The sequence below is a fragment of the Mixophyes fleayi genome, chromosome 6, assembly GCF_038048845.1.
Source record: "Mixophyes fleayi isolate aMixFle1 chromosome 6, aMixFle1.hap1, whole genome shotgun sequence".
Classification (NCBI taxonomy): domain Eukaryota; kingdom Metazoa; phylum Chordata; class Amphibia; order Anura; family Limnodynastidae; genus Mixophyes; species Mixophyes fleayi.
This window is the reverse complement of record NC_134407.1, coordinates 202569129-202713307: the sequence shown is the minus strand read 5'-3', so window position 1 is coordinate 202713307 and position 144179 is coordinate 202569129. Positions and strand designations below refer to the sequence as shown.

At 41.8% G+C, this 144179-nt stretch overlaps 2 protein-coding genes, 1 long non-coding RNA gene and 1 other non-coding gene across 6 annotated transcripts; 2 read left to right on the top strand and 2 right to left on the bottom strand.

Moving 5' to 3' along the window:
- The first annotated feature begins 41307 nt into the window (after positions 1 to 41307).
- Positions 41308 to 90486, top strand: TEX2 (testis expressed 2). 3 transcript variants are annotated; one of them, XM_075178099.1, is made up of 12 exons: positions 41308 to 41426; positions 64367 to 65978; positions 69881 to 70081; positions 70794 to 71133; positions 75084 to 75328; positions 76932 to 77072; positions 81476 to 81575; positions 82095 to 82227; positions 84195 to 84305; positions 84455 to 84664; positions 85969 to 86089; positions 86620 to 90486. In XM_075178099.1, the coding sequence occupies exons 2-12, from the start codon at positions 64392 to 64394 to the stop codon at positions 86728 to 86730; spliced, it is 3300 nt and encodes a 1099-aa protein (XP_075034200.1). In that variant the 5' UTR covers positions 41308 to 41426; positions 64367 to 64391; the 3' UTR covers positions 86731 to 90486. The 3 variants fall into 3 exon arrangements, with proteins under 3 accessions (XP_075034200.1, XP_075034198.1, XP_075034199.1); XM_075178097.1 differs by having other exon boundaries at positions 41309 to 41426; positions 84189 to 84305; XM_075178098.1 differs by lacking the exon at positions 41308 to 41426 and adding an exon at positions 41919 to 41982 and having other exon boundaries at positions 84189 to 84305.
- Positions 90487 to 92884: 2398 nt separating this feature from the next.
- Positions 92885 to 93020, bottom strand: LOC142095526 (small nucleolar RNA SNORA50). The gene has a single exon (XR_012677792.1). It is a non-coding gene; the product is annotated as a small nucleolar RNA SNORA50 (small nucleolar RNA).
- Positions 93021 to 93047: 27 nt separating this feature from the next.
- Positions 93048 to 93547, bottom strand: LOC142160552 (uncharacterized). The gene is made up of 2 exons (XR_012693272.1): positions 93509 to 93547; positions 93048 to 93355 (listed from the first exon to the last, which is right to left on the bottom strand). It is a non-coding gene; the product is annotated as an uncharacterized LOC142160552 (long non-coding RNA).
- A 7764-nt stretch (positions 93548 to 101311) lies between these two features.
- On the top strand, positions 101312 to 135254 carry ERN1 (endoplasmic reticulum to nucleus signaling 1). The gene is made up of 22 exons (XM_075178096.1): positions 101312 to 101517; positions 116635 to 116755; positions 117740 to 117773; positions 118429 to 118501; positions 120540 to 120612; positions 121901 to 122023; positions 122486 to 122587; positions 122747 to 123008; positions 123730 to 123808; positions 125831 to 125996; positions 126229 to 126347; positions 126947 to 127141; positions 127272 to 127542; positions 127667 to 127754; positions 128270 to 128459; positions 128547 to 128646; positions 129422 to 129621; positions 129848 to 129995; positions 130152 to 130279; positions 132033 to 132156; positions 132587 to 132654; positions 134054 to 135254. Exons 1-22 carry the CDS (start codon positions 101461 to 101463, stop codon positions 134267 to 134269), a joined length of 2937 nt encoding a protein of 978 aa, XP_075034197.1. The 5' UTR covers positions 101312 to 101460; the 3' UTR covers positions 134270 to 135254.
- Positions 135255 to 144179: the final 8925 nt, after the last annotated feature.

Genomic DNA, 144179 nt, shown 5'->3' with positions numbered 1-144179 from the left:
CCGCCGCTGCCGCTGGTCCTGGTCCTGGTCCTGGACGCCGTGAAGAGACGTCCTTCCTCTTCTCCGCCGACGGACTTCTGGCAAAATGGCGCCACCCGGCGACTTATATAGTCGCCGGCGTGACGTCATCAGCCGGCGCGAGCGCTGATTGGCTCGCGTCGGCGCCAATCTTTTGAATGGCCGGGCGCGAGCCGCGATTGGCTCGCGCATCCGGCCGCTGATTGGCCAGCGGGGAAAGATGAGCCCTGATTGGCTCATCCTTCCCCCGCGCACGGGACCTGCAAGGAAGAAGCCATACTCACCGCCGCTGGATCGCTGGACGGGTGAGTAACCTTCTTTCTTCACCCGCTTGCAGGGCTCAGCTACCAGGGGACTCTTCACCCCCTTCACGGGCACCAGGCACATCTTCTGTCCCTCCAGGGACACAGCGATGGCGGGTACCTTCGCCCGCTTCTCGGGCACCATCTCCACATATCTGTCATCTTGAATGATTATGCTTCTTTGTTCCTTGTGGTCCAAGGCCACTGTGAAGTTTTCTTATGTTCAGACTTTACAGAGCTGCAACCAGCAGGGGTCTAGGGAAGAAGGGGGCAGAGGATCATCCCTAATAAGTCCCCAACACATAAGACTCTCGCCTGTACTCAGAATCCTCTGCTGTGGGAACCAGTATAATAATAAGAGTCTGAGTACCAATCTAGAGACTGGAAAACTGGCTGTGGATAATGGTTCCCGATGGACAGTCGAAAGTCAGAGAACAAGAAAAAAAGAGCCTGAAAAATATGGTATTCTTCTTCAATTCCAGTAAACTGTAGATCTTTGTCTTGTTTAATGGTTGAATACTTGTTCATAAAAAGCTGTAGCTTTGCTGGTTTATGTTTAAAATTAAATACATAATCTTTACTCAGATATTTGCTTGGATGTGACAACACATACCTACGTAAACAGTATTGGGGCCAGAGATTTATTATGTAGCACAGTCCCGGGGCCAGATTCAGGGGTAAATGCAGGATTTCTAGAGGGGGTTTTCCAAATATTTTCATTGGAATGTCTACTTAATAAGCATTGTGGTGGTACTTGTAACACTGCAATACCTGTTCTGTTATCGTCTACTCAGGAAGGTGATAATAGATTAATTTCATTTAAAAACTGTTTTATTCTTTGAATATAATATTTTTTTAATGAATTCATTTTTTATCATTCTTTAATAAATTTAATGTGGTTTTTTTAAACTTTAAAAAAAAAAATCCACATTATTGGAACCGAAAGCCTAATATAGTCAGTATAGTTTACAGCTATTATAAACCTACATATCGCTGCAGTAAGGGAACTATTGATAGATAGAACCCAGTGTCACTAATGTAGTTTGGAGCTTTACAAACAGTCACTCATCTTCGCCCAAACACGCTGTCTGCTCCCTGCTATCTGTGGTGTTGGGGAATAGGGACAATGGACTCCGGTGTTTGGCCCTGACTTTGCTCTCCCACACACACACACACACACTCTGCCATGTAAGAACACACACAAAGGGGGAGAAAGAAAGGCACACAAACATAAAGGGGGCAGAGAGAAACACAAACGGGGAGACAGAAAGAGAGACACAGATACATACAGGGGCAGAGAGAAAGGGGTGGTCAGAGTCATATATGGGGGACAGGAAGAGAGATAAAATTGGACGGAGGCAAACACAAAGGCAAAACTGAGACAATAGGAATAGATAGATAGAGATAGACATATATGTGGGGGGAGGCAAGAGACACAAGATACACATACATAATTGTAGTGCCCCAGAGGATTATATATGTGTATATGATCCCTTTAAAAAAGGTCTGTGCAAGCTCAGGAAGCATAGGACCCAGGAGTTTCCTTGGTTCACGCAGCTGTCAGTCAAGGAGTGAGATTACAGCCAAAATCCCGCCAGATTTGGGGTGTGTGTTCGTGCAAGGAACTTCTGTGGAGAGAAAAGAAGAAGTGTGATGCGAGGTGCAATGTTAAGTAAACTGAAACAGAAAACAGACAGCAAAAGGCTGGCTGCAGTTTAACAGTAACTATACTGACAAGTTTACCTGACAGACAATGCAGCAACAGAGATATCAGCAGCCCAGTGTGCTGGGGTGAGTCTATATATCCTATAAGAGTGGGATTTTGTTTGAGGCATAACAGTAGTGAGAAACAAGAGTACAGCTCTAAGTATAAATCCTCAAAATGTATGTGGGAACTTGTATTATTAATCAGAGAAACTGAGAGATAGAGTCACAAACTGACAGAATCTGTGTAACAGCGTGGTACTACAAGTCACAGCCAGCTTCAGGATATAAAAGCACCTAGTAATTAATTTTTTTGCAGTACATCACAAGGGAAACTACCTCACTAGCAGTAAGATATCCTTCTTCCAGAACTTTAATTAAGACTACCCACAGGTTAAAGGAATTGGGTTTGTGAACTACCACCATTTTGAGACAGTGAATGCAGCATCAAGGATCAGACATTTTGTTTGGTACAGAGACTGAATTATCTGTCAGAACTTTATTTGGATAAGTAAGATTGCAAGACTCAGCCTGCATTGGAGTACTATACAGTAACTTTGTTATTAAAACCTTGTGACTATTGGATATAGTTCAGTTCTGTGGAACTACAGATCCCAGCCAGCCCCGGAATGTTATTTGTCCAATCACCAGACTATTATGTTACAATGCTATGGCTGGCAGATAAAGACTAATCTGTGCAAGTATTGTGCTACTAAAGAAGCAATGTTATTTACAGAAAGTAAATAACATTGCATTGTAGTTACTCCATTCCTCCAGGGTGTTACATAATGTGGAGCAGGGGCGAATTGAGAACTTAAAGTGGCCCTGGAAAAAATTCTGAAAGCAGTCTCATGTAGTATCGTTGGTAGACAATGTAATACGCGTTGGTAAGCAAATCACAGCAATGGCAGGTGGGGGCTGCCACAGTAGGTGGAGCGAACATACAAGTATACAAAGCATTGTTAAAATGAGCTCAAAACAGCTATTGCCATATGCTACGCTCCTAAAAAATGTGATATATTTAATACTATAATAATATAGTTGCAAGCTATCCTCAGGGATTTGCAAAGACAGCACGGTGGCGTAGTGGTTAGCACTTCTGCCTCACAGCGCTGGGGTCATGAGTTCAATTCCCGAACATGGCCTTATCTGTGTGGAGTTTGTATGTTCTCCCCGTGTTTGTGTGGGTTTCCTCCGGGTGCTCCGGTTTCCTCCCACACTCAAAAACATACTGTTAAGTTAATTGGCTGCTATCAAAATTGACCCTAGTCTCTCCCTCTCTCTCTGTCTGGGTGTGTGTGTGTGTCTGTGTGTTAGGGAATTAGACTGTAAGCTCCAATGGGGCAGGGACTGATGTGAATGAGTTCTCTGTACAGCGCTGCGGAATCAGTGGCGCTATATAAATAAATGGTGATGATGGTGATGAAAGACGCAAGGGGGCTATTAATGTAATCTTTGCACTAGGGCCACTCATTTCTTGAAGCAGTCACATAAAAAGGTATAGATTCAGTGATGTCCTTATGTCAGTCACAGAAGTGTGTAGGAACCATGGGAAACTTCTCTTCTCATTGTAATTGCACTCACTGTGATATTAACACTTTCACTTTGGCATCACTGTTGCTCAGTAACAGGCACATATGGCAACGATGATGTCCTCACAATTTTTTTAAAAATTAAATTAATAAATACAACTTTTTTATAAAAAAAACATCTGACTGGCCTGGGCTTTTTTCTGTGGAGAAGCCTGGGGCTGCAGTCCCAACAGGCCCATTGATAAGCCAGCTCTGCTCTGATAGTGTGGATGTGGTGGGGGAGTAGTTTTATTAAGTCTCTGGGTAAACTTTCCACCACTCTTCTGTATATCGATGGTCAAAGTAGATAAGAAAATGCCAACGTCATGCCACAAAACCGTACACAGTAAACAAATATAAGTATACAATGTATTGTGATTTTAATTAAACTACCCTAATTTTATTCATTCAAGAGATCTGCAGTACAGATATTATTTACAGAATAAGGAATGTTTCATTTTCATGTCCCCATTAAACAATTTATGTTCCCAGTTGTTTCAGGTATCGGGCACAAAATGTCATACAGAGACAGTCTGACAGGAATTATTACACAGATGTCACATAATGGACACACCTAATTCAGATCTTCTGTATACCCAGAATAATCACTATGTATCCCGCCAGATCTCTGCTGTGTAGGGGGTCGCCCAGCTGTATGCTCTGTGTAATTTAATACTTTTGTGAATCATACAACAGATGTTTAGAGAAAAACTCCTCACGGGTGTCCAGAGATTTAGAAGGAAGCTGATATCACTAGTTAAACGGATTAACAGGAAATAGCAGCAACACCCAATGTTTCTTATGTTGTGTTAAATTAGAGATAATTTAAAATGCAAAATGTCACCTATACACAGAGGCAGCCTTTTTGGTGGACTGAGCTAATATTCTGCCTATCAACTTCCATTGGATGCACTGAAATTGGATTGCGCTGTTTTCATGTGAGCAAAAACCTCTAAGCATGAATTATTCTTATTGCCATTGGTGATTGACTAAATCAAAGAGCCATTGGAAGTTTTCAGTAAACAAAAATAAAAATAACATGATCAGTGTTAAAACTTGGTATTGGGTAGTACTAGGAAGCATTGCATTTAAAGGTTTTCCGAGCTAAGGTGAGGTCGGACAGAACACAGATGTGCTTCCTCTGGGATCTCCAATGTTGTCCCATGATTTTTATTTGGGTAAATGTATAAAAAATGGCTGGAGTGGTTCTATATGTTTAGAGATCTAGCAGGCCACTAACAATGACAGCTAAGTTCTGATTGGACGGGTTGTCACTATCCAATCAGGAGCCACTTTTCACTTCACGGACCCGTCATTTTCCAGCAGTTTGCTGTCTCCATGCATTTAGCTGATTTAAAAAAGTTCAGGCTCAGCTTACTGTAGAAAATTGAGGCTAACTATTAAAGGCACTTCAGCATCATACAAGTTGGTTGATGAAGGAACAGTTAAACCATAACAGTTTCTACTAATTTTTTATACTACAAATGTCATTTTGGCATGATATGATCAGTTAAGCTACTAAGTCTAAAAATTACATTTTACTTATGCAATTATCTGTGAGTTTCTGGCGTGTGTGCTAACCTTGTAAGATTTTGTGGTGTCCTAGCTCTGTTTATTCTTCTATTCAGTAAACTATTTGTTCCCTTTATTTAACAATCCCAAACAAATAAAGGGTGTCTCATTCTTTATATATCTCTCGAAACAAACATATAAACCCAGGACCTTCTTCTGAAAGACGTTCTGGCATCATGAAAAACATGAAACTGTTCTAAAACCTTTTTAGTGTCACACCTCCCCCAAAAGTAAACATAAATTCACACCTTCCCTCCCTTCCCTTCCGAAAGCAATTAATAATGGATAAATTATGTAATTGACATGGAAATTTTACTTTAACATCCTCAGATACACAGAAATAGTAAAGAAAATGTTGTTCTTCAGGAACACGTTTTTGTCTTTTAGTATGCTTACTAAAGACGCTAAAAAATGACAAAAATGTTATAGAGGACAGTCACACCTCATCACTAACCCCTTTTCACCTCCCCAGGGGAGGCACACCGCACAGGTTAAGAACCCTTGTTCTAAAATAACTAAAAGGAGGTTCATTCTATAACAGGTTCCCATTCAGAGGAATGCAGCACAAGGAAAGGGACTATTGGGTAGATTTATCAAACCTTCTAAACAGGAAAAGTGGAGTTGTTGCCCATAGCAACCAGATTCTACCTATCATTTATCTAGTACATTCTAGAACAGTGGTCAGGCAACAGGGTTAAATTACCCTAAATGGGGTAAAAATTAAATTCCTGGGATTAATGCTGACGATTCGCATGCTGTCAGTTGGATTGTAGACCCCTTTAAATGTGAAATTGCTGTTGTACCAGAAGAGCCTCAGGGGTTGGCAGAGGTACTTCTTGAGCTTCGATGCAATAATGAAGCAAGTATTGTATTTGAAAACAAAGCAGATCTGTCATTTTTTTGGGATGTCAACAGCTGCAAAGGCATTCAAAATTACACATGAGGAGGCAGTCAAAAATTTGCTGTCTTTTGTAACAACCTACCTTTGCGAACAAGGATTTTCCACTCTAACGAACATAAAAACAAAGCAGAGAAATCGATTGGACGCTGAAGACTGTATCCAAATTGCTCTGACATCAAAATGCCCCAATATTGATGATCTCGTATCAAAAATGAAGCAACATCATTACTCCAAAACCTGAAGTTTTGAAGTTGAAGCTTTCAAAGAAATTTTGAATAGATTCAATAAAATTTTGAATTCCAATAATTAATAATATATGATTTCCTTCCTTTCAAATCAAAGGGGTAACGTCGGCGTCTCTAAATATATTTTGGGGTAAAAGGTAAAAAAAAGTCCCCTGACCCCTTTTCTAGAACATGATAGCCAGATTCTGATTGGTTGCTATGGGCAACACCTTCACTTTTCCTTTTTTGAATATTTGATAACTCTACCCCTGTGTGTCGATGTAAACCTGATAAGGGAATCATGGGAAACAATCACTTTACTTACAATGAACAACAGACAAGATCAACGTAATTCATTTTCCATAATGGTTGTTTCTGTCCTTCCATCCAAAGCACTAATACAGTCGAAGCAACGGTTCTTGTGTTAGTAGATCTACCTCTGGAGGTAATGATAGCTGTAGCCCATATTGACGTTTTATGAATATTCTTCTAGGTATCTTCAAGACTAAGCAAGTGTTCAAGTATATTTTAATTTACGCAATATTTTAAAAAATTATTTGGATAAGTGTCTAAGTGGAAATCAGCCAGTGCAAATTGTAGAATTCACTGTAGGAAAAATAGTGGAGGACAGTGTTTCTATCAGCTAGTGGCATTACAGCGTGTGATACAGTAACATCTGTCCAGAGGATATAGAATGTACTGTATTATTCACAAAAGGAGAACAAAGAAACTACACAGAACACGTCTCATGTTACACGCGGAGGCTCATGTAAAAAAAAAAGTTGTATGTCCAACTTTAAACGTGGCCCATGGTATGAAAAGATTGATTGATTATTTTTTTAAACGGACATCTACAATAGTTCTGAAAAATGCAAGATCTCAAATCCCCTGAGACATGGAGTGGGAAGGAATTTACAACCAAAGCAGAACATTTTACTGCCATGATTTGTAAATCTGGATGTGATTATACTCAGCGGCCTGGATGTGATTATAATGTTGACTTTTTGGTAACTGCTCCCTTTAAACAGTTAATGATGATACGATAGCTGTAGTTACTCTGCCCTAAATAAATGTCTGTGTGTTTTTAGAGTTTGGGACTGACCGTGTATACAAAACTGCAAGTCAACAGATTATTATTATTATTATTAATTTTTATTTATAAGGCGCCACTAGGTGTCCGTAGCGCCGTACAGGGACAAACGAAATTACAATACAAGGAGAGACAGCACAGTACAGTAAACAATAAGCACAGTAACTCAGTGAGCTCAAAGCACAGCAAGGGCGGGGGAGGGGAGAGGGGAAGGTCTGCGTACGACGGAGCCCAAGAGGGAGGGCACGGATAATAGGGAGACCCCCGGGGGGGGAGAGGAGGGAGGGGACAGGGGGAAGAGGGTCCTCGAGGAGGACGACCAGGTTGCTGGAGAGCAGAGTTAACAGTGGTGAGACAGGAGGAGGGGTGACCCTGCTCAAAGGAGCGTACAATCTAAGGGGTAAGGTAGACAGACAGAAAGACACGGGGGGGAGAGGGAGGAATGGAGGATAGGGGAAGGGGAATGAAGGGGAAGAGGCAGAAGAAAAGGAAGGTAATTAGGTGGGAGACTGGAAGGCTTTACGAAAAAGGTGGGTTTTTAAAGCCCGTTTGAAACTGGACAGATTAGGGGAAGTTCTGATAGAGGGAGGGAGCTTGTTCCAGTGGAGGGGGGCAGCGCGGGAGAAGTCTTTGATACGCGCATGGGAGGAGGTGATCAGGGGAGAAGAGAGGCGACTGTCATTGGCAGATCGGAGAGGGCGGGAAGGAGCATGAATAGAGAGGAGGGAGGAGACAGATGTGTGTATTTTGACTTGCACATATTCCGTTTTCAAAAGCAGTAACCAGCGCTCTGGTTTGCCAAGCTGGGCTGGTCATTCTATAACTGGGTGTGTTCCCCTTGTCATAATGTGACCCCTGGGGAGGTTTGTGCCCGGTTAATACTAATATACAAGGGTGTGAATGCCCTAATTGCATCTCTCCTGTTACAAAGTCCCACAAGAACACTGAAAGAGTTAACTTGGTTTGTTCAGAAAAATATTGTTCAAGTCACAATAGGCTTTAGTTTTATTACTAAGTTTCAATGACATGCAAGAACTGCAACTATGATTTGTAACAGTTATGACCAGTTTCACAGGTTATATATATCTTTCTTTGTTCTTTGTAATATTTGCTGATGTTTGATTTTGTGCTAAAATGCCTAGGTGACTAAAACGCTATATATAGATGATGATTTGTTTTGATAAACTCAGAGCATATACTACACCCCACCTCTGCGTGTATTTATTGTGTCTCCAGATATATCTTATCTGATCACTGACCACTGAAGAAATATCGCTATTATCAAGTTACATTTTTCTATAAATTTAGGTGTAATTAATGGAACATGCACAATTTGGCAAAAAACCATTATAACTCCATTTTATCATCCAGTTTTCACTTTAAAAGATGGAAGATTCCATGTTCTTTATGTACGTGGATATTGAGAAACTGTGCCACATATGAGATATTTATAAAACGTATAGATTTTTTAGAAATAGGCTATTCACACAAATTGATGCCCTTCATAAAGTTTCTTAAGTTAAAAGATCCACATTACTGTGCTGTAATAAGATGGTCAAACATAAATCCGGAACAACTTCAGAAAAATTGGCGGATGGACTTAAACTTTTTATAACAAGATACAGTAATAGTTCTCAGAAAGTCTAAACAATTTTAAAAGAAACATTGGTCTATACTGATAAAATATCTACTTTTTGGCCCAAATTTACAATCGAAACCACCAGCTTTTAAGACAAAACAAGGAAGCATATAGGTCAACATAGGGTCTTCATACAATCAGGAACCATTGAAGCTGGGATGCAGGTTTAAATGTTTTGATTAAAATATGAACCAATACCTCATGTTTTCATTTTGCTAGATACACACAGATATGCAGTGTTAAGGATAAGCGCTGGTACCATATATAATTTGGGATCAACCAATTGCCACCTTATTTCTTCTCTAATTTATAAAAGAGACAATAACCTCAATTCTAAATTAGGGCTTCCTCAAACATCATAAGGAAAGTATGGTCCCTAATTGTGACTCTAGTGGCTATTTTAGGGCAACAAAAAAGGAAGCTTTCCATGCCACGTTGTAATGTATGCAAATTCATAGACAAGAAACATTAACTTCAATATTGGTAGAGAGAGAAAATAAACACACTTCGGGGGCATGTTACCTGTAATTCCACATTTGCAATTGATATGATTAACTGTGACTATAATTTGGTGTCTGTAGGGAAAACCAAAATGGGGTATTTGGTAATGTAGTGGGAGATTCAGAATACAGTGATGTAATAGCCTCGAGCCAGGTGGGATCATTTGGTGTGGCGCTGTACACTCTGGCACTAAATTTGTAACAATCATCATCCTTGACTCCATGCAGGCCGCTGCAGAGACTCCCCACCACAGAGATAAATACCCCCCCATCCTCCCTGGTATTGGATGGACTCTCCGGCGCCTGCTGCAGGATGCCGTGGTGTTCTACAATATCTGTACAGGTGTACCCCTTCAACTTCTATTGTATAAACTACGAGAATAATAATAAAATGTCTATCTCTTAAAAAATGCTGCCTGGCTTATCTGTCTTCACCAACCTTTTAATGTAATAATCAAGAGATAGCTTAACACTGATATATACAGTATATGCATTGAGGCTGCAATATGTTCATATATTAACATAATGTGATATATCTGGGGGTAAATGTATCAAGCTGAGAGTTTTCTGGCGGGTTTGAAAAGTGGAGATGTTGCCTATAACAACCGATTAGATTCTAGCTGTCATTTTGTAGAATGCACTAAATAAATGATAGCTAGAATCTGATTGGTTGCTATAGGCAACATCTCCACTTTTCAATCCCGCCGGAAACTCGCAGACTGATAAATTTACCCCCAGGTGTTAGTTGCAATCAATTCATCCCTATCAGCAGCAAGCAGAAGCAATCTCACATATACACTGAAATGAATAAGAGACTTGTAATTAAAATTGCAAAAACCACTATCTAAGCTATAACCTGGGGCATTGGATAAAACAGACAGGAATTGTAGTGTACTCGCAGAGAGTTGTTTCCACTGCAATCTGATTGGTTTTTCAGACCCGCCAGAAAACTCTCAGCTTCATACATTTACCCACTTAAATGGTGTTAAATGCTCTTTAATAAAGCAGTAATGTACAAACTTTAGTGATGTCTGTAATCTGATAAAAAAAAAATAGATGATATTTTAGTTTTTATTAGTATTTTGTCTTTTATTTCACATCATTTTCATTTGCACGATTACATATTTTTTTTTAATATTTCACCTCTTGTACAAAGTGGATGGTAAAAATGTTGTAATCCATACCGAAATAATTGTTATTTTATCCATTACACCTCTTGAGTGCCCTCTATAGGAATAAATAAATATCACAGAAAAGAGCGCAAAAGTGGATTTGCAACTTGCACCAGAATGCACAGCTGCTTGAAATGTTTATAGCTCTGATGCTGAAAACGGGAGGCATACGGAGCGTACAGAGCAGCAAGTTGGACTAGCAATAGCAATCCTCTGGAACAGATACAGCTCTTACCCTATAACAGGCCTGTCCAACCTGCGGCCCTCCAGGTGTTGTGAAACTACACGCCCCAGCATGCATTGCCAGTAGACAACCTGTTGATAGCTGGAAAGGCATCCTGGGAATTGTAGTTTCACAACATCTGGAGGGCCGCAGGTTGGACAGGCCTGCCCTATAATATCCCTAGTGCCATGTCCAGAGCCTGGACAGGTGATGAGGAACAACTAACTCAGTTTGTTGGATTTATTATCAACAACAATTTGAACATTACATTTACAATATGTTCTGAAAAATAGTGAACCTTGTACTTTGTACTCTCTTTTCTTTTATTGTATCCGTTTAATATATGTAATTGTTACTTTGTCCGTTGAAAATAAAATGTTTATAAAAAAAATATTCTCTAGATTTAGATTACAAATACATTTTTTATAATCAATAAAAAAAAAAAAATCAAAGGCATTTGGACCACAGGTAGGGGAAAACGTCAAACCTTTTTTTCGAAAGGTGACGTTTTTCTGTTTGTATAAGCTTTGGATTTTTTTCCTAAAAAAAAGTAGACTAGAAATTATTTTGGGGGTTATATGAGCTAAGAATGGTGAAGCCTTGTGTCTGCTTTTTAAATACATTCCGTACACAACGTATCATTGTGTTGCATTTCTTCAATGGAACTTAATTACGTTCATTTAACTTATTAGGCTGATATTCACATTTCTGTGTGTTTCTCAAACTTCAGCATAATAATATAGATGCCCAACAAGGTCCCTTTTCTTAAAGGTTTATTGTTCCACTCTCTAATTTAATTATTGGCATAATCTTTCTAACTCCCTGAAAATTCCGGAATCAGTCTTACGAGTTCAAATGAGCATTTGTCAAAAATTCTGTAACATTCTAGCACACATCTTTCATTATCTTGGCCTAAAGTGAGGGACTTTAAAATAAAAAATTAAGATTCTTCCTAGTGTAAAACAATGTGATACTTTTAAAACAAAACCTATATTAAGACTCTAAAAATGATTATATATTAGTGCATATATAAATACATATATAAGTACATTGATAATACTTATTTTAATCCATAACACACAGTACAAAGTGTGACTCAAATTGGACTTGATCATTGTGACATTAAAACCTGAGCTTTGTAGGTTTACCGCTTCTGCTCGCAAATGACCAATTCCACAAAGAAGGGAGACAAGGGGATGATTACATAGCATAATTTTTTAATTACTGTAAACCATTCAATTGAACATGTGCCATACGCTAAAAATCAATTGCTCTTCTCTTCACATTTAGAGTCAGACGCAAAGTCCATTTCAGGCGCATCCTGCACATTTCCACTGATGGGGCATGCGCAGTAAGCAACAGTTCCCTGCGGATCCGTCTGCTTTTCAGACGCAGTGTACACTGCAACAGCTTGCGTCTCAGTACGAGGGAAAGGATGGAACACGGAGTTATGTAGGCGTGACCGTGAATAATTCAGATACTATGGGCGGAAACCTGCAAAAACGACCCTAGTCGGATCAAAATGCAGGCGGAACACACGTCAAAACAAGACTGAAAAAGTGCGGCAGGAATTAGGTGGCGCAAGTAGTTAGCTAGCTGCAGGAACTGGTCGCAGCTTGGTAAGGTATTACGAGTGGGATGCAACTGGGGTTGCATGCACTCGTAATACCCTACCAAGCTGCGGCACACTCCCACTCCTACTCTTTCATGTAAGTCTTAGACGCACATTGCGTCTGACTCTAAATGAGGCCCAGAATGTATAAACTTACAGGTGCAAATCCATGTATTTATTTACGTGTCTTTTTATTACCAGCAAGCTATTCAGCATCTCGTTTTAGCTCAGTCCTCTGTCTATTTGATCCCAGCTCAGTGGGTAGGTCACCAGACGGTACCTCTGCACTGTGATGAAATAAAGCATCACTTTTACTACATATTTTCCTCCTGCACAGCACTTACTACACAGTCCTCAATAACACCTCTTTACAGGGCTGACAATCTCTTATCCACTGTCATCTCTCTGTACCACACTCTTCTCAGTTATACCGGGGTTTGTCTCTCCCCTTTCCCTGCTATTGTCTCTCTATTCGGCAGCTCTCCCTTTAGATATTCTACTCTGTTTAGAGGGGCTTGCAGCTTTGATATGTGTTTGGCATACATAGATCTGTGTGTATATTCAATGTAGATTTAATAGGTATAAAATGTAAGCCTTTTGTTGTAACTTTTCCGCTTCAGGTCAGGTCCTGTCGCCCACGCTTTTTCTGCCTGTCAGGCCCTTCTATGGGACGTGTTTGTGATTTACAAATGTTCCAGTACAGTGGCCCAGAGCCCCCTCTTGAGAATGACCCTTGATATTTGAAGACTCAGCTAGTTCGTACAGAGGCTCTATTGTAAGCGATTTCTAATTAATGGATTCCATTCCTTGGTGACTGCTCTGTACCATGTTCCCAAACACTTTTCTTCCTGCACGCTAATGATACAACTGTAACAATATGAGAAATTCTCTTATAACATATTGTCTAATATTAACCCTCCAACAGCAAACAGGCTCTGAATGGGGGATTATATATTTATTCTATTATTTGTGGAATATTTTCCTCTCCGTCGACCCACAGAAATTAAAGTGCCTTCAAACCTAAGAACCTTCAGGCTGTGTGTACCACGATTAATTTTTCACTGAATATAGAGAATATATAATGGTAACAATGTAATTCAACAGCGTCACTAGATTGCAAGACCATCTGTGCGTCTCTCCAGCCAGGCTGTCATAATAATGGAAGTCACTTAAAATGTTTGCACACCTTCGTATGACTTTAATTCATTGGTTTCTACAAATCCTCCTGCAACATTCACTAAATCTTTCTTTGTCCTTTTAGCTTTCCCCCGTGTTTTTCAGTCATACTTTTATATCACCAGGCCGCGCTATATATATTCTTTTGTCCTGAGATACGACACACTACTGCACGGCTTTCTGCAATGTACAATTGTATCAAGAGAACAGCTCTGTGTCAAATCTCAAGCCAACAGAAGAAAAGCAGAAGGACATGTGAACATATTACAGTCACCGAAATCTGCCTCTTTAAATACAGCTGTCACGTTATAAAAGCTGAATTCACCACCGACTGGTATTGACACTACTAAACAGAGAGGAAAGGAGTCTTACGCACCCCCGGTGTTCACCAGGGACCCCGGCAAGGAGATATGGACTTGGGTGCGTCAGGTGCGCATGTCGAGGTTCTCCAAGTTAGTCACCAGTGCGATAGCGTGGTGAACAGGAATAGTCGAACAGTCCAGGTCAAAGGCCAAACGGTATCGAAGTACACAAGGATGATCCAAAAGGATGGTCAGAGGAAAGCCAAAGGTCAGAACCAGAACGAGCAATGCAGTAACAGAAATCAAGCCAAAGGTCAGAAGCCAAACACAGGTAACCGGATACAGACAACTGGAATGCTAGAGCTGGTGTGAGCCAACACTCTGGCTCCAGAACACTGTCAGGGGGTGCCTAAAATATAGGGAAGTGGCCTGTGATTGGAGAGGTATTTTATTCGGTGATCAGCTGCAGTCAATAAAATGTAATGAAATAAAAATCACCCACCATCCGTTGTTTCCCCTTTAAAAATCAAATGGCAATTGTCATTCATGCAGTAGTCCAAATGGAAAGACAAATAAGAAATATAAATTGACAAAACTTGATATAATATAGCAGCAATTCTAATGAATGAAGTAGGTAATTCAGACAGAGGGTTTGATATGCAATCAGCCAATCAGAAGTGCTGCTCATCTTTACCCCAGGTCTCCCGAACCAGCATTAGATATGCCTCCTAAGAAGTGTATATGGGGATGTGTTCAAGTCTATTTAGGGATGTAATACACTTATGTAAATATTCAGCTAATTATTGCCTGCCCCCGTTTCAGACGTTAGAGGACATCTATGGTACACACAAATCTAGACACAGTTATAGTAGAAAAATTCATATATGTGCACCACAAACATTGACACTCACCCAACTCTAAATAAGGGGCAGATTCAATTTACCGTGTTGTTATTTAGAACAACGCGGCTCACACATTAGTACCGTTACTACAATAATTTCTCCTCTTATTATTTGTCCGCCTCTCCCTGTGCTGCGATCAAAAATTTGCGTTGAAACGATTGTAGTAATAATGTGCGAGAATTGAATCTGCCCCTAAATATATTTCAAAACAATTTTCAAAATAACATGCATGGTTATAATCTAATCTGTTCACAGTAACACTCTATATATTTGTTATAATATCATTCAGAGTAAATGTGTAGATTTCAAGCTTCATCCAAATGTCCCTATAATGATTAACATCCACAGACCTAGGCATTTATAAATCTCTATGTATGTATTTTTGGGATCCGCCCAAACAAAAGTGTAAAGGTGGGCAGCAGGGTGGCCTAGTGGTTAGCACTACTGCCTCACAGCACTGGGCTCATGAGTTCGATTCCCGACCATGGCCTTATCTGTGTGGAGTTTGTATGTTCTCCCCGTGTTTGCGTGGGTTTCCTCCGGGTGCTCCGGTTTCCTCCCACACTCCAAAAAACATACTGGTAGGTTAATTGGCTCCTATCAAAATTGACCCTAGTCTCTCCCTGTCTGTCTCCCTCCCTGTCTGTTTGTCTCCTTCTCTGTCTGTCTGTGTGAGTGTGTGTCTACATTAGGGAATTTAGACTGTAAGCTCCAATGGGGCAGGGACTGAAGTGAATGAGTTCTCTGTACAGCGCTGCAGAATTAGTGGCGCTATATAAATAAATGATGATGATGATGATGATGATGATGATAGGTGTGTGAGCCCACCTAGACACAGCTCAGGAGGCAGCTGTGATGGCTCAGTGAGGAGCTTAGAAGACAACACGGTGCGGAGCTAAAGAAGTGGCTCAGTGAGCTGCAAAATGTCCTGCAGGGGGCAGGAAAAACAGAACTTAACACTGTTTTTTACACATCAAGCCATTTACGATTTACACTTTTGCATTGCATAAACAATAAAGAAAACAGCTTTATGGATGTATATTATTGCATCGCAAAACCCTTGTATTCATAAAGAATTATTTCACATTTAAAATAAATAAATATAATGGACAGCATGCCACCCCCTTCCCAAATGAATTACCGGTATCATTGCTATACCTGGGGCTGGTTACTGCTAGTGGGATGAAGAGCTTAGGGTTATTATCTAGAAAAGCAGCAACCAGCAGGCTATATCAGGATGGTCACTCTATAACAGGAAAATTCCCATCGTGGGCAGCAGGGGGCAGAATTTCTTTGGGGAATTGGGACCACAAACAAACGTGTGGCCTTCTCTCCTAGACCAACCAGCCCCGTGCTGTATAGCACTGGAGCTACTCCTAGTCCCTGTTGAGCGGTGAGTGTCAGGATAATGGAGTTAAGTATTGTAAACATTAAGTAAGTTTGTGGAAACACAAGTCCCAGAAAAGCTTGGTATAGCCTGGTGCTGGGATTACACACTTTTCTCCCCTGCATTAGCACTAACCAACCCAGACTATAGCACTAGTGCTGATCAATGGGAAATCCAGCACCCTGACATCTGGTGGTAGGAAACTGTACTGCATTTCAAAAATTGCAATTGAGAAATGAAACTTCAGCAACATGATGCAAATGGATTTGTCCTTAATTGATGGCTTAATTAATCAAACCATTAGTGATGTATCAAACTACAGCAAGTTTAAATTGCCCGAGAAGCCATTTCTAGAGCACTGCTGTCCAACTGGAGGTACACAGTAATCGGTGGGAACTTCTAATCAAGGTTTATCATAAACTAGCAAAATACGCCCATCTCACACAAGTGCTATTAATATCAGTCTCTGCCTCCATTCTGCAACTGTAATACACTCCCCAAATCTCCAAAGTTCCCACCTGTACTCACAGTCTGTGGCTCACATGACTTAATGCGCACCTACATGTATATCAACGACATGTGGCACTATATGTGAAATATTCAGACTGTGTTAATCTAGTCCAACACAATGGGGGATATTGGTGAAAAATGGGTGGATTTACATATGTTAATTAATGTTCACTTTGGTTTTACTGACAAATTATGAATGTTCTCATCACATACCCAAAGTTACAAATTATTCTTCTCATGTCACTCATTCCATGTTGCATGAACTAATTTTACTGCATTTTTGGAAACATCATTTTGAGATTCATGATTAGAAGACCATTCTGTCAATAAACAATTTCTCCTCTGTCCAAGCTCCCTCTTGCACTCCTTATTTGAGTTTTTTGGGACACTGTGATAGCAATATGGTCACACACAGCTTCTGTCTCCTCCATATAGTGTGGGCATCACAAAAAAATTGTGCAGGCGTGTTTTGCCTAATGTGTGTATTGTCACGAATCGGGGTCTTAGTCCTGTTTACATCACGCAGCCGGTACCATATCACTGTACATCTCCCTTTTGGTCGTATGCAGCATTCTATCCTGGGATAAGCGTGACTTCTGTCTGCAGTACTAGAGGCTGCCATCTTGGGTGAGACATTTGCTAATCATCCTATGTTTCAACATCTGATCTCATCCACCAATTAGCTTCCTCTGCAGACTATAAGAGTCTCCTCCTACACTCAGCAAAGTGCCAGTGCAACACTTTCCTAGTTCCAGATTGCCACAGTTGGTGTTTGTTTGTTTGCTGCTTCAATCTGCCTGCTCTATACAGGTTTCAACCATCAACCATCAACCCTTCGTGTGAATTCAGCTTCTTCCTGTTTTCTGTTATATGGACTTTTACCATTAACCCTCTGAGTGAGTTAAGGTTCATCCTGTTTGCCATTATATGGATTTCTACCATTAACCCTCTGAGTGAGTTCAGATTCTCCCTGTTTGCTATTATATGGACTTTTACTATTAACCCTCTGAATGAGTTTAGATTCATGCTGTTGCTGTTCTATCGACTTCTACCATTAACCCCTTGTGTGAATTCAGCTTCATTCTGCCTGCTGAAATAAAAACTTTGCTTATTTATTCCTTGTGTGGATTCACCTTCATTTTATCTGCTCGTGTACAGATTCCAGCTGTTACCTCTGTGTGGATTCTACTACTACTATTTCTGTCTCTCCTACTGGCTATCTGGGGTAGTAGGTTGTTGTTCTGAGTCATCCAATTTCTGGAGCCATCTTTGTGTCTCGAGGTACCGACTTCCAGTTCCAGGCCTAGCCCAGGTTCTGAGTTTGCCAGTACCAGGATTATTTTGTTCAGGTTGCCACCTCCTGTATATCGTCTGCCTGAGTTCCTAGTCCAGTCCCAGTTGTGGTACTATATTTGTCTGAGTCTCTGAGTTCTTGGAGATACTGAGTCTCTGGTCGTGAGTTCAGGTCCTCCCTGTTCCCATTTCCAGGTTCTAGTCCATCAGGTCCAGATTCCAGTCATTTATTTCAGTACGGAGTCCAGTTCAGCTTTCTCCTCCTAACATCCAGTATACAGGATTGGATCAAGCTCTATGAGCAAGACATTCATCTGGCCTTCCAGTTTCCTTTATACTCCTGCCATAGCTAGTCCCAAGGATTTTGAGACGGATCCCAGAAACCTTATTGCCGTGACAGGTATGATATAGGTAGTTAATGAAATACTGGAAAATTGTTATGTGAAAGAACTATAATCAAATACATCACCTACCATCTCCATCTGACCAAGAAGAGACTATTATAGTGACTTCTATATAGCCATGACTAAAACTTTTGGGAATGACACAAGTATTGGTTTTCACAAAGTTTGCTGCTTCAGTGTGTTTAGGCCTTTTTGTCAGATGTTGCTATGGTATACTGATGTAAAATTACAAGCATTTCATAAGTGTCAAAGGATTTAATTGACGATTACATTAAGTTTATGCAGAGTCAATATTTGCAGTGTTGAGCCTTCTTTTTGATGACCTCTGCAGTTCGCCCTGGCATGCTGTCAATCAAATTCTGAGCCACATACTGACTGATGGCCGCCCCCTTCTTGGCTAGTCAATGGTTGGAGTTTGTCAGAATTTGTCGGATTTTATTTGTCCACCCGCCTCTTGAGGATTGACCACAAGTTCAATGGGATTAAAGTCTAGGGAGTTTCCTGGCCATGGACACAAAATTTCGATGTTTTGATCCCCAAGCCACTTAGTTATCACTTTTGCCTTATGGCAAGGTGCTCCATCATACTGGAAAAGACATTGTTTGTGACCAAACTGTTCTTGGATGGTTGGGAGAAGTTGCTCTTGGATGATGTTTTGGTACCATTCTTTATTCATCGCTGTGTTCTTAGCCAAAATTGTGAGTCAGCCCACTCCCTTGGCTGAGAAACAACCCCACACATGAATGGTCTCAGGATGCTTTACTGATGGCATGACACAGGACTGACGATAGCGCTCACCTTTCCTTCTCCGGACAAGCGTTTTTCCAGATGCCCCAAACAATCTGAAAGGGGATTCATCAGAGAAAATGACTTTACTCCAGTCTTCAGCAGTTCAATCCCTGTACCTTTTGCAGAATATCAGTCTGTCCCTGATGTTTTTCCTGGAGAGAAGTGGCTTCTTTGCTGGCCTTCTTGACACCAGGCCATCCTCCAAAAGACATTTGTGCAACAAGATAGCGACACCCTTAGATTTAGTACAAAACGTGTAAGCAATACAATCACCTATCCAGTAATTTTTTTAAGATGAAACCACCGGATTGCCATGAGTCTCCTGCAGAAAGACAATATCAAGTTTAGATTTTTTCGTGTAAGAGGTTACCTTTATCCGATTTACTGTGCTGTTTAATCCTCCCACATTCAACAAAAGAAATTTTATGTGTTGTAAAGCGGGTGTCGGAGGACCAGTAACATTAGGTACTATCATGATTAACCAATCCACCTCCTGGGAAATACCTTATCTTCGACATAAATGCAGTTGCATAGATTTAACCCGTCCCAGCGAGCGAGGGCCCGTCTTCTAAGAATAGATTGCACCAGACCCCTCTTATGCTTTTCTAAACAATCTTGTGGAAAATGTGTAGTACTCACAAACAATACTAATAACAGACACTTCAATGCCTCAATAAAAATGTTTTATTTTTTCAAACCAAACAAATATGGATTGCTCCAGATGTCAGGCCAGAGCAAGCCAGGCAGTTCTTAAAAACCATGTGTTTCATAACTTGAAAAAAGAACAAAAATTAAGGGAAAACAGAGATTATACGCATATGCTGATTATGGGTAACATATGGCAATAACAAGTGAGAGACATCATCTACAATTATAAACAAACCCATTTATGATCAGCGGTGTGGAGACCTAGGGGAACCGACTGGTGTCCCTTAGGGTGATGAAGATTATCAGTGACCTTAAGTTTGGCAGGGTGCAAAAGAGCAAATCGCTTATAATGCTTAACTAAGCATTCACAAACCGCAGAGAAATCCAGAAAAATCTGGATTTTGTCCTCATCTACAATGAGCTGCTTCATCTTTTTATAAGCACTTACTGGTGTAATCCAGATACCTGGCAATCACTGGTAGAGGTCTGGCATTCACAGTGTCCCTCTTCATGCCTATGCGGTGAGCCCTTTCAATATTAACCAAGTCATACTGTGTCACGATCTGCCTCCTGCAGCTCCTGTCTGCCAACAACTATGTTGGATTTTTGCCTTTATATGTATCCAGTCTGCAGTACCACTGTTCCGCCAAAGGGGCCACTATGGTACTTGGACTGCTCGCCTACCTGCCAGAGTTAAGCTTGTTACTACGGGATGCTTAGTGCCTGTCTCGGCCTATAAAAGCCTGCCTGTCCCAGCAGCCTTTGCCAGTTAATCAGTTGCCTTTACTGCTGCTGGTTTTCCTGTCTATGAATCCTGAATGATTTCCTGGTTTTGACCTCTGCTTGGCTCCTGGTTTTGCACCTCATCTTATGACCCAGACCCAGCTATGTTGTGAATTCTCTTCTGCCTTCTCCCTGGTATCATGTTGGACCATGTCGCTTTGACCCCTGGCTTATTTGACCCTCTTGCTTTACTGTGTCTGCATTGCATTGCACCACTAGCAATACAGCACCTACACTCTGTGGCATATCCAGCTCCTGTGTCTGTATTCCATTGCACCACTAGCAATACAGCACTTACAGCCTGTAGCATATCCAGATCCTGTGTCTGTGTCACATACCAGTAGGGTTAAAACCGGATCCTAGTAGTTCAGCCGGGATTGGCGTTACTCTCGCTAGGGGCGCGGAGTCTAACAAGTGAAAGGTGTTCACCAGTGATTCCCGCAAGGGAATATGGGCTTTTGTGGCTTTCACTTGCAGGTCGCGGTCCCCTAAGGAAGTTCCCAGTGAACCACAATAGAGAGAGCGTAGAATCAATTAGGAATAAACTTTCCACTTGATATTGATGATGCAGGTAATGTTCAGCGACGTTGCCACTTGGGAGTGGAAATAGCAGGAAGGTACTGCAACATAGATACTCGGAAGTTGGTTTGCAGAAGTAGAATATAGTTGCCACTTGGGGGTGCTGACCGGAGCTTCGGTAGCGTAGCCACCTAGAGGTGGTGTTCCGGAGGGATAGCGGCTTGGAAACTCGGAGAGGAGCAAAACCACAGGAGCTGTATCCAATACTAGAGTCAGAGACTGACTGAAAGAACCAGCATTGATTTCTGGTCATAGGGTTTAGATATAGTGCAGTTCCTATTAGGCAGCCAATAGAGGGCAGTGAGAGCACAGAAAAGGACTAGACAGCTCTGCGCATGCGCAGGACACTGAGCGCTGAACGGAAGAGGGGAACAGACAGCGCTGGTAATCCAAGTATCCAGAGTAATCCAAGTATCCTGACACCCGTGGTTTCTCCGGCTTCTCAGCACTGCCTCTTTGAACTATATTACTATTGACCATAATCTTCATCTCTGGCTTCCTGAGTAATCCTTGCTATAACTGCCATACTCTGCTGACTTGTATTTGACGCCTTACCATTTATTTCATCCCTTACCTGTATAACTCATGTTAAATAAAGACCACTTTGTTCCACTTACGCTCTCAGTGGTTTTAATATTGAGAATCCTGACATACTGGATATTTAACATTGGGAGTAATTTTGTAATATTAAATTAAGAATGGGCTCTTGATAGATTTGAGTACACCAATAAAGCGTAAATTATTTCTGCCTATTCTCTAGGTCATCCAATTTATCACTAAAAATTTGTATTGTGTTAGAATGAGAGTCAGTGGTGGTGTTTAAATTCTTCCACATCGATTGTTCTCTGCTCTATTGCGGTGATACGGGCAGCGTTTGTGGAAATTCTATTAAGTGCACTGTAAAAAGAGGGCTGCAATGGATCTAATTTCTGACCAATGACTAGCATGAGAACTGAGGAAAGCTCTCTGACCGTTTCAGAAATCTGCGTGCAAGGCGTGACTATAGTTGACTACTCTTCAGGTAAAGAGACAGAGTTTGTGAAGCATGTGGAGAGACAGGGGGCTGTTTCATATTTTTAGGTGTGTCCATTTTACTCGCTTCTGGTTTGTGGGTTGATCTTGATAAATTTTGCTTGAAACAAACACAATACCTGGATGAAAGGAAGCTATAAATGTAGAAAAGTGGATTACCAGGAAAGAGGTTAGCACATACTTGCAATCTCTCCCAGAGTAGGCAAGTATGGGTTAGCAATTAGATCAACTTATCATTTAACACAATTTCACTTTACCTTGTGAACGATTACATAATATAATAAGATTACATGACAGAAGGTTAGAAAAAATCAAAGAATTATATCACCATTATAGTGTAAAGAGAACCAACAATGCTAAATATGAAAAGTAGGCATAAGTGAGAAATGCAGTAATGTGTAGGATCAATTTAAAATTTATATCCTTGCGTGGTCAAAAATGAAGGTCAAACACCCAAGTGAAAGGTGCCAAGCCATAAGTGTTGTGAGAAGCATACAGTCAGTGCTTTAGGAAGATGTTAGCGGGACTAAGGGGTATATATACTAAGCATTCTCAGTGGTTTGCCATCATTTTCTTAAAATGGCAATTCTATAAAAGATTGTAAGCTTGCGAGCAGGGTTCTCTTACCTCTCTGTCTGTATGTATTACCCAGTATTGTTTTATTAATGTTTGTTCCCAATTGTAAAGCGCTACGGAATTTGCTGGCGCTATATAAATAAATGATGATGATGATGATGATGATGAAGGACATTATTGCCATTTAAAAAAATGATGGCATCTTTGTCTACTTGCCATACATAGCAGCCATGTGATTGCCAGAATGTCCACCAGATGGAGTAGGTAATTCACAAATGCAGAAAAAGAAAGTGGTAATAGACATTCATCTAGGGTGAAAAATAATCCAGGAAAAATAAAGAAAAGTATCTGGAACAATGTTGATACCAAAAAGTAGAGGTGGCAATGTAGTATGATAATATATCAGATATCCTAACCGTAGGTGGTAGGGTTTAGTTGTACATCCTACAGTGGTTGTAGGTCTCAGTAGAGAGTGATGATTTTTTTCACCCATAGAGATATATATAAAACTTTCCTGTCGTTTTTTTATGAAGCAAAGAGGTGGGTCAAGGAGAAAGTTATGGCAGGGTTAGTGAAGGGCAGTGGTTCCCAAAGTGTGCTCCTAGGCTCCCTGTGGTGCCTCAACGATATCACAGGGGTGCCTCAGCCAGGGCCACTGGTAAGCAAGTCGAGGGACTACTTGGTAACTATTTTGGCTTAGAGGTGCCTTGAAAAAATTATGGAGACCCTAAGGGTGCCTTGAACTGAAAAAGTTTGGAATCCACTGATGAAGGGTGTAAGTACCCTAAAAAAAAGCAAAACGTTATAAAGGAGTATGGGCAGGAGTTTTCTAGTCAAAAAATTAATAAGCCAGGCACTCAACCACAGGCTGTCCACTTATTCACAGGTCTCAGGGAGCATCAATTTAACGAGGGACCTTGTCACGTTACAGACGATATGCTCAGTCTCTGCAAGGTACAGTGATCTAAGTATAGGAGAGTCAGTTCCATGGTGCGCCGTTGGACCCTGCGCGTGCTTCTGAGCCGGGAGAATCGATAAGATGCTGAAGAAAGTCCAAAGCGTAAGATCCCAGGGGCATGAGCTGTAAGTCATCAGTGGGAAATCTGTGCTCCCCATGGGTCAGCAACCTGCAAAAGAGCAAGTCCCCACCTCAACTTCCAGCGACAGCCTCGGTCAATGTCGGGTAGGTCAATTCACTTGTTTTTCATCTTTTCTATAATAGTGTAAAGATAATCACCAGTATTGCTGCCGTTAGGAAGACTTGTATTCAGTTTTTCTAGCATTGTGGTTCTGTGGTGGCTGCAACGGGAAATTTCCACTCTCTCGTGCCCCAAATGCAGGACCTGACTGCGGGGGAACTAAAACCAGCTCCCAAGCACACAATATTCACATGGTGCTATTCCTGGGTATATTCTGGCATAGTATATATAGTTTACTGATGAAAAAGGTCCCCAGGGATGGGAGATTCGTTTAGATCGTGAAACTAAACCTGGTTGCCTGTCTGGACGCACTGTTCACTTTGGTAGAACAGGGTTAGATCATAAAGCAATTGATTAAATAAGTAGAAAAGATTTGACTGTACTAGGATCGAATAGAACTAGATAAACTTGTTCAGCACAAGCCTCATAGATAACTATAACAGTTCACATGAACAACACAAGGGACAGAGTAGTTATCACAGCTCAATCAGTAAACTCTGAAGCAAAAATCTCCCATAGTCATTCAATGAACACTCACACCAAACCCTTTTACTCTAGCTATTTAATGCAAAAATATAATCATAATTATGAATGCTGTGTACCATTGGTGCGCTTGGAGTATAAGCCGGGTTATATGGATGTGCCAGCAATATATATATATCTTCAGTGGATATCTTTAACAGTTCTCCAAATAGGAATATCAACAGGCTGAAAGCGTCTTTTCTGCACTTATATGTAGGACTCAGGAAGTGATGCAATTAAGGACGGGAGCGGGAATGCCAAAGGGCTCCTCAGCTCCTCTCCGCCCTCCTCCCCACTCCTCCATGTAGGCAGTGATGCTGTCCTGGCACTGCCAATGTTCAATGTGTACAATATTTGCATGGGATACTGCATATCATCATTACTGTACACCGCATACCTGTAATACATTTGCAACATCAGGTTATATGTCTGTTCTTTTCTTGTCATACTGGCTTTTGGCATTTAACATTCTGTCATGTCAAGGTGCCTTGGGGCTCCATAGATTTATCTCTGGTTTACTTGTGCCCAGTTTACCTTGGAGGCCCCCCCCCCCCTTTCATTCCCATCTTTTGGCAGCCACTACACACAACACTGGTGAGAAGCGCAGATAATAAAAATCTACTTTACTTTCCCACAATGTACATTGTATGTCACAATATACCTTTGTGATTGTTGGTTCAGCAGGGAATCACTGACCAGTAACTTAGGAAGGACAAAATTCTAGGGCAGGAGAAGGGTAGGTTGGGAGGTTATACAGAGACAGACTATGACTTATGAATCAGAATGAGAGAGTAGTCAGGGTGAAAAATTCCCAGTGGGTGGTCATATAGCATAGATTTAAAATTGAACAAGAAGGTAGCCAGGCAAGTAACAATAACAGGGGTCAAAGAAAAAATAAACCTGACATCCAAACCACTACTGGAGAACCAAGCTCCCTGTCTTCTTGTACACTTCGGTCAAGAGACGTCATCCATTTTGCATCCAACTTAGCATCAGACCCAAAATGCTTTAATTGTCACCATAGTATCTGACAATAACAAAGAGCTAGTACCCATACAGGGCATTATCTCACTGCTTGGTCCTTCGGTAACCAGTGGGCAGCTAGGCTGCTAACCACTTTCTTTAGTGGCTACACAATGGAACACAAATACCTTGATTACCTGAGGTTCCTCCTCAGCCGGTCACCGTGGTCTCTATTTCTGTAGCACAGGATTCTCTGTGGCTCCTGCTTGCCGAGGGAGATCTTCGGAAATAGATCTTAGTGAACAGATCCCTTGTTTGTCTCCAACATGTCAGCTTCTCTCATCTACGGTGTCGCTTACCTGCCTCCTGCAGAGCACACCACCATATTGTGTCTTCTCAGCTTCTCAGCTCCTCTCTGAACTGTCTTCTCAGACACCTCTTGTAAGACACCTAATGGTCTCACTGGGCCTCCCTCACTCAGTGCTCACTGAGCCTCAGCCTGGTAGGTTCCATTCCTTTGGGACCTCGGTTCCATTTCCAACTGGTCATCTCTGCTCTATCAGCCCTGTACTGAGCTACAGATAGGTGTTGTTACAAACCTTTTTAATCCTATAGGGGAAGTTTCCTGTTACAGTTCAGGTACCTTAGTCAGTATTTTCGCAGGCTTACCTAGGGCGCGGAGTCTAACGGCCTACCGGTCTTCACCAAGAACCACCGCAAGGTAGGATGGGTTTTGCTGCCGAAGAACCGCAGGTCGCGGCCCCCAGGTTAGCCTACTGATGTAAGGAAAAGGTACTAAGTGATGGATAGACAGGAAAATATATGACAGGGTGGTGCAAGTAAATTAAGCACACTAACCGTGAAATCCAGGGAATGGTGGTCTGGAACGGAAGCCGGTTCGGTGCACGGTATCTGTCGTATGCGTAGTACTGGAGATGCATCCAAGGGTAGTCAGGTACACAGCCGGGTCGGTACACAGGAGATGATCCAATATGCGGTGCCAGGGAGGAGTCCAGAGAATAGCCAGAAACACTGCCGAGTCGGTACACAGGAATCAGTCCAATACACGGTGCCAGGGATAAGCCAAAGGATAATCAGGACGCAGCCAGGTCGGTACACAGGAGTCTGGGAGAATGCAGGAGCACACAGGAAGCAGGAACACAGGAATGAGGTACACATGGAGAGGGAGCCAGAAACAGGAAACACATTGCTCTGACACAAATAGTGTGTCAGAGCAGGGAAGATATAGGTTTTGAATTTCCCACCCAGGAGTCACCTGACCTGCCGATGAGAGGACCCGTAAGTGCGGGGAAGCGAACAGGAGAAGCGCAGACCAGCCGAGAAGATGGCTGCAGACATCGCCGACAGAGCAGCGGAGCGGGGAACAGGTAAGTTCATGACAATTCCAAATTCCTGGGCCTGAATAGGTGGCAAACTAGTGCTATTTAGCCTACAACTATCACAGTCCCCAACTCACAACCTCTTAGCCAATAGTTGGCACTAGAATAGTATTCATTTTATGTCCACTGCTCATCTTTACTCTCAGAGTTTGTCCAACTCTCAGTTAAAACTCTTTTCACATTAGGAGATTTTTCCATTGTGATGGTGGAACTGACTTTCTTAAATCATATATATTTCTCCAGTGCTTTCTGAACCTCCAGTTTAGTCTGTTTCATTACACGTTTCTTTAGCGAATGGTCTTAGAGACTCTCCCCAACGTACAGCTCATCAGAATCATCTGCAAATACTGTAGATTTTGGCAAACAAACATTTTTCTATGGCCGTTTCTTGGGAACAATAAGACCACCTGGTTTCCCTGGAACCCACTATCTTGTTCAGTAGAATGGCCTCCACCTCAATGGTTAGCTTATTACACTCACTCTCCACAGCCAGGTTGAAATTGTCTTAAGTTCTCTTGTCTTTTCCAGCTGCTTAGCAGGTTTGTCAACAATTTGGGCATGTTCTGTTTGAACTCTGGATTTATGCTTCATAAATTCACATTCTCTTATACTTAGCACTGACCAAATCCAATCTCCTTTTGCTTGCGGAATCTTTTTAATTCAGCGTTAAGCTATGGTACCTCTTTCAGGGAGAAAGCCAAGGCCGGAGCTTTAAATTCTTTATCATGACCCTCTGCTTATGCTCTGAGATCCATTTCTTGCCCATGTTGCACCATTAACAGAGTCTCTTTAATCTCTTTATCTCACTGTATCTCTCCTTTGCCCACTTAGTGTAAACCTGCCAGAAGCCAAGGTATATATACATTTCCTCAATGCACTCTTGTAGAGTCTTAGTTAAGTTGACACTTTGTTCACATTATCTATCTTTTATAGACAGATGATTCTTCTCTAGTTCCCACTCCACAAGTTTCACCTGTCAGCATTCAATTAAAGAGGCTCTTTATTTGCAAACCATAGTTTGATGTGCCACTTTTCCCTTTGCACAGAGCCGTAACTAAAACTATTACCGCCCGGGACAAGAAGGAAAAATAACGCCTCTACCTCTCAACTGTAATTAAATTAACATAAAATATTCATTATCCCACAACCAATTCAGCTTTGCACCCTGGGCAGTTGCCCCCCACCCTTGTGTATTCTATGTTTCACTCTGATGTTCCATTATGCATTCTCTCTTAATATCTCCATTTCAACAATTTTGTTTCTCTCTGCTGCATTCACACAATTTTTGTGTTTTCCTTTCAGTCTAGCTACTTTCAATGCTTCACATTTTTCAAGACAACATTTTTCAATACAACATTTTTCAAGACAACATTCTTCAAGACAACATTGTTCAAGACAACTGTCTGTTTCTCTTGCTGGCTTTGCAAAATACATTCTTTAAGAGCTTTAATTTCATGTTCATTTTCACTCTGCAAATTTTAAAGAATTTGTTCCTGCACCTTTGTACCTTCAACCTGCTGCTGCTTAAAGCTGCAGATTTCTTTTCTGAGCAATTGTTTTTCCAAACACCACACAATTATGTCAGAAAGAATTTGATTCACAAAATTGAACTCTTTAAGAGTGACATTGTCCGTTCCAGAGAGAGCGATACTTTTGCACTGAGTAGAAATCTTTGTAGACTTTTTCCATTTGTATGTTCAATGTCTCTTTCTCTGAAACATGACTTCACAACTCAGCATGTTGTACAGGATTATAATTCATCATAGCACAGAGATGCTCCATAGACTTTAAATCGCCTTCATGCAACGTATTTTGCTTTACGTCCAGTCTGCAGTTCTTTTTCTTGCTCATACTTTATTACGTAAAAACTAAACACAGAGGCAACAACTTCTTTCTTGCTATATTGTAACTTAGAAAGTAGACCTTTGTCTTTGTACAGATCAAGCACTTTCTATTCCAGCAGACGTGACTACAATAACCCATAGGCAAACCGAGGGGGGGGGTTTCCTAGTGCCTGGAACCCCCCCCCCCTCCCCCCCTCAAGCCTGGGGCACTGTATAATTGAGGTGACTGGACCCTGCTCCCGCTTCACACGGCTCTGCTTGAAAAGGGAGAGCTGTGTGCACCTAACAGTAGTCCATGCAGCATTGCCCTGTATATTATGGGGATAGGAAGAGTTGGAGAGCAGCCAAGCACTGTCTAAAATTATAGCCACGCCCCCATGCATGCTGGTCACGCCCACTGTAGTACATTCTACAAAATGACAGCTAGAATCTGATTGGTTGCTATAGGCAACATCCCTACTTTTTCAAACCCGCATCTTAGTAAATCTAGCACTAAATGTCCACTTGATACTATCAATTTAACACTTTTGCTTTCTTTTTATTCATTGCGTCGCCTTTTAAAATTTCACATATGCAGAAAATCTTTTTTTAAAGACTTCACAAAAAGCTTTGTCACTCATCACCTCCCTGATATTAAAGGTGACATCCACGCAGTCCTCTGTTTTACACTGCTGCTGTTCACAAAGGGGCATGAAATCAATCTGTGCATGCCCAGAAAGTGAGTGCCCGGATATGCACCTTTGCAGACTTGCCCAATTCTGGCACTTATCATTATGACTGCTTGTATACGGAGAGTTGGAATGGAGAAGGGGGGAGGTATAGGCAAACCGAGGGGGGGGGGGGGGGTTTCCTAGTGCCATGGGCACTGCCCATGTATATTTGTATATTATGGGGACAGAAAGAGTTGGAGAGCAGCCAAGCACTGTCTAAAGTTATAGCCACGTCCCCATGCATGCTGGTCACACCCACTGGTGGCGTGGTGTGGAAACCTCCCTCTACAAACCCTGCATTTGCCCCTGGGAGGGGTGTTTTAACAGAACAATAAAGGAGATTACGCAAATGTGGGTCATGCAGACCTGCAGAAACATGCATATATATCTATCTATATTTAGGAGGACCTAAAGGGCAGGTGCAAATACACACTGATTATGATGACTTGTCGTTAACCAGGAGCATATGGGGCGTATTCAATTAGCTGCGATTTTCTTTCGAACAGCGCAACTGCACACATTTTCCAGTAACATTTTCCAGTACTGCGGTACTTCAACATCGCAGATTTCTCCTTGCACCTCTATGGGGCAGGTGAAGAGAAATCTGCAATGTTACATCACCACGGAGTGCCCTTGGAACCGTTCCCGATGCACTCTGCGGCTAATTGAAATGCCCCTATATTTCTGTGCTATTCTTTAAGAGTAATTTACCCCTATTTTGCGTTCAACTCTCCATCGGCCTCAATGCATCCAAGACAATTCTTGCTTCTGTAGTTTTCACACATTAACTCCTGCAGACCTTTACAGCAGAACTTTACATGCAAGTCTTCTCCACAATATTGTGACATGAACATATTCTACAATCATCGCAGAACAATAGCTGAACCAGGTAAACAAAAGATAAGCAATGGAACATGATACACAAGCTAGATCAGACTGAGACTGATACATGAAGACACAGACATGTATAAAACAAGAACGCAGAAAGGTCACAGGCTAGGACTTAAGCAAAATTTCAGTAAGCACAGATCAAAAAGATCCAGTGTAGGACTAGACACAGACCTACTCTCCTAGAATATCCAGGAGGCTCCCGAATTTTGGAGAGTACTCACGGAGGAGCAGGCACTCTCTAAAATACCAGGTGGAGGCAAGCCTTAACAACGCGATTCGCATTGTTAATCCCAACCCCTGACGTGCAATACCACATTTTGCGACGGGGGCGGGGCTACAGTGACGCAATGGCATCACCACACCCCCTTCCATTCTTGGAAGGCTGAAAGCAAATATCTCCAAGTATGGCACAGAGACAAGTTGCAAGCTCTATATACTCCCGAACGTTCCAGGAAACTTACTGTAGCTGGGCTCAAAAAGCTAATATACATGATACGAGAACAGAGAGAGACCTATATCCTGGAAGCTCAATACCAGGCAGATTTTTACACCTTTAGAATTACACCACTGGGCACATACTGTTGAATATCAGTAACAAATTGTTTCCTAATATAAACTTGTAGGTCTTAAATATATATGAATATTAAATTTACATTTGTACGCATGAAATAGTCTAACCTCAGATGAACCAACTTCTGAGTTATTTTTGAACCCTGAATAATCAAAAGAAAAACACAAGACCCACTAAATATGAATCTATAGTTTGTAAGCTCTAATGAAAATGTGAGAAGAATGTATTATAGAATATGACGGTGAGGTACAGTTATGGTTGCTAGCACCTGAATGTTTAAGATTTCCACAATGATAAGTTCATATAGCATGTAGAATAAATACAGAAATACAGAAATACCAGTCGCTAATGGCTGTTTTATTATTGGTGGTTGATAATGCTGCCACCTTACAACAGCAGCACACATTTTCCTCACCAGTGGCTAAATTTGTAGTTCCGCTACCTTATGGGTCAGGTGTCCCCCTCACCTATAAGACAGTAAGTTAGTTTGGGCAGGGCAATCTTTACCTTCTGCTTTATGTCATTGTATGTCATTTGTTTGTATCATGAACCCCTCAATGCTCAGCGTTGGGTAATATGTTGGGGCTGTATAATTGCAATATAATAATATTATATCCGTGAGGGTCATAGATGAACTGGAGATGTCCAGTAAAGCGCAGAGCACCAAGAAAACATGTTGATATCTAGGTGTCTGCTGCCCCTGAGTGGTCACTTTACATCAGTGCAAGTGACAGTAGATTAATGGTGACGTGTTATAATACGAATCGTTTATGTTGTTCCTTAGTTAATGTGGTTACAAATGGTGTTATCTGCATCTCCCAGAAGACAGAAATAAGAGTGGGCAAGTGTGAATGGGGAGCAGGATTGCATAGTAGGGAAGAGCTAAAGATGGGCGGTGAGGATTGGACAAATATCAGGGCCGGATTAAGGGCCACAATGGCCGACGGCTGAAAATGATAAAGGGCCTATTGTAAGAAGTGCCGTCCCAATATCTGTAGCTGTTATAGTTACCATGGGATTTCTTTACAATCGGGCAGGAGCATCAGATATGGAGGGAAGAGCCTGACTCTTGGTAGACTCTCCAACACAGAGGAGAAACATCATCATCACCATTTATTTATATAGCGCCACTGATTCCGCAGCGCTGTACAGAGAATTCACCCACATCAGTCCCTGCTCCATTGGAGCTTACAGTCTAAATGACCTAACATACAAACACAGATAGACCCTCAGGTCCCCAATACAAGTATAAAATAAACTAACGTCCAATGTATTATTAAGGAACAATATATTACTAAAATGTTTGTTTTAGAGGCAAATAATGATTAGCAACAAATATCATATAATTACAATTTTCTATTTATAAACAATGCTACTCACAAATATTTTACTCTTAATCTAAATCAATATTTACTGCCTTTGAGTGTTTTGACAACAGTTATTTAAATAGCACAGCAGATTTAAACACAATTTTTACATTTCTACATACAGCATATCAGATAAGACAATTACTATTTTCCTTTCTCTATGAACAATCAGTAGAAATGAGGTCTTCTGCTCATTCTCATGTTCGTTTGATGCTGTGCAACATAAAATCCAGGGTACTCATGGAGTGCAACAGAATAGTACGGGAAATAAGGATTTCCTCCTCCGAAGCCGGTTCCAGGGATGCAGTAAGGATTGTAGGGAGGCTAAGCCCTCCCTGCCTTAAATACACAAAGTAGCCAATCAGAGAAGAGGGAAAAGCTGCATCATAATAAACCTCAGAGGCTCTAATTAATGGATACAACTAATTAATTAGCCCACAGGCTATTTGGATGCCAACCACAAGATGGAAGGTGTCTCTGAGGTGACAACCACAAGATGGAGAATGTCTTATGAGGTGACAACCACAAGATGGATGGGCAATGTATATTAGGTGACAGTTGGTTACACCTATAATGGAGGTTCTGTATGACTGTGAGGTCAGAGTCTCTGTCACTGGACACACATCACACTTATCTGGTTGGTGATTAAACATAAATATCAGCCAAATGTTCAGTACATTTCTTCTTATAAATTGGGAGGAATAAATAATACTGATATTCTGATAAATACGTGAAATTATTTGTTGTTTTCCTGTTAGAGCAATTGTCACTTGCAAACAAGTAAATTATCTCACTGTCTCATCCTCTTCTTTTATCTATTTCTACTTATAATACTGTTCACTTTCTCACACTTTTTAATGTCAGTCTCAGATTTCTTTCTCACTGCGTCTCACCACCTCTGCTCACTGCTGCTCCTCTGTCCCTCTATCAGTTCTCCTGCTCACTGCTGCTCCTCTGTCCCTCTATCAGTTCTCCTGGTCACTGCTGTTGTCACTCCAGTTCCTGAGCTGTCTTTTTTTATGTTTTCCTCTATTCTCTCTTTTGTCAAGACTCCTCAGCCCTCTCTCTGTTACTCTGCTTCCTTGAATCGCTGTCTCCACGGTCTCATCATCCTGTCACACACAACACAGAACCTTCCAACAGCCCTCACAGACTGGGCTTTTCTGGGTCATTAGGTCTCTTCAGTATCATGCTGTGAGACAGTCCTGTTCACTGGGTCCTAGTGCCCAACAGTTTCTGGGTATCACATAACCAAACCCACCCATCCTGATCCTGCCATGCACACCTATTGCCTAGTTGTGGGGCTTACACCTCTACTAGTCTTGCTACATGCCTGGTTCTGCCACATGCAGCTATTTCCTGGTCCTGCCACACAGATCTCTCACCTGGTTCTGCCACATGCACCTCTTTCCTGGTCCTGCTTTACACATTCTACCTGGCCCTGTCGTCGCACCTCTCTCCTAGTGCAGCCACATACATCTTTCTTCCAGTGCAGCCACACACACCCATCCTGGTCCTGCCACATGCACCTATCGGTCCTGTTGCTGCACCTCTCTTCTGGTCCACATGCACCTCTCTCCTGGTACAGCTGCTACACCTTTGTTCTGGTACAACCACACATACCTCTCCCCCGGTACTGCTACATGCACCTCTCTACCAGTCAGGGATGGAATAGTGGTTGCCGGTACCCACAGCAGATGGGCAGGGACCCTGAAATGCCACTCTAGCCTCCTGTGTAACTTCTGAGCTCCTAAGAGGGCTCCATTATAAACTTTTCAGAGCAGAGTGGGGGCCTCGGGAGGTGGAGCCTCATAGGACAGGTGACCTGGGATTGTAGTGATTGCACCCCCATCCCTGCTGCCACTTGCATAGAGTTTCGTAACCTCCTAGCATTGAAAAGTTGTGTGACCAAACCCATCTGTAGTTCAGTGCAGGGCTCAGTTGAGAGCTCAGTGTTAAGCAAAGGTCTGTCTTTCTTGGGGCCGGAAGAGAACCTCAAGAGCGTCCTGTACTACAGACTCAAAATTGCTATATTGGCCACATGGTGAAAAGACAGTGTCCTGTCCCAGAAAAGCTGGAACTATACCAGGTCACCACAGTGACAGGTTGAGAAGAGAACTTCAGCATGCAAGTGTTAGGCTAGCGGTTCTTGTCATAAACTTGCAGAACTAGTGGTAGAAGTCTTCACCTCTAGCCTAGCCTAACAAGAAAATCAACTTTTACATGTTATGCATTACTGATAAACATAGTTTATCTTTTCTTTTTTTCACTATTACATGATTTCAAATAGTTTTCTTAGGTTTTTTATTTTTAGCACACCCCAAAGAGGTGCGAGATAAAAGAGCATATTGGTCTGTTTAACATTAAAAAACAATTGAATAGCTTTTAACGCAGTGGGCTCTCAACCACCCTATACTTTCATTAGACCTTCTACGGGAGCGCGAGAGGACCGTTTCATGAAAAGCGTTAAAATTGGAATTGAATCGCGGGTAAAGTGAACCAGCTCGAAAATGACAAAAACACGTGTTAAAATGGAGTAACGCAATGTTAAAAAAATATCTCCCGGTCAATTGAATTCCCCCCTATAGATGATTCTATAGTAAAAAATAGTGAAATAAAAAAATATGCTAAAGAAAGTACTGTAATGTAGATATTATTAAATAGAATGATTGTGTAATGCAATATAACGTATGAAAATGTATGTCAGTCCTTTTATTTGTGCTATACATGACCGCGTTTAACACTGCCCTTCTAACAACTCCCAAACACCAATGATAAACGCGCGGGGGCAGCGTTTCCTCTTTTTCAATTGAATTGCACAAGTTTTAATGCTGCATTAACTAAAAACGGTCGCTAAAGCAGTTGAAAACCTGCGTTTTTTTATTTATTTTTTATATTTATTTATTTTTCATATTTATTGAGAATTTTCAGTGTTTGGGCCTTTAAAAGTAGTTCTCCGAGCTCTATTTTAAAGTGTACATCTCTAGATCCTTGCAGATTACATTATTCTCCAGAATTCTTAGAGCTTCAGTCATATAGTCTTCCTTGTTTAAAATAACAATTCCCCTCTCCCATTCGTGGCAGGTTTCATTGTTTTTTTTGAATGTCGTACGTGCCTATTTTTCTTCTGTTATTACATTCTCTGGGTGTTGACTTTTCCACATGGCTTGCAGTACTCTGTGTACAGCCTGAAATGTTTTGTTTTTTTCAAATGTGTTGTGCCTTCAAGTGTGTGGCACAAGGGCACTGTGTATAACCACAGGCTGTGGTTCATTGAAGGTTTCTGGATGCAATATAATTTGAGTATCTATAGGGTCTAGGCCAGGGCTTGGCAACCTTTTTCTATCAGTGTGCCACAAAAAAATATTTTCAAGCCCAGGAGTGCCAGTTGTATGTGTGTGTGCATATATGTATATGTATGTGTGTATAAATGTGTGTGTGTGTGTGTGTGTGTGTGTATATATGTCTGTATATGTATGTGTGTGTGTATGTGTATATATACACGTGTATGTGTATATATATATAATATATTTCTTATTTTATCATGCTAATATCATGGTAATGCTAACAGTAACGAGACCAACAAATAAACATTCATGTTATGCAGCATAGATGTGCCCCCAGTTTATATTGTGCCACAAAGTTGTGCCTCAAGTTTATATTATGCCTCATACTTACTCTCTGGAGATCCAGCACGCACATCCACACATCATTCGTTCCACAAGGGAACCATGGAGCTGCTTCATTAAATCAGCCGAAGATGATCAAAATGGGACTGTTGCGTTTCGGCTATCTTTGGTTGCTTTAGTAAGGAAGCTGCAGAGCTCCGGAGTGCCAGAAAGCGCATGCCGGGGGTTGCCTACCCCTGGTTTAGGTAATCAGATAAGGCCATGGTTGGGAATTGAACTCATGACCCCAGTGCTGTGAGGCAGAAGTGCTGACCACTTAGTGCTAACCACTTAGCCAACAAACTCATTGGAGGCTTAGGGCGTAGTTCCTGATAATAGTGTCGGGAAGATTTATGGGTGCTTATAAGTATTATAAGGACATTCTGTAAGACTATACACATATGCAATACATGAGGATTCCAATCCTTGTTTAGTCAATGGCAAAAACAATAACAAAATTCATTCCTACATGGTCCACTTTAAAATCTGCAAACTTAGCTGAAGCATCAAACAAACCAAAGTGATGAATACAATAAACAAAGAACTTCAGCATAGAATGCGATATAAAATGAGTGCATAAAGGAGGATGTAAGCTGCTTAACAACATGAAGAGCCAACACTGATGATGATACTGCAACTTGCTCTCTCTCTTATTTTAATGACATTGCGCACTGCAGATCACCCACCTATCTTCGGTGACAGAAGTTGCAGATGACAATGATGTTCCCAGAAGCTGGTGAGACAGCATACGACAAAGGAACAATGCTGTGTCCTATCATCTGAATTAATTATGGCATGAAAATCAGAGACATCTCAGTGCTCGGATCTTAAAATTCTCCTAACGTATTACATACTTGCCAACTTCCTCAAGGAAATACCAGAAAACAGGTCATGTGACAGGAGTAGGAGGAGGTACCATGTGTGGGGGTACCACAGTGCTATACAACTCACTGTTTGGAGCATGATTAGGTAGAGTAGGGATAAACAACCCGATGTGGAACTGCAAACCCTAACATGCGCTGGCAGACGATGAACGACAGAGCATGCTAAGATTTGCAGTGCTGGAGCAGCTGGCACTCCACATATTGTCTACCTGTAGAAGGTAATCTGTGTGTAGTTGGTTTGGACAGAATGAAGAACACAACCAGGCAAGAGAGTAGGTTAAGGGGGTCAGGTTGTGATTCTGTAATAGTGGAAGGGATCAAGTTGGGGGTCTGTATTCTGTTTTGGTTGGGCAGATCAGGTAAGGGGGTTTCTGTACTCATTGGAAGGGATCAGGTTGGGGAGGTCTATATTCTGTTTTTATCTGGAGGATCTTTTCAGGTTTTTATTCTCTTCTGTGTGAAGGGGATCAGGTTGGGTGTCTGTATTCTGTACAGGGTGGAGGGGATCAGGGCGGTGTCTGTATTCTGCACTGGGTGGAGGGGATCAGGTTGGGTGTCTGTATTCTGTACTGGGTGGAGGGGATCAGGTTGGGTGTCTGTATTCTGTACTGGGTGGAGGGGATCAGGTTGGGTGTCTGTATTCTGTACTGGGTGGAAGGGATCAGGTTGGGTCTCTGTATTCTGTACTGGCTGGAAGGGATCAGGTTGGGTGTCTGTATTCTGAACTAGGTATAGGGGTTTGGGGTGGTGTTTGTATTATGTACTGGGTGGAGGGGATCAGGTTGAGTGTCTGTATTCTGTACTGAGTGGAAGGGATCATGTTGGGTGTCTGTATTCTGAACTAGGTATAGGGGTTCGGGGTGGTGTTTGTATTATGTACTGGGTGGAGGGGATCAGGTTGGGTGTCTGTATTCTGTACTGAGTAGAAGGGATCAGGTTGGGTGTCTGTATTCTGAACTAGGTATAGGGGTTCGGGGTGGTGTTTGTATTATGTACTGGGTGGAGGAGATCAGGTTGGGTGTCTGTATTCTGTACTGAGTGGAAGGGATCATGTTGGGTGTCTGTATTCTGAACTAGGTATAGGGGTTCGGGGTGGTGTTTGTATTATGTACTGGGTGGAGGGGATCAGGTTGGGTGTCTGTATTCTGTACTGAGTGGAAGGGATCAGGTTGGGTGTCTGTATTCTGAACTAGGTAGAGGGGTTCAGGATGGTGTTTGTATTATGTACTGGGTGGAGGGGATCCTGTTGGGTGTGTCAAATCTAAATCAGATTGTTCACCTGTAAGTGTCAGTTTATCAGTTTATGAGCTCACCAGCCGGAGAGAATAAAATACACTGCAAGTTCTGCGTGTACAATTAGCTCTGATTTATTAGTTACAAGTCCATTTCTATATAGCACAAAATCACGTACTACAGAAAACTACGCTCCAAAAGGTTTTAACCACTCATGCTTCCTTCACACAGATCTTGCTACATTCTCACATTTTCACACAGGAATTCTCCCCAGGGAAAGTTACTGTATCTCCTGCCTGCTATATCCAAGGTCATGGGCATAGTTTCTTGCAAACAATGAATAACTCCTACAAACTAGCAGTATCTAATCTGTCTTTAAGCTATAAGAGTACAAAATAGTTATAAGGCAACAAGATGGCATCAGCTTAGCAAAATCACATTTCTCAGGTGTCTGCATTCTACTAGGTAGTGGGGTTCAGGATGGTGTTTGTATTATATACCGGGTGGAGGGGATCCTGTTGGTGTCTGTATTCTGTACTAGGTAGAGGAGTTCTGTATGGTGACTATATTATGTACTGAATGGAGGGGATCAGGTTGGGGGTCTGTATTCTGTACTAGGTAGAGGAGTTTGGTGTCTGTATTCTGTACTAGGTAGAGGAGTTCTGTATGGTGACTGTATTATGTACTGAGTGAAGGGGATCAGGTTGGTTTTTGTATTATGTACTGGATGGAGGGGTTCGGGATGGTGTCTGTATTCTGCACTAGGTGGAGGTGATCCTGTTGGTGTCTGTATTATATACTGAATGGAGGGGTTCAGGATGGTGTCTGTATTATGTACTGGATGGAGGGGTTTTGGATGGTGGCTGTATTATGTACTGGATGGAGGGGTTCGGGATGGTGTTTGTATTATGCACCAGGTGGAGGGGATGCTGTTGGTGTCTGTATTATGTACTGGATGGAGGGGTTCAGGATGGTGTCTGTATTATGTACTGGATGGAGAGGTTCGCGATGGTGTCTGTATTATGCACTAGGTGGAGGGGATGCTGTTGGTGTCTGTATTATGTACTGGATGGAGGGGATGCTATTGGTGTCTGTATTATGTACTGGGTGGAGGGGTTTGGGATGGTGTCTGTATTATGTACTGGGTGGAGGGGATGCTATTGGTGTCTGTATTATGTACTGGATGGAGGGGGTCGGGATGGTGTCTGTATTATGTACTGGGTGGAGGGGATCAGGTTGAGTGTCTGTTTTCTGTACTGGGTAGAAGGGATCAGGCTGGGTGTCTGTATTCTGTACTGGGTAGAGGGGATCAGTATGGGTGTCTGTATTCTGTACCGGGTAGAGGGGATCAGGTTGGGTGTCTGTATTATGTACTGGATGGAAGGCTTCGGGATGATGTCTGTATTATGTACTGGATTGAGGGGATCAGGTTGTGTCTGTATTCTGTACTAGGTAGAGGGCTTCAGAATGGTGCCTATATTCTGCACTAGGTGGAGGGGATCCTGTTGGTGTCTGTATTATGTACTGGATGGAGGGGATCAGGTGGTGTCTGTATTCTGTACTAGGTAGAGGGCTTCAGAATGGTGTCTAAATTCTGCACTAGGTGGAGGGGATCCTGTTGGTGTCGGTATTATGTACTAGACGGAGGGGGTCGGGATGATGTCTGTATTATGTACTGGATGGAGGGGTTCGGGATGGTGTCGGTATTATGTACTGGACGGAGGGGGTCGGGATGGTGTCTGTATTATGTACTGGACGGAGGGGGTCGGGATGGTGTCTGTATTATGTACTGGATGGAGGGGATGCTGTTGGTGTCGGTATTATGTACTGGATGGAGGGGATCCTGTTGGTGTCTGTATTATGTACTGGACGGAGGGGGTCGGGATGGTGTCTGTATTATGTACTGGATGGAGGGGATGCTGTTGGTGTCTGTATTATGTACTGGATGGAGGGGATCCTGTTGGTGTCTGTATTATGTACTGGACGGATGGGGTCGGGATGGTGTCTGTATTATGTACTGGATGGAGGGGTTCGGGATGGTGTCGGTATTATGTACTGGATGGAGGGGGTCGGGATGGTGTCTATATTATGTACTGGACGGAGGGGGTCGGGATGGTGTCTGTATTATGTACTGGATGGAGGGGATGCTGTTGGTGTCGGTATTATGTACTGGATGGAGGGGATCCTGTTGGTGTCTGTATTATGTACTGGACGGAGGGGGTCGGGATGGAGTCTGTATTATGTACTGGATGGAGGGGTTAGGGATGGTGTCTGTATTATGTACTGGATGGAGGGGGTCCGGGATGGTGTCTGTATTATGTACTGGATGGAGGGGTTAGGGATGGTGTCTGTATTATGTACTGGATGGAGGGGTTAGGGATGGTGTCTGTATTATGTGCTGGATGGAGGGGTTAGGGATGGCGTCTGTATTATGTGCTGGATGGAGGGGATCCTGTTGGTGTCTGTATTATGTACTGGATGGAGGGGATGCTGTTGGTGTTGGTATTATGTACTGGATGGAGGGGATCCTGTTGGTGTCTGTATTATGTACTGGACAGAGGGGGTCGGGATGGTGTCTGTATTATGTACTGGATGGAGGGGTTAGGGATGGTGTCTGTATTATGTACTGGATGGAGGGGATCCTGTTGGTGTCTGTATTATGTACTGGATGGAGGGGTTAGGGATGGTGTCTGTATTATGTACTGGATGGAGGGGATCCTGTTGGTGTCTGTATTATGTACTGGATGGAGGGGTTAGGGATGGTGTCTGTATTATGTACTGGATGGAGGGGTTAGGGATGGTGTCTGTATTATGTACTGGATGGAGGGGTTAGGGATGGTGTCTGTATTATGTACTGGATGGAGGGGATCCTGTTGGTGTCTGTATTATGTACTGGATGGAGGGGTTAGGGATGGTGTCTGTATTATGTACTGGATGGAGGGGATCCTGTTGGTGTCTGTATTATGTACTGGATGGAGGTTATCCGGTAAAAGTTCCGGAATGTGACAAGTCACTGCCAATCCAGCTGTCACTCATCCTCCTTAGTCCATTAGACGCGCTTTCTACTTCAGCCAATCAGCATCGAGCACAGCCGGAGCGAGGCGCGGCCCGCAAGCCAGGTATCCAGGCCGGGTGAATCAGCCACCGAGAGGACAGATCGGCGGATCGGCGAGCGATTGGCTGTGACTGCTGCTGCTTGTTAGGCGGCCCAAAGCAGAGACCCGAGAGCCCGGGGCTGGCGGCGGGGACATGAGACACGGAGGTGGTGAGTGACACCCCAGCACCGGTACACCCGGGCACACACCCCAATAACACCCTACAGGGGAGGGCTGGGAGGTTCCACCCTATCAGTATCTTCCCCCTGTGTCCTAGAGGTGCACATAGGTCCTATCAGTGCTGGGTATCACATGTTGTAGTCATGTTACATGTTATCACTATATTTTGTTACATGGCTCAGAGCCTCTGGATGAACCATGGTCGGGACCTCATATTACATTACTACATGTTGCAATGTGACAAAGACTGGTTGACACATTGTGATGATCTGATACTATCACATGTTGTAGAGTGAGGGCACCTCCAGTTGATTTATAATGGGTTTATTATATGACATTATTGCATGTGTCAGTCTGTGCTGTTGATCTGCCTGCAGTATCCTCCCAGATGTCTCAGACACTTGGCAGCAGTGCAACATATGACATGTGACAGTGTTGACACAGTATGTGTGTAACTGGTAACATGATACACAGTAACACTGTAGATGTCTATCTAACCTGTGTTCAGTCACCAGCTATGTCAGCAGCGGTGCCCTAGAAGTTGTGGTAAGTTTATCCTGATTGCGCTGTATATACAGCCACAGAGCGGCAGTAGCCATGAAATAAGGATGATGTGGATGTTCTGTTTCCCTGTTCCTACCCCCGCCTCCCATTCCTTTATCCGCACAACCTCCTCTCTGTGTATAATCCTATAGCATTTCTGTACAACACCTAGCTACTCCAGTCACTGTTAATTCCGGATTTTATCCTGGAATATTTTAGTCCAGTTGTGCATGCAGCGCATGGGCCGGTGCGTTCTTGTGTGTAGAGCGCACGGGTCTGGGCTGCACATACATGCAATACACACATGAGGGTCTCTTCCAATAAGTGTTTTGTTGCTAGGAAATTTAGACATGTACTTCTCTCTAGTTCACCCAAATCCTTACATGAATCACAGCAAGGAGCGCTTTTTTTACTGTACTGTTTTATTCTATTAGTGGTGCAGTGGTTAGCATTTCTGCCTTACAGCGCTGGGGTTATGAGTTCAATTCCCGACCAATGCCTTATCTGTGAGGAGTTTGTATGTTCTCCCTGTGTTTGCGTGGGTTTCCTCTGGGTGCTCCGGTTTCCTCCCACACTCTGAAAACATACTCGTAGGTTAATTGGCTGCTATCAAAATTGACCCTAGTCTCTCCCTCTCTCCCTCTCTGTCTGTCTGTGTGTGTATGTTAGGGACTTTAGACTGTAAGCTCCAATGGGGCAGGGACTGTGAATAAGTTCTCTGTACAGCTCTGCGGAATCAGTGGCGCTATATAAATAAATGATGATGATGACTATGTGGTCTTTCCCAAATGAACTAGAATCGTAAGCACAAGAGGCTTTTAAGGGCCATTTAGCCTGAGATATAATCCTACAGGCAGCAGACTTCCTGACCGTAATCTCATTGAGTCCTTCCCAGCCTAAAATGGCTGATAACAGACGGCAATTATCATTTATTGATATAGCGCCAAACTTATTACAGCGCTGTATAAAGCATATGTCATCACATAAGTCCATTTTGTCAGAAGACAGTGAATCTACCAGTATGTTTTAGGGACTGTTGGCGGAATCCGTAGCACCTGGAGAAAGCTCAATATAGGTGGAATCAAAGTCAATGACCCCAGTGCTGTGAGGCAGGAATGCTAACCACTGTGCTCCAATAGCTTGCACTAAAGCTAAATGTCAAATATTATTTCAATTTTTAAGTTCCAGAAACTTTTACATTTATACATTTTTACATTTATATCTTTGACTGGTGTTAATAGCTTCTTTATGAAAGGCAATTTTTGTTTTTGGTTTAGTGGCCTTTAACTCACATTCCATTTTTCTTGGTATTTACACTGTCACTAAAATTAGACTACAAGTAGGCAGCCATTGTGCACCATGGCATACCTTAGGTGAGGTCATTTTATAATATTTTAACTGACAATGTCACATTTAAATAATAAACTGATTTGCAGCAGAACGCTGTCCACTGATTGGGGGTTCTATAAAATGAAGTATCGTTGATCTTGTATTTTTCCATAAATGTTCAATAAAACAACAAAAAGCAAAATCCCTCCCCGCAATGAGTTAAAGTGCAGAGATTTGTATGTTGGGTAAATAATTAACCAGCCATTGCTGAATATTTTGAAAATGTGATTCATTCAGTAGTAATTTGGTGGAAATGTAAGAATTTACTTTTGCTTAAAGGGCAGATGAGGAGAAACCTATCTGACTCCATTACTCTTATTTATTCAACTCTTTCTGTACATGTTAGTCATCCGTGCCTCATTTCCATTGAATGTTTCCCACGTGCGGTCAGCCGTTGTCTGAATAACGCAGAGCTGTGTCCAGTGGGTGGTGTGGATGGTATTGTTTAAAAACAAGTCTGTGACTTGTTAAATGAGAGTCTTTGTGCTAATTCTGAGGTACGTATGTTTTCTAAAGCTGATTATATCTCCAAACAAACACACGTATAAGGCAGTTTGTTTACTACTATGTCAAGTCTAGATACTCCTCTGTGACCTGTAATACCCTTATCAATTACACTAGGGTTATATTATCCATTCTATAATTTGCAACCTGTATTTGAAGCTTGTCAGTTTTTCCATGAAAACATGAATGAGCCTTTACTTCCCTCGGTTATGGCCCTTATGTCGTATAACAGCAGGTGAGATATATATATATATATATATATATATATATATATAATATATATATATATATATATATATATATATATATATATATATATATGTATGTATACACACACACACGCGCCAGATGCACTGGTCATAGGCCTTAGTCACCATGGTGTATCCTATACAGGTCAAAGTCCATTAGATGTGAAGTCATACTGGACTTTAACTATTTGTGGTACCATAATTACCCACAATTCTCCAGTCTGTTTGAGATTAGATTTTTCCCCTGTGATAAGACATGTGCATGAGAGCCACATGATTTTGTTCCTGGTTAAACAACACGGTATAATAACACATTTCGGCCAGGAGTATAGGCATTTACTTGCAGGCATATGATAGCAGTCAGTGAAGGTACGTATGGCTCTATACATTATCACAGACTATTCTATGGCACTATACAATTCTGTATGCAGTAAGAGGTGTTGTTATATATATTCTTTGTTGTACAGTTTATGTTGCTGTTTTACAATAAAGGCATATTGTAGATATTTTGATATTGATGTCATTTTAGGTCCCTGGGTCACACTCCTAATTTGATGACATTTTTATGCTTATTAATGACAGGGCTGGGTAACATCCCAGGAGCCGTATTCTACCATTACAATGCTGCTGCCTGATATTTAAGGAAATGTACTCCACCCCACTGGCTCCAATTATTGTGCAACTGGCTTCTAATCCTGTTTTCTATACCTGTATATAATTATCTTGTGTCACAGTTATCAGGGTTGCCAAGATTTAGCCTCATGACAAACCATGTTGCGATGCAAGGCATGGAAATGCATTTATTTTATTTTTTGTTAATACATGGAAAATGCTGTCTGCTTTTGCATATAGCACACAAACAATGGGAAACTTTATCCCAAACCTCCCAAGGTTCCAATCTGCTTTTCTTTTTGATTTGCTCCTAACTGTAAATTAATCCTCATATGTTTACCCTGCTTAACCCTGCGATCGTCACGTCACCCTGGCACGGAGTGGAGCCGTCATTCCTCTCAATGTTCATAAGCACAATTTATATGGCCAATTGTCGACACACAATCCTTAATCTAGCACATAATATTGTTTGCCTCGGAATTAATGTCAACAAAAGCCCTGTTTCTGACCAGAATTGTGGTGACTAACTCGGAGTCATGTGATCGTCTGCGACAAGAACGCACTCTAGACGGCTGCATCTATAAGAAGACTGTTATATGTGAAGTAGCTCTTTGTATCATTCATACTGTGCTGAAATCCATTTTCACTCTCTACTTTCTGAGTCTGATGATCTCTTCCTATTGTTTGCAAAGAAGAGAACACACTGATGTCATCTCCACCAGATAATTTTCTATTATTTTCCTATAATGATTGTAAGCTTAGCAGGCAAGGGGGCATAGAGCAACAATGCTGATAGCGTCAGCATTGGACCAGTGTTTTCTAAATGAGATAAGGTGCAACCTATCCACCAATCAGAGTTAAGGAGAAGCTGGGGCTCTGCTAAATGCCCACCTCCCCTAAAAAAAAAAAAAAAAAAAAAAAAAAATGCTAGCTCAGCCCCTGGTAAACGATGGACATTTATTTCCCTCCTGTATCGGTCCTCTCTCTTCTTTTCTGACAGACTCTCTTTAATGCCAGTGACATCCTGTAAAAACGAGAGGAAGAACACAGACTTGTTTTTCTAGTTGTGTAAAGAAATATGACCCTCCTGACAATGTAATCTTATCTGTGTCTCACTAGTTATGTCTCTACGTCTTGCCTCTGGGTGTTATAGATATGCCCTCTTCATATCCCCCTTGCCCCATTCACTACTTGTTTCTGCTGAGATTGGAGGAGCTGTAGGAAGGGTTAAGGTACTGAGTGCCATTGAGTAAATTTGCCTCCGCCCTGGCATGTACACTGCAATCCACAGGTGATACCCTCTTGGGGGAAGCTGTGTACGCTCCCACAATCATGTTCTATCGCACCAGTGCACATCGTATTGTTTGATTTGGTTTTATAAACGTCACGATCAACGATGAAACGATGTTGAGCAACTGTGGAAGTGTGTATGCACTTACTAACTACACACTCGTGTAGGCTGATATCTGCAGTGTGCAGAGTCACAATCTTTTCAGCAGATGGGTATGACCGATGAAAAGCACAGATCTGAAGGTAAATCGTATAGGATCATCGGGACTTTGTCGTTGGTAAAATCGTTACTAAAATCGGCGTCTGCAGTAAATTACTAGAGTGTGTATCCAGCTTTAGTTAGATGAATGTCATTTTGCCATTTTTTTTCTCATGTTTTCTAGTTCTGCTCATCCATTCAAGTCCTCCCCTAATGCTAATATCACAGATCTGAAACAATTACACAAGGCACTGACATCCTAGAATGAGAAGATCCCTATATCACAGAGTCATTCCGCATAAGAGGACTTTGCCTGTTTTCACCGCATAAGAGGACTTTGCCTGTTTTCACCGTACGTACGTACGTACGTACGTACGTACATACTTGGGGCAGCACGGTGGCTAAGTGGTTAGCACTTCTGCCTTACAGCATTGGGGTCATGAGTTCAATACCCGACCATGGCCTTATCTGTGTGGAGTTTGTATGTTCTCCCCGTGTTTGCGTGGGTTTCCTCCAGGTGCTCCGGTTTCCTCCCACACTCCAAAAACATACTGGTAGGTTAATTGGCTTCTATCAAAATTGACGTGTGTGTGTTGGAGAGTTTAGACTGTAAGCTCTAATGGGGCAGGGACTAATGTGAGTGAGTTCTCTGTACAGCGCTGCGGAATCAGTGGCGCTAGATAAATAAATGGTGATGATGATGGTTGAGGCAAGTGATAAAATGCAAAATAGTTGACGTCTCTAATCACAGTATACTACAGTATAGTTATTCCCTGAGTAAAAATTCTGAACCACTTCTCTTTAAACAATGCAGTATTGTTTAGTTTAATGTTACCCACATAGATATTGTCTCATCCTATTATTATCTAGCCTCATTACTGCCTGATTTATTCTTTATATGAATTTAAATGTGTTGTTTTACCCTGTTAGGTTACAATTCCTCATGCAATGTCACAGGTTGTTTGGGAGATTGTCCTTATTTCTGACTGAAATATGTTACGTCATTTCCATAGGTAACCAACCATAGTTTATCTCTGGAAAAATTGGTATCTGTGAACTGATTTATACAATCCTTTGCTGGCTGGAAGCTGCCATGTTTATATGTCAGACTCTGTAGTTCTGTTTTTCTGGCCTTGCTTTATATGTAACCAATATTTATTGATTTATCTCTATACATCTGGGAATTCTTTATAATGGAGGAAAAGAGAAAACGCGATATTGCACGCACGGAAATTGAACACCGGTAAAATGTAACTTTGCTAATACGCGACTGACCTCGCGCAGTACATGTCTTTGTCTCCAATGCTGCTGGGAGAGTGAGACCGCGTTACTTTCCTTGCACATTAACTCCTTCCTGGAATGACGCAGGACACTTCTGTCTGTTTCATTAATTATTCATTCTGCTGAGAGAGAGAGAATTCAAGCTGGGCCAGAAATCTCAGCGCTCATAATATATTGTTTCTTACGGCTTTTAGGTCTCCGATCCAGGGTGACGCTTTAACAGTGTGTAGATCAGTGCTTTTTCCTATGTGGAAATACCTTTATTTAGTGTGTTTCTATGTGTATAAACATTCAATAGAACATTTGAGAACAAGTCCTCTTGCATACATGTTTGTATGTACTTGTGTGAATGTAAACTGTCAGGCTGCTCATCTTCATTCAGAATAGGTCCCCTAGTGGTCAAATGATCGTGAAAACTTGGAGACTACTTGCATAACATTACCCAGCACTGACTTGTGAACATGGGAGTGCCAGTGCTTACTGGGCATGTAGATTCATCTTCAACAATGATTGCTTTTGAAATAATGATTGTCCCTTTAGTAGGCAGAAATCTACTTAAGCCAAAGAGGCTTCTTCTAAAACACTGATCTCAAACAAGGTAAATGTAGTTTTGGGTGATGTTGAAACAAGCACCGTTCACAGAATCCTCTGTTTGTCTGTACCACTTTGATTATTTTCAGACTCTTCCATTAACACCAAATTCATGTGAAGTTCATGGGGAGGGGCATCCACACCCACTGCCCCTAATGTGCCTAGTCTGCCGGCTCATGCCACATGTGCCTAGTCTCCCGGTCCTCTCCCGTGGATCATGCCATGTGTGCCTAGTCACCCAGTCCTCTCCCCTGTATCATGCCACGTGGCCTAGTCTCTCGGTCCTCTCCCCTGGCTCATGCCATGTGTGCCTAGTCTCTCGGTCCTCTCCCCTGGCTCATGCCATGTGTGCCTAGTCTGCCAGTCCACTACTGTGGCTCATGCCGTGTGTGTCTAGTCTGCCGGTCCTCTCCCCTGGCTCATGCCACGTGTGTCTAGTCTGCCGATCCTCTCCCCTGGCTCATGCCACGTGTGCCTAGTCTGCCGGTCCTCTCCCCTGGCTCATGCCACGTGTGCCTAGTCTGCCGGTCCTCTCCCCTGGCTCATGCCACGTGTGCCTAGTCTGCCGGTCCTCTCCCCTGGCTCATGCCACGTGTGCCTAGTCTGCCGGTCCTGTGCCCTGGCTCATGCCACGTGTGCCTAGTCTGCCGGTCCTCTGCCCTGGATCATGCCACGTGTGCCTAGTCTGCCGGTCCTCTGCCCTGGATCATGCCACGTGTGCCTAGTCTCCCGGTCCTCTCCTCTGGCCCATGCCACGTGTGCCTAGTCTGCTGGTCCTCTCTCCTGGCTCATGCCACGTGTGCCTAGTCTGCCGGTCCTCTCTCCTGGCTCATGCCACGTGTGCCTAGTCTGCCGGTCCTCTCCCCTGGCTCATGCCACGTGTGCCTAGTCTGCCGGTCCTCTCTCCTGGCTCATGCCACGTGTGCCTAGTCTGCCGGTCCTCTCTCCTGGCTCATGCCACGTGTGCCTAGTCTGCCGGTCCTGTGCCCTGGCTCATGCCACGTGTGCCTAGTCTGCCGGTCCTCTCTCCTGGCTCATGCCACGTGTGCCTAGTCTGCCGGTCCTCTCTCCTGGCTCATGCCACGTGTGCCTAGTCTGCCGGTCCTCTCCCCTGGCTCATGCCACGTGTGCCTAGTCTGCCGGTCCTCTCTCCTGGCTCATGCCACGTGTGCCTAGTCTGCCGGTCCTCTGCCCTGGCTCATTCCACGTGTGCCTAGTCTGCCGGTCCTCTCCCATGGCTCATGCCACGTCTGCCTAGTCTCCCGGTCCTCTGCCCTGGATCATGCCACGTGTGCCTAGTCTGCCGGTCCTCTCTCCTGGCTCATGCCACGTGTGCCTAGTCTGCCGGTCCTCTCCCCTGGCTCATGCCACGTGTGCCTAGTCTCCCGGTTCTCTCCCCTGGCTCATGCCACGTCTGCCTAGTCTCCCGGTCCTCTGCCCTGGATCATGCCACGTCTGCCTAGTCTGCCGGTCCTCTCACCGGGCTTACAGCTTGTGTGTTGCAGGTGTTCAGTAAACATTGTGTTAGCTCCTCACTATGACCTGGGATTTAACCAGTCCAACCTGTTCTGACAGAGAGGAAATACACACCACACGTAATCAGGGCTCTCTGTTTTCCCACAATGTAAGGGTACTGCTCACCCATCCTGTCTGTCCTCAGCCGGCCACCAAAACCCTCTCTGATTTACCAAATCAGTGAAAAATCATCATACGTTTTCCTATTTCCATTCCTGTGTAAATTTATGTTTCTCTCTCTATAGATGTATTTTCATTCTCCATTATCTTTTAGTGCAGTGAGACACGACACAGATTTTATTTTTGTTTACTTTAATGCTTTCACCTCTGTCTGCCACAGAATGGCAGGATGCTTGTATTCCCTGTGACGTAGAACGTTAGCAGCCAGAGAAACATAATGGCCCAATATAATGATATCTCTGAATAGAGCTAGACAGGAGATGTGATATTATTTCTGACATTTAGGGGTTATGTGACAGTGGTGATTAACCCGTCATTCTCCTTTATAATGTGCCAGCTTTGCTATATAGAAACATTAACGCCGGATGATTGAGAGGAGATTTCATGTGTTTTGCTTTTACCAAGATAAACTGTTGTACTTGTTGCGCTCAACAGTGCGTAGGAAATAAATCCGGTCTTGTTGTTTTTAGATTTTAATGTATTTATTAGCGTGTTAAGAAGCGCACTAAGAAAAGCATATATGCTTGTATATGAATTTGTGAATGTTATTTGTAGCTTCGTTTTTGCCACTGTCATTACAGTGCTACTTGTTGATGTTAATGGACGTATCCTAGCTGCAATTCCTGCTGTGCTGTGTATTTATTATTGGGCAGCAAGTGGTCATGTCACGCAGCCAATAGGAAGAGGCCCGACATGTAGAAGTACAATATGACCACTGCTATTGTACAGAACATTTAATAAACCTGGAGAATAATCTATATAAGAATGTACTGAACCTTCTGTCTATTTACTCACAATTGTGACTTCTTTCATTGACCTAATGACGGTTCCTGTGTGCAACAGTATGTGTTCGTTGTTGGGTTTTTTTATTACATTTTTTAGTGCAGTTTGGTGTGTAGAGTTGTGTATTCACAATGTGTTCTCGTCATATGTTAAATGGTCACTGACGTCACATACGAATTTTGTAAACTACAGTGAAAGCTTATTGTCTATCGGGATACAGTAAACAAAAGTTATAGAGAGGGAAAAAAAAACCTTGTCCCTTTAGGCAAGGTTATCCGATTCCTCGATCACCCTTGTAGTCTTATCCACCCGTTTACCACTTCCTCTTCAGAGTTCAGACAATACTTTCCTTTGTTGTGTTTCTATATTCCTACTGATTCAAAAACCAACATTGCTGTGTGACTGGCTCACGTAGCCATACTAAGCGCTTCTCCCATTGCAGTCTGGCTGGACCAATGTCCAATCTTTGGCATTTACCTTCATTTGCCAGCCTCTTATTTTCCTATTGATTGTCTGCTTGTGAGCAGGGCCCTCTTTCCTCATTGTCTGTCTGTTATACTCGGTCTTGTTTTATGACTGTTTGTTCCCACTTGTGAAGCACTGTGGAGTAACGTGATGCTGTACAAAAAAATATTTATAATAATATCTGAAAATGTTGGAGTATAATGGTCCTTTTAATTATAACTTGATGTCTGCCAGGGCTTGTGTATAACTTTAATGTTAGATGTGTCTCTCTTTTGTATATTAGTCCTATCGGGCATATCAAACGTTGGCAGAAAGATAGACTTTGACAACAGATAAGAACCACTTGGCCCATCTAGTCTGCCCAATTTTTAACCTATGCTCCCTCTTTCCCTTCTCTGCCCCAAACTATACAAATTAAGATCTTTTTGTTTTTCCCGTGTAAGTTTTGTGCTGTAGGCCATGCACCATTGTAGTTGCCCTTCTTTGTACAGTCTTATAATAAATATAATACACGTATTTATATGCATATATATAGATTAGAGGTTGTAGTCCTCTGTAGGGTCCTCCTACATTTGTTATGAAGTAACTAGTGTATAGCTGTAATGTGCTAACATTTCTTTCAGTATTTGGCTGCAATTCTGCATCTGTGTGTGTTAGACTTTTGCGACCAATAAGCTGGCCGCTGCTTCCTATGCCAGGGCAGCGGCCTTCCGATGAGGAATGCTGTCCTCTCCACCTTCTTCCAGCTGACCTGAATTGAATTGATCACACAAACAGATTACTGTGTTACCCAAACATTAATCCCTCAGGCCTCCGGAAAAAAAAAAAAATCTTTCAGCAGATTAAGCGGATTCCTTTCTTCAGCAAGCACAGAGGAGGGGACGGCACGTGGAACGACCTGTGCTCTGAGTTAGGACGTCGCTGCATCTTCTCCTACTCTGGTTCATGAAAACACGGACATGGAAGCTCAAGGTCTGGTTGATCAGCCATGAGTTCAGCTGTGCAGAGTACATTACTCCAATCTGACCCTGGGTCCACATGGTGTCCATTCTACTGTACTATTGTCACTGCAAATATTAATTTGTTAATCTAATCTTGTTACATGAGAATATATTGTGTAGCCATATTCATACTGCCCCCCTGTAATGGCCCACATACCCCTGAGAGACCAGCTAAGATGCTGGCAAGACTCGAGGCCCCTGGCGGGGGTTAGAGGTTGTCTGACTTGGAAATATTCCAGCCCAGGACTCACAACTGTGATGAGAATGGGGCACATATTTTGGAATGTGGTCAAAATGATCTAAGTATGAATCATGTAACACAGCACAACATCCATTCTTCACTGATGTTCTGAGACATCATTGGCTGATGCTGTGTCCTGAGCATAAAACTCTGCTGTTTACATAGGCTGGGAAGAGGCTGGTTACACAGCCGTATAGATCTCCTGTTTCATCTTCAAGGATCTGTAAGCTTAAATTTGCATTATTATCCCTGCTGCCCCCTATTCTCCTATATGTGTAGGGTTTTATTCCAAAGCATATTTTCTCCACTCATAACCTACTTCATCTTGCACTGGTGCAGACGCTGTATAGAAAGAAAACATTTAACTAACAAAAAAAAAAAAGTAGATTTATGTTTACTGGCAGCAGTTCCGTGTAATAAATTTAATTTCTGTCAATATACTGTGAAAAGAACAATAGTCCTTTTTTATTTAATGCAGGCAGCTATAGGGATGGGAGGCAGATATGAATAGCTCTGCATAGATTCACACTCGTTATTGTGTTACTAACATTGCTGGTTGCTAAACGTTTGTTGCTGGTTAAAGGGTGAGGAAAGTCTTATGTAAACTTGTCAATTCTTTACTGCTAAATAAAGTTTTATTTTTAAATCCTTTCTGAGGATGAATATAGTGAATTGTCAGCTCAGCGGTCGAAAATGAGAGCGGGTGGAGGAGAGTCAGGGGAACATCTATGGTTTGTACAAGAGAGAAGTTCACACAGTTTATTATTTTCTTTAAAATCATAGTCCCCCCACCCCCCCAATTTGTATTTTTTATTTTTTTTAATTACCCCATCATCATCATCATTTATTTATATAGCGCCAGCAAATTCCGTAGCGCTTTACAATTGGGAACAAACATTAATAAGATATTACTGGGTAATACATACATACAGAGAGGTAAGAGGGCCCTGCTCGCAAGCTTACAATCTATGGGACAATGGGAGTTAGAAACACAAGGGCATGTGCTACATCATATTGCACAATGGACCAGCTAGAATGCAAAGGTAGAAGTATTGAGTGGCTGTGTTTGTGGCAATGTTGGTCAGAGGGTTGTTATCTTGTGTTAGCTGTGTAGAGGGTGGTAATAGGGTAAACTAGGGAGATTAAGAGGGTGGTAGAGGAATATTATAAGCTTGTCTGAAGAGGTGGGTTTTCAGAGAATGCTTGACGGTTTGAAGACTAAAGGAAAGTCTTACTGTGCGAGGGAGGAAATTCCACAAAGTGGGTGCAGCCCGAAAAAAAGTCCTGTAACCAAGAATGGGAGGATGTGATGAGAGTGAAAGAGAGACGCAGGTCTTGTGCAGAACCCATCCACTTGTGACTTGACAGATTCCCAATCCATTCAGTTTCATAAGACACTTTTCACTGAGGTCCTCCCATACCTTTGCATTCGCAAGAGAAGGCTACAGTCAGTGTTTTAGTTTGTTGGTACAATTACGTAGCTCTATGAGACTGGTAGGTTTGCATGTAGTTTTTTAAACATTAGATGACATAGGATGAATAAAATGTATACAGGTCAAATCATTTTCTTTATTGGGGGGATACAGACAACTGAAGATCTGAACAACCTGGGTCAGCACTTACTATTTTCGTCTCCGAGGGCAATGATGGCAAAACAATTAATATGCCGTATCGAAAATAAAATACTTAAATGCTCAGTAACCCTGTCGGCTGTTGACTAATCGCCAGTTCCGCCATCTAAGCCACATCTGTATATCGTATATACCAAGGTGTGACAATCTCCCAGAGTACAAACCCAGGTGTCGGTTGCAAAGTCATTTGTTCAGTGTTTAAGCCCCTGGATTTATTTTCACCTGTTAGACATTACTTTTACATGAAGTACATCAGTAATTAACTACTACAGGCTTTTAAATGGCTCCTGCACAGTCAGTGTCACATTACAGCACAGAAGGGAATGTATTAATAATGAGCAACTGGTGACAGGTGACTCCAGTTGGCAGCCATCAGCATTGTGCCTTAGTGTGACCACGGTGCCAGTCATCTTATTCCTCTAGTGTTGCACGGGCACACACCGCTGGTCCTGAAGTTAGAGTGGGCTGGTAACACTTCTACAGTGAAACATCGGGTGCACCTATGTAGGAGTGATACAAGCAGGCGCACACACTTAATGTACTGCATGGCTGCATATTTTGTGCTTAGTAAAATAATTTACACCACTGCAGAGTATATATCTCTTGGGTGCTGGCTTATATCTGCAGTGGTCTGTAGTTGCCTTTATGGTAACACTGGTCTTCCGTGTATTGCAGAGGGCCTAGCATTCACATAAAATGTTGTAATATGAATTTGTCCATATTTGGTGTGTAAGGAGATAAACCTCGCAGAATCCACCCTTCACCCCTCCTTACACCATTTCCTGTAACACCCTAGTCAGTCTTAATATCTCTTTATCTGACCACCTTAATATCTCTTTATCTGACCTGACATACAAGTATTTAATCGAAAAATTCAGGGATTGCAATGCGTAGTCACACGCTAACAATAACGCTGAGGCAGGAAGTAGGATTTTAGGATTATTTGTCATTAAAATATGGAGGCTTCTTTGGATCTAGGACAAGTCACATTGGGAGAGACTAATGAAAACTGGAACACAGGTTACTGTGCATAAACACAGCAACCAATCAGACATTTGCTTTCATTTCCTCAACCGTACTGAGAGCGACGGCTAGAATCCGGTCGCTATGGGTTACAGCTTCTTTTCTTAGTGACCTGTGCACCAGTTTTCATAAAGGTCTCTCATTGTCTCCCGGTGTCTCAAGCGCCAACTGTTGGATTGTTAGCTCTGTTAGGCAGGGAAAACATACTTGGGAACTTGTTAACCTTTAGCGCTCTGTAAAATCCGTTCTTGACATACAAGCAGCGTTTTAAAATCGTCTTTTAGTCCTAAACAAATCTGGGAGGTGCGACTTCCTGAAGAGTGAAGAGTTCATTTTTTGTGTGACTTCCAGCTGAACACAAAGTTGCAGAGGAGCAACTAAAAAAAAAGTGTAATTTAAATTGTTGTTATTGGATCTAAGACAGACTGGAAACATTAAGGGGGATTAAGAGAAACCGTCTATTGGGAGAGAATTTGTCTTGTGGAACAGATGTTCATTGCATTTATAAATCTGAAGGATTCTTTTAACCCCTTTCTCTAGCGGACAGTCGGATGGCACATAGAATTGGGGTTTTACATTTGAAATTGCAACCAAATACCCCCACATTGAAGATGGTTGCTCCTGATATTGGGAAGGTCTGGACCCAGTTTTGGGTCTTCCTAAAAGCCATAACGATTTGGGGGGGTTGTTTACAAATCCTGGTCTGCCCTCCTTCCATATACATTAAGCTGGTCTTACGCACATATATCTGATTATTACCTGGCATTGTGCTTGTATTATTATAGCCAGCAAGGTTGAGCCATAGTAGAATATTTTTATTTTGGGTTTTACAATTACTTCTAAAACTCCCTCTAGATTCTTTCCCATTCTTGCAATTTAATGTACAAATCTTATATTCAAATTAATTTGTTCTTGATTCCATTGTCACTTACTGTACACGAAACGTCAACTCGGCCCCTTACCGCTTTGTCCATGGTAAGAAGTAGTTGCCTGAAAGGCCTGTCGTCTTGTGATCTGTTATTAGCTACAGCACGCACAGGATCTCATTTAGATGGCGGTCACCACAGACATTGAATAAGTGGTCACAAAACTTCAATTGCAAAGTGCCCTATAATAAAGAGCTACTAACATCAATCACAAATGCAAAGCTTCTGAAGCTCATCAAAATTAAACCGTGGTAGTGAGAGGAGACCTTTTCTTATGCGCAGTCGACTTCCTGTTTGGAATCCCATTGAAAGGCACTATAATCAGCCTCTTATTCTAAATATATTGATAGCAGAACAATTGATCGCACTCTGTTGTACAACAAAGTAAATACACTGGGAAATATGTCAAGGTATGGGAACTTTGACACATATCTTGGAATATTATTAATCTTTTATATAAGGCATCCTGAAGGTTTATTTGTTGGACTTTTTAATGTTTGCTGTGTGAACAAGCTCTTATTGGTGCTATAATGTAGAATATAGTACAGTGGCTCAGTGGTTAGCATTTCTGACTTGCAGTACTGTGGTCATGAGTTTGATTCCTGACCAGGGCCTTATCTATGTGGGGTTTGTTTGTTCACCTTGTATTTGGGTGGGTTTCCACCGGGTGCTCTGGTTTCCTCCCACACTCCTAAAAACAAATATATGTATATAAATAAATAGTGATGATATAGTAGACATATTTCTGGAAGACGCGTAGCCACATGTAACTTTATTTACCACTGCAGTACAGCAGAATTTACCCCCAACTTGTGTGTGTGTGTGTGTGTGTGTGTGTGTGTGTGTGTGTAGTCCTCTAACTGCTCTAAGATGCCCTTGTGCTCTGGTTACCTTGCTCTAGTGCGGAACTGTCTACGGACCATGGTGAACGTAGGAAGTTATCAATTTTAAATTGTCTGTGTTACCGTAAATAACAGTACAGTTGTTAGAAAGGGGAAGTGCACAAAGGGTAAGATCTGATTTGGGTAAATCGTTGTTCCTCGCCCTCTGTGCATTTAGCTAATGTTCTCCATTGTATGAGAAACATTTCGATGTCTACTTCTAGTAATGGTACAGTATTCTATCCTGTCACTTTATGTTATACATGATTGGCACTATACATACAAATAGAATCAATAGCATGACGTCAAATATAAATACATAGACACCTGTGCTGAAGCCGAATAAACATTAGTAATTGTTTAGTTAACATGGTAAAAATATATAAAATAAAATATCAAAAATAAAACTATTGTTCTCTGTGTTAGATGGAGCCCAGGCTAGAGATAATGAGGCCTCCAAATATGTATGGGAGTATGGAATAGTATATGATCCAAATATTCTGTTCTATAAAACCAATCATTATATAAAGGATAAGACGGCCTATAATACATTAAGGAAAAAATGTATTGTCCTCTGAAAATAGTTTAACAGTGATGTGACTGGATAATAACGGGAATTGCTCACTTATTCCTACCGATGAATACCTGGATATGCAATTTAAGCCTTTGTAGGACACCGTTGGCTTGGTGAGAAGTGCTGTACTCTGGCCTGGAAACCTGTAAGGGAGACCTAGAAGACGTCTGTAAGAACGGGTGTAGTACGAGTGATCGGTGCTGTAAATACTGACTCTCTTTAATCCTCCACAATTATTCCTATACTGAACAGAGAGCGACGAAGAAAAAATAACTACTTACTAGTAAAAAGACAGAGGGTAAATCCGAAGACAGAAGATCGCAACTGTTGTAAATGACGTCCCAATTTAAAGCGGCAACGCACAGAACCAGGTAAGTATTAGGTTGACATTACCAGTTAGGGGGTAGGGTTAGAGGTAAGGGTTAGGACTTAGGGTTAAGATCCCTAACTGGTAATGTCAACCTAATACTTACCTGGTTCCGTGCGTTGCTGCTTTAAATTCGGAACTTTGCAAGTCGCAGCTGTAAGACGTCATTTACAACAGTCGCGATCTCCTGTCTTCGGATTTACCCTCTGTCTTTTTACTAGTAAGTACCGTAGTTATTTTTTTTTTTTGTTGCTCTGTACGGTATAGGAATAATTGTGGAGGATTAAAGAGTGTCGGTGTTTAAAGCACCGATCACTCGATTACCACCGTGCAAGAACTTGATGACTAGTAAGTGAGTCATGTAAGGGTCAAGTATATTGTGCCCTGTGTACTAGACTATTAAACATCTATAAAAGGACATAGTTATGAGTAACTAGTGGAGGATCACAGAGAATGGTCACATTACAGGTTGTTTGGTTGGACAGTCCTCTGTCTTCCAACATGTATGACACACACATGTGCGTACCGCCATAGCACTCAGGATTCTGAGAGCACTTAGTGTCTCACAAATCACTTAAGCGATGACCGCGAAGAAGAAGTAGTTATGAGAGGGACAGGCTAGAGCCCATGTAATATATCTGTGCTCTCCAGTTCTCCTGTATCTCAGTACTTTAGTTAATTGATCCCTCAGCTAATGGAACGTCAGTTACAGGCTACACAGGACACTGCAGCATGACTGACAGGCTCTGTAATATAAATGTTCTATGGCCGACCAGCTTTATAAGAGGAAAAGAGGTTTTCTTTTCATAGGCAGCTGTTAGAGACGATTTGAGCTGTTCTATCTTGAACCGGTCCTGTAACACTGGGATGTCGACTCCGCTTCTGGTCTGTATTAATCAGTGTTTCCGCATATGTGGGGACGTGGACATTTTAGCTGCCCTGGATGCAGAGTTTCTGGAGCGTGGAGAACTTTTGTGGGATGTCAGGATGAGCTCATGGTGGGGATCAGGTCACACAACTAAGGAACAAGAGAGCTCTGAATGAGCATTGGTTTATTGCTCACATAAGTGAGCAAGGTAAGAATGTTCTCTTGTTAGAAATCGCATACTACATCCATAGGCCATATGCTGTACCGTGTCTAAGGAAATATGACCTTACTGTTAATAATCATGTTTTTTACTGGAAAATATGACTTTGAAAGACTATGATGGACATTTTAGGGAAATGACTAAAGCAGGGGTGTCCAACCTTTTAGCTTCCCTGGGCCACATTGGAAGACGACGAGTTGGTTTGGGCCGCACATAAAATACACTAACACTAACGATAGCTGATCATCCAAAAAACCATAGAAAACATAGTTGACATATTAAACTTACTTGGAAATGAAGTTAGTAAGAGTTAGGAAACCTGTTGCAGAATCATGATTAAAGCAGTAGTCCCATTACCAGCTACAATTTAACTTACCTGCATCTGCCCCTTAGTGGAATTCGGGGAATTAAATGCCAAAAACTTTTTTTTCCTCTCTTTCTGCACCCATGAATCATTTTTTTTATTGACCAGTTTGAAATGGTCACTGATATAGGTAGCATCAGGAGGACTAATAGAAATCTACAGAGATTTAAAGATAGGGTGGCGGGTAAAATGGCTCATGGAGCAGCCTCCGATGAGGGTAACAGTGGGTGATATTTTCACCCTACTCAGCACTGCACATTTAAAATGGTTTAAAATATTAAAAATACAATCATCTCAATGTTTATATTAGATACATACAGAGAACACAGCTAGTTCATAATTGCATGGTGCAGAAAGTCCAAATTCAGAGTAACAACAATAAGATACTGGATAATCTTTCACTGCTGCTGATAGTTTGCGCGGGTGACTCCTCTGTGCTGCGCTACGCAATGCATGTTGGGTGTGATAACGTCGCCCCCGACATTCACTGTGAGTGCCGCACGGAGGAAGAGACCAGGGAGGGAGCCGGAGCGCCAGCTGACGTGACCGCAAGGTAAGTATTTTCTTTTTTCTTTTTTTGGGCAGGATTTTTTTTTTCATTAACAGCGCCGCCCCCTTGCCACAACCAAAACTCCTGCTGGGCCACATTTACAGGCGTGCTGGGCCGCATGCGGCCCGCGGGTTGGACAACCCTGGATTAAAGCATGTAATTATTTTCCTTAGAAAATTCCACTTTGTAAAGCAAGGTAATGATTTAGGGATGCTGTTCTATAGGAGATTATCAATATTCTCATTGCTAATTATATTTAGGTCTTTATTTAGGACCTGATTCTTCAAGACACGCATTCTGTTCACAACGTGCGTTTGTTTAAAACGCGGCTCCCCCTATTCCCGAATTTATCAGGGAACGGACCTGAAGATACATGCGCTCATGATTTCGGGTGTAGGTCGGCTCTGTTACAACGACACTGCAGGATATGTACAATAATGATGTGGATTATAAATTCGCAAAAGAACGCACAGGAAAAAATATATATATTGAATTAATGTCACCAGTTAATATAAGCGTTAATGAAGAAAAGAGTAAATAAAAAGTGTTTAGTTTTTCTCCCCCATGAAATACATTTTATTAGAATTTTCTTAATGTCTATTGAACATAAAATACATTTTTACAGTTGCTCTTGATTGCAAACACATGTTGTAGCATGTATACGAGAACTCAGGACTTAGACTAGCCCTGTAGCTGGAGCAAGAGATACGGCAAAAAAAATAAGCAACTTGGCAAGTGGCTGCATGCGCTTGAGTTTGGCACGCCTTCAATGTTCACCTTTTACCATGTAGAGATCACTTCTGCATCACTTCCAGGAGACAAAGAAAAGAGTTTGCCAAGAGTTTGTTAATTTAACTTGGGAACCGGGGGTATTAATGTTATATAGGGACTGGTGTGTGTGTGTGTGTTTCTCTCTCTCTGGGTGTATTAAGGTTATGTGGGGGCTGGTGTGTGTCTCTGGGTGTATTACGGTTATGTGGGGACTGGTGTGTGTCTCTGGGTGTATTACGGTTATGTGGGGACTGGTGTGTGTCTCTGGGTGTATTACGGTTATGTGGGGACTGGTGTGTGTCTCTGGGTGTATTACGGTTATGTGGGGACTGGTGTGTGTCTCTGGGTGTATTACGGTTATGTGGGGACTGGTGTGTGTCTCTGGGTGTATTAAGGTTATGTGGGGACTGGTGTGTGTCTCTGGGTGTATTACGGTTATGTGGGGACTGGTGTGTGTCTCTGGGTGTATTACGGTTATGTGGGGACTGGTGTGTGTCTCTGGGTGTATTACGGTTATGTGGGGACTGGTGTGTGTCTCTGGGTTTATTACGGTTATGTGGGGACTGGTGTGTGTCTCTGGGTGTATTACGGTTATGTGGGGACTGGTGTGTGTCTCTGGGTGTATTACGGTTATGTGGGGACTGGTGTGTGTCTCTGGGTGTATTACGGTTATGTCGGGACTGGTGTGTGTCTCTGGGTGTATAACGGTTATGTGGGGACTGGTGTGTGTCTCTGGGTGTATTAAGGTTATGTGGGGACTGGTGTGTGTCTCTCTGGGTGTATTAACCTTATGTGGGGACTGGTGTGTGTCTCTCTGGGTGTATTAACCTTATGTGGGGACTGGTGTGTGTCTCTGGGTGTATTAAGGTTATGTGGGGACTGGTGTGTGTGTGTCTGGGTGTATTAAGGTTATGTCGGGACTGGTGTGTCTCTCTGGGTGTATTAAGGTTATGTGGGGACTGGTGTGTGTCTCTGGGTGTATTACGGTTATGTGGGGACTGGTGTGTGTCTCTGGGTGTATTACGGTTATGTCGGGACTGGTGTGTGTCTCTCTGGGTGTATTAACCTTATGTGGGGACTGGTGTGTGTCTCTCTGGGTGTATTAACCTTATGTGGGGACTGGTGTGTGTCTCTCTGGGTGTATTAACCTTATGTGGGGACTGGTGTGTGTCTCTCTGGGTGTATTAACCTTATGTGGGGACTGGTGTGTGTCTCTCTGGGTGTATTAACCTTATGTGGGGACTGGTGTGTGTCTCTCTGGGTGTATTAACCTTATGTGGGGACTGGTGTGTGTCTCTCTGGGTGTATTAACCTTATGTGGGGACTGGTGTGTGTCTCTCTGGGTGTATTAACCTTATGTGGGGACTGGTGTGTCTCTCTGGGTGTATTACGGTTATGTGGGGACTGGTGTGTGTCTCTGGGTGTATTACGGTTATGTGGGGACTGGTGTGTCTCTCTGGGTGTATTATGGTTATGTCGGGACTGGTGTGTCTCTCTGGGTGTATTAACCTTATGTGGGGACTGGTGTGTGTCTCTCTGGGTGTATTAAGGTTATGTGGGGACTGGTGTGTGTCTCTCTGGGTGTATTAACCTTATGTGGGGACTGGTGTGTGTCTCTCTGGGTGTATTAACCTTATGTGGGGACTGGTGTGTGTCTCTCTGGGTGTATTAACCTTATGTGGGGACTGGTGTGTGTCTCTGGGTGTATTAAGGTTATGTGGGGACTGGTGTGTGTGTGTCTGGGTGTATTAAGGTTATGTGGGGACTGGTGTGTGTCTCTGGGTGTATTAAGGTTATGTCGGGACTGGTGTGTGTGTGTCTGGGTGTATTAAGGTTATGTGGGGACTGGTGTGTCTCTCTGGGTGTATTATGGTTATGTCGGGACTGGTGTGTCTCTCTGGGTGTATTAACCTTATGTGGGGACTGGTGTGTGTCTCTCTGGGTGTATTAAGGTTATGTGGGGACTGGTGTGTGTGTCTGGGTGTATTAAGGTTATGTGGGGACTGGTGTGTGTCTGGGTGTATTAAGGTTATGTGGGGACTGTTGTGTGTCTCTGGGTGTATTAACTTTGCATATGAAAATCACGGCGTCCGCAGAGGTTTAGCATGTTTTAAAAATACATATCTGTTTTGTGGGAAGAGAGATTAACATATTTATCAGGTGGAAAGGGTGAAATTATATGGCGTATGCGGAGCATTCTTTTTTTTGTGTGTCTGTGTTCTGCAATGCACTGTGGTGCTAGACATGCCGCCTCTGGGGTTTTCACCCTCTGGTGGTGGCGGTATACATCGGCCCTCTCTGTTGGACTATCCCACAGGCTACAAGTTGCCAGCCTGCCCCTGCTCACTGTATTATTCTATCAAAGTACTAATGTTCAATTTCTTGCTGCCTGTATTACAAGTGATTATGTACAATGTAATTCTGAATATTCATAAACATATCTGATGCAATGTATTTTGTACATGCATTGACTGCAGAGCATTGTATAGACAATATAGGACGTTATATAAGTAGCTCATAAATTCATTGTCTGTAACATAAAACCTGATCTTCATCCTTCTTGGATAATGTTAATAGTCTGCTCATGTCTTCTCTAAATTCATATAGATTTCCTGTCAGCGGCATAGACCCATCGACTGCTCAGTATTCATCAGGTCATGAGACACCAGAGAGATTATCAGCATTTAGACTTTTAGACTCCCCTGTATGCATCCTCAGAATAGGTTCCCATTCTGTATCTGATCATACAGGTTTCAAGGGAGTTTTGACACAAGTAAATTGTATTACAAATGAATTGTGACCTTCATATGTTTTGTTTTCATGGACCTAATGCAGTTTCTTTAGATTGAATTAATACAGAAATGAATCATTCCCCACACTGGTAAACAGGACTGACATTACTGAATGGAGCAGGTTACTCTTCCATCTTTACAGCGGGCTTGGAGGAATTATTTTAATATTTGCAGTGTGACTATAAACAGGTCTTATCTTTTGTGTTTAACCCTCTAGTACTTGTACCATTATAGCAGGTGTAGAATTCAGGAGCCTGTCAAATAAATCTGGAAGCCAAGTTGAGCTCTAATGAAGCCAGTCACTGAACCTTGCAGAAGTGACCCTGGTCTTGGATGCCAATCGGTTTTGGGTGTTGTGGTTGCCTGTCTAATTCCTGTCAGTCTGGAGTATACATGACACTGTAACTGGGGCTGTTCAGCATTTGCTGAGATTACGCCTGGTCTCTTCTGTTTGAGCCACATTGTTTCATCATCATCATCATCGCCATTTATTTATATAGCGCTACTAATTCCGCAGCGCTGTACAGAGAACTCACTCACATCAGTCCCTGCTCCATTGGAGCTTACAGTCTAAATTCCCTAACACACACACACACACACACACAGACTAGGGTCAATTTGTTAGCAGCCAATTAACCTACCAGTATGTTTTTGGAGTGTGGGAGGAAACCCAAACAAACACAGGGAGAACATACAAACTCCTCACAGATAAGGCCATGGTCGGGAATTGAACTAATGACCCCATTGCTGTAAAACAGAAGTGCTAACCACTTAGCCACCCTGCTGTTTTAACTTAAACGGTTCATTGTAGTTTTCTGTGATGCCTTAAAATCAGGCATATACTCTCTTAAACAATGACCAAATAATTGTCCATCCCTGCTCCATATCCAGTGATTGGTGTACAAGTATTACAAACTAAAACGGACAATATTTGCTTTAGTATGTGGTGTCTCTCTCTCATTGGATACAAATTTAGAAGATTTTGTTAATGGCATTATATAAGACTCTGGTCTTTAGCAAACGCTGGAGATCCAGAATATAGATGTGTATGATGGATTGTGGTTTTCTAAATGTGTTCAACTTTCTTTTTTTTTTTTTTTTTTTATTTTACTGTTGAACAGGTCCTGAAACACTTGTGAGACTGCAATGACAAGTCTGGACAGCAGCCATGCAGAGAAAACACGGCAAACCTCTTCCAAAGCAACTGCACCAAAAGTGGAGGTCCAGCGCTCCATTTCCCGAGAGACCATCACCATTCGCTTCTCAGCTATTGGGAAGGAAGAGGAAGAAGAGGAAGAAAAACTTAGCGAGGACCTGGATGATCAAAACATTGTAACAGCAGTAGAAGCCAAGGAAGATCTCTGCTTTGAAACTGGTACACACTTGATAACTAGTCCTGCTACCTCTCACAGTATGGCCATATTAGAGTCTTCATCGTCACCACCACTATCTGCCGCTAAGCCAACCGGAAATACTGTCAAAACCGCTGAAGCTCTTCCCCAATCCAAAGCATTCAGTGCTGTGCCATTACCTTTGTCAACGTCCTCATCTCAGCAAAGTCTCGAAGCAATTGCTGCCAATGTCTCTACCCCCACTGAACAGAAGCCATTGCTGGTCTCTTCCCCATCCAAGACACTTGCTTTGTCCTCAGCTTCTTCGTTGCCTGCCATCTCTGGCGCAAAGCCTTTTCTGAGCTTAGTGAAGTCCCTTTCTACCGAGGGGGAGCCAAAAGAGACCACACCACCGATACGGCACAGACATTTAATGAAAACACTGGTGAAATCACTGTCGACGGACACTTCTAAGCAGGACTCGGAGACCACCTCACACAAGCCACCTGACTCGAAATTAAACCTACATTTGTTTAAGCAGTTTACACAGCCCCGAATTTCAGGCGGAGACTCTAAAACTGCCCCTTCGTCTCCAATCACCTCCCCATCTGATGGCCGCTCCTTTTTCAAGGTCACCGAAGTAGAGGCTAAAATTGAAGACACTAAGAGGCGCTTCTCGGAAGTCATCTATGAGCCTTTCCAGCTTCTCAGTAAAATTATGGGAGACGACTCCTCAAGCTATAGGCCCAAAGCTTTATCTTCAAGTGCTACAGAGCTCTCAAGTCTTTCCAGTCTAAACGGTCATCTGGAGAGCAATAACAACTACAGCATCAAGGAGGAAGAAGGAGATTCCGAGGCTGATTACTTGACCAGTGAGTCCAACCCTTCGATTGTTGAGAAAACCAAATCTCCAGGAGAACATAACAAGGATTTTGGAACAACACAGTCTACAAAGGATACTGGCCTTAAATCCTCCGCCTTGGCGCTTGAGAAATGTTCCCTGTCTGCGCTGGCAAGTAAAGAGGATGATGAGTTCACCGAGCTCTACTCTGAAGACTTTGACTTTGAAGATGTAAATGAGGTAGATCATCTTGTTGACGTGTCAGAAGACCAGGCCAGGGTTGGCTCTGTTTCCGGAGATGAAGTTGATTTGTATGTGGAACACTATGATGTACCTGTAATAACGTTATATTTTCTTGTATTGTTAGTATATGGTTATTTTATAATCCCCCTCCCTAGTTATATATCTGGACTCTGTTTGGGAATTGCTTTTGGATTCATGGCTGCTATTGCTATAATTTGGCTTTTTGCATCTCCTCGTTCTCACCAACGTCACCTTCATCCACATCACCAAGACTCATATGTGGAACCGCTGAAAATCAGTGAGCCTGACATACAGAAGGTAAGTCACGTGTTGTGTGCGTTTTAAATAACCGTATAGTTCTTGGACTTTGCTGGCCTTTGTGACGTGATCTTGCATCTCCTGACAAATGATGATGGTTCTGTGTAAAATTAAGTGATTCTTGGATCTAATTGCCCAACAAAATAGTTTGGTATTTAAAACAAAAGAATTGGCTTTACTCTGACTCCTTTGGCTAATTAACAGTAGTGTCAAGTCTCAGGTCACATTTAGCAAGACTTCCGTTCAAGGTACCAAGCAGCACAGACCAACGTTGTTCGTATTGGGCATTAGTGGTGGTTACAACCACAATAGGCCAGTTCGCACTTAGGAGGATAAGAAGGATCACAAGTGCACTTTTATGACGTCATGTGTCCATTTTTGCGCCAGTTTGCCATTTTTATTTTAGTTGTAGCACCTCCTATCTGCAAGGGGCTCAAAACGTTGTCCCTTTTGGGGGGGATCAGGGTGTTCCGTGAAGGATGCAGGCTAGTTGCACTCATTCACCCTTTATTTGCACCCACATTCTAAAAGATGTCATACTGTGACTCTGGATATTTAATTGCACTTCATTGGGTGGAGATTCCAGGGCTTGAAGGTGGCAGCAAAGCCTCTCTCCTCCTGTCAGGTGACCTGCGCACTGTATCCTCATATTTTGCTGTTTATTAACTGCCCTTTATTGAGTATTTCCCACACTGTCCCCTACTGCCCAACCCCTACAATCTCAAACACTCCCCTTTGGTATAATGCAAGTATCGCTAGGTATTCTTACGTTCATCCAAGTTTCTGACAAAATCCATAGTATAAACAATCCCACAGGAAGACACGGCATACAGTAAGTAACGAGCCCATCAGATGTTCTGTGCGGAGAAAGCAGCAGCAACTGATAAGCATCTGTTCCCATACAAGGTGCAGTGCCACACCTGATTTATGGCTGCTCTCATCTCCCGGGAGATGGCTAAAGGCTTATTATCATTATTTCATACAAACAGTGTTATCAGCCATTAGTGAATTGCGCTGACAAAGGTCAGAATGTGTAGGAGGTTCTGTTTATCTATACGGTCACGTATCAGTTTCCCTTACTGCTATCCCATCAGCGTAAGCTTTGGTAATATCTCCTATTATTCCACTATTCGCTTCCATTCTGTCCCTTTACTGGCCAGACCGTATAGTTCCCTGAGCTTGTTCTTCCTGTGTTAGGACTGAAGTGATAATACATGTGGCAGAGGAATCTGTAATAATCTAGGAGGGGAGGTAGGTTGATCATTATCCCAGAAAACAGAAGCGGACTATCTGTTTGGACTGACCAGAGAGAGTGCCTCATGTGTAATCCAAAATGGTTTTATATCCAGGATGGTCTAACCCCAAGTCTTCCTGTTGTTGTTATAACCGATTGACAGTTACTGTCATTTATAAACTGGTTGTTCTGATTTCAGAATGCTCCATTTATAAGTTAAAAGCCCTACACTCACTTCTGCTGACATTCAGTATACTCCACCATGCCCCACCCCAAGCTATGGTAAGAAAGGAGGAATGAAAATCTGTCACACAGTTTATCTGTGCAGAATCCTCCATGTTTCTATACAGATTCCTTAACGGCAGGTTTTCCTGTTGCAGTTTCCCTTTCTGTAGGGATCAACGAGTGTTTTAATTTTGAATAAAACGTTTTTTTTCTGTCACTTGTCATTGTGTTACTGACATTACCATCCGGTGCCCTCTCTGCTGTCCCATTGGCTGACAGCAGGTCAGTTCGAACTCCTATTTACAGAATACCATTTTTTTTTAGCATCTGTGATGTCATAGCAGTTTTCTGTCACGCCATGTTACTTCAAATAAGCACACTACCTATTCTTTATATACATGCAGTTTGTGCTCCTCGCATTATAAAATTAATTGCTGCTTTAAATTCAGTTGAGGATGCGTCTTAATTTTTACACGGCATTAAAATTTTAAACCGCACTGGTGTAAAAGGTAAAAATTGAAACCTTAGTAAACGGAATTCATAATGCTGTACTGTGAACCAGCTGCCAGAGCTCTTGTTGTCTATCTGTAATAAATTCGGGAACGATTTCACAATGTGTCTGCATCCCAATGGATTACTCCACCCCCCCCCCCCCCCCCCCATCCCAGCAGTGTCCTGGCTGTCAAATGATTACTAAATGAAATCCGCAGCCTTCAATGAATCATCTAATGAGGAGAAATGTACAAGATGGGATGTTGAAACCCTGCTGGCAGCTGACATTTATCATTGAGGTTGTAGGACCTCCGCACTGTGCTCTAGATTCTCCAGACACTGATCTCTGGGGATATGGGAAGCTAATTATAGGAGAGAAAATATTTTCAGCACTTCAACAGAAATTTGTCAACAAAACACAAAGTAAAATAATTTCCCGTTGATGGACATAGATATTGGTGCACAGCAGACCACATTGAGATCTCGCCAGCCAACAGTGGTGACAGGTTGAACTGTGCGTGACCATCGTAACCATTTTCTGCAATTTAAGGCTAATTGGATTGGATTAGGCAAAATTCCAGTCACCCAGTGACCTCAATTGACACGAGTGAGGTCATCAGGTGACCTGGGGAAGGTACAGCATTTCCAATGCAGCCCAGATCTGTGCATTGTGGTCTCTATATGAGTCTTAATTTGTCAGACCAGAGTTCATAGAAGAAGGCAAAATTGTTGGAAGTTTGGCCCAGTCCTATTATACTGTAGTTTGTTTTCTGAAGTGTGATCACAACGTTCTTTACAACTTTGCACTGTGGTGAATACTAAAAGTCCAATATTAATCTATGCCCATGAGAAGCTTAATTAAAGGCTACATTATATGTTTCTCTCTCCCCCCCCCCCTTCTTTTGAGCACTAGGCTGCAGATCCTGTTCTGATTCTCACTTTGTCCCACATATTTGGCCTGCTGTTCAGTAGTCTGATTCTAGGAACAGAATCCTTCTTATTTTGCAGGAGTTTGTGACTTTTTAACAGTACTAAAAGACCCCTAATGATCAAAAAACTGACCAACCGCATTGAGGCATTTGTGAGCAGCACAGGGAACATGTTAAATCATGGTGACAGGCTGGTATTAAGTAATGTTTATCTTCCTCGTTAACATCTAGTTCCAGTTTGTTGACATGAGGTTGTACAGAGAGGTCATGTTGCTCGGTTGCTGCTGTAGATGTTGTCTATTAAAGGGACCCTATTTAATCATTAAACAATGGATGAATGTATAAAAGCTTCTCATCAGACTTGGCATAGTTTGATGTTAGTAAAGCTGCCTGCAGAGCTCACCATTTAGTACAGTTTCATTATTTGCGTTCTCTTCCCAGAGCTTTCCTATCAATCTTTTTTTGGTCTGTGACAATCCTTGAGGGATAATAGCTTGGGGGAGAAGTCTAGTGGCTCAGGATTTGTGTAAAATCATTAGGGAATAGTAGAATGTCAGCAGATATTGCAGGGTCAAAAAGGTAACATACTCAACTGCCACACTTCACTCATACCGCCATGGTGGCACGGTGGTTTGCATTGCTGTGTCAAAAGTCCCTGGACCATAAGTTCAGTTCTGACCCAGGCACTATATTTGTATATAATGGTAGATCTTTTTGGCTGCTGACAAAATGGACCCTATTGTATCTGTGTGCGTTTGTATGGTAGAAGATATAGTTCGTACTCTCCAGTAGGATAGGGACTAATGTGGATGATTAAATATTCTCTGTAAATTGCTGCGTAATATGCTGGCGCTGTATAAATAAATAATTCCCTACAGAGAGGGATAGTAAGACTATATTTAGTACGTACATTCCCCTGTGCTAGGCACAGTTTTGAGTTTATGGTCCCTTCTAAGCGTTCCCTATCAGTGGCTCCTGTCCAGTTATGTTTACTTTATCACTTGATGTTTCTCTCTCCCCAGGGATGGATGAACGAGATCCAGAACTACGACCCGGAGACCTATCACGCCACCCTCACGCACTCTGTCTTTGTTCGTCTGGAAGGTTCCACTCTGCGTCTGTCCAAGCCCAACAAAAATGTCTCCCGGAGAGCCGCTTACAATGAGGCCAAGCCGGAGGTGGTCTACGTGAGCCAGAAGATCTATGATCTGGTGGAGAGCAAAGTGAGTACATGTTCTAGAAGGACAGTAAGGTTACATAGCAGAGTCTTTCTATTGAGTTGCCTTTATAAAAGATGTTTGTTTATACAAGTATTGTATCGCTGAACAATCCTTCTTCATTGTTGGCAGACATAAATGATGTATAAATTTCCTACCTTACAAGCACAAATAGTTTTTGGTCTTGGACAAAAAGCTAAAATGGGAAAACATAGCTTACCAGTTAATGTTTGCTAGGACAGCCAGTCTGTACATAGCTTTTCTGTTACCTTGGAAACTAGCCCTCCCCTTTTCAGAATAATGTAAGCCGTGTTACATTGTATAAAAAGTCAAAATATCTTTCTGTTGAGCAGCATTCATCATCCAGTGACACATACTGGAGACCACTGTACCGGGTAGGGCCCTGTTCTGGAGACCACTGTACCGAGTGGTAGGAGGTTGGACTTGGATGTGATGTTTATACTTCTGCACAATGCGCCTCTGGAAATTTTTCCACCTCCCCGCAAACCAAGGCATCCAATGAGTACGAAGAATAAGCATGCATCTTCAAGTGAACCGTCTAGGTGCACCGGTAAATGAGGTCCACTCTGGCCAAGGGGAGTGGAAGTTTCATTGCAAACCATTGGCCTAGATTTAGTAGGGACCAGTACATTTTTCAGCATGTTGAGTATTTTGCAAACCACTGAAAACTTTTAATGAGTCCTATCTGCCCTGACAGGTGTATCTCGTCCCCAAGAGCCTGGCACGTAAGCGGATGTGGAACAAGAAGTACCCCATCTGCCTGGAACTTGCCCGGCAAGACGACTTTATGTCTAAAGCTCAGGTGGATAAAGACGGCAGTGAGGAGAAAGCTGAGAAAGGGGACAGCCTGACTGAGGAGGGCAAAAAGAACATCCCCGGGCAAGATGGCACCAAGGCCACTGGAAACAAGGATCAAGTGCTCTACCTGTTTGGGAGGTCAGGCAGAGAAAAGGAAGATTGGTTTCACAGGTTCCTTCTTGCCTCCAAAATGAAGGTGGATCTGAAAAAAACAGGCATCGTGCCGGGAATTAAATCAGGTATTATTGGGGTGTATAATCCCAGAATCTAAGGCTAGTGCTTAGTGGTTCAGAACTTTCCCAATAGGATTGTCTGGCTTAAACAATCCTAAATGATATGTTGCCTTTTTTCATCTCCTGTATGTGAGATGTGTAAGGACTTATCCATTTAATATTTAATGCGATTGACCAGCAGGCATGGAGCGGTGGTGGTTATTGACGTTTATGTAATGCCAACATATTCTTTAGAACTAGGAGCAAACACAGTAATAAAACAAGAGGGAATATTAACAAACCAACAGAGGTAAGAGAGCCCTGCTGGCAGGCAAGGCATAGGAAAACAGGAATTGATACATGAGGTTAAATGCAAAATAAAAGTCTTTAGTGAGGTTATATGATCCAAACAGCAATGTTGGTTTAAGGAGTAAAAAGTATAAATGTGCATTTTCCTTTTTTTCTATAAAGTATTTTTATTGGTTTTAGAAACACATAACGATATGGTACATACATTTTGAATCTAACTAAACAGAGACTATCTGATTAAGACATAATCATGTTTATACAGTAGGATATAATAGCTATAAGCAAGCAAAGGTCACTAGTTGTTAAAAGATAAAATTCCATATATATATGTAAACTCAACATATCTATAATTTAATGGTATTCAGCACAGTGACATCATAGGCTGTATATCAGCATTATAATGCCATATTGCTGTGCAGGGCTGGCATAATCATTGGCTGGCATGCCAATAAGAATGACACGAGGTAGCATAGGGGTATCATAACTGGCTTTCATCTCGCTCCTCTCACCCCCGAACCGTCTTCATGAGGATGGTTAACAAACTGTGATCTATACCAGGGATGTCAAATTTGTGGAGAACCTCTCTACTTTCATACATGAATCTTTCATGTCTCCAAACATCATTTACCAGAGCAATCTAGTCTGAAACATCTGGAGATTCAGCTGCCATCCATTCTCGTGCTATGATCACCTACACAAGTGAGGTTAAATTGAATATATATTTGAACAGTATCTTATTATAGTATTTCTCGAATGTTAAACCAAAGAGACAAACGCGTGGACACACTATAGGGGCAACCTCTGGTGTCGATGAAAAACATCACTACAATGCTCTCCAAAAGGTTCGTACCACAGGACACTCCCAAATCATATGCCAAATGGTGCCTGAGGGAGCCTTGTATTTGGGACAATGGGATATAATAATAGTAATATTTAATAAATGTACATTTTCAGTGAACTATGTAGAGTGGTGGCAATCAGGTGGATTAGATTAGGGAGGGTTAAGGAGGTGGTTCGGAAATTTGAAAAGCTTGCCCAAAAGAGCTGTGTTTTCAGGTAAAGCTTGAAGATTAGGAGTCTAGGGGATCTTGGTTGTACCAAGGAGGTAAATCCATCAAATGGGTGCAGTCTGAAAACCGTCCCATAACCGGGAATGGGAGCAAGTAATCCATGTGGATTAGAGACGCAAAATAGCTAGGCCGAGTTAAGATTCTGAGACAAGGGAAGATATATATGTTGGTGCAGATTTCTTAATGAATTTGTATGTTTGTAGGCTTCTTTTAGATTGGATATGTTTAAAGTACCAGCAACCAGTGTTAGGGGAAATTTCAATAGTCCATGCTGGAGACTGAGCGTATGTATTAAAGTTTTTGCATTGTATTGTATGAAATACATGTGTGTTCTGGAGATGTTTCTACGTGTGTATAACAGAATTTGGACATGGAACAGTTCTCAGGCCTCCAGGGTAGAGTTTATTGTTGTGTTCTCATCAGAATCTGGAGAAAAAATTATTAGCTCAGTGTTTGACAGATTGAGTATGCTGGCGAGCGAACATCTAGACGAAATAGCAGAAAGACCTCCAGTAACGCGAGCCAACACAGATGGTGAATGATCCGGAGCGTATAAATAAATTTGGATGACCTCTGCATAGAGATGATACTGAAATCCAATGAAGTATATTAGTTTTCAAAATGGTATCGACAGAGAAGAGCACAAGACTCCAATTGATCGAGGAAGAGGTAGATCCAGAAACCAACACTGAAGGAGCGGTTTGGTTAGTAGGATGACAATCGGTATAGGACAGTGTCCGGTAGACTTAAGGAATGCAGCATTTGTATGAGATGCAGCAGAGTAATCCAGGATAATAAGAAGGGAGTAGTGGCCTAGATTTTGATTGATTCATTAATTAACATAATCAGTGCAGTCTCTTAGGAGTGCTGGAATGTACGCTTGACTGAAGAGTCCAATAGGTTGTGTGAGGAAAGGAGCCCTGTGAGGAGACTGCTGGTTAGCCTCTCAAGAAGCTTTGGATGGGCATGGAAGTTGAGATGTGACAGTATTCTGATAGTTTGGATCATAAATATTTGCTTAATAATGACTGCCACATGCTTGAATAATGAATGATAGGTGCCAGTGGCGAAAGAGAGATTACAGATTTTAAATAAGGCTGGGATGACTACCGGAGAGATTGATCAACATATATATCATGTTATAAGGTCGAGTGCAAGGGTTGTAGAGTGGGAGAAGAAAAGAGTAGATTTGATCCCACAAATGAAGATTGGATGCAGGAAAGGAATTGAGACGGTAATTGCTCGGAGAAGAGCATACCATGCCGTATTGGATCCTATCAATTATGTCCTTGAAGCTGGAGCAAGCCCTTGGGCAGTGATGGTGGTCAGAGGGATAGGTGTGGGAAGGTTAAGAAGAGATTTAAATGCATACAAGAGGTGTTTGGTATTCGATGACTGAGCGTCCGGATAAGGACAGGAGAAGGTAGAGATTGGACGAGGAGCTGCTGCAGAGAGGTGGAAAGTTATTGAAAATGAATAATTGAGCTTTCTGTAGGTATGAGGAGGCTTGGTTGTGCTTGAGTGCAAAGAGGTTTACGTGGTGTAGAAGGTATTGCAAGTGATGGTCAGCAAGAGGGAAATAAGAGGTAAAGAAATCCGAAACTGAACAAAGTCTGGAGAAGACAAGATGAAGGCAGTGAGAAGAAGAGTAGGTCCACTGGGAGAGGCCAACAGAGGATGTTGAAGAGACTAATTTTGGTGATATATTACCAGCTGCTAGAAGCTGAAGGATTGAGAGGTAGAGAAAATCATTGTAATATTTAAAAGGTTTTATTTTGTGGTGATAGGTTGAGGCTATCACAGTTAAGGTATGTCCTAAAAAGAACTTGTTCTCATTGTGAAAAAAGATCAGCCTCCCCCAATGCTTGCTGTGCCTGGGAAAGAGCATGAAACGTCTTCCTACTATGTGCAAACACATACTGATCCTTGCTCCCGGTAAGCCTCCTCCTCCATGCGAGACAGAGAATCTGTAATGTAGGAGGAAGGCACAGAAGAGTGAGCGTGAGAAATCCTGTGCTGTATGCAGAAGCTGGCTCATACTCACTCCTGGGTAGCGATCTCCTACATGATTGTGAGGCAGAGGTGCTGTGACGTAGGAGGAAGGCACAGAAGAGGGAGCATGAGAGATCCCTGTGCTGTATGCAGAAGCTGGCTCATACTCACTCCTGGGTAGCTATCTCCTACATCAGGGTTTCACAAACCCAGTCCTCAGGGCTCCCTAACAGTGCAGGTTTTCTGGATCACATGTGACATAATTAGGACCACCTGTGGATCTGTTACAATGTGTCAGTCAGTAATGAATACACCTGTGCTTCAGCAAGGAGATATGGAAAACCTGCACTGTTAGGGAGCCCTGAGGACTGGGTTTGGGAAACCCTGTCCTACATGATTGTGAGGCAGAGGTGCTGTGATGTATAAGTAAGCTGCCCGGGAGCGAGCATGAAATATATCTGAGATGTGATGTGGAAGGAAGGCATCCCTGAGCAAGCACAAGTCCATCTCTGTGTATAGCACAGAGATATTTAATCTTCCTTTTAGGACATACAAGGCACAATACGATGGGTTAAGTCTACCTGGCTGATTGTTTGTCTCCCCCAGGGCTCCTGACACACAGCAGACAGAGCAGCCAGTCCGGGATCCTCTCGCACAGCCGGAGCAGCAGTAAGGGTAGCATGGATGAAGTCATGTCCCAGCCCCGGAACAAGGAGCTACCAGGAAACATCAGGCAGAAAATGCTGCTGGATTACAATGTTTACATGGCTCGGTGTATCCCGCAAGAGGAGAGCAGCCCAGATGAGAGCCCGGTACACAGCGTCAACAGCAGTCCAACTGCAACCAAGAAGGTGAGGGGCTTATTATGGTGAGGATGGGGGCAGATGCTTCTCCAGAGAGACACAGTCTGATCTATGGGTTACTAGGTATTCTAGGCTGTGCAGTAATAAATAAAATAGAGCTACCTGCAGCAGTTTCCAAATATATAGGGGGGGGGGGGTGTACTTATGAAATATATGATATAAATTAGATTGAGGCAGAGTTGACCAATATAAAACTTTATAAATAAATATTAAAACCAATTTATGGGAGCCAAACATTCCAAATTACAATATATTAATGTTAATGGGCCAATGAATTCCAATAGAAGTAAGCTTATTTGATGAGGTTTGTTAAGCAGCTGGATACTAGATACTATAAAGCGATCACAAATGGTGTTGAAGGCTCAGTACTCCATGTTAGCCTGACATAAAAGAGAGGAACTGTAGAAAGTTAGTAACAAGGTCTTCCGATCAATCTCTACAGTGCTTTATTTCCTAATCCGGTATATGGTGGAAAACGCTAAATCGCTTGTTATGTAAATGTATTTGTTGTGTTCCATACCCCAATGATTATCAGGGTTTAAATTTAGAGCTCTTTCAGGATCGTTTTGGGTCTTACTACTTACAGGCATTGCTTTTACGTCCTTTTTAGAAAAAGGTTTGGTTTCTCTGAAGCAAAAGAAACACTATTCCCAATGGCTTGCCTAGTGCTTAAAAGGAGTACCTTACGCGTTTCATCACGGTCTGTGATTTCTTCCTGTCTCTGAATCACAGACAATGATGACGTGTGTAAGGTGTTCTTTTAAAGGTTATTCAGAAACAGTGAGATATCTTCACAATATCATTAACCCCTGCACCAATCATGATTAGTATCCCCTCAATTCTGCATTATTATTATTAACCCAAACTCAGATCGTACATAGCGCCACCTCCGAGCAAGTTTAAATTCCACACGCCAGAATACCGGGCCATGTGCATGGGATTACGGTTTGCTCATATCATGTAGGTAGATACAACATATGTCTGTGTCTAACTTATGCAACTCCTGTGCCAGGCACCATTAAGAAATATATAAAAACCTTTAGATTTTGCCTTTTACGTATCACAACCACCTAGGTGGCCCACTCAGGAGCTGGACGCATCAAAAGTAGAACATGTTGCGTTTCAGGTACATTCCGTGTTCTAATGTGCACAGAGAACACATCTGATGTAGAGGTCAATGATCCCTACAGCAACAACTGCTGCAGATTATGTGGGAAAACAAGTAGTCTCACTGGAGGACAAACATTATGTTATACAATTAAGTTAGACCACATCTGGGGGTAAATGTATCAAGCTGAGAGATTTCCAGCGGGTTTGAAAAGTGGAGATGTTGCCTATAACAACCAATCAGATTCTAGCTATCATTTTGTAGGCTGTACTAAATAAATGACAGCTAGAATCTGATTGGTTTTTCAAACATGCCGGAAAACTCTCAGCTTGATACATTTACCCCCTAGTGTAAGTTTGATGGAGAGAAATGTGACTGATGAGATATCTGGGAAGTAGTTTATTATTTAGTGTCCTCTGTGAGGGGTTTCCTTCCCTTAGGTTAGAAGAGGAGAAGTTGACAGACTTTTGTCTCTCGGTGCAGATCGGTGCGGTGCAAGCACTGGAGGACCAGCAAGCCTGGGTCAACGCTTTGCTTGGGAGAATGTTTTGGGATTTCCTGGGAGAGAAGTACTGGTCTGATCTGGTGTCTAAAAAGATTCAGATGAAACTGAGTAAAATAAAGGTCAGTGTTAACCAGCAATGTATAAAATGAAAATAATGAGTGCAAGTCTGTACTGGAGATGTCTGTTGTGTTTAGTCATATGGATGTGTTGTCTAATGTATGGAACGTCAGGGTTATTACATGTAAAGTAGAAGGAAGATGGAGACAGATGTAAGGTTTTGTGGCTTTGGGTGACTTTGTGCTCTGAGAGCAAAGACCATTAGGTGACTGTCACGCTGCTATACCAGTTTCACAACATCAGATTGTAGCATGTTACTGAAGACTCTATGGGGAGCACGGTGGCTTGGTGGTTAGCACTTCTGCCTCACAGCACTGGGGTCATGAGTTGATTCCTGACCATGGCCTTATCTGTATGGAGTCTGTATGTTCTTCGTGTGGTTGCGTGGGTTTCCTCTGAGTGCTGCGGTTTCCTCCCACACTCTAAAGACATACTAGTAGGTTAATTGGTTGCTATCAAATTGACCTTAGTGTCTCTCTGTCTGTGTGTGTGTATGTTAAGGAATTTAGACTGTAAGCTCCAATGGGGCAGGGACTGATGAGAGCGAGTTGTCTGTACAGCGCTGCGGAATCCCTGGCGCTATATAAATAGCTGATGATGATGACTCTAAAGCTGGGTAAACACCTATGCAATCTTACTTCAGATGAGACTTCTGTAACATTTTTACCAACGACTGAAAGTCCCGATGAGCATGGCCTATTCATGTGTACACACCTACACAATTTACCTTCAGATCTGTGATCTGCATCTTTCATTTGCTGAAAAGATTGTGACTCTGTAAACACTCTACAGATACCTGCTTACGCTGCTGGGCATGAGTGCGTACACATTTGTCCGAAATCGATCCATCGTTGATGTTGATATTTAGGTTAAGTTTATAAAACCAAATCGACAGATGTGCTTTATTTTGGTACGATATAACATGACTGTGGAAGCGCACACTCTCTCTCACGATATCTAAACAAACGGGTCTGTGATCTGCAGGATAATTGCATAGATGTGTGCCCAGATTATCAGGCAGGTTAACTGCCTGAGCTGTGATCTTGAGGGAGACAGACATTTGAGACAAGACAGCAAATAAAAGATCAATGGTCACTGTTTGAATGAGGCAGGGTCTGGAATGTCATTCTTTCTGCAAACACAGCCGTGTTGTGTACATTAAGAGGTTTTGCTCAGGAAACTACACTGTAGAGTCATTGTACAGGCACTAAGTCTGCCCTGCACATGTATAGTGGTCTTACTGCACAGAAGAACATTGTGTATGTGGCTATATAATGTCCTAATTCCATCCTATACTACCCAGCAGAAAATATGAATGTCATAAGAGCTGAGCCAGTCCCAGTCATTGCCATGAATTTATACTGGAGCATACAGGAGTATTACCCTTTCAGAGATCCGTTATAACATTTCTATATTGTGTGTTCCTTCTATGGGGATCCACACTAAACCCTTATCAGACTGGGAAACGAGCAGAGTCCAAACCAGTGGGACCACGCGCTCTGTACTGGTTAAACAAGGTCATTCACACAGGCCGCTGGTATTATTGGTATCCGCGGTTTCTATATCACCAACTTATACTGCAGTGCTGTACAATCGAGTAGAACAGATTGAGCATGTCATGAGTAACAATATAGCAGTTGGAAACAGAGGGTGAGAAGATCACACTTGCTAGATAATAAAGTAATAATCATTTTATTAATTGTATAGCACAGTGGTTCCCAAACGTTTTAAGTTTGCTACACCCTTGTTTTCAAGGCACCCCTTCAAAATAATTACCGAACTGTCCCATTTTGTAAGTAGTTGGGTCAAAATAACATAATAAGTATTTAGGTCAGGACAGAAATACTTAGTAAGTTGTTTGCAAAACTAATACACATAAATCCAAGGGAAAATAATATCTTTATGTATTTTTTTCAATTATATATCTGTCAAACAATTTACAGACAATATTAAAAGGAATAACATCTAACAAAATAAAACAGCATCTACAAAAATCATCACACTGTGCCCCTTCACATTTACTCTGTGCCCCTTCACATTTACACTGTGCCCGTTCACATTTGCGCCCTCATTCACCCTCACACTCTGTGACCATTTGCCCCTTTATCCCTTTAAACTTTTACCATGTGCCCCTTTATCCCTTTAAACTTTCACCATGTGCCTGTGACAGGATGGACCACCTATGCCACCCTGTCTGTTGTTGCTGGGAACCTGCTGGGCTTACTTTGCCACTGTTCCCTTTCATTATCCCAAATGCGCCCTCTTGCCGCAGTAGGAGGGGCTTACACAAGCTGCCACCACTGGACTCCTTACCAGCATCCAGTAAGGGGTTTCTTCTGGGTAACTGACGCTGCTAGCGTATCTCGTTGCTGGTTTACCTGGGCTGGTACTCCTGATCTATTACTATGGATCAGGGTTGCTGTGAATGGATCTTGCCTGGCCTATCACACTGACCAGGGTTGCATGGGTAGCAGGCAGAGTGATGGTACCGGAAAGCTTGGGTCCAAACCTCAGAACAGCTGGAGAACGGATTAGTTTCAGGGACTAATCTGCATGTTACAGGAATACAGCAATATTGAAGATGTTTCCAAGCAGGTCTTTGAAGCAAGATGTTAATTTGCTCACACTGGTTAGAGGTACCAGTATGATCAGGTCAGATGAAAATCAGAAGAACCAGTTTCAAATAATATATCAATTCTATTTCAAAATCTATACTTTTATACAGTTCAGAAACAGGCTATTTTTAGCATCAGGATGCACCCTATTTACACAAACATGAGTTTACATGCATTGCAAAGCTAACAAAATTTGCGCTCATCTATGAAATTCACTCTGGACAAAAGGCCACACAGTAAAGACCACCTGCTGGGCCTTTGGCCAAAGCAGGCATGACACTTCATCACAAAACTTCGTTAGCTATTTGTGCTATCAGACTCCCTCCCCATGCCTAATTGGAGGTTTCCACTAGCAACCTTACAAATCCCAAACAATGACACTTCCATACAAAACGCATCCCAATACACACAAGACCTCCATCCACAAAGGCATATTGTATCAGATATATGCATCAGAAATAAGGCATATCCTTTAGTAAGATTAAAACAGGAAAAATGAGTTTCTACCCTGGTCTCAGAAATAACGATTTCCTATCTCAGAATATATACAATATAAAAAATAAGTGCATATGCAATTATATAACTAAGCGCCCTGCGCCATTTCCTTTAAATAAATTCATACCAGAAGTTATCAGTGATCCAGTCACAGTGCCCCTTTATCTATGGACCACTGTGCTTCAAGGAGAATCGGTTCTCCTTGTTTTGCTCTGCCCCTTTCAACCTCCATTTATTTTTTACCTTTTACTTGCCCTTCTTTGTTCTGTTCTGTCTTCTTCTGTTCTGTTTTCTTCTGTCTTCTGTTCTGTCTTTTCTCATTGTTGCTCTTTCGCTGCACTGCTCTTCACTGAAAATGTCAGATGTGATGATGTCACACCCGACATGCAGTGCAACAGAGCAGGGAGGAGTGCTTTTTGGGGTTTTTTGGCCGGCGACCGAGTGGGGGGAGGGTGGCAGGCTGAGGGGAGTGCTTGGCGACCCTCCACCTTGCCCACCCCGCTCACTGCCGGCCCGCGGCAACCCTGTGATCTCACACAGTTTGGGAACTGCTGGTTATAGCGCTTTTCTTCCAATAGGAACAAAGCACTTTACATATTTAGCAGGAGAGGCAGCCATTTTGGGTGTGCTCATCTATTATTGTATGCAATCAGTACCTGCCGCATTGGAACTTACAGTATAAATTCCATTTTTGTCAGAAGCCAATTAACCTATGTGTGTTTTATACGAACGTCACACAGATAAGGCCCTGGTTGGAGCCAAACCCATGATTCCGTCATTGTGAGGCAGCAACGCTGACCACTGAGCCACCGAGCTACCTATAGATCAGGATCCTAATGTCTCACGTGCTCCTGTTAACACCCCTCCCCCAGAGACATTATCTCGGGGAATGGCTGGGGATGTGACAAGGCGCACAATTAATGACATCTCCATAGTAGTCACCTGTGGTCACGAACAGCTGAGCAAACACTTGGCTTCTCTGTAAGGTAATTAACTAATTCATATCAAAATGGGAATTCTACACCCTCTGTCTGTAAGATCTCACTTAATTGTAACCCCACCTTCTTTAGATTAATAAGTGTTCTTTTTAATTCCGAGGTATGTTCATTTTATTACTTTATAACTGCTAGGAAATTATGGTTTTGTTTAAAATGATTGTTTTGCAAAATAATAAGCATGGCGATAAATTTGAGCCCTCATGTCATTAATCTTCTGATTCATAAGTTAATAACTCCTCTTTTGCCTAATTTACCTCCCCCTGACCAGTATAAGACTAATGCATCGTGTCCTCACAGCTGCCGTACTTTATGAACGAATTGACGTTGACAGAACTCGATATGGGTGTCTCTGTGCCGAAAATCCTACAAGCCTTTAAACCGACCATTGACCACAGAGGTAACTATCTGACCCACTTCTTTCTCGTGACCGTAGTTGCTGTTTTTAGGTCATTGACTGTTTGTGAAGAATTTTATAAACGATTACAAAACAACAAAACCTGTGGAGCAACATGGCCGTCAGTCTACTGCGTGGAACAGCCTGGACTTCACAGCTTTGAGGCTTGATTGATTTAAAACTTACCTCACAGACCTTCAAGAATAGGTTTTCTGGATCCAAGACGTGGAATTACAGATAAGAAGGATTCGTGGAATAAATAAAGAGCAGAACTTATGGAGGAGGATTAATTGTGGTTTAAATCGTGATCCAACACCTGAAGAAACATTTTCCACTCTGTGTGGTGTCTGCGTTCTCTGACTTCCGTAGTATGAGGAATGAAGTCTATCTGCCGCACAAGACCATTGACTTCCTGCCTAGCAATAACCAAGCACAGACCACGCTGAGACCGATAGAAGTCAGAACTTGAATTATTTCATGTGATAGCTTGAGGAGATTGTTTAATGTTGTATTTCTTTACAGGTCTCTGGACGGATCTGGAAATTTCGTACAACGGCTCTTTCCTCATGACTTTAGAGACAAAAATGAATCTGACCAAACTGGGCAAAGAGCCGCTCGGAGAAGCCTTGAAAGTTGGAGAAATCAGCAAAGAGGGGTAAGTGCAGATGTCTGATGCTCCGGCTCCAGGTCTTTTTGAGTAGAAAAGAACAGAAGATGCTGGGTGGAATTGAACAAACAGCAGGGAGCACGGCATGCTGGGGAAGTAGAGATTTAGGGGGACTAAAGGATGCTGGGTAGTGTAAAAGAGTCTGCAGGAACTGAGGATGCTGCGTACTCTAGAAGATTCAGGAGAGGGCAATGGATGCTGGGGGAAGCAGAAGTGGTACGTGATGCTCAGGGTGCTTTGGGGTGGCAAGGGCAATGAATTCTGGTTAGTAGTGCTCTTTAAAAGGATGACAAGAGGCTATATGAGGACTAGAGAAGTATATGTTGCAGATCATATTGGGGAAACAGTTTGGAGACACAGGATGCACAGGGATAGAGCTGAGGGTACGTGGGGTAGATGTTTAAACTGAAAGGTGAACCAAGGTCATTGAGGGTTGGACAGTGTAAGCGGAGCATGCTGAGGAATCTTGGGAGCAAAGGATGTTTGGAGAGTATGTGGGTCACAAGATGCTTGAAAAATGGGCAGCATGGTGGCTAAGTGGTTAGCACTTCTGCCTCACAGCACTACGGTCATGAGTTCGATTCCAGACCATGGTCTTATCTATGCGAAGTTTGTATGTTCGTGGGTTTCCTCCAGGTGCTCTGGTTTCCTCCCACACTCCAAAAACATACTGGTAGGTTAATTGGCTGCTATTAAATTTACCCTAGAGTGTGTCTGTGTGTCTGTGTTAGTGAATTTAGATTGTAAGCTCCTATGGAGCAGGGGCTGATGTGAGTGAGTTCTCTGTACAGCGCTGCGGAATTAGTAGCGTTTATATAAATAGCTGATGATAATGATGACGACTGGGAACACATAGGTTACAAGTGAGGACGTTTGGAGAATAGGTAAAACAATATATGCTTGCCGGAAGCCTGGGGACATAAAGGTCACATGAAGTTAGTGTTGAGGTGGAGAGTAGGTAAGACAGAAGATGATTGGAAGAGGAAGGGCTGGGGACATGGAAGATGAATTGAGTTAGTGTTAAGGATATTTGGAGAGTAGGTGAGACAAGATGCTGGGAGGCCAAAGGGATGGGGGGGGGCACAAGATGCATGCATGGGGGTGAAGGTGAGCATTTTTGGGGTGAGTGAGACCGGATGCTTTCTAATCTATGAGTGTCCTGCTTTTAAAATGTTAAAGAGGAAACCTTCCAGGAGACCTTCTTCTCTTTAAGTTAGGATTAGTATATCTGGGTATTCATTTGTCTTTCTATTTTTCCTCTTTGCTTTCACCAATGGATTTGTAAATGGTGAGTGTGACGTACCCTGGTGTTATTTTTATACACGTGTTACGTGTCTAGCCATTAATGGCTGAACACAACAAATGTTTAGATGGAGCTCAGTGAGTAACAACCAGGGAAGTGCTAATATCGGGTGATTCATCTATAAATAGCAGCCTCACGTCCCAGATATGAGTGAATTGTAGAGAACATTAATGCACGCTGATAAATTATACATCACTGATCTACTGAAGGCCATGCATTAGCGTCTCTCCACATCCGCGTACACTGTGTACTTTACCAGTCTCTGTAACTGCAATCATGGACAGTTCATCTTCCCTATCACTAATCATTAGTCTCCTTCAACTATTTCTACCTCCCCTCATCTCCAAGTGACCCCTAGGCCTGTAGCATAGGAGACAATTTCCCACCCGGAGCTTTGCTAAATGTCAAGTCCATTTTCATTATTGTCACTGGCTGTTGTTCAAAGTGTTCTTCATGGCCATTAATATGTTTAATATGGCCGGATCGTGATGTAATGCTCTAATCATAATTTTTTTATTATTTCTCACAATGTTTTGCATCTACACCTCTGTAAATATGGGCCCATCATCCGATGGGGCAAGTGATATAAAAATATTGCTCGTCAGAGACTGCTTGGTTGTGTTTACTTTGGTTGTCCATGTCTCAGTGCCAGGCCAAGAGCGTACTACCTGGCGGACAGCGATGAAGAGTCATCCAGTGCTGGTTCATCTGATGAAGATGACGCTCCGGAGTTAACCGGGGATAGGCAACTGACACCTGAGGGGTAAGAACCTATAACAGCAACTTATACGTGTAGCAACTTCAGAATCTTGGGTCTCATTGTTGAGGCCCAATCACTGCCAGGTCTGAGCTGGTGCAACAGTCATATGGCAATTATATGATTCATTCAGAGCTATGTATCTCCTGTAACAGGTACGCGGGACCGCATCGGACGAGCAAGATAATGAGATTCGTGGATAAAATCACCAAGTCCAAATATTTCCAGAAAGCCACAGAGACGGAATTTATAAAGAAAAAAATTGAGGAGGTATCGAACACGCCGCTCCTGTTGACCGTGGAGGTACAGGAGTGTAAAGGAACACTAACAATTAACATTCCACCGCCACCTACCGACCGGATATGGTAAGAGCAACCCTTACCTATGTCTGTTGTATTACACTCTTGCAAACAGGCTGAATATGTTATCCAGCTTATGTGACACATGAATATGTCACTACCCAGAATGCACAGCTTAGGCAACCAATGAATTAGTTGATACCTGGGTGTTGAATTTGTCTTACCCTTCATTCCAGTGAGGGGGCATAGTGCGGCATTATTGACGTCCTTGTTGGAGAATGACAGGCCATGATTCCCACGGCCATCAGATGATGGGTTCAGACACGGTCTCAGTCAGTAGAAGACTGGCCCCTTAAATGACATTAATGACACATTTGCCCCTGTAACTGGTTGGGATGAAGCTGCGACTAGAGATTGTGTTATCTTTTATTATAGTTATAGATACACTTAATATGTTGATTAGAAAACATGTATATTGGGTGCTTGTAGTTTGTTGCTGCATATAATCTAAGGGTAGAACTGGTTCCCCCTTGTTTTCTGGTTTGTTTGATTAGAAGCTTATTGATAGGCTAATGGCCTATAGTACAGTTAGGGAGTCCCATATATAACTCATCTTAGTCTCTTCCTAATCCTGTGTGTAGACAGCAGTACCAACAGTGATATTAGCAGGTTATACAACAGGAGAAATAGAACACAGCATAAAAACATTGTCCTGCGTATAGGAAGCATGCACCTAAGGTGTGCAGGGAATGTCCTGTGCAAGAGTATAATCGCAGCATCAATGGCCAACTTCCTCTCACTTTATTATCACGCCTTTCACTATATAATATACAGCTCTGTTTATCCTCATTTATAAATGAATTAGTGAGGGACTGTGTTTACTATTTTTTGGTTGCATTGCTCAGAGTTATCCTAGAAATGTGCTTCTTTGAATAAGTGTGAATCGGGTCCAATTAAAAGTATAAGACCTGAAGACCACAGTTTTGAGCTGGTGCAAAATTCAGGTGCTTTTTTGGGGGGAAGGGGGGGGGGTGGACTGCTCTTAAAAATTCACCCTCTCCCCCCCCCCCTTCCCTCATTTCAGTAATCTCACTCCATCAAATACAGTCTCCTTTCTACACCCACTGCACCTTCTTCTTACATTGCGAGGAACCCCCAAATCCTCCGCTCGGCAAACACTGCCACCTTGGCAGAAATCTAAGGGCACTTACACAAATAGAGAAGCACGGAGGGATAACTGCATAAATAATGTCCACTGTATGTATTTAGAGAAATACATGTTATGGACTGTATAAGATCTTGTGAACTATTATTCTATTACAGTTTCCCCTTGACCTATTGACTTGACGTGTTTTTTACCCCCGCGTAAGGTACGGGTTCCGGACGCCACCACACCTAGAGCTCAAAGCTCGGCCAAAGCTCGGGGAGAGGGAGGTAACGTTGGCCCACGTCACGGAGTGGATTGAGAAGAAGCTTGAGCAGGAATTTCAGGTGAGACACTAAAGCTGCACCCTCCTGCCCGTGCACCCTACACTGAGGTGCCCATCTCTAGCAGTCAAAGAATAACAATAGAACCTTAACATACAACAGTCTAATTTGGCAACAATCGCTCAAGAGCCAAAGGTTTCCCGCCTTCTCGTAGAGGTACGTTACATCGAATATTTTGAAATGTTATCAAACATTGGCTGCAGCACTGAAACACCGTATCCAAATAATACTGACAATCTCCCACACAACTCCCAAGTATGAGATAAGAGATCCACAAATTGAACAACATTAATCCTGAGTGCTGCTTTCAGATTACCACACGTTGTTGTCCTTTTCTCAGAGTAGAACCCTCCCATTTGTTTTTCTGAAATGCTGCTAATAAAAGAATGCAAGTTATGTCAAGTTAGCAGTGATTAGAAGAATCCTTGCACATCATGTGACTATAGCCTGCAGGAACAATTCAGGTGTTACATATTTGGATATACTACAACCTCCTACGTAACTGTCTTTTTCTCTCTCTCTCTCTGTTGTAGAAAATATTTGTCATGCCAAACATGGATGATGTCTATGTGACAATAATGCACTCGGCCATGGATGCCCGTTCCTGCAGAGAAGCAGAGTCTGAGGCGGCGGACGCCCTTTGAAATGTGAAGTCCCTGCTGTTTACAGTATTAGACTTTTTTATTTGCTATTCTGTTGTAAGCTGTGCTGTGTATGTGACATCCCCCCACTGGCTCAGCGAGACGGTGTCTCTCAGGAGCTGAAGCAGGGGAACGTTGTACATGTTTTGTTCCTGGGAGAGATTCCCGCCCCCCAAACATCATTGAGACGTTATTTGCCACAGTCACCTGATCGGAGCCCTTGTGCCGATTGACCTCAGGAGGGATGATGCTCCCACCAACTGGACAGAGGTGAAGGTCTAGCCCTGTGCTTGCACCTCCTGTCTCCTACAAGAACTGCCTTCCTGGGAAATTGAAGTTGCCCCTGCTTGTGAAACTGCTGAATTTAATATACCAGAAAATTATATTTTAAAAATATGTTTTTAAATTACCAGCAATGTATCCGAGCAGGAAATGACAGGATAGAATAGTTTTCCCTTTTCTGTCAGTTGATTTGATTAGTGTCTTAACGGCCACTTGTAGGTTTAGGACAGGCCTATAAATATGTACATTAAAGGCTCACTTGCTGTGAGGACACTTATGGAACTGTCATTACTGGGAGTAACCTACATTCTGTTCTACAGAATAGTGAAACGTGGTATTCTTAGTGCTGTGAATACCATCAGTGTGCTCAGGCTGGTGAGCGCTTACTGCATAAAACGTGCAAGGACGGTACCTCCATTTATCGATAGAAGATAAAGATTTCGGATGAAACGTCCGGCCAGGATTACTCCCCCTTGCGTGTAAGGGAGGTGGTGGCACTGTATCACTTGTACCTGTTTCAGCACTGTAACATAGTGAACAGCACCTGCTAGTAGATCGCTAGGGACACACTTGGATCTTCATTTTGGGGATTGTGTTTATTGCAGCCCTATAGAACAGTGGACAGATTTTAGCTACCGTATAGCGTTGCTGTGCAGCCACGGCCGGTCATGTCACCTTCTCAGCCCAGTGATTTTCGTGGTGAACGCTGTCCACCCTCCCAGATCTTGCGTGAGGACTGGTCTGTAAAGTCTATCAAAATCTACATTCTGTGTCCTTGTCTAGTAACATTCTAGACATTCTCCACACTGCTATGACCAATAAGACAGGCACTACTTTCAAGAATAGGAAACAAGAAGCACTTTTTAAAGGTTTTTTTTTTTTTATTATTATTATTATCAGCAAAGCTTGTGGCAAGTAACACCTTTAAATTAAAACAAGGAAACTGCTTTATAATGGATGTGTAGGCATAAATAAAGTAATTGCAGTACCACTCACTGCCTGCAAGTGTCCTCGTGACTTGATGTCTGCTTCACTTTTAGACGATTAAACCTTTTCCTAGGCAAGAAAAATGGCACTTTCTGCTTCACCTACGACTTAACATGAAACAAAAAAAGCTGCAACAATAGATGATATTTTAGTGATTTGTACCCTATGAAGAATTAATTTACAGTTGTAAAATGAATTTTTGATTTCTGCTCAGAGAATTATTCCTGTACTTATTTTTTTTTATTATTATTATTTATTGTATAATGCTATTTTTGTGTGATATTAGAAAGAGCAAATGATGCTTTATATAGTGACGTACAATCGCAAAGTAATGGTCTGCTGATGAGTTTGTGAAAGCAATCTTTCCTGGCCAGTACGAGGGAACTTATATTTGTGGAGCTTCTAACGGAGGACAGAAAAGAGAATTCACTTTTCTGTCTCCTGAGCGCTCGAACACTCAAAATTTTAGCAGTGCCACACGTTTGCTACTGCATTAAATGCATGAGGCAAGATGGCCGCCGTCTAGCCAGTCCTTCCTCCCGTTGCCATGACACCTTTCCTCCCGCCCCCAAGATTCATATATATATATATTATTTTCTTACAGCTTTGCACATTTTGAGTTCTGGTAAAATTGCCAAGTTTATTTTGCGCGTTTTGGCTGACATTTTCTTTGCAGCAATGTCCGATTTTCAGAATAATTTCATCTGGATTTATTTTGTCATGTTATGAGAAATATATTATATATATATTTTTTTTATGTTTTCTAATGTGTTAAAAACATTCATTTTGTGGGTCCTAGAGCTTATGAATTTATAGATATATATATTTTCTTCTACTCTCTATGTAATGACTATATTTAACTTGAAATTGTTAAGTTTTCCCTGTCCATGGAGAAGATCGGCTGTACGTATATATTAACACATCCAGTGCTGGAGATATCTGTGACGTCCAGCATTTAATGGGTTAGCTGCTGTCCTAAAATTTGCTGTAAACTGTGAAGATTTCCTTGCACACTAGGTGGCGCTCATTACACACAGCATCCAGTTTCAGCGACGCTGGCCCTTGAGCTGTAATATGAGTGGGGGGTCCCTAAGGCTGGTCCCATAGTGGTCCGCCTGCATTTTTGTTTGCCTTGAAAATGTTCCTAACAGGCTGCTGAGCCAAGTACCCCCTTGGGCTAAAATTTGCCCCTGAATATGAATAAATGAATGGGAAAGGGGGAAATATATTAATGGCATTCCGGTTACTGGAAACTGCTTGAAATGTTTGTAACAATGTTTTATATAATGGAGCATATATTGTATTAGTCTACATAATTAGCTATTGCTAAACCCTCTCCAAGTAGGGTAATTGATCTTGGACTAATTTCTTAATGCTGGCGACAGCAGTAGGATGTGCAGTCTGTAAAAATATAGTACTCAAAATGATTATTTAGTGTACTCCCATGCGATATACAATTGGGGATAAACACAGTAATAAAACAAGGCTGGATTTTAACAAAGCGGAAAGAGGGCCCTCAAAATATTGTGATATGGGCTTTGCAAGAAACTGACAAATCTCAAAAAAAAATTAAAACTGTATTTTAGGCAAATTCATGTCTCCCCACCTTAAATTGCTTGAATTGTGTCAGGGTGTATCTAATAAATCCCACAATCTCTATCCTTACGTTTTGTGAGCTGAGTCAATGAGAATTGTAACAATGTAAATAAAGTTTTTCCAAGTATTTATTATTCTAATCTAGGGAATAAAATGAGGTGCTGGCCCGAGTACCCCCAGAATTTGCTCTCTGGCTGCGGATGACATCACAAATGACCCCCATCCTTTGTTGGACATGTATTCTCCCCGTATTTCACACAGTACGTCTGAACACCTTACTTTAGCCAAAACAAGTTCACTCCCTAAGGGAACCCCTGTTCCCATGAGGAAGTCTGTATGTCATTACTTGGTTTAAGCAGGCTTGGCTAACTTGTGCCAGTCCAGGTGTTGTGAAACTACAAGCCCCAGCATGCTTTGCTAATATATATATATAGCAGCTTATTGCTGGAAGGGTATGCTGGGACTAGTAGTTTCACAACACCTAGAGTGTCACAGGTTAGCCAAGACTGGTTTACGAGATCTCATGGTTTACAGCAAACTTATCCAATGCACTATACTTTATTATGAGGACAGGCTGCACGGATTCTGCTCTCCATGTTGATTCCACCAGGGGCAAAAGGGTTCATATTTCAATATGGAAGTATGCGTGTGTGTGTATGTTAATAATCGATTAATCTGCTGCTCTCCGGTGGTTTCTGTCTACGTTCATGTCTCGTCTGTCTGTTGTGCATCGTCAGTGTGCGCACAGCGCCCTCTACTGGTCTACAGACATTATGCACTAACACGGCCAGCTGCCCTGATTCTGTGTTCACTCTGCACTTGGTCAAAATTGGTGGGTAAAATTAAATCCGCTTGCTGTTTTATTAAATAATAAAAAAAATCTCAATTCTCCAATTTGTACTCTTTTTAGTCTCTTCTTTCTAGTTTGTAAGGTTGGAATACACATACGTAGAGATATTGGTGACATAAACGTATACCGTATTTCCCCATGTATAAGATGCACCTCAATTTTGGGGCCCAAAATTTAAATAAAGATGTTTTACAATAAGTTACTGAAGCAGAAGGCTTGACTGGTTGTGATTTTAGTGAGAGATCTCACATCAGGTCTAGAGGAGCAGAATTTACAGGAAGGCAGTGCTGATGCACAGCGCTGTACATACCATACTACATGCTGGGCTAAAATATCGGCAGTCAGCGGAGACTGGGAGGCACCCGATGGTCTTTTTACCTGAAACTGACAGATCTGTTCAGCGGGGACTCCTCTCTCATACCCTCACAACAGGGGTCATCTGGGCTCAATTATCGGTGGTCAGCGGAGCTGCCGGTCACGTGACTGACAGCTCCGAGACATCAGAGACTGTGGGAGTCGCCTGAAGGTCCTGCAAGCGCAGATCTGTTCAGCGGGGACTCCTCTCTCATCCCCTCACACCAGGGATCATCTTCTTCATTCAGGCAAGTAGACCCAAAATTTGGGGGGAAAAAGGTGCGTCTTATACATGGGGAAATACGGTAATTCTCTGCAGAAGATTATGGGTATAAATATGAGTTAAAATGTGTTATTTTGAATATTGTACAATATATCTTCCCATATGTCACTAAGGGAACCTTGTTTCTTACAGATCACATCATACACAGGGAGGATGCTGTTAGAAGAAACAAAGGCTCAGATTTTAACAAGGTTAAAAAAAAAAAAAAAAAAAGTAATATACCCTTGATCTAGAAGTGTGCTTTAATCTGATTGTCAGCACTGCTGACTGTACATTTTTGGCGTAATTGTGCTTAAGATACAAATATACTGAAATCATGCACTGTTAATACCCAAAGGTACAAGAACCACAGAAAGTTCGTATTTGGAGTTTTTTTTGGTGTTTTTCTTTTATACCTCTGCAGTTTTAGTAGACAGGTAATAAGCTACCAACTGCTTTACGTAGTGTACAGAATCCCGTTTAGTGGTAAACTAGTAGTTATTCCAACCTGAAAATTAGTGTTTTGTGGCTCAGCCCACAAGGAATACAGGTAAAATTCCAGTGAGCCAGTCACTCACTAGTAAGTCTTATATCTGATAGAGGTATTTCCCAATCAAATTCTCATCCGTACAAGCAGCCTCATTCTAATAAATGCATTTATAGAGGGATGAGCTTCAACCAGCCGTATATTAGTCAGATTAAAGACCCCCACATTGAGGCTGCATCTGTGCAAGACCACTAGTCGTTCTGGATGCACAGTTGCTGGAAAGTCCTCTACCCAGAATTCCTATCGTGTGTCACTTATTGGTTCTATGGGCTTTTCTAAATCAGCAATGAGAATGTGCACTCAAGTTAATGTCTTTTTTTATTACAAGTTTCCTAAAACCATCACCTGTTGGTGTTTATAGTTGCTTTACTACAGCATGTAAGGTGTCATTTTATCCTCAAACACTGGGACAAGAGCTCAATAGTCACTAGTATGGACACCTGGATTTATTAAATTCACACAAGTTATGTCAGAACTGAAGACACCGCTAGCATAACTTACATGCAACATGCACTGAGAGTGGTCAATTCAGCAAGATTCACTAAATACCTTTGTCATGTTCTGAGATGTCGTCCATTATGGTTCTATAGCCGTTGTTTTTCTTAGCTCGTGAGCTAACCACCCCCCAAAGTGAAAAGAGGCCAGTTACCTACAGGTTGCTAACATGGGACAGGGTTGTTATGAATGACAAATACATGGGACAGGGTTGTTATGAATGACAAATACATGGGACAGGGTTGTTATGAATGACAAATACTCACTGCACAATGGTGCTGCTGTATAAATAGGATTTACTACAGTGAGGGTACAAAAGAATACAAGGCCCACAGACACTTATCACCTTCATATAATATACATGTGACTATTACACTACCATCTAAACTTCACACAACACGCCTGTAAAAAAAAAAGTTACATACAGCCCCCACTCTGGCCCAGTGATAGTGTTCCCAAAATGTGTAATCTCTCTAAAGTAATCTGAGTAAACACAAACATACATGAAATGACAAGTCCCAGCACAATCAGACAGATTCCATGCAAGGAGCATAATCCCATGAAGGCCACCCAATTACTACACAAGGGACCCGATTCATTAAGGATCTTAAATTAAGAAGTTTCTTATTTCAGTCTCCTGGACAAAACCATGTTTCATTGCAAGGGGTGCAAACTAGTTTTCCATTTTGCGCATAAGTTAAATACTGACTGGAAGAGTCCACTTTACCCCAAAAGTAGCTCTAAATACTAACCCATCACACTCCTTGACCAGAGTCTTGCATTAACATGTAGCTTTGTTTTAAAGGCGCTACTCAGGATTTAGCCAAGAAGCACCAGTTATAACAAGCATTTACTATCGCACTGATGCTTAGCCGATGATGCCACAGACCTGGCAATTCACCGGTTCAAAGACAGTGCTTAGCGGACAAAGGCAACAGACACCAATGTTTGGGGAAAAAAAAACTCACTTTATTGATATATAAAAGCAGTCATAGAACATAGATTATACCACGTTTATACAGGATGCTCCCAATCCTCAGGTCAGAGAATAGATTATTCAGAACGGATCTTTACAGCATCTTCCTCCCTGAAACAGAAGAGACAATTATACAGGGCACAGGATCACAGGGACACTTTATTGTAACTACTGCAAAGAACAGCATCAGTTTTATAGTTTGACTTCATCAGCATCAGAAGTCTAACACACTTAAATCATCATTAATGCTGCCCCACACTGGTTTATCATATAGCAGGACTGCAACACACACACACACACACACACACACACACACACACACACACACACACACACACACACACACACACACACACACACACACACACACACACACACACACACACACACACACACACACACACACACACACACACACACACACACACACACACACACACACACACACACACCAAAGAAAGCCAGCAATACGTAGAAATCAAAAATGTATTAACATTTCCCAGCTATTCAGATCACGCCCATAGATTACAATGGAAAGTGTGACATTATATAGCACTGCAATCAACATTAGATGTAATACATACACACAGTTATACACTATATAACTGCTATACACTCTATATATACTATATAAACTCCAGCAGCCTTAATCAGTTACACACTAGAGCCCATAATAACACACAGGTATAACAGCCCCGCTATGTGCACCAGTCCAGTGTATAAATCCCTGGCTCTATAACAAACCCTACCCACCCACCCAATAGACATCAGCAGCTCCTGCACCCTACAGACACCGGACCACGCACAGCTCCCCCGGAAGCCCACCATCCTCTGCACTCACCGCAGGCTGGAAAGACCGAGCTTCCGCGGTGTGCTCCCTTATATAGAGCCAGTGCACGGTGACGCGTTTCCGGTGGGCGTGTCCGCGAATGTCCCCGTGACATCCGCTCAGCTAGACAGTAATGAGCCCATGGAACTACAAATCCCGGCATGCAATGCTCGTGTCTATATAAGAAAGGGCTGTTAGTGCTTGTAGCTCTCCAGCAGCTGTAGAGGCACAGTGACTGGTTATCATTGTACAGTGATAATATGAGGGATAACTGGGACTAGTGCAAGTAGAACACAGGTGCTGGACATTATTGTCACTCTTCTCAGGCCATAAAAGAGGGACAATGTGTGTGAGCTATCTAGATCAGTGTTGGCTAACCTGTGACACTCCAGGTGTTTGTGAAACTACAAGTCCCCCCCGCCGACCCAAAAAACGAGAGAGAGCTGCTGCGCTCCGTTTCGCCAGCGCTGTCCTATACAGCAGCCGCGGCGCTGTCTAAGTATATTCTGTACACCTGGAGAATAGTCACAAGCAAAAGCACTAGGACGAGTATATCTGGGGAGGAAGGTAAGTGCACTACCCACCCTTCCCAGTCTGCATTGAGGATTTTTTGCCGTGCTATTGTTATTTTGTTTTTTGCTGTTATTTTTGCTGTTTTTAATACACCAGTATCCAGTAATTATTGGCTTTCTTCTGGTAACACAAATTTATGGACTCCAGTGATACACCCAGCCCCTACTGGTACATCTAATCCAACTTAGCAGTGCTTGGATATCCAAATATCTGGTTTTGTTAATATTGTTTCTTTTTTTTAACTGTGTTCATGTATGCTTGGTTTGATGCCCAATACAGAATATACTTTATTTATTCATTTATAGATCTTTGTTACACATTACTCCACTCTGTTTCGCGCTGGGGAATTACGTATGTTTGGCATGGCTTATCTAGGAGTATAGACCAACTCCTATCTTTTTGTTCCCCTTGCTGCCTATATCACCCTCACTTGGAAAGCGCAGATCCCCTATTTCTCTTTTATTGCTGTATAGGACAGTGGCCACTTAGTTAGCGCAGGGGGGGGTTTCTAGAGACTCAGAAACCCCCCCTGCGTGCGCCACTGGGTTTGGGGCCTCTTCTATAGAGGTCCTCTGGTCCCAGAGGGAAGATCCAAAGGGCAAGTGAGGGGTGGAATGACAATGTGATTTCCATTATCCCAGTCCCACTCTCTGCTGCACAATGACACAATCACATCAACACACACTGGAGAAGAGCCGTAATGAAGCGTATTGTGTCATGGCACCCTGCCCCGCGAGGCCTGACAGTGTGGCCTAGTCTCCCAGGAAACTCCCTGAAATTCCGGACTCTCCTGGACATTGCAGAACAGTAGGAAAGTATTAGCTAGATACGTGATACACTGCTAGGGATAAGACATCAGATTATACGTTACACGCTCCATCACTGTTATGATTATAAAACGTTTGCACCACTTCCTCTTTGAAATATCAGAAGTAATGAGCCCTGTAACACGGTGGAACAAATACTGAGAATGACATACTGCATACAGGACAAGAGATGTGGTACTGTGCAGTTAGATATATCTACAGAATAAGAACAGATATAGATGAGAATTGCACCCAGACTACAGAATTAGAGATATGGTACCATACTCTAACTGTCCAGATTTCGACTAGAGAGGCATAAGTAGATGGGACTGTCCCACTAATCAGGAATTAGGGTAGAGGTTGGAGGCAGTCCACACGTTAAGGTAGCGCGATTAAGCCCCCCCCCCCCCCCCCCCCCTCACCCTTTCTCATTCACACTGTCATTTACACTGTCCCAAAACTTGAATGGTGCCTAATACTGCGAATTACATTCAGCATAGTTAATAAAAGAAGTGATACTGTGCAGTTATTCATACATACAGAACAAGAAAAGATAATAAGAATTACACACAGCGTACAGAACAAGAGTAGTAGCACTGTGCAGCTATACATACATACAAAATAAGCGCAGATACTGCAGATTACAAGAGAAGACAAGTGACACTGTGCATTTATCCATACATCCCGATGAATAACATACTGAGAATTACATCCATTATACAAAGCAAGAGAAGTGGTATCGAGCAGTTGCCCAAATGTACATAATAAGGATAGATACTGAGAACTACACCCAGAAAACAGGTCAAGAGAAGTGGTACTGTGCGGTTGATGTGCAATGTTTCAAAAGGGCCTTTTCCTATGACAAAAAGTTCAATTACAAATCTTGAATCATTGGCATTGCTCCTGGAAATCAGAGAGAGTGTAATGTGTGTACTTTGTGGTGTTTGTAACTGCGGGATAGTAAAATGATGTTATGTTGCTGCAGAGGAGAAACACAAGTAAAATGTGTCATTTACTCAGGAGCATTTGGCTATTTCATATGTTGCATTAGTGCTACTAATTTCTCTTCAACACTTGAGAGAATATTACATACTGTAATGGATACAAGAAGAACATAACAGGTCTTCTATAAATCTACCAGAGAGATTATCATCACAGTTAATGGGGACAAGGATTATCAGGACAAGTATAGAGTATATTTAAAAAAAAAAAAACAAACCACTTCTTACCAGGAGCTGTAATTAACTATAATTAGCTCTTATGATAATCTCTGCCTCTGGAGAGACAATGTCATTTACAGCCGAATTCTCTGCAGAAGTTTCTATTTTTTACATTTTTTTATGGTTTAATTTAATTCAATCATACCAACAAATTATTTCAAGGAAAACTATCACTAAGGTACAAATTTCTTATATTGTGTAACATTAAAGGTAAAAGAGAATCCTGTTAAAACCTTACCCTCCCTTTGCTAAGTTACCCGATATTCCCATTTATCCCCCTCCCTTAAACATGTTTTTATTTGTGTTCTTATTATGATTATTTAACATTTTTCTAATCCTATAAAACCTAATAAAAAAGTATTTACTCAAAAAATAAATAAATAAATAAATGAAGGTAAAAGAGTATTGTAATTTATTTCAGCAGAAAACAATTCAGAATTTTTATTATATTTAGGGGCCTATTCTTCAAGCCGTACACCATGCAGAAAGGCGTTTCGGCATATTTTAGTGTCCTAGTTGTTTAACAAAGGCCTAACACAGGAGGTATCAGAGATATCTCCTGTATTAGGCCAAGTATCACAGAATTTCAGAGTCTCCATAATTTTAAATGGGGACTGTGGTCTGGGGCAATTTATCAAGCCTTAGGGGTAAATGTATCAAGCTACGAGTTTCCTGCTGGTTTGAAAGATGGAGATGTTGTCTATAGCAACCAATCAGATTTTAGTTATAATTTATTTAGTACAGTCTACAAAATGATAGCTAAAATCTGATTGGTTGCTATAGGCAACATCTCCACTTTTCAAACCCGCAGTTTAGTAAATATACTCCTTAGTGTTATTTTCTTAGATTCCTCCTCTTTAGTATAGTAGTCAGTCAGCATTTTATTTTGTAACCTGCAGATGTCGCTGTTGATTTTGTGAGTAGAAACTCCAGATAGCAAAATACTAAAAAGAAGCTTCAAAATACCCGACAATTAATTCTAATTTGATTATATTAAACGGTTACAGTTTTTATGTAATGGTTTATTCTACAAACTCACCTATTTACAGACTGAGCACAAGTTATTTACACAAAGGATGCTCAAACATACACAGAAATCCACACTCAGTGGGCAAATTGTAGCGTCAGTTCCATAAACCAGGGAAAATACAGCTTTATGGAGCTTTGCTGGGACTCGAAGGAAGGTAAGAACCTGGTTAGTAACACTTAACAGTAGGTGGTGAAGCCGTTTTAAAGGATTAAAAAGTGGTCTTTTAAAATATCTAATTTGCAGTCAAAATCACAATGAATTTAAGAGGTGAATTAATTATTTAGCAAACTAGATTTTATTTTTTTTAATTAACAATTTTTTAAAGCATAATTTTTAAAATTAAGAACTAATTTTTCAAATATAAGATTGACACACAAAATAAAGAAAATAATTCTGCTAAACATTAAGCCACACCCACTTTTAAGACAACTAACTATACCCTTTACAACGCAGCGCCGCTTTAAATTTAATCGCCGAAGACGCTGAACACGTCAGAGTTGAAGAATCCGGACATTAATACATTTACCCCCAGGTGTTGTGAAACTACAAGTCCCAGCATGCTTTGCCAATATATAGCAGCTTATTACTGGAAGGGTATGCTGGCACTTGTAGTTTCACAACACCTGGAGTGTCACAGGTTAGCCAACACTGAACTATACGGACGATAAGCTGATATCTCCCCATATTTTCTTGCATCCACAATTTCACGGGCACAAATTTAAAATTAAGAGTGTGGGGCCTGGGAGTAGGGGTATAGTGATAGGTCAGACCTTAATAAAGACTGAAAGTCAGGGAGTTCTCTGGTGACATTATTACATAGGTAAACTCCCTCCCATAGTTACTATATGACTGGGGTCTATTATTTGTCACAACCTTTTATCCAAGTGGAGAAACTGGTTCCAGGTCAGTTTAATCATCACACCATGATTTTACCATTATCTATGTTACCTCTTTCCACTGACTCCAATAAGTGATCCAGATAATTACACTTACTACAACCAGAGTTAAGCTGGGTACACACCTATGTAATCTTACTTCAGATGCAAGTTCTGTAACAAAATCACCAACGATTGAAAGTCCCGATGAGCATGTGGATTCATGTGTACACACCTACACCATTTACCTTCAGATCTGTGACCTTCATCTCTCCTAACCGTCTGCTGAAAAGACTGTGACTCTGTACACTCTACAGATATCTTCCTACAATGCTGGTGGTGAGTGCGCACACACTTCCGCATTTGCCCGACATCGTCCCGTCGCTGATCGTGGTTTTTAGGAAGTTTAGAAAACCAAATCAACAGACGCAACGTGCTTTGGTAAGATAACACATGATCGTGGGAGTGTGCACACTCCTGCGATATCTGACCAAGCAGTCGTGAATCGTGTGGTCTGCACGATTATTGCATAAGTGTGTACCCTGCTTTAGTCTATGCATTTGTAAGGCATTTTTTATACCGTACATGAAAAGTCAAGAAACATTTATATAAACTGCATTGTGATTAATATTCATGTGATATGCACATGATATGGTTTTGTGTTTACAATTCCAGCTGCACTTCTTTATACATGCGTCAAAAGGAAGTTATTTTCTTGTTACTACTATTATTATTATTATTACCATTTATTTATATAGCGCCACTAATTCCGCAGCGCTGTACAGAGAACTCACTCACATCACCACCGTTCTGCCCATCTTGTTAAAGCCAAATGCATTTGTGGTCGCTTCTTAACTGCATCTCGTTGCATTTACAATGAGACGAATGTAAGATTTTAACTGCACTGATCTTCATCATCACCATTTATTTATATAGCGCCACTAATTCCGCAGCGCTGTACAAAGAACTCACTCACATCAGTCCCTGCTCCGTTGAGGTTTACAGTCTAAATTCCCCAACATACACACAGACTAGGGTCAATTTGTTAGCAGCCAATTAACCTACCAGTATGTCTTTGGAGTGTGGGAGGAAACCGGAGCACCCGGAGGAAACCCACGCAAACACGGGGAGAACATACAAACTCCATACAGATAAGGCCATGGTCGGGAATTGAACTCATGACCCCAGTGCTATAAGGCAGAAGTGCTAACCACTGAGCCACCGCGCTGCCCACGACACTGAGGAAAATAAGACGCCCTGGAATGGAACAAGAAGTGCTCAAAACAAAGCAGTGAAATGATAGTTAATCGCCTGTCTCATTTTGTACATTGAGTTTTCTTTTTTGCATCTTTCTACATACATTTAATTTGCATTCTAAATGCAGAATTTTTACTACAGTGTAAATGTAGCTATAGTGAGACCAGTTGCCTAAAGTCCTAACTGTGCTTTCTACCAATGAAGTTCTGCACATGAAATAGTTTTGAGAACGATTTTAAATCAGACATTTATTTAGTACATTCTACAAAATGACAACTAGAATCTGATTGGTTGCTATAGGCAACATCTCCACTTTTTCAAAACTGCAGTTTAGTAAATAAACCCCCGAGACTTTATCTGAATTTTTAATAAAACAAACACCTGAGAGATAGCACAAGACTAAAATAAATGGAACAAATCCCAGCACAAACATGTATACCGCCTGTTATGTTTACTAATGGGTAACATGATACAGCCAGGAGAACCTGACTCCTCAAGTGTCTGATTTTTCCACAGTGTGAATAGTAATCAACCCAGAGAAAGTGTGTGGCGATTGTTGTGTCGCTCTACCTGCGTCACTCTATCCATACACCCGCTGGCTGAACTGGGTGTAAACAAGAGCTGTGTACAATGCGGCCTATCACATTACACCTGCTGCTGTTATAGTTTGAGGCTGTTATGACAGGTTTACAGTCAGGCACCTCCAAAACTGATTGAATGATGGTGATTCCTGAGTGAGAGCTCATTCTTGTCATTACACCAATAGATTGTAAGCTCCTATACAGTGTGAATATTGAATCCTCAGATTGTAACCTCCTTGCGACAGTGTGTGATCATTATACCACTAGTGTCAGTTCATTCTGACAGTGCCTGATCACCATGTCATTAGATTGCAAGCTCCTTGTGATGGGGTCTGTTCACCTCACCATTAGACTGTAAGCTCTTTGTGACAGGGTCCTAATCAACAAAACATTAGAGTGTAAGCTGCGTGTGTCAGAGTCAGATCCCCACATCATTAGATTTTAATCTTTTTGGGACAGGTTCTGACCACTAAACCATAAGCTCTTGGGACAGGGTCTGTCCATTAAACCACTAAACCATAAGCTCTTGGGACAGGGTCTGTCCATTACACTATTAGACTGCAAGCTCACTAGGACAAAGGGTGACAATAATACACTAGCTTGTAAATACCTGAACGCTGTGTGTTCATTTGATTACTAGATTGTACACAGGTTTGTGCTCATTATACCACAAGACTGTAAGCCCCTTAGGGCCGAGCCTAAGTACCACACCATTAGAGTGTAAGCTCTGTGTTTCAGGGACTGTTCCTTCTCACTATTTGATTGCAAGTTGTTTGGGACAGGTTCTGACCACTAGGCTATAAGCACTTGGAACGGGGTACTATCAAACCACTAGATTGTAAGCTCTTGGGACGGGATCTTACCATTGCACCACTTGCAAGCCTCTTAGAACAAGGTTTGACCGATGCATGAGTGTCTTGTATAGAGGACATAGCTGCATAATATTAGAGTGTAAGCTCCATGTGTCACAGTCTGCAACAATGTATCAGTACACACTGGAGGCCGTGGGTGATCTCTGATGTCACGGGTGGGCCGGCTCCCGGGGATCCTCCTACAGGAAGAAGCTAGATTTGCAGACACATTGGGCAGTAATGGAGGAAGGGAGACATTGGATCTGCTCGCTGCTCTTATAGTCACATAGGACGGGGCCCGGGGGCATCACAGCCCCAGGAAGGGCCACAGTCATTGGTGGGGGGGTATCCTGGGAGCAGGTATGGGCTGGGCACTGCTGAGGGGGTTCCTGTACCTGGGACTCCTGTTCTGCCAGATGGTGAGTGATGCCAGCTGTGTGCTCATAGCCAGCACTTATAGTGTATATAGTGATCCATGTGTATTATATATACCTGACCACCTGGGGTACTTCTACCCTGCTCCCTGTATGTATACATCAGCCTGTGTATTGTGTGTGTGTGTGTGTGTGTGTATATAGTCACTTACCTGCCTGTACTTACTGTCTAGTGATTCATGTGCATTATATATACCTAACCACCTGGAGCACTTCTACCCTGCTCCCTGCATGTATACATCTGTGTATGTGTGTATATATATATATATATATATATATATATATATATATATATATACACACACCACATGGAACACTTACCTATGTATATATTTATTTACCCATGTAACCACTTTTCTGTGTGTATCTAATTGTGCATTATTACACTCAGATGGAGCACTTATCTATGTATGCACTCAGTTACCTGCTTGCACTTACTATCTATAGATTTATGTGTGTGTGTATATATATATATATATATATATATATATATATATATATATATATATATATATAATTTGCCTGTGTATGTATCCCACTAAGCACTTGCATCTTTGTGTAGATGTCCATATTGTATGGGTAATTTATCTGCCTATCTATTGTGTACTTACCTGTCAGTCTTGTGTTTGTAGGGTTGGCACTGCCCTAGGCACTGTTTACACTGTATACAGTAAATGTGCCCCACGTAATCTTGCTCCTCAACATATCTCTGCACAAGATGAAACTTAGATCACATTTCCGTCAGATTTAAGTTTCATACTGCCATATGTTATGTGCTTATATGGTGGCCTCTATCTCCCTGTCTCTGTTTTCTTATAACAAAGTACACTATTTACATGTCCTAAATCATATGAATCTCAGTATTATCCTTTTTTAAATGTTAAGATTAGCAGAGCAATCACAAGAGTTATTTTTGTTACTATTTAATTTAATGATCCTTAAACTGATAAACGTGTGTTACATGGGATTGCAGGTTTTTTCATTATTTAGATACACCGTTCACAACATGAGATACCCAAACGCCTCATTCTGCCCTTGCTACTGTAATTTGCTGGGCACGGAAAGCAGAAGTGACTTTTAATATATTTAATACATTACAGTGCAGGTTGGGTTATAAGTTATAGAATATGCGTTTATACAGCTATTTACAGAAGTTTAATCATATATTAATGTCACAGTGTATGACCTAAAACAGTGTTGGCTAACCTGTGATACTCCAGGTGTTGTGAAACTACAAGTCCCAGCATACCCTTCCAGCAATAAGCTGCTATATATTGGCAAAGCATGCTGGGACTTGTAGTTTCACAACATCTGGAGTGTCACAGGTTAGCCAACACTGACCTATAACATGCTTGAAGTTCTCCTCTGCTTCATCATATTATCATTGCATGTGACATGCTAGGGGATAACTCTTCTTGTGACTGTGGTTGCTAGGTTGCAGTTAGTGAGTAGTTTTAGTATATTTTACATTGTATAAAACCAGTGTTTATTAGTGCAACCCATTGTCTATTGCTTTCCATGGCAGGCTCTGATTTGCCGTTGGTGTCCTGTATTCAGTTGCAGACATGTTTCCCTCATAGACTTGGCCTCCTGCGTTGTCATTTACATAGTGGGGATCACAGATGTTGGTAAACGCCGATATGTTCGGGGGCCACCTTCTCTCAGAACGGTCACCATCTGGCTGATGTAAAGTTTCCATTGACATGTGCCTCTCCAGCTGTTAGTAGAGCATGCTAAGACTTGTAGTCCCCCCCCCCCAACAGCTCAAGAGCCACATGTAAGTTACATCTGCCATAGCCAGAGATCTGCATCCTTTTATATGGCGTGCAAATATTTTTATTTCCAACTTAAATTAAATATATATATATATATATATATATATATATATATATATATATATATATATATATATATATATATATATATATATTAAAAAAGTGATCTTTATTATCTTCCTGTACCTCTTCCATATGCTGTGTAATAACAACTTGTGGCCTGCAGGTGTCGCTGTTTATTTTGATGACTTTTAAGTTGTTTATTTGCTGGTTAAGGTTGTTCCATACTCAACTGTTATAACCTAACCTGCTTGTTACCAAAAGATGCAACATTGACAGTAAACTGGGGAAATCTATGGAATGAATTCACCGCCAACAATAAGTACCCTTTAATCAGCGAAAAATGTAGAATTAAAGCACAAGTAACACCACTATCTGGCCTCAGTATATATGAAAGTGGGTGTATTGCTGAGTGTATTAATATACCTGAAACTAGAGTGTTTTTATTTAGCTAAATATGTCTACCATGCCTTCTCTGGCTCCTAAGCAGCAGGTTGTCATGTTAGGAAGGAGGTGCTTCTCTAACCGGAGCCAGCTGAATCTGCAGTGCAAAAATGTCCTGTGCGGATAAGTATCAAATCAACTGACAGAAATAACATCTTTTTGTCCCACCTGGCAATGTGAAAATGACGTGTAGTGTAGCCAGAAAAACGAGCCGTGATCCAGATCAGAAGCCTTATAACAAGCCCTGCATCGCCATGTTTGTGATTACCTCATGTTGGGGTAATATAAACATTTGTATTAGAATGTTGAGAAGTCTGTGGGGCATTTACTCCTTTACATCTGTACTAACATGGCATTGGATGCTGAGGAGAATCACATTTAGTTGACTCTTCACTCTCCTGTCATCTACCCTTTATGTTGTGACAGTCTGAGTGTATTGCTGCATCTTTGTGGTACCAAACTTTGACACTACCCATAGTACTTAATTTCCGGAGACATATCCACAGAGAATTCTTTAAAACATGAAGCTATCACTTTTTTTGTTTGTTTCTTTGAACTGCTCGTTATAGAACCTAATTCTCAGTGTCTATTCTTATGATCTGTGCTTTGAGGTATTTATAAAGATGAATAGATTCTATCTAGGTAATGTGTTCGTCACTGAGGCCTTGGTAATCTGCGCAGCATGTGATATGATCACTTGAACATGATGTAAAAACACATAACTCAACAATAATTCATTTAAAAAATCTCATGAGATCAGCATGTAACCATTTTTGTGTTTATTTTAGAGTTTGACTCACATTTCCATTATTTAAAACCCCAGGATCTATTTAAGTAGCGCTTATTTCCCAAGGAAAAGATATGGGTAGAATATCGGTCTGCATAGGTGATATCATTTCATTTTGTCCTCTGCAGAGCTCTATAGACAGTGATAGCAACAGGATCGCATCCTCCTTCCAAGTGGACAATTGGTACAGATTTATATCACAGTTATTTTGTTGGCTCCATTTCCTCCTTTCACATTGAGTCAGGGTTATGTCGTTATTTCTGTAATGGTCTCGCTCAGGGCTGTCATAATAAAGAGCCATATTTCTCATATGTGATTAGACCTTGATTCCTGCAATTAATGACATTAATTCCACAGAATCCTTAACGAGAGGAGACCTTGATTATGTTCTGGATGCTGAGTTTCATATTAGTCAGGAAGCCTTAGATAGTATTAACACATTATTTAACGGCTACCATGACGTTTATTGTATGGCTTTAGGAGCAGCAGAACTGACACTGTGCAGTTGGGACAGTGTGTTACTATAGGTTGTCTCTATATAATTATGTGTGTGTATATTTTGTGTTGTTGTAGACAATAAGTGGTGTGTCGCTTTTACCTTTTATAAATCTGTGAATTGCCATTACCTTTCCCTGTTCTGCTCTCTGAACAAACACAATAGTTATCGGATATGAGGCGGATCGGGTTTACTGACCTGTGACGACAAAATGTTAATTTTCTGTCCTATCCATGCTTTTAACTGGAGCCTGATCCTACAATTATACGCTTATATATGGACATTTATTTTACTTGTAGACCACGGTGGAGACATCTGTGACTTTCTGGTGCTGTTTTGAGTAGCTCTAGTCCTGTACGATTTTGCAGTTAGTTGGTTGATACTTTAATGGTCAGTCAGGTCTTAGTAAAATTCTAAACAGGATTGATCTTTCTATTGTGAACGGTAAGATTGTATTTCTGCAGGTAGTTAATCCCTGTGACTAATCCACGGTGAGCAGAGAGCGCAGGTTATCGCTGGGCCGCTGAGTGACGGGATTAGGAGACAGATGCTTTTTATTTTGTGAACCTTGATTGGTAGGAAGTACCAAACGGGTAACACAGCAGTAACCCTGGTCAGAGGTGCTTATGGAACTGGTTCACAGGGGGAAAAAAAAGGTTCTGTAACCTAGAGCGACCAATCGGATTCCGTCTCTTCTAGTCAATACAGAATGAAAGCAAACGCGTTATCCTTAGCAAGCACAACACCTTTTTATTCACATGTGCACCAGTTGTCATGTATGTCACTCAGTGTCTGACTTGCCTGTCTGCCATTTTGTTCTGTGGCATCTCCTAATGCAGTGTTTAGCTAGCCTATGACACTCCAGGTGTTGTGAGACTACAAGTCCCAGCATACCCTTCCAGCAATAAGCTGCTATATATTGGCAAAGCATGCTGGGACTTGTAGTTTCTCAAACACCTGTAGTGTCACAGGTTAGCCAACACTGTCCTAATGTAAAAATGTTTACTGGAAGGCACATCTAAATGACTCTGTTTAATTTCTCGACAAATAATCCCTGATTTGTAGACAGAATCCGCCAATCCTGTCAGATTTCGCCCTCTACCCGGTCTGGTGGGCATAGGTCTCCCTGTACCATGTAAGACAGGCCCGCTTCAGTCTCAGACTTCCTCCTTGTAGACTGGAATTTTGCACCCCAGGGGTAGGACACAGGCTCTATCCATATAATATAGAGATTATTGATCCTTAAATCACACGTGTGTGTGTGTGTGTGTTAACACGTAGAGTAAAGCTGAAACACTATAAAACACAGGACCAGCCACGTATTTTAAAGATCAAATAAACCGGTTTAATGATTCTGTACAATAAATCATCACGGTGGGCAGAGAGAGCTTTATTGTGGGTGTGAGACTGTTATCTGGGTAAATCACAATAGGGGCTTGTTTAACGCCATGTTACCTGATCTTCAGGCTGGGGGGGGGTGAATTGGGGGCAGATAGCGATCTGTGCAGGTGAACAATCCCTGTCGTGTTGTGTGCAGTAACTGAGCCTTCGTTCCGTGCAGAAACAGTGTTTAGCTGATGCTCCTATTACAGATCCTATCAGGCCCTCAACACTTCGCTCATTGGGAATTAATTTAATCAATCCAACCTACCTAAACTAACTCTTCATGATAAGATGTGCTAGTAATGCTGAACACGAGGACGTTACAGAAAGTTGTGTGTACAAGTAAGATGTCTCTGCAACATTTTTAATAACGGGTTATTTAAAGAAGAAGAAAAAACCTGTATACTGAAATAAAGGTGGAAATTGCTAGAGGACAAAAGGGCTCCAAAACTGATTTAAAAACTGATATAAAACATCTATTATTTCTAGGTTCCCGTTGTCATTATTTTACTGCTCATTGTAAATTGACTGGAAAAGAGGAACCTGCAGAAGGCTATAGGGGAAGTCTGTGTCACATCTTGTGAGTGCCTTTGGCAGTGGTCGGGTTAAATAAGGCAAACACCATGGAAATATTACTGTTGCTGGGAAAGGCTGGCAGTGGATCCTGTAGGTGGAGGTCCCTGTTTGTTTGGTTTATTTTGTTTTTTATATGACTGTTTATTGAATTTTTAACTGGAAAACTGAGGAGGGGAGGACAATGCGATCATCTGTACAGAAATGATGCTTAGACCACAATCCTCATAAATTCATATTGTCCATTATTCTTGTATAGAATCCAAAATATTATAACAAAAATAAAAAAACAAGTTGTGGAAAACTGACAGATATAACGACTGTATATACAAAGAAGAAAATAAATAAAATGTATGAAAGGATGGTGGGGGTGGGGGTCTAGGATTGTAGGAAAATCCTTGCCGTGAGTGCAGGGATCACCGATTGGTCATCCTTCCCTAGGAAACCACCAGGTTTCAAGGTTTTATAAAGTATGCATCAGGAGTAGAGGGGACACCGGACCTGTTGGGACTACGTTTAGGGATTATGAATAATATGGGGGCAGAGGAGATGAGTGAGTGAAGGTGGGGCAGATCATTGTGCAGGTTGACTTTAATAAAATAGCCAAGGGGCCTAAACCTGAGACGAACCAAACATAAGAAATAAGGGAAAAAACAACGTTGGGTTCAGACGTTTCCTTTATTTGGCTATGAGGCATTTTACTGGGGCAAGAATATGGGAGGCGAGTGATTGTCCGCTCCCTCCAGAGGGTGGCATCAGAGGAAGGACCAGGGGTTTTTAAGAACCTGACATGGGAGGAACGAGACTAGAGGGCCTCGGACCTTATCCCAGAAGGATGAAATCTTGGGGGTGTGTCCAGGTTGCCCACCTTTTATAGGAAGGTGACGGCCCATTCACAAGGGACTCCAGACCACCTACCAGTGTAGGTCACAGCTGTCCAGGTCACAATAAGCCTTTAAAAGGTCACATCCAGCCCCCAAGCTGACATCAAAACTTGCATAATAAACTGATCATTCATACAATGCTTGGCTCAGTACGGTGTTGTCGTCTCCGATGCCCGGGGCATTCTTGTTGGGTACTTCTACTGTACATTCCAACAGAGCACAAGGCTATGGCGTACATGCAGTAGAGACATATAAACTCTCCACTCAACGGTTAATAAAATAATATTTTCATGTTCATGAATTACGCAATGCTGGATAGCCTGTGGTTTTGCTCTGCATGTAAGCTGCTGGTAGCACTTGTTGTGTGGACCTACGTTTTCACCGGTCATACAACACCGTGGCTTATGTTGGTGCTATACTACACAAGTCTCATTGTCTGGTAATAAAGGGGATCTGGGGAAGATCCTGAATAGTAGTGTAAATGCTATCTTGGTAGACTAATAGGAATATTATTATTTATAGATATTTCTTCTTTTAGAGAATATTTTATTTGGGGGGCAAATTCCCCTCTATTTCTCCTCCCCTAGTTGGTATTTTCCAGTCACTTATTTACTCCCACGGTAAAATAATAAGGGGGGATGTTCGGATGGGCATGAGCTTGTTACTAATTTAGGGCACGTTCAACTACAGGACAGCATCAACTCTATATTGAGCTCTGTGCTGAAGAAAAGACCCCCCCACCCCTCGATCAGGAATGTGTGACGGCCAACGTCTACCCCCTCAGGGAGTCTTCACTTATAATTTGTTATTGAGCAATTGTACAAAACATAAAAAGGAAAGTGAGAGGAGCAGGAAGATCACCCGGAAATATCACATTCTGCCAAATAACTGCAGACGTTTAACCCCTGCAGCTCCTGGCGGCTAAAAGGGAGTTGGGGAACATTACCTGCAATTACCTGGGGGAGGCTGGCAATAGATGCTACTCTGCTGATGCTTCATTTGCTAATTTACAATGTAGTATTTGACCGTAACAAACCCATTTTGTATGTTTGTTACAGAAAGATACATTTCCCTGCAGAGATAAGCAGGTAAAATAGAGCTGTATAATAATAATATAAAAGTTAATTTCTCCAACTGCCAGGCCCTTCACAGTGAACAATTTAAAGCCCCCATAGTGTAGACTTTATGCCCTATTAATTACATTTCTGCAAAGTTTTTAAGATGATCCAAAGAGTGTCAGAATCTTACACGAGGGTTAGACTTTTTATCTTGTGCAATTGCAAGTCCCAACGTGCCCGGCCAATCGGAGAGCCGCAAATTGCGTAACCCTGCTGTAAAATCTTTGTTTGAGGTTCAGTTGAACCGCCAGGGGTGTTGCGTATAGATTTGTGATGCATCGAGGGGAAAGTGTCCTTTCTGTAGTAATTTCAGGTACACCCAGACAATTATCTAGTCCTTATTGTCAATTGCAGAATTTACTGTACAACTCATTTACTTCACAGCGATGGAGTAAGTTCTGACAGCAAAGGGTTACCTGCGGGTCTAATGCTAAACACAGAGCAGGTGTTCTATGTGTGAGCGCTTTCAGCCCCCGCTGTCTGACCGTTAGATCCGTCAGTCCACGGCAAACATTGCAGGTGCAGCCAGTTTGTCTACATTTGGGCTTTTGCCCACTGGAGCAGCACAAGATCAATCTGTTGGGTTTTTATGGGAAACAAACATGTGTTTTTCGTGGTTTCTGGGCTATTTTTGGCAGAAGCCGAAACCGTGACGAGAGTCCGGCAAACACTGGAAACTTGTTTGATGTATTATAACAGACTAAAGAGAATGAATTGGTCTGTGTTGGTTTTACATCCTCGGCGAGACAATATATGTGGGTACAGGGAGATGCTCTTCAGACGTCGACTGCAAAAGTTGTCCAAGTTTTCTTGATGTGGGCCAGATTTATGTTGTAATTACATACAGATTAATCCTGGTAGACTTGTTGCACAGTCAAAACTCTTGACATTTTCATTTTTTATTTTTTTTTAAATACACATGGCTTCTATAATATAGCTGCTATCTACAGGCACAAATATTGATCTTTTGTCTATGTGAGGGAGCATCCAACTGTGGTATAAAATAAATAAAATTATACTACAGCTTCTTGAGGCTTTCAGACCACAATTGCTTATATAAAGATTTGTTAAAGGTGGCAATTTTTACATAGGGAATAATATAGTGTTTGTTTTTGTGGGTCGGTGATTGCATTTTTTTTTTCCTGTTTTTTTGTTTTGTTTTTTTGGTGTAGGTTTTCTTCTGTTTGTTTTGTGGTGGTGTTTGCACTCCCTCCTCCTCCGGGTATGCCACTTGACCTCCCTGTGCTAACCAGAGGATGTCATGAGGTGAGGTTCAGTTGGCTGGGGAGATGCGAGAGAAGGCTCGGCAGATCGTCTTTTGCCCACTACCACCAGACTGCTTGTTCCGACACCATGGACATTAACATGGAGTTGGTCTCCTCTATGCTGCTATAACAGCCCCCACACGCCTCTCTGGAGGCTTTCCACTAGACTTTGGAACGTTGTTGTGGGGATTCGAATCCATTCAGCCACAAGAGCATTCGTGAGGTCACAGGCACTGATGTTTGGGATAAGGCTTGGCTCACAGTTCATTCCAAAGGTGATGGAGTTGAGGTCACGGCTCTGTGCAGGCCATTCAAGTTCTTCCACACCAAGCTTGGGGAAAATTAAAACAGGAAAGGGACTTTCCCAAAACTGCTGCCACGAAGCTGGAAGCTCAGTTATTTAGAAAGTCACTGTATGCTATATCATTAATATTTTGCTGCACTAAAACTAAGGGGCTGAAAAACAGCGCCAACCACACACGGGTAGGAAGCATTTTTTGACACCTGCCAAAACCAGGTTCGTCACTTGCATTTAAGGTGATCCAACAAGTCTATTAGTTGAATCCTTGCCGTGAGTGCAGGGATCACCGATTGGTCATCCTTCCCAGTATATAATACTCAAAATATATGATCTTGTTTAGAAGCCTTGAAATATATATCTAGTATTGCTTCCGTCTCTGGTCTGCTCCCTGGAAGTGTGAGCAATCATTCACACTGTATTAGTCTCCCATTTGCCGTTCATTCCAGTTTCCGTGCAAATAGAAAAGGGTCTGTACGGTGTAAACGATATAGATTGAGATTTTTCTTTCCTACCCTACGCGTTTTGTTTATTAGAGACTTCGCCAGGGAATAATGTCTTATGTATTGTATCATTTTATAGCCTATTTTTTCAGGATGTCGGGTTGTCCGGTGTGGTTACAATTAATTCTGCAGGTGTTGTCTAATTGGAAAAGTTAATGCTTGTCTTCTTAGATGTAATAGATTAACAATACATAGTATTACATATTTACATAAGTAATCGATTTGTCAACCACATTTGAAACAAAATTACAGTCAGAGGTAATATTGATGGTTTGATTAAACAACTATCAAATAAAGTGACAATTGCAGCTTATTTCGTTCAGACCTAAACATACATAAGACAGTCGGCTTTGCTACCTTTTAATAGTTTAATCAGAACTGTCATTAATCTATGTGGAATGGGCGTTCCGCTCCAGCTGATGTTTACCTAGTAAACTTCGAAACATAAGCCGCTATTATAGATGTTCACCTGCAACTATCGGGGCAGAGATCAATTATTTGTACAAGTGAGACAGCCTCCACCCACAGCTTATACTAACTCATTAGCAGCAAAGGGTAATTACCAATTAGTGGGGCTGTATTTTACGACTAAATAATAGAGAATCACATCAACACTTATTTTAATAGGTGGGATTAAAAGTAAAAAATGTAAATCGTTACTAATGAAGCGTGTCGATTTCAACCGTATGAGAGTAACGCCCCTATTAATACCACAGGATGAATTTTTGGGTAGTGTATCTGTAAATTGTACTTGGTGGGTCTGTAACTGTGTTATACAGGTATAGACTATGAATTCATGTTATAGTAAAATACCCATTTGGATGTTAAGTGGGTATTAGGTTGAATTAAATGATTCCTGAACATGAGAGGTACAGATCAGATGATCTCGATGGAAAATAGAAGTAATAGGGGTATATTTACTAAACTGCGGGTTTGAAAAAGTGAAGATGTTGCCTATAGTAACCATATTTAATAAAAGAAAAAGAAATGATCTAATGGGGCACTCTAATGGACAAAAATTATTTTTATTTAAGGTATTAATAGTCTGTTAAATACTTCTTTATTGATTTTATATTAAAACATTCCATTAGCGAAATATAAAATTTGAATATGAATACCACCCTGAATAGGAATAACTGATAAAAAGACAAAAATTAATTTTTCTAACCGCGACACTGCTCCAATTATAAACCTAACTTAATTGTCTTGTGTGTAAAAATACACATTTATAAGTCTTTTGTTAACACCACATCCCTATGAGAGAAAGTCATGTTGAATTTGTAAACTTTATTCATGCATCATATCAAATGACAACAATATAGAGGAATTGGCTTAGGATAGTTGAAAGGCACTGCAGTATTCAAAACACATGGAGGGACTAATAAGATCCCTCTTATTTCCACTATGTCCTGCACATTGCCCTTAATAGTAGCTTAAGGTAATTAGAATAAATAATGTTCCCTTATAATAGCCTTATAATTTAGATGGCTGTTTGCCCTAAAAAGGTATTGATATTGAATACAGATGGAGTAATGGAATGGTTCATACTCTGAAAGACCATCCCTCAAGATACACTTTATAATGTTTCTGCTACTATATGACTATCCTGCACTATTGCTGACTCGCTTGTGCCACCTTCTAACTCAGCGGGCAGCGTGGGTATTTGACTGTCTATACAAACTAATTCTAGCTAAATAGCAGGGACTGGTTTTGGTAGGAGCAGCGAGCGTGACGCGCATTTCGCTAAGGCTTTTTCAAAGGCAAGCAGAAACATTATAAAGTGTATCTTGAGGGATGGTCTTTTAGAGTATGAACCATTCCATTACTCCATCTGTGTGTGTGTGTGTGTGTATATATATATATATATTTTATATTATTTTTAAAAAAATATATAATTTAATAATAATATAAATATAAAAACCCTACATAAGATTGATTGTGGCCAGTATCTGGTTTCACCCTGTAGCCCAATGACACTATATATATATATATATTTGTCACTGGGCTACAGGGTGAAACCAGATACTGGCCACAATCAATCTTATGTAGTGTTTTTATTATTAGACAAAAGACTCCATTTCTGGTGAGCCTGCAGGGTATGCAGAGTTGTGTGATTATATATAAATATTGTATTATAGGATTAATAAAGTAGAGGAATCCTCTACTTTTTTTAATCCTATAATACAATATATATAATCACACAACTCTGCATACCCTGCAGGCTCACCAGAAATGGAGTCTTTTGTCTAATAATAAAAACACTACAGAAGATTGATTGTGGCAGGATCTAAAGATAATATATCAAATATTAAATTGTAAAATAAGTGCAAGTCCTACTGTGCTCCAGGTAATCCAGCCAGTGATGCCGGGAGATATGAAAGGGAGGAGGTGCTGCGACCGCGCATGCGCAGCAGCTCCATTTCGCCGACGGGGAGATGTACAGCAGCCGCAGTGCTGTCAAAGAAGCGTCCGCGGCTGCTGTACAGAAAAAATATTGGGTATGTTTAAATCAAGCAGTTTGACTGAATCGCCTGGCGTGTCAGTCAAACTGCCTCCGCGTGTCACGAGTGACACACGTGTCATAGGTTAGCCATCACGGCTCTATATTGTCATTTGATATGATGCATGAATAAAGTTTACAAATTCAACATAACTTTCTCTCATAGGGATGTGGTGTTAACAAAAGACTTATAAATGTGTATTTTTACACACAAGACAATAAAGTTAGGTTTATAATTGGAGCAGTGTCGTGGTTAGACAAATTAATTTTTGTCTTTTTATCAGTTATTCCTATTCAGGGTGGTATTCATATTCAAATTTTATATTTCGCTAATGGAATGTTTTAATATAAAATCAATAAAGAAGTATTTAACAGACTATTAATACCTTAAATAAAAATAATTTTTGTCCATTAGAGTGCCCCATTAGATCATTTCTTTTTCTTTTATTAAATATGTTCCGAGTAAACCAATGATCGGGTCCACCTAGCCTCTGGTGGTGTAGTGAATGCTTTGTAGCTAGACTAATATACACACCCCGAGGAATTGTATGGGCTACCTGGTGCCGTTTCCTTTCTAGTTGCAAGCCTATAGTAACCAATCAGATTCTAGTTATTTATTTAGTGCATTCTACAAATTGACAGCTAGATTCTGATTGGCTGCTATAGGCAACATCTCCACTTTTTTGAACCCGAAGTTTTAGTAAATATACCCCATAGTGTGTATAAGACAGAGGCGAGGGTTAGAGGCCTGGTGGTACCAGTGTTTTCAATGTGAAGATCCATTGTACTTCAATCTGGTTTTAAAGACTTATTGTAATTCTCCCCCCTCCAATGTTTACTCACCGTTTGAATCCCTATAAAACCGAGGGGTCCTTATTATGATGGATCGTAAAATGGTTGGATGGGCTGTGTGTTTCAACTCCCAGTCTGATGTTGTGTTCTGCTTAAGTTTCGGTTAGTCCTACCCATATATTGTAGGACACATGAACAAGTGATTGGGTAAATTAACTCCATTGTTTCGCAGGGTGATTGTTGAGTGAATTTTGAATTTCTGGTTAGTTTCATGAGAAATAAATTAAATTATGGGTTTGGTACCTGTACTTCTGGTAATTCTACAGTCGTTGTACTTGGTGCAATTATAGAGATCTTTTATGTTATTGATTGTGGAAAGCCAATCATTTTTTCTTCGGCCTGACTTTGAGGAGGTGACTAGATATCAGTTTATTTTCATATTGGGTCTGAAGATGACCTTAGGTCTATTAGGGAGAACTTTTTGCTAAGGTTTCATCCTTTTAGTAGTACGTGCCAATGTTTCTTAATTATGCCACCCAATTTTCTGTCTGAGCTTCTGTATTAGGTGATGAGAGGGATGAGTGTTTCTCTCTCCTACTGTTTTGTTCTACATCTTTTTGGTATCCTAATAAGGATTTTCTCCTCATCGCCTTTTTTCTAGTTTTTCTACTTCCATGAAAGTTGAAATTCAAGAAGATGTCTCTCAAATTTTGTGAGCTGGGAACAGTTTCTTCTAAGCCTGAAAAATTGACCCAAAGGACTTTTGTTGAACCAATTTTTCATTTCACTAGAATGGTGATCTGAGGCTTGTGTGCGACTGCACCGGCCATGGAAATGCGATCCTTGAGTCTCCCGACAAACGTTTTTTGTGCTGACGTTGCTTCCATAGGGAGACGGTAGCAGGTGCTGCAAGCTATGTCAGATGATGTGTACGAACTTCACTAATCGGCCATCTTGTTCTTTGAGCTTGTGTGGCGTACTGCTGAGCTGCTGTTGCTTCTAGATATTTCCACTTCACAATAACCGCTTTCAGTTGAGCAGAGCAGAAATTTGATGAACGGACTTGTTGGAAAGGTGACCTCCTATAATTGAACTTTCCAGAATGACCCATTCTACTGCTAATGTTTGCATGGCTGTATGCTGGATTTTATGCACCTGTTGGCAATGGGTGCGGCTGAAATGGCCAAACACACTAATTAGAGGGGGAGTCCACGTACCATTGGCCATGTAGTGTGTAAATGAATTATAAAGTAGTCTATTCCTTCATGTTTTGCCGTTCAGGAAAGAAATATTTTTTCTATTTGCTGTAGTTATAATACAACGTGGAAAAGGCTTTGTTTGAATATTGGAGTCGCAGTGGATGCACATTGAACAATATTTACTGGGCAGTTTTGTATTTATCAACACTTAGTACAGGCTTACGAGAGGGATTCCATATTGTCAGTCGGTCCTCACCTTTATTGTGACTAATGATAGAAGATTGTTTGGTTCTATTATCGCTGGCAACCTGGAGGCAATTTCACGCTGCTGGACTATTTTTAAATTCTTTTCATTTGGCAGTTTTGCGAAATGTTCCGGTAATTTCACCATCGTTTGTTATTTGGAAACGTGTTTCATCATGTATGATGTTTTCATGTTGCTGACACAGCCTAAATTGTTTTCTCCTATGGATGGGGTGCAGTAAGGAAGGGATCTCTCCCGTAAAAGCATGGACTGTAGAACATCCACTTATGAAGCATCTAGGGATAGTATCCCACACAATAGACAGACGGTCTCCTGTGCTTGTAATGTGATTGTTCCACATATTAAAAGTGTAGAGATGAAGGAAGGAATGTCTGCAGGAAGATCGACGGTACTAGACTGTCCAATGATAGGAGTACCTACAGTAGGTAATATATAGATCTCCCTCTGTTGCCTGCAGTTATACTTTAGTATAAATCTTCCGCTTCTTGTATTTATTGATATGAATATAAACTAGAATAATTTTGTGCTGTATTTTACAATTGTTATCTCTTTGTAGTGATTCATCTCAAACTCTGTTTCGATCTCCACTATATGAATAATAAGAAATGAATATAACTGGTGTAGAGACCATTGTGTCCTCCCATGAACAGGCTCCGTTCCTCTGTGTCCACATTAGAGCGCAACCCCTTGTGTCTCACAAACCTCTCCGTCCTACCTGCACATTGTTGTGAATAATACAGATGCTTTGTTTTCCCTCTAGGATGGCGGCAGAGGGAGCACCGTGTCCCTGCCAGAAACTCTGCTGTTCGTCTCCACCCTGGACGGGAGTCTCCATGCCGTCAGCAAGAGGACCGGCGCCATCAAGTGGACTGTGAAAGAAGGCAAGTGACAGTGTCTTCAATGAATCATAAACGTGTCTTGTAAACGCTGATCACGCGTGTGGTAGACACTTTGTCTACAGCATGAGAAGGTCAATGTGCTCATTACAGTCCTCTATAGTTTTATGTAGATGTTATTTACTATTTTATAAATGTCTTTATATGCGTAACGTCGCCATATTGACGTTAGCAGAGGGCATGCTCGTAATGGTTTTTGTTTTTGTTTTGGTTTTTTTGGTTTTTTTTTTTTTAAAACTAATCTTCAATAAAAATGTAAATCTTGCAGAGTAACGCGCATAAAGAATTGTGTATATTCTACTATACAAAGCAAGATCATTTGTCCTGTGTGTGTGACCAATATAAATAATTGGGTTATTACCAAGGATACATTTTCCAGGAGCTCAGGAGGAGAAAACTGTGAGGCATCGGTTATTCCTGTAGCTTTTCTCCTTCAGTCATTATTCAGCGTGCTGGAAACACTGGGAGACCTCTTATAAAAATAGTGGCACAGATGAAACAATGGTCACAGACTGTTTCTATAAATGTCCCCCCCGACTGCCATATTGTCCACCAGATGGAATATGCTCCTTAATAACGCTAGTTCTTCTGTCGCTATTTACCATCAAGGAAACCCTGCAGGTCTCATAGGTTCCATCTCCCTGACTGTCATAGCTCCTTTTTGCACCAGGCACAAAAAAAAATTAAACCACCTTGTGCTCCCTATTTCATAGATATGGTTTTTTAGTGAATAGTTCTATAAAGTCCGGCAGGTTTTCATATAATCTACGCGTAGTGGCTAGGTACCGACGGGAGAGATCAGATCCTCTTACTCCTCTTGCAGAGTGCGGACTGTTTTATTATGGATGAGCGTAAGTCCTTATTCCAGGAAGAAGATGCAGGTGGATTCTGATCAGCTTCCAGCAGATGGTAGACGGTTGATATTTACATAATATAATTTTGAGTTTTATCTTCCTGTTCTCTTCGCAGATCCCGTTCTTCAAGTTCCAACACATGTGGAAGAGTAAGTTCTGTCCTCTTTTTTATGTGTACTAGAATTATTTACACAGTGTGGAATGTAGCCAGCGTTTACTGTGCGGAATACTGGGAGATTTATATAACGATATAAACTTCCACAGTCACTATAGCTATAGTCAGGGATAGCATGGTGCTTACATATGCATTGACTTATGAAGGTACTTCATCCAGAGCCTCATATTCCCTTCTATAAATAATAAAAATGACGCAAAAATATTTTACCTCCATAAAAAAAAAAAATATATATATATATATATGGGCAGCACAGTGGCCTAGTGGTTAGCACTTCTGCCTCACAGCACTGGGGTCATGAGTGCGATTCCCAACCATGGCCTTATCTGTGAGGAGTTTGTATGTTCTCCCCGTGTTTGCGTGGGTTTCCTCCGGGTGCTATATATATATTTTTTTTTTTTATGAGGTAAAATATTTTTTTGTTTGTTCTGCCTCAACTTGTCCAGATAATGTGACACCACTTTGACCTTGGGGTATGTTTAACAGGCCATGGTGTCAAGATTTGTGTGATGTAATAGAGCTCTACCAATGGGCTAGTGTCTAACACGTTACAAGTCACGTGTGGTTGCCGTCTTGTGTGTACAGGGTGCATCCCAACAGCTTTTCATTAATTTCCTATATTTCACCAGGCCGGCATTCCTCCCCGATCCAAACGATGGCAGTCTATACACACTGGGCAGTAAACACAGCGAGGGTCTGACGGTAAGTTGAAGACTCCTGAGAGTTCCATTGTCTCATCCGTTCTGTGTAACCTTTTAGCGAGTGAGAATGTTTTACTGATTCTGCCCCAAGACTTTTTCCTCAGGCTTATTGCAGCTCCAACATTTAATTCTCCTGTTTTCATAATTGTACTAGCTATGTGCACTTTATGCTTTTAAGCAAAGAGATTGCCCAGGAACAAAGGACTGTGACTGAGCTTTATGTAATCTGTCATTTCCTGACTGATTATTATTTGCCTAGGCCTAGCGGAGCCGGCGTGTAATTGTCAGTAGACGTTTATAAATCCGAGCGGTGCCTACAAAATAGGGGATCCGGCTAACGTCTGCTTTCTGCCTGGGATATCTGTACTAAATCCTAGGATGGGGAAATTCACAAATTTATTAATGGTTTTCCTTTTGTTTATGGTTCCTTTTAGAAGATACTGTGGCGGGTGCAATATTTACATACTGTCCTTTTATAATGTGTTTTAATTTGTTCAATATTTACCCAGTGTCCTTAATTGAACACACGCCTATGCTGGCAGCAGGTAAATACTGTGTTCCCAGCCTCCATACAGCTGTGTGTGTGTTTGGTTCTATTCTGGCAGCTGCCGATTCTGTGCCATGGTACAGAGCACTGTGTGTAGTGTATAGTGCACTGTGTGTATTGTGCGTATTGTATAGTGCACTGTGTGTAATATGTAGTGCACTGTATAGATTACAGCCCTGGCCAACCTGTGGCTCTCCAACTGTTGTGAAACTACAAGCCCCAATATGCTTTGCCAGTCGATAGCTGGCAGACCATGCTGGGACTTGTAGTTTCACAACACCTGCAGAGCCACAGGTTGGCCAGACCTGGTGTAGCGCTTGGCTGTGGCCCTTACACCAAGAAATGATTATTGTTCTGTTCCTTACTGGTTTGGTTTTGTTTTTTTATAGTATTTTCTATTAAAGCCTTAACAGTAGCCATATGTTTTGTCCTGTGCTTTCTTAGTTTCTTTTACAGTATGAGGCCAGATCACAGCTGCTGAGAGACTATTACTTTCTGTAACAGAAGTTCTTCCTTCTGTTACCTTTCAGTTGTTCAATGTCAAGGTGTTTCCTCTTGCTCTGGAAATCCTCTTATTTTTATTAATACTGACGGCTATTAATACTTTTCTATCATATCCCCTCTGTCCCTCCTCTCCTCTAAGCTGTGCATGTTCTGCTCTTGCACTCTTTCCTGGTACATTTCTGATGCAGCCCATGCACCATGTTAGTAGACATCTGTGATAGATATAGATATAAATATATATAGATATATATCTAAGTTTTTTTGGAGATAGAGCCACCAGAACTGTACACTGTACTTGGTGTTGTTTTTCCAGTGACATCTGAAGTGACAATATAACATCTTTCCATACAATCAAGTATTCTGCTGGCTTTTCTCACTAGTTGACCACACTGCTGCTTACCACCATATCCTCTGAAGCGTTGTCTCCAACGTTCTGTTTCTCTGTGGTTGTTGACCTTGCGTCACCATTCATTGTATATTCTGCTTTTGAGTTTGTTTCCCACATGCATTATTTTATATTTTGTTGTACTGATTGTACATTCTCACACTTTAGTTTATTCCCCTATTCTCTCGAAATAACCCCTTGCTGGTGTGATTTAGCTACCCTTAGCAGTTAGTGGTAGCACTTCTGCCTTACAGCACTGGGGTCATGAGTTCAATTCACAACCATGGCCTTATCTGTGAGGAGTTTGTATGTTCTCCCCGTGTTGACTTTAATGGCCGGCATCTTTGCATGTCTGCCTTATTGCAGAAAAGAAGATTATAAGACCTCTGTCTGCCTGAGGCCTCACTGAATGAGACTTTTATGGGCTGTGGGATATATAAAACAGGGGAATGTGACCATAAATCAGGAAGGTGTGTTTTTATTATATCAATTTTTTTTGTGTTCTTTGTGTCACAATTCTCTGGTATAATTTTTAGTTGTGACAAAGGTTTTATGTTGCTGATATATATAGAATTTAATCAGTCGCTGTTCTATGTATTGCAGAAACTCCCGTTCACCATCCCCGAGCTGGTCCAGGCATCACCATGTCGGAGCTCAGATGGCATCTTGTACATGGGTGAGTAAGTTGTTAATTACGGTGTTAAGTGGCGCGTGAGAAGATGTTGGTATATCGCTGAAGGTGCCAGGCTAAACCTGCTAATCAGGCTCTGCTCACTATCCTCCCGGGTGCTGAAATAACCCTGCAGGCCAATGTTCTGGCTGACATTTAACAAATATCTAACAGTAGAACAATGGAAATCTCTTCTTAGAAAATAAATAGCATTGGTCTGTGTTCAAATATCACTGCCATGTCTACAGCATTGTAGTATAGAACGGAGCACAGTTTATAGTTTAAGGGTTAGATTTACTAAGCTGCGGGTTTGCAAAAGTGGGGATGTTGCCTATAGCAACCAATCAGATTCTAGCTTTCATTTATTTAGTACCTTCTACAAAATGATAGCTAGAATCTGATTGGTTGCTATAGGCAACATCCCCACTTTTTCAAACCCGCAGCTTAGTAAATCTAGCCCTAAGTGTCTTCTTTTCTGACTGGTGCTGCAATTGAACCCTGTACTAAGACAATATGTCTTCTACAAAGTCGTTGATCTGTATATAATAAGATGTCTGTGGTTTGCATGATAAGACAACATTTTTGTCTATCTTGGCTGAAATCTATGGATCACGTTGCTATTATCCTTTATGTATGTAGAGCAAACATATTACAAAGCTGTTGGCATGGCATATTTATTCAGTGCAGCTTACAGTCTAAATTCCCCATTACAGGCACGGAAACACTAGAGCCAATTATACTACCAGTGTGTGTTTGTATTTTACTTTTGTTTATTAATACATTAGACGACAAGTTGCGGTCCAGCTGGTGTTGCACTAGTATTCCCATCATGCACTAGCAGCTGTTACTGTCTTCCAAAGCAAGCAGAAACTTGTGGTTCAACAACTGCTGCAGAAATTTAACCTGGTATTATAGTGGCACCCTGTGGCTGGTAATTGAACTGTAAGTTGAGAGTTCTAGCTGTTGCTGTCAATAAGAAACCGTATCATTGAGTAGGTTACACTGCTGTTTTTTCTGACTCCGGATCTGTCCATTTACGTTTTTCCTAATGAAGGTCAATTTAATTTCACAAATTTCAGTTGTGTTGACACAGTTGTCATCCACTGGTCTTATCCGACCTCTGTCTGACTGTGATGTTGTCTGGATAAGATTTCTGTGTAATGCTAAGTGCAACATTTTCCTATACTTTATTTTTCCGATGTTTGAAGTCTTGTTTTGTGCGTCTTTCTCTTTGGGATTTTAATATTTGCCTATCTGGGCTGAATTGGGCTAATTCATTACGTTCACCCTGCAGGGAAGAAGCAGGATGTCTGGTACGTCATTGACCTGGTAACGGGGGAGAAACAGCAGACGTTGACATCGTCCTTTGCAGAAAGTCTTTGTCCATCCACCTCTCTGCTGTACCTGGGCCGGACAGGTGGGTTTAATGAGATCTATCTTAGACCACCAGACTTTGTCTAGTCAACAGAAAACACCAGTGTCTGCTAAACACAGCTAGAGGGGCCTGACCCTCAACTATATCCTGTTGTGCAAGTTTCCTTGTAGCGCACCTAATATCTAACCATTATCTCCAAGGATATCCCACAACTATCAGGTTATTCAATGATGGTGATTTTTACATTGATTCATTATCCAATAAGCGTCAGATATTGTTTCTTCTTCTTGGAAACGTGTGCAGAAATCATGCACATGGAGCACACATGACAACCAACCAAAGATCAGAATTTATTATGATCATTGGTCTGGATTCTGTTGTAAAGTCTCTTACCCACTGCTAACTCCTAGAGATCTCTGGTTCCATCCATAGATGAGCCATAAAACACACAAGACGTATTCCATCTTAGAGTCCATACGCTGATACCAACGCTTTGTTCTGCAGAGTATACCATCACTATGTACGACACAAAGAATAAAGAATTGCGCTGGAACGCCACCTATTATGACTATGCCGCCACTCTGCCAGAGGAGGGCACCGAATACAGTAAGTTGTGGACCATGCTCGAAAGCTACGTAACCCCGGAATGTCCGGTGGGTGAATAATTCGGTCTGCTGGTAAATGTGGTCGGCGGCGGTTCTGCTTTTGATGTTGTTGGGAACTGTTGCAGGAAAGAGATTGTAACCTCCCACACGCTTCTTCCAGAAATGTCGCACTTCGTGTCCAATGGGGACGGTTTGGTGGTGACGGTGGACAGTGACTCCGGAGATGTCCTGTGGATTCAGAATTACGGCTCCCCGGTGGTGGCCTTGTACATCTGGCAGAGGGAGGGCCTGAGGAAGGTGTTACACACTAACGTTGGGGTGGAGACCCTCCGGTACCTCACCTTCATGTCTGGGGAGGTCGGCCGTATCACCAAGTGGAAGTATCCGTTCCCCAAAGAGACGGAGACCAAAAGCAAACTGATGTGAGTATAGTCCCGTCATACACATGTAGTCTCTTAGAAGAACCTGTAGCTGTTTAATGTCCTATAAAATGTGATGTCAACGTTACATCCTCCTCCCCGTCCAACACAGTATCCTGCTGCTAATCCCCCTGTTGTGGAAGTCAACCTGATTTGCACAATATTGACTGTTTATGGTTAATATTGTATCAATTAAGCAATACATTGTTATAGTTTGTGTCCAATTCTGTTCTCTTCTGAATTCAGGGGTCAAAGGTTGACATGGTCTGAATAAGATGTATTCTTAGTGCAGAAGGATAAACGTATTTACCTTTAGGTTTAAAGGACAATGAGAGAGGTCAAGCAAAATAAATTGAAGTGAGGTTTACGATTTCACCAGTTATAACAATGTTGGTTTATGGGGTTCTTTGCCTCAAGGTAGCCAATGTTTGTTAGAACCTTCTTTACCATATTCGGAAACTGTAAATAAGACTATAGATCATCACATTGTGTAACAGATGCTGTTAGAAGGTATAAAAGCTTGTACTTGTCTGCACAAGGGGACACTTCTCTCTGCTTTAGGGGAGTCCACATCTGATGTGGAAGGACTAAAGACTTCATACTTACTTCAGAAGACTTTGAAAATACTCTTTGCCATAGCACTGAACTCTGCTTCCCCAGGATTGTAGACATCCGTGATGAGAGCTGTTGTTTCACTGTTTAAACCTCTTTTATTTGTCGTTAGGCCGACTCTCTACGTGGGAAAATACTCCACCAGTCTATATGCATCCTCCTCACTGGTACACGAGGGGGTCACTGTCGTGGTGAGTTGCATGTCGCGTTCTTCTGTCCTTTGAGTGCTTGTTTTTTCTGTATATTTGTGTGTTTTGTTTTATTTCCTCCAAATATCCATTATTATTAAAGTTATAACCAATATTAAGCAATAATGTACAGTTGAAGGGATCATCATACACATAAAATGCCTACAAGGACCTACAATAGAAGGTTAAGGTGACTGTGCCAAGGCAATTTAGAGGCTGTGTGACACATTAAGTGCAAAAGGTAGCTCGTATTCCTCAATAGATAGTTGGATTCATCCCAAATAGTTTTTTTTACCTGATTTTGTTATGGTTGAAACACAGCAGCCATGATAGTGTATGGGCAGTACGGTGGCTCAGTGGTTAGCACTTCTGCCTCTCAGCGCTGGGGTCATGAGTTCAAATCCCAACCAGGGCCTTATCTGTGTGGAGTTTGTATGTTCTCCCCGTGTTTGCGTGGGTTTCCTTCCACACTTCAAAAGCATACTAGTAGGTTAATTGGCTGCCCCTAGTCTGGGTTTCTGTGTGTGGGTATGTTAGGGAATTTAGAGTGTAAGCCCCAATGGGGCAGGGACTGATGTGAGTGACAAATATTCTCTGTACAGCGCTGCGGAATTAGTGGCGCTATATGAATAGATTATATTGTAGTAAATAGTTATATTGGTAATATTAAATCGTAGTATGTATACTTAGATGAACTGATAAACCACTTTCTGAACCAAGCTTATGAAGACTTCCCACATATGGTTATAGGACATCCACAATAAAGTGCTTCTGATGGGATAGGACCTGGCAGCTATAACAACTAATGAAAGGCCTCCCATAGTGTAGTAAAAATACTTCATTAAGCATAAATACTTATACATGGGAACAAATGTAGGCCTATCTGTTGTCATCCACAACGAGGTTCAGTGAGACCATAGGGGCAGCACGGTGGTGTAGTGGTTAGCACTTCTGCCTTACAGCACTGGGGTCATGAGTTCAAATCCCAACCATGGCCTTATCTGTGTGGGGTTTGTATGTTCTCCCCGTGTTTGCGTGGGTTTCCTCCCACACTCCAAAAACATACTAGGCTGCTATCAAATTGACCCTAGTGTGTGTGTGTGTGTGTGTGTGTGTGTGTGTGTGTTAGTTAGGGAATTTAGACTGTAAGCTCCAATGGGGCAGGGACTGATGTGAGTGAGTTCTCTGTACAGCGCTGCGGAATTAGTGGCGCTATATAAATAGATGATGATGATGATGATAGTGCTGGTTATGTACAGCGGATCCAGAGCCAGGAATTAGTATTGCCAGCAGTTGCAGCCGAGGAACAATATTACAAATATTTTTTTATAGGGTACCGAAGTTTGAGGTGACTTATAGTATTATAATAATTACCATTTACAATTTAAGAGCCTTATAATACACTTCACGTGATGAAAAAAGAACTCCTTTTTATACAAATGTTATTCATAGAGCTTATACATATGTTAACATCTCTTGTGTATCAGCATATTATTATACATTTATCGTATTCTACAAATACAAAGGGAAAATGTACAAACAAGGCCTCACTTGCTGGAGAGGTGTGTTTTCTTTTTTTTTTCTTTTTTTTATAAAATAAATAAAGATGAGAATTGACTCCCCTGGACTGGGGAATATGAATTGGATACAATTGTGTAGATCTCCTGCATTGTAGAAGTGGAATGTTGTCTTCCAATGGCTACTAACCTGTAGCTGTGGCTTTTTTGTGCCCAGAAACAAATGTCGGTATCTGGGAGGGAGCTCAGTAAGGCATTGCTGATAATTTCTGTTCTATGACTAGAACACGATGAATATCTCATTGTTCTGTCACTGGATAATGATCTTTATTTTTCTGGTGGTATTAACCCTTAACTATTCACTGCCCTGTTACTGCCAAGTCTGTGTGTAAATACTGCACTGTGACAAGGGTGGTGTAGTTCAGAAACATGGGGGTCTTAGAACTCAGTAGCTTATTTTCTATCAACTGTTATGTGTCTCGGTTAACTTTTGTGTTCTGGTCTGTAGCCCCGAGGGAGGGCGATCCCGCTACTCGATGGTCCCAGGACCGACGGGGTGACGATTGAGGAGAACGGAGAATGCGAGTTCACACCCAGCACGGATCTGAAGCTACCCTCCGGCTTGAAGGGAAAAAACAAGCTGAACTACTGGCGGAACCAGTGGTTGTTAATAGGTACGGTTAGCAAACGCCTCCCCCTAGTGTTCAAAATGGGTATTTTCTTTCACTCCTTGTTTCCGCCAAGTTAAAAATGTGCTGAGTTCTGAACATTGGGGGCTGTTTTGCTTTTTATTGCTGGCTCCATGAAATGTAAATAATGAGACCCTGGTACTGCCCTGATCTGACTAGAAAATACGACAGATGAATATTTCTAGTAGATTCTGTAATCAACTGATCTTTTCCACAGGACACCACGAGATCCCGCTGTCCACGCCAACCAAGATCCTTGACACCTTCCCCTCTACGTTTCCCAGGGGTGAGGAGAACGTCATAGAGACCGGTCCAGACAAACCACACTTCAGCGAGGTGTGTGCATGTTAGTCCCTTCCACAGTCTCAAAAAACGTCATCATCACCATTTATTTATATAGCGCCACTAATTCCGCAGCGCTGTACAGAGACCTCACTCACATCTGTCCCTGCCCCATTGGGGCTTACAGTCTAAATTCCCTAACACACACACACAGACAGAGAGAGAGAGACTAGGGTCAATTTAATAGCAGCCATTTAACCTACCAGTATGTTTTTGGAATGTGGGAGGAAACAGGAGCACCCGGAGGAAACCCACGCAAACACAGGGAGAACATACAAGCTCCACACAGATAAGGCCATGGTTGGGAATCAAACTCATGACCCCAGTGCTGTGAGGAAGAAAAGATAACCATTAAGCCACCATACTTGCCAACTTTTCATACCTCCAGATGATGCAGCATTGAGGTATGAAAAGAAGTGAATGTGACTCTATTGGGCCATAACCATCAAGCTGGCGGGGCAAACAGTATGATGGTGCTAATTGCATCACGTTGCCTTTGCCCATTCAGTGTTCACTAAGGTGGGCAGGGCTGAACATTTTTTTTATTAGCATTGTAAAGTTTTATATCAATACTTTCTGATCTTCCCCTGCAGGAGGTTATTGGAATGGTAGAAGAGGCCTCTGAAGACCTGCCTCCCTCTTATTCCCAGGATGTGTCTGACATGTCAAAATCGTTCCTACCCAAGCCAGAGGCTCCCGTGGACTCGATGCTAAAAGACCTGGCTACCATCATCCTCAGCACCTTCCTGTTGGCTGGATGGGTGGCTTTTGTCATCACCTACCCCAAGGTAAGATAACTTGTTTCCCTGACATCACATTTTAGGTTCCCACAGAACTCCTGCATTACCCAGAATCCTCCGCTGCTCCAGCACTTTACGGAGACCATTCTTTCATGCCATTGTCTGTTTTTGCCTCCAGACCGTTCATCAGCAGCAGCAGCTCCAGCACCAACAGTTTCAGAAACAGTTGGAGGAGAAAATCCAGCTTTTACAGATGCAGCACGTCACGTTTCAATCCCCGGTTGAGGTCACCGCGGACGGAGATTACTTGGATATTGCTGGAGTGCGGGGAGAAAGCTCAGCTAATAGCACCCCGAACATGTCTCCAAAAGCCTCCAACCACTCTCTGCACTCTAATCTGTCCACGTCTGAGGTTGGCAGCATGATCTCCACTGAGCAGGAAGACGGAGGTAACAGTCCAGAACTTTCAGGATACCTGACTTCTGAGATTTGCATGATGAATAAGTGATGGTATGTTCTGCTTCCTGAGACTGATCTCTGGTTTATAATTATGGTTATCTGTTTCTCACGCAGATGACGACAGGAGAGTAACTGTGGGGAAGATCTCGTTCAATCCCCGTGATGTCCTCGGCCATGGTGCGGAGGGGACTATAGTCTACAGGTAACCAGTCCTTTCACCAACGATAATATTTGCTATTTGCTGTCCTATTGTTCCAGTGTAGTTAAAGACACAAAAGGGGGAATTTGTTGGCCTTGTGGTGATACAATGTGTTTTTGGAACGTTCCACAGCACATCACGGTCAATTAAATTCCCCCCTGCCCCCGCCCAATCATTTCCACTGTTCATTTTGAAGTACGATTAGCGTGAGACACTATTGGAAATACACACTTGTTTTAAGTCCATATGTTTCCTAGTGGTTTCAGACGCTAACAGTCTAATTACATTAATGCAGTTAGTAAAAGTTCAGGACCTATATCGAACTGGACACAAGGGTCAAAGTGCGGCGTAAGGTCATCTACTTCTTTCACGGCTTCATTCAGTGAATTTGTTTATGATGATCACGGAGAACATGATTTGGGGATTGGCATGAACAGTAAATAAACCATTTCCTGGAATTCCTGGCGAGGTTTCCTCTACATGGTTACTCCATGTGTATAATTGTGTTCTTCCTGCAGGGGGCAGTTTGATAACAGAGATGTTGCAGTGAAGAGAATATTGCCGGAGTGTTTCAGTTTCGCAGATCGGGAGGTTCAGTTGCTGAAAGAGTCGGACGAGTATCCAAACGTCATCCGCTATTTCTGTACAGAAAAAGATCGCCAGTTCCAATATATTGCCATCGAGCTCTGCGCGGCCACACTGCAAGAGGTAAGTGGTCATGGTGATGTAGGGGACGCTACGCTCTGTTGCCAGAAGATAATTAATAGAAATAACTTTTTGCTTGTTTTTTGCCAGTATGTAGAAGAAAAGGACTTTGATCGTCATAACCTGGAGCCCATCACGCTCCTCGAACAGACCATGTCAGGGCTGGCTTACCTACATTCTCTTAATATTGGTAAATTATCTACCTGTTAGACTTAAATCTGCACTTATCATAAGCTATTGGACTAATTGGCTTAATTTTTCATCTGTCTTCCTGTTCTGTCAAAAAATTTCTCGTAGTTAATGCATACTTGCCAACTTATGAGATCCCCCTACCCGGAGGGGAGACCTTGCTTGTGATTCGTGGGGGCATGGCCAAGTGGATCACATCATTAGGCCCTGCCCCCTAAACTAACATAACCATTTTAACCTATTACAATGGGGGGTGTGGCCACGATGACACATGTATTGCGTCGATAAGCCCCACCCCTTAACTAACAAAGTGCCCAGGATCTGGGAGGTTGCCCTGCTTTCCCAGGAGTCCGGGAGGACTCCCAGACATTCCGGGAGAGTAGGCAACTATGAATTAATGTGCCTCTTTAAAGTTGTTTCACATTAGATTTGTCTAATTGATTAAATAATGACATAGTTTATTGGTTTATGGAATTTGATTTTATAGTTTCTAAGACTTGAGCATACAAGTTCACCTCTAGCAGTATACAGCACAAATCCATTGTCTCATGAGTTGGTGGCTTCACTTCCTCCTCTCCCACACACAATCTTACAGGAAAAGAAGGGAAGAGGCTAAGAACTGCAGATATTTGTGAGCTTATGCTGGTGCAAAAAGGAAGCGGCTCTATGAAAACAATTATTTAGTTTTAAATGTGTGATTTTATCTCTGCTCAATATCATACAAAGATACATGACAAAGCAATGCAATGACAAGAGTTTGGGGTTTTTCTTTTCAGTGCACAGAGACTTAAAACCTCACAACATCCTGATCTCCATGCCCAATGCTCACGGCAAAGTGAAAGCCATGATCTCTGACTTCGGCTTGTGTAAGAAGTTGGCCGTGGGCAGACACAGCTTCAGTCGGAGATCGGGGGTTCCTGGCACAGAAGGCTGGATTGCCCCGGAAATGTTAAGCGAAGATTTTAAAGAGAACCCCGTAAGAGTTTACATTGTTCTTCTTTGTGTTTTTGTAGTGAGTCTTCTTTGTCACTTCTTGAAGCACAAGTTTGATGTGCGAATTGGGAATGTGTTTGTGTTTTTACTCTAGAATCTGTAAATCTATGGAAGTGAGAGGTGTCCTGTGATCTCCAGATTGTTGGAGAGTATGTGTGTAGTTATTTTTATTTTACCAATGAGCTGATGAGGATCATTGTTGTTTTCAGACCTACACTGTGGACATCTTCTCTGCCGGCTGCGTGTTTTACTACGTGGTCTCGCAGGGGAAACACCCATTTGGCAAGTCCCTGCAGCGGCAAGCCAATATCCTCCTAGGAGCTTACAGTCTGGACTGTCTGAACCTAGAAAAACATGGTGAGTCCGGCATTTCCTGGCCTATAAATCAAGTGAAGGGCGATTCTGTGTCGTCTGAATTCTACATCAGATCTGGACTTTACACAGCTGGTTTTGGGATCTGAGCTGACTCTATATAACCTTTATTGCTGATTACATGATTTGTAATTATTACAGAAGACCTTGTCGGACATCACCTGATAAAGCAGATGATCGACAAGGACCCTCAGAATCGACCGTCGGCCGAGGCAGTCCTCAAACATCCTTTTTTCTGGAGTCTGGAAAAACAGCTTCAGTTTTTCCAGGTTGGTTTCTTATACTTTAAGTTGTGTCCTACCTGACTAGTGTCCGGACCAAGGAGAGACAAAACTCTCCAACTTCTAAAAAGCACTTTTGCGATTAAATTAGACTTAGACGATGAGCAAATCATTATTTCCTACAGGTCAAGTATACCATTAGGGGATATTCTATAAGAGGGGGTGTAAATGCTATAAGATGACAGGGGAATGAAAACTTTGCCTTTTCTTGTCCTTCTTTGCACGCAATAACATATCGCCATCGTTTCCTCATCAGCCTGTTAAACTAATGGGTGAAAAGTGGTCATGGTTTAGTTAACTTTTCTTGAATGTGTATTCTGTCTCTGACTGAAGCATCTCTCCACATTAATAAAGTAGGAAATTATCTTGTCTGAGAAAAGATGACAATTTTTTAAGACTTAAACAATAATCAGAAATATCTCTTTTGCTATGCAAGACTTTTTTTTTTTTACGTTTATAGAATATGATGTAAAATTGTAGTCGTTTCATGTAAAAAATAGTTTTCAGGGTCCCTCTGCTTAATATAATTTGTGTTTTGTTGACCTGTAGGCCTCAATTTCAAATACCTTCAGTTCTGAAGGGCTTCTGAAACTGTTACATATACACTATATGGCCACACCTGTTAATTATTGAATTGAGATGTTTCAATCAGACCCGTTGCCAGAGGTGTATAAAATCAAGCATCTAGCCATGCAGTCTTCATTTGCAAACATTTGTGATACAAAATGGGTCGCTCTGAAGAGCTCAGTGACTTCAAGCGTGTGGGAGCTTAATGGAATGGGTTTCCATGGCCGAACAGCTGCATGCAAGCCTCAAATCACCAAGACCAATGCCAATCGTCTGATGGAGTGGTGTAAAAAACACTGACACTCGACTGTGGAGCAGTGAAAACGTGTTCTGTGAATTGACGAATCCCGCTTCTCTGTTTGGCAGTCAGATGGGCAAGTCTGGGTTTGGCGGATGCCAGGAGAACGTTACCTGCCTGACTGCATTATGCCAACTGTGAGGTTTGGTGGAGGAGGGATAATGGTGTGAGGCTATTTCAGGGTTTGGGCTAGGCCCCTTATCTCCAGTGAAGAGCAATCTTAATGCTTCAGCATACCAAGTCTTTTGGACAATGCTATGCTTCCAGCTTTGGAGAAGGCACTTTTCTATTCCAACATGACTGTGCCCCAGTGCACAAAGCAAGGACTACAAAGACCTAGTTTGATGAGTTTGGTGTAGAAGAACTTGATTGGCCCACACAGAGCCCTGACCTCAACCCCATCGTACACCTTTGGGATGAATTGAAACAGAGATTGCGAGCCAGGTCTTCTCGTCCAACATCAGTGCTTGACCTCATAAATGCTCTACAGAATGAATGGGCACAAATTCCCACAGAAACGCTCCATAATCCTGTGGAAGCCTTCCAAGAAGAGTGGAAGCTGTTATCACTGCAAAAGGGGGACCAACTCAATAATAAGTTATATGTATTTGAATACAATGTCATTACAGTCCCTGTTGGTGTAATGGTCAAGCGTCCGAATACTTTTGTCCATATTGTGTATATTCCTTGCTATTAACTTTCATATTAAAGGAATGTGTATTTTATATACAGTCGCCCTTAAGTACAGGTATCTTCCATCATTACCCACCTTCCTCTATATCCTCTCAGTGTTCTTTATTGTGAAATGTGCATGTCTGAGTTGGGTATTCAGTGTATTTTAGGGGTTATATAAGCATTTTGTTGTCTTTCCCGCAGGATGTGAGCGACCGGATAGAGAAAGAGGCGCTTGATGGTTTAATCGTTAAACAATTAGAAAAGGGCGGAAGAGATGTGGTGAAACTAGACTGGAGAGAACACATCACTGTACCCCTGCAAACAGGTAACTCAGATGTCCCCTTCCCCTGATATCACCAGATGTGTCCATACCATACACAGAACACATCACTGTACCCCTGCAAACAGGTAACTCAGGTATCCCCTTCCCTGATATCACCAGATGTGTCCATACCATACACAGAATACATCACTGTACCCCCGAGAGAAGGAATCCCAGGTGTCCTGTTCCCCCTGAATAATGCAGGATAGAAAATCACCAATACTGCCAGCTGTATTCATCCCATACATTGGACACTTTTTGGTTTGGGGGCAAATTAGATGATCGAATTTCAGAATTGACCATAAAGGAAAAAGTTTGCATTCTTTTCCCCCTTCACAAATCTTATTGGTTAAGAATGGAGATCTGAATTATTGTTCTATGTTGTGATCTTACACACCTGTAATAAGACTACTGCTTCTGTCTTGTGTTTCAGATCTGAGAAAGTTCCGCAGTTATAAAGGAAGATCAGTAAGAGATCTGCTGCGGGCCTTAAGGAATAAGGTGAGTATCTGACCGCTAAGATGGGATCTCTTGTACTGAGCGTTGTCTCTGTGACCTAGGACTCTGTCTGTGTTATTGGTGCCTAATTGGTTACCTTTTATTGCATGGTCAATCTGCTATTTTCATGGATCTGCCAAAGACTTTAAATTTACCATCAACACCATTGGGTAAAAGATTGGTTTACTTTTAAAGGATTATATTTACAGGGTTAAAATGACTTCTGCATTGGTCGCACGTCATATAACAGCGATGTTGCACAAAAAGTTATCTAATTGTCAATTAATTGAACACTAGTTTCACAATCTTTGGCAGTAATAAACATTGCACAAAGAAATGTCCAATTAGTGTATTTTCATTAATTGTTGGGCTACAGCCTTTGTGTATTTTCATTAATTGTTGGGCTACAGCCTTTGTAGACTGATTTCACAATTTTGATTTTTGTGTCCTGTTTTGTTTAAAAACTGGCACATAAGAGGAAAACTCTAACATCTGCGGTAATAAAGGACTGCTTAAAATTATAAAAGTGGAGGAACATCATAAGAAAAATAAATTTTACAATTTTTTTTTTTTTTTTTTTAATTATTTTTTTAAAATATTTGATCATATTTTCAACAGTTGTCAAATTTTGTAATAAACTGAAGATCAGTTTCTTTTCAACCATATTTCATACATGCCAAATTTTAAGATTTCTACACCGGCCCCACTATAAAAAGCCGAAATTCACTGCATTAATTGGAGGGGACGGAGCTTAATGGCACAATTAAGCCCCGTCCCCTCCATTCACTGCCGTGAATTTCGGCAAATGTGGGAGCTTTGCCTACTCTTCCGGGAGTCCGTGAGGACTCCCCAAAATTCGGGGACCTCCCGGGAATTCCGGGAGAGTAGGCAAGTGTACCATATTTTTAGTAATTTCTCCTATCATGTATGAAAAATTAAAGACAGTAAATGTAAAAACAGATTAATGTATTTCACCAGGGCCTTTTTAGTATCATTTGTCTCCAAAACTGGAGACACCCTGGGCGTTCCGAAGTGGGAGGGGTAGAACCTGTGGCCAATCAGATCACTGGAATACCGCAAATGCACAGAATATTTCAGTGCGTTAAATAATCTTGTGGGAAGCAATGACCTGTCCACTGGTGTGAATGAGTTAGTGAGGACAGGGAGTCATGTGGGAAATGGAGGCAATCAGGAAGTCACAGTAGACTTTGAGTTCTATAGTGGAAGGATCAGGGTCCTCCAACAGCAAACAGTCTGTCACACTGATTCAGGAAGATTGTGGTTTCAAACGCAACTTTGAATGGTTTCTTTGTAGCTTAAGTTGTACAAATATGTATAAAGAGTTAGAACATAAAGAATATATGCACACTCATTCTGATGTCCTGGTTTCCCCTATATACAGAAACACCACTACAGAGAACTACCACCGGAGGTACAAGAGACTCTGGGCAATGTCCCTGATGAATTTGTGTGTTATTTTACCTCTCGGTTCCCAGGACTCTTGCTGCATACATACCTTGCCATGCAGCTCTGCAGCCGCGAGAGACTCTTTCAGCCATACTATTTCCAGGACCCTTCAGAACGGCCGCCCAGCTCTGTGAGCCCCGAGGAGCCTTGAGAGAATTTTCCATACACCGCGCACTGTCTGAATGACTTGGGATCTGATCTGTGTAAGCCAAAGCCTGAAGACACAACACCGTGCCTTAAATTGCCTGCTCTGCATCTTGCTGCAGAGGCGGAACATTGGGCTAGATATGGGAGTACCGAGTACTGTCATACAGTCACATTTATACTGATCCCTGGAGGAGAAGAGACTTTGTATTAATATGTATTGCACTACCGCGTTTTTAGTGGTTACTGTCCAGTTTGTGTGTGAGGACACAAATGTCTAACCCTAGTGATCGCCATTCTGATAAGTTCAGTCCCACATAGCTGGGACAGAAAGCAGTCACAATACACAGATTTAAGATATATTTTAAAGTTTCCCTTTTTTTTCTTTTTTACCCTATTGAACGGTTTTTAGTGATGGACATGTAGGAATTGACGAGACGCATTGTGTTTGTTTGTCAAAGTTAAATTGTCTGATCAGCAGTCCTGTGGATCAAGTTCAGTATTCTTGTATTCCTGTTCTATCCTCTGTGCTGATATGTTAGGACCTTGGATCTGTCTCTGCCTACCCAGAAACCTTTGTGGCCCCAGTGTGGCTCCCACCACGCCAGGGATTGGCCTAAAGGCTGCATAAGTTATCTGTACAGGCAGGAAAATATCTTTCACAGAATGTATACTTTGATGCTCTGCAGACATTGCTAGCAAGCTTTTAATACTGTTACTAGTTTATATGAAGTATTTGCATTATTAAGTTATGAAGCAGTGTTTACTTAAACTGGAACTAGTGTAACATGGTGTCTTTATAAAATGTGAGCTTCTGGGCTTTGTAGCATTGGGATTGTGTAAAACTTTATGGGATCAATTTCTGTTTTATATCTGGTATTTTATTTTTTAGAAAGGAAAATGGGGGGGAAAGTTCATAACATTTTCATATATTTTTATTAAACCACAATGTCTGATTAGAATCCAGTCAGTATGATTGGAAACAATCTATATTTGTGAAATAAAGGTAATTTTTGTCTTGACTTATTTTTGCTTGTTAATCTGTGTGTACAGTTCATTAGTAAGGAAAGAAGATTTTGGGGTCTGATGTTGTAAGAGAATCTGAACTACAGACACGTCATTTTAGATGGACATTTATACATATTGTATATCACCAGATCTTATAACCTATAGTTATACTAAAGCAAAGTGCCAGTGCCCTGGACCATAGATGTGCGCACAGGCGCATTCAAATGCACAGTACATTTCCGCGTCGCGAAGCTGAGCTGCTGCGCATGCCTGTTCACAGCAGCTCCTCCTTGCGGAGCTGGAGACACCTGGACTGGAATCAGCTCTGTGTGACTCACCTCTGTGTGACTCACCTCTGGAGTCAGCTGGCAGTCTCCATATGTTTTTTTAATGTGATAGTTAATCAACCTACTGCATTTTAATGTGAAATATTGACATTGGTATGAATTTCAGCCTTTTTTTTTTTTTTTTTCGGTCCATCTGCAATAGTTGGTTTTGGGCCAATCAAGTTTAAAACCAATAAAATCTCTAGGCTTGTGACCATGTTGCGAAGGCTTTCATCTGTAGGTGTATATCATATCAATGTACTATAGTATTGCCTATAGAGCAAACTTACTCTGTCTATAGATTTTTTTCATATAAAATAAATTGTTAAGTATATACACTATATAATTAGTATGTCCTGAGGTTCCTTAATCCCTACTTCCCAGGGTGCCCAGACTTTCTATTCGTAAAATTAATTGTACGCACTCAGAGTACCACACATTTCTATATTACTGAGCTTATATAACCCTGTGTTATCTCATATTGTCACACTGCCCCTGAGAAGGATGAAAGCGGCATACTGAGATTGCTCGGATAAATAATCTTACCAGAGGCTCCCTCTTTCCTATTGTTGGAAGGAAAATCTAGAAAAAAATAAATAAAAAGAGCTGAATAGTGACAAGTACATTTAATATTTTAAATTTTCATTTAAATTATTTCTAGTGCCAAACTGAAAATAATTATTTATCTAGAAGGGAACATCCCAGCCCCAAACCACCTACACCCAAGTTACTGAAAGTGGACAGTGCCTCTGCTGTATTACAGACTTTTCACATCATTCTGTAATTAAATCATTTCCAGCCCACTTTCCCGCAATGTCCATGAATTCCAGGTAGGTCTCCCGGGAGAGCAGGCTGTTCCGCATCCTGTCCACTTCCTAGTGCAGCGGGTGGGATGGGGTCCTCCATGATTCTATTTGGTGCAAATTGTGTGATTTTTGGCTCAGCCCCTGCAGTGAAATGACTTGATTGCAGCACTGCGTCACTTTTACTTTACCTCCCCTCAGGGATCTTTCGAAGGTGGAGTAGGTAAGTATGATGTAAATGCACCCTAAACTCAAAACACTTCACACGGTGCTGTACACATTAGTCAGGTACAGTTTCCCTGACCAAGTGACTTCCTATCACTTGGTCAGAAGAAGCTAACCTTGGGAATTCAAACCAATTCTGCATCTTGTCTCTCATAAGCCATGTTACAGGATTATTATTATCCATTCATCTTTATTTATATTTAACATTAGACAAATGCAAATGGAGAAAAAAAGGTTTACAATGGTACTTGGGTTATTAATTTCCACAGAGCAATTTTGATAGCTAAACATTGTTTTTAATCTAATGATGTTGCTGCAAATCATGTGGCACATGTAAATTAGCATTATTTAAGGAAATAAAGTCTAAATGTGGTATATGAAGGGACGTTCTATTCAATGTGGAAACCCTTCTTTCCTGGTCACTTGTGTTTCTAGTCTACAGCCCTAGCCCTGCTGAATTTCAGGGCCACTCCTATCACATCACATCATATACAGAAAATGAAACTGAATGTTAGCCACAGCCCCTGTGAGGGGTGGGAGGGAGGAGACAGTGTAGTATAGGTCCGTAATCTGAAGGGAGCTATGTTCCAGAGTACAGCTCTGTCTGAACGGCCTCCAGCCGTTTGTGACCATCTCTTGCAAATGGTGAGTATTGCACAAAATTAATTTGTTCATTGGCAATCATTAATATAAACATTTCTGCTGCAGCCAGAAGGGATCACGGAGAAAACAAGCTCTGGTATCAGGAGTTACAAGATCTTGGGCCTGATTCATTAAGGATAAATGAAGAGGATTCTTATTTCAGTCTCCTGGACAAAACCATGTTACATTGCAAGGGGTGCAAATGAGTGTTCTGTTTTGCACATAAGTTAAATACTGACTGTTTTTCATGTAGCAAACAAATACTAAATAGCTTATTTGTACACTGAAATTTGAAGTTGATATTTGTGTGCTACATGAAAAAACAGTCAGTATTTAGCTTATGTGCAAAACAGAATACTAATTTGCACCCCTTGCAATGTAACATGGTTTTGTCCAGGAGACTGAAATAAGAATCCTCTTCATTTAAGATCCTTAATGAATAAGGCCCCTTGTCTAGAAGTCCATTAATACCTTGATGTGGAATGGTTGTTTTTTTTTTTCAGCAGTGGGGAATTGTAATATTTTATGTAAAAATGTCAAACTGGGGTAGAATATTTTTGTGACAGGGTATAAAATCTGGGTGCATAGATTTCTGAAAGATTGTATTGTTTCCTGTCAGAGGCTCTACTTTTTTGATAGATTTAGGGACTTCCTTTCAATCCTGCAAAATACAGGGAGGAGGTAAATGTAAGTACGTAGAGCAGCTCAACTCCTGTTACTGTTGGGGATAATTTGTATCTCCATGATTGCACAACTTTTCTGTCTTAATAAGAGACTTTGCATCTGATATCTAAATTATTTGACTTAAATTGCAATTTCCTATTTCTATTACAGGGAGATAATCGGTTGTAATTCGTGCCAGGGTAAAATTGCAGACTTTCTGCCTTGGTCTGTAGTCCAGACATCGGTATTGATTTAAGGTAGGAAAGGGTTCTACCTCGTCTGTATGTCAAACTGTGGTGTGTTTATCACCTCCAGTACAGGAATTAGGGTGTGTAAAGGGAGGTTTCGCATTCTCTGTCAGAAATTATGTTTGGACAATCTAGAGCAGGCCTGTCCAACCTGCGGCCCTCCAGATGTTTGTGAAACTACAAGTCCCAGCATGCCCTTCCAGCTATCAACAGGTTGTCTACTGACAAAGCATGCTGGGGCTTGTAGTTTGACAACACCTGGAGGGCTGCAGGTTGGACAGGCCTGATCTAGAGCAAGGGTGGCCAGACTATTAGACTCTATTAAATGAACATGAATTGTGTTTCTAGCGCTTCCCTATGTGTGCAGCCTAGTATGTAACAAGAAGTTTCCACCAACACTTGTTTAGTAATGCAAAATAAAAAAGAATTGTACATACATAAAGCGCTTCCTTCATGCCCACTTTTTGTTGTTTCAAACGGACATGTATTGATAAAATCAGTATTCTTGGAGAATTCTCTTTAAAATGTAAGATTTTCAACACGTAAAATCTATCATGGTGTAGTACTTCCACACAATAGTAAAATCGCTATTAAAGATAAACTAAATATTCCTGTGCATCTGTTTAACTTTAAGATCGTTAATCTTCATGCAGATATGCTTGTATTTGAATAGGGGTGTACGTGTGTACAATTTACGTGCTGTTATTTTTAACTCAAGTTGCGTTCGAAGATGAATCAGGCCCTATATAAATTAAATGTACTATGAAAGAGAGGGATGGCACTTTCAAGACCTACGCAATAGAAGATGCAAACAAAATATATCAAAGGTAGGTTAAACATCAGCACAATATATAAAAGTAACCAACTATACCACATTACTATATTAATTTCCAGTAATCTTGGGTATCATTTGATCCCATATCGTGAGCAGGTTGAACCAGATAATGTCACCTCTGCATCTACAAAACAGTGGCACTTTAGGGGCCTGGTCCCTATGTGGGATCTCAAATAAAATAAAGTAACAAAGATCCATCAAGAATTATTATAACTCTTAGTTCTGGGGCAAACACAAAGGATAAAGGTGTCTGGCATTCTTCGTCAGAGGTGATTCTTGATGAGCTTCCTTGACCTGAAAGAAAAGCAATACTGATACCATTACTAATGTTAACAAGGTAGCAGACATTGCGAGGATTAGGAGAGTCATTGTTTATGAAAAGGAAGCATCTGTATTATGCATGAGATCAGTCTGTAGTTGGTGCTTTGGATTTCGCAGGTCCTTTTAGAGCTGAGAAGGATGGTCGCGTCGAACGGAGAGGTCGAAGATTTTGAGGAGAGATGCACCTAATATTTTAACTTTATATGATCTGACATCTCGTAGTACAAGCAGGTTAAATGGGAATCTGTAGATTGTCCTCACCATGTGTGATCAGTGTCGGACTGGGGCATGAAGGGCCCACCGGGGGACTGCAACGCTAGGGGCCCACCAGAGGGGGTGTGGCCAGCCATCATAGAGGCGAGACCAGACACTAGAGGGGAGTGGTCAACCCACAAAGGACAGCTAGCACCATAGTGTAGTATATAAAGAGTACACAGTCTTGACCTGCCCTTTAGATTGGGCAGAACCGTCACCAAAAATCGTGATTATCCCACTAAAACAGACTTGGCTAACCTGTGGCACTCCAGGTGTTGTGAAACTACAAGCCCCAGCATGCTTTGCCAATATATAGCAGCTTATTGCTGGAAGAGTATGCTGAGACTTGTAATTTCACAACACCTGGCGTGTCACAGGTTAGCCAAGCCTGCGATAGACTCTCAACATTTGACAGACTGTCCTACCTGTTCTTGTCACTTTTACCACCTGTGGCTGCTGGTTTCTTTAGTTGCGCCTTGTCTGGATCCTCGAAAATTGGGGGCCCTATTTGGGAAAAATAATGATTACATTTAGAAAATTACAACCAGCCCCGGCGTTAAATCAATAGGATCCACAATTAATACTTAGGCCTTGCTCCAGCCCCAACATTAAAGTAAAAGTATTCCCATTTAATAAACCTATTTCCCTCCCTCCAGACAGCCCCTGCAATAAATTAATTGCATTTACGCATAATAAATATACTTATTTCCCCGCAACCGTCACTGCCATTAAATAATTGATATTCACATTTAATAAATAGACCTCATGCTCCTCAAACTCAGCCCCACCTTCAATTAATAGCTCCTAAACCCCCCATCTTAAATTAATAGTCCCCACTATAACATTAAATTGCCCCACCTTCACGCTACAAACAAAATGGCACCCATTGCTACCACCTACCACACACACATTACCACAAGCCCGCTGTGCCATCACACACACATTACTGTGCCCCTTAATCACCATGCTGTGCCTCCTTATGATCACCCTGTGCCATGCTGCTTTTGCTCGCCCCCTTCTCCTGGCCCCCCTTCATCACACTGTGCCATGCCGCTTTGGTCCCCCTTCATCACACTCTGCCATGCTGCTTTGGCCCCCCTTCACCACACTCTGCCATGCTGCTTTGGCCCCCCTTCACCACACTCTGCCATGCTGCTTTAGCCCCTCCTTCATCACACTCTGCCATGCTGCTTTGGCCCCCCTTCATCACACTCTGCCATGCTGCTCTGGCCCACCTTTATCACACTGTGCCATGCTGCTCTGGCCCACCTTCATAACACTCTGCCATGCTGCTCTGGCCCCCCTTCACACTCTGCCATACTGCTTTGGCCCCCCCTTCACACTCTGCCATGCTGTCTGTGCTCCCCCTTCACACTCTGTGATGCTGTCTGTGCTCCCCCTTCACTCTCTGCCATGCTGCCTGTGCTCTCCCTTCACTCTGCCATGCTCCCCCCTTACTTCCGTTTCTTCACTTACCTTTTCTATCGGCTTCTTTCTTCTCTTCTGGCCGACTTCTCTTGTGCGTGATGATGTCACACCCGACATTCAGTGCGAACGGAGCAGGGAGGAGCCGGGGAGCGCCGCGGTCACGTGATTATTTTTATTTATTTTTTACGTTTCCCACTTCCCCCACCAACGAAGAGGGGAGCGATCAGGGTCGGGGCCTACCGGGGGATAGCCCGGCCCCCCGGCGGGCCAGTCCGACCCTGTTTGTGATGTTTTGGAAGTCTCTGATTGAACCTAAGAATCTCTCTTTGAATCTAAAGTAGTGAAAGTGAACTATAAAATCTCTAGGGGGGAAGATTGGGGTGGTGGTCTGAATCTCGGCGGCCTGTGAACGGAGTCTAGTTGTTAGTCCTTTGTAGTAGCATTGGGGATACATTTTCGACCGATTCTGGAATATTTCTTATTCCTTTGTAAATTCATCTCAACCTATTTTTTCATATCTTTCAACTGTTCTTTTAGCAGATCTAGGTCTAGACTATGTTGCAGCTTTAATAATGTTCTTAATATCAGCAGGCGAACAGGTGGTTTTGGGGTTGAGGTGTCCTCATGGCCAGAGTCATGCAAATGAGATTGGAAGGATGCCACTGCTTGGAGGTTTGCTTTGTCTTTTCCTTTCTTGAAAATCGGGACCGTCTCAGGAGGAATAGACTTCTTATTACGTTGAGACATTTTGTCTTAGAGAGCAAGTAGAGAAAAGACTAAGAGTGATGGTACACAATGTTGTTTTATAGTCATTACTTTCTCTAGGAAGCGGATGAATATACACATGAAGATGCACATACAACTGGGACAAGTTGAGGCTCGGGTCAAGTCTTATAAAAGTCTTTAATTTCCGCTCCTGGTACCTTTTTGAAAAGTTGTTATAAATCATGGCACTCATGTCTGCATCAAATAATAGAACACTGACGTTTTTCTTTGCCTATAATATGGGACAGTGATTTTTTCAGAGGTATAAAGATACATGCTTGTGGATTGAGCAAGTGTATTTCAACCCCAGTATTTCTGTTGCAGCCCACTATCTCCACCCAAAATGTGCCATCTTCCTCTTTACTCTTTGGGCACCTACCTGTATATTTATATTCCGAGTAATAGTAGAATCCAAAAAATAGCTATCCTTAGGCTCCAAGATGGATAACCTTATTTTATCCAAAAAGGCCATCAATTGATGTTGGGTATATATAGCAGAGAAGGAAAAGAGATCTTGACAGTAACACAGGAACACATTAGCAATATCTTTCCCCCTTGTGTATTGCAATCCCTCTCTGGGGTGCATACCGCATGAATAACATTGTTTTAAGTTTCACTGAGAGTTAAAAGAGATATAAAACTACCACTTTATCATCCAGTGCATATTGTTTTTCCCCTTCAGTCCTACATGGCAGCCCTTACAATGGGTAGTTTCCCTTTCCAGTTTAGGAAGAAACAGTATATAATATAAGGCAGCTCCTCCTCTTTCCCATACAACTTTTCCTGTCTATATGTATGTCAGGTGATATTTTTTACCACTTTCTGTAGTGTAGGGGCTCACATTCCTGTGGCCCAACGACGCACCTTCCAATGGTGTAAGTCAGGGACTGGACTGTCTGCTACCTCTGGGAACAGATCTAGTGTAAATATTTCAAATTATGTGCGGATTCTCAGACCTCTGCGGTCTGCACATGCGCGTGCCACATCATGGGTCATAGGATGCCAAGAAGGAGGACGTGGAACTGCTATAGAGTGTTCTCTAACATGGGACATGTTTTACCACTGTCACTTGGACTGCAGCAGCCAGATCTACAGTGGAATGTAGTCAAAGCCCAAGAAGCTGAATGGGAATCCGCACTGGGTAAGCCCGTAAGTTAGGGGGTGCTTTGTCTTCATGCATTTTCCTCTTTAGTCAGTTAGCTAATGTCCTGTTTTATTTAGCGTTTGTGGAACCTGTGATAAGCCTCTCACACGGGATTTGAAGGGTCTTTTGTACAATTTGCAGTTCTCAATCCAATGGGAAAAACAGTCCCCAAGCAGCTTAATGAAGCTTATGGTCTGGATGACAGAATATTTTGTAACTAAAGAAGATATGTGTGCTATGCAAGGGTTAAAAAGAGCAAGTTTTCAGACAAGCATGGATTCAGAGCAGAGATACTCAGTCAAAATGGGATTCTCCTGGGAATTTAGAAGATGAATCCGGAGAGATTAAAGAAACACCTAGAATGTATAATTTAGATAAAGAAATTTTGCCCAAACATATATACAAATGTATGAGTATGGAAAAGTAAGCATAAATTCCTTTTGAATATTGCAAAAAAAAAAGGCTAGCGGTGTCCTTGTAAAATGTATAAAGCTTTTTCATAAGGAATGGACACAGGTTGAAAAGCGACAGACTAACTTGGAGAGATTAAAATGTATGTATTCATTCAGTGATGAAGAGACTCAGAAGTGAAGCTTGGTTCCAAAAGTACATGCACCTGAAGCTACTATGTCATCCAGATCTAATATCCCTATTGAAGATGGAGGCTTCCTGAGGGGTCACCTAGATAGAAAGACAGTATGTGGTCAATCCATCCAAGTGGCCCTTTCGTTCATTTTGAGGGTTAGAAGGAAGACAACAGAGAAATCCACAACAACTGAACGAATCCAGTCTCCAACACTTTTATTCCAGACTTTTTCTGGCAGAGATTGTAAAAGCAAGACATTTCTGCATGGAGTTTGTGAGCTCCATTCTCAGAGCAGAATAAGGAGATTTCCTGACATCAATAGATCTACAGGATGCCTATCTTCACATTCTAATTGCACCTCAACATCTTTGTGACCTCAGATTCTTCTACATGGGACACCATTTCCAGTTTACGCGTCTACCATTTGTCTACCATTTGGCCTCTCAACATCTTCCAGAACATTCACACAATGTCAGTGTTGCAACATCTGGACGATATTCTGGTTATAGGGAAGTCAGAACACAGTGCCAAAACCAAGACACTCAAGGTAATTGCATTTTTGCATGAATATGGCTCGATCATAAACTACAGTAATCGGGTGACATCTCAACAGCTGCAATTCCCTGGAATACAAATGACTACAGCGAGGGAGATACAGTGTCACAAGA

Coding starts and splice junctions, on each gene's coding strand:
- TEX2 (XM_075178097.1), top strand. CDS start 64,392: ATGACAAGTCTGGACAGCAGCCATGCAGAGAAAACACGGCAAACCTCT. Junction 71,134..75,083: donor CGTGCCGGGAATTAAATCAG/GTATTATTGGGG, acceptor TGTCTCCCCCAG/GGCTCCTGACACACAGCAGA. Junction 84,306..84,454: donor AGGCAACTGACACCTGAGGG/GTAAGAACCTAT, acceptor CTCCTGTAACAG/GTACGCGGGACCGCATCGGA.
- ERN1 (XM_075178096.1), top strand. CDS start 101,461: ATGGGCTGGGCACTGCTGAGGGGGTTCCTGTACCTGGGACTCCTGTTC. Junction 101,518..116,634: donor GACTCCTGTTCTGCCAGATG/GTGAGTGATGCC, acceptor TTTTCCCTCTAG/GATGGCGGCAGAGGGAGCAC. Junction 120,613..121,900: donor AGATGGCATCTTGTACATGG/GTGAGTAAGTTG, acceptor TTCACCCTGCAG/GGAAGAAGCAGGATGTCTGG.